The 144179-nt window shown below is 38.1% G+C and overlaps 4 protein-coding genes across 9 annotated transcripts; 2 read left to right on the plus strand and 2 right to left on the minus strand.

Moving 5' to 3' along the window:
* The first annotated feature begins 30827 nt into the window (after positions 1 to 30827).
* On the plus strand, positions 30828 to 63960 carry jag1b (jagged canonical Notch ligand 1b). Its single transcript, XM_058795042.1, has 26 exons — positions 30828 to 31152; positions 31438 to 31740; positions 39228 to 39285; positions 43158 to 43409; positions 43952 to 44012; positions 46729 to 46859; positions 46947 to 47066; positions 49665 to 49778; positions 49856 to 49969; positions 50052 to 50165; positions 50266 to 50312; positions 51299 to 51472; positions 52522 to 52672; positions 53326 to 53490; positions 53975 to 54088; positions 54182 to 54295; positions 54401 to 54514; positions 55484 to 55600; positions 56159 to 56186; positions 57262 to 57347; positions 58063 to 58176; positions 58496 to 58605; positions 58707 to 58940; positions 59668 to 59796; positions 60212 to 60359; positions 60938 to 63960. Exons 1-26 carry the CDS (start codon positions 31081 to 31083, stop codon positions 61390 to 61392), a joined length of 3639 nt encoding a protein of 1212 aa, XP_058651025.1. The 5' UTR covers positions 30828 to 31080; the 3' UTR covers positions 61393 to 63960.
* slx4ip (SLX4 interacting protein) lies at positions 47086 to 103361 on the minus strand. 4 transcript variants are annotated; one of them, XM_058795087.1, is made up of 10 exons: positions 103131 to 103361; positions 102953 to 102991; positions 94306 to 94395; positions 93853 to 93979; positions 77141 to 77218; positions 76012 to 76100; positions 67147 to 67244; positions 66957 to 67075; positions 52241 to 52273; positions 47086 to 48456 (listed from the first exon to the last, which is right to left on the minus strand). In XM_058795087.1, the coding sequence occupies exons 1-9, from the start codon at positions 103143 to 103145 to the stop codon at positions 52263 to 52265; spliced, it is 666 nt and encodes a 221-aa protein (XP_058651070.1). In that variant the 5' UTR covers positions 103146 to 103361; the 3' UTR covers positions 47086 to 48456; positions 52241 to 52262. The 4 variants fall into 4 exon arrangements, with proteins under 4 accessions (XP_058651070.1, XP_058651069.1, XP_058651067.1 ...); XM_058795086.1 differs by lacking the exon at positions 47086 to 48456 and adding an exon at positions 51329 to 51463; XM_058795084.1 differs by lacking the exons at positions 47086 to 48456; positions 52241 to 52273 and having other exon boundaries at positions 64414 to 67075; positions 103131 to 103357.
* Positions 103362 to 103594: 233 nt separating this feature from the next.
* mkks (MKKS centrosomal shuttling protein) lies at positions 103595 to 112073 on the plus strand. 3 transcript variants are annotated; one of them, XM_058795052.1, is made up of 5 exons: positions 103595 to 103732; positions 104325 to 105310; positions 107780 to 107928; positions 108569 to 108679; positions 111181 to 112073. In XM_058795052.1, exons 2-5 carry the CDS (start codon positions 104326 to 104328, stop codon positions 111577 to 111579), a joined length of 1644 nt encoding a protein of 547 aa, XP_058651035.1. In that variant the 5' UTR covers positions 103595 to 103732; position 104325; the 3' UTR covers positions 111580 to 112073. The 3 variants fall into 3 exon arrangements, with proteins under 3 accessions (XP_058651035.1, XP_058651034.1, XP_058651036.1); XM_058795051.1 differs by having other exon boundaries at positions 103597 to 103732; positions 107747 to 107928; positions 111181 to 112044; XM_058795053.1 differs by having other exon boundaries at positions 103613 to 103732; positions 104366 to 105310; positions 107747 to 107928; positions 111181 to 112046.
* A 1184-nt stretch (positions 112074 to 113257) lies between these two features.
* On the minus strand, positions 113258 to 116905 carry srd5a2b (steroid-5-alpha-reductase, alpha polypeptide 2b). Its single transcript, XM_058796331.1, has 5 exons — positions 116631 to 116905; positions 114950 to 115113; positions 113783 to 113884; positions 113496 to 113646; positions 113258 to 113324 (listed from the first exon to the last, which is right to left on the minus strand). Exons 1-5 carry the CDS (start codon positions 116903 to 116905, stop codon positions 113258 to 113260), a joined length of 759 nt encoding a protein of 252 aa, XP_058652314.1.
* Positions 116906 to 144179: the final 27274 nt, after the last annotated feature.

Here is a 144179-nt window from a genome sequence, read left to right on the forward strand (position 1 = left end):
AGTAAAAAATGCATTTTCTTTTTCCCCCAAAATATAGAGTCATTGATGGAACTGTAAGGATCCAGAATGGCTAAGAACTGAAATTGGTGGCGGTTTTATATCATACAATCATACAATTCCCAGCCCTGTGATGAAGATAACATCTCCGCATTATTGATTTATAACTATTAGGCTCAATTAAAGAAAGCTGAATCCTGATAAATTTATGATTGTGCCAATTGTGTCCAAACACATGTGATTGTGATGTTCTATTGGATACTTGCTAAAAGTCTGACCCTGCTGAGAATCTGCAAACCCCAGTGGCAGACACCACGAAATCACTGCTTCTTGAAGCCATTTGTGGCCTAAATATGCTGATATAAGCATCAATCAAATACATGTTTTGTGACCAAAATTATGTACCAGGAACACATGGGATACCCAACAGTAAATGTAGCTCTTTAACAGCAGACTTTTAACCGCTTTTGCTATCAGACTCCTTTCCTGTAAGATCTGTATTCTTGTTGCTGTTATATCATAATCGATTACTGACTGCCAAGTCATATAACCACATAAAGAGCATGCCATCCTGCCAGTGGCATGATGGGAGTTGAACGCAGTGTCCTGCAGTGGAGATACAGACCTTCCAAATGCCCTGGCTTTGTACAGAGCCATTAGCACAAGAAAAGGCGACCCGCAGAGTACAGAACGAGAGAGCATGCAGCTGTGGTCCCACCGCTTAACGGACACTACGCCTGCCACTAGTAATTTAGACCTGGGCAAAAAAAAAAAAAAAAAAAAAGAGAGAGGGGGCGAAGAATGAAAGAAAGTCTATAAACTTTGTGGGTTAATCCCCCAGAGGTGGAAGCTATTATGTGAAGCATAGATAACGTACTGGAGCATATGGAAATAATCAGTGAAAAAGTGTGTGACACTCATACAAACACACAAGCAAACAGACATGCACGCATTATCTACATGGACAACTGCATGGATAAAGAGTGTCGAGTGATTTACCAAAACTTGAACTCAACGTCAGAAAATCATATAAATGTGCATAAGCAAAGATATCTGAATGCAGACAGAAGTTTAAGCGCACTATCCAAAACATACATATTTCTCAATCTGAAACATTCAGCTAAAACCAATTTTGTGCTAATTTTGCCTTCCGCTCACAACCAGGACACACACATATATGGAACAAAAGCGTGGCTCGCTCCAGCACTGGAGCATGGCTGAGGAAAAGCTCAGTTTTCAGACTGGGATGCTTCGAGTTCCAAAGGGGCGTACATGAAAGAAAGCCTGCGCAAGGAGAGTGCCCAAGGATACACGGCAGTGCTCAATGTGAGGACAATTTAGGCCTGATGGAAAAAGTGGGATCAAAGGACCGAGCTCCATAATTGCACATTCCCCAACTAACACCGTGCCATTTGAAGAGCGAGCCAGACCTCCAGTCTCCTCAGAGAAACAACTACATTCATTCCTCTTTACCTAGCAGAGCTGCGCTCTCTGTTTCAGGGTTAGACACAAAAGAGAGGGAGGAGAAGAAAAAAAAATAAAATGGAGAGGGAGGGAGAGAGAGAAAGAGAAACTTTGCTAGGGATGGTGAACAAATAGATTTCCAAATAGGTTTCTGACTAAAGACTAAAGACATACACCCAACAACCCCATGAGTCAAATAATGAAAATAGCATACTGGTTTCTTGCTTTCAGTACAGCAATAGTTAATTCAGAGATCTAAAATCATCAATGCTTACATTAATAGTACTTGACAGTCAATAACTTTCAATAACATGTTTGGGGTTGTAAGATTTTTCTTTTTTTAATGTTTTTGATAGAAGTCTTTTATACTTACCAAGACATGAATTTATTTATCATAAATCACTAAACTTAAAGGGGCAGTTGACCTAAAATGAAAATTCTGGCATCATTCACTCACCCTCATATCATTCTAAATCTACAGTATATGCTACCATTTTTGTGAAACACAAATATCTTTATGAATCGCTTTAGGCTGATGATACATGGTGCACCTTTCTGAGCGATTTTGCTGGGCAACGTTTCTTGGGCACTTTGCCATTGAGAATGGGTTACAAATTTCTATCTGGATACTTTAGATTGGTCATGGGCCCTGTGTGTCATCTGGTTGTCTGCTCACGGCAACATTGCTAAAAAAAAGTTGCCCAGTGTATCAACAGCCTTACATTTAACATTGTAATCATGTCTGTAAAGCTCTGAAAAAAGACAGAAAAAAACTTCATAAAAGCATGATAAAATCAGTATTTATAATACTTTTGTGGTGCTTTATAGGAGTTTTTTTTTTTTTGTGCTTTTTGGCACTTAAACTTGGTCATTATCATTAGAGAAAGAGCTATGTTAGGATTAAAAAAAACTCATTTTGTGGGTGAACTGTTGCTTTAAATCCATTTGCAGCTCTGCATAATTGTATCAGAATATCACGTCATCTCAATATGGCACTATTATGGCATGCATCAGATCTATCGCATTCAGATTTATGGAGATATACATTTAGGTTGGGTGGGGGACCTCTTGGAAATGAAATTCATGTTTGGCCTCAGTGCAGAGGCAATCATGGGGAAAACGATTCTCTTCAGGAGTTCTAACCAAGCCAAGGCCCAGAGGTCATTAAAGAGTGTCGTTAGTGGATAGAAGAATGAGGAAAAGAGCAATTGGGACACTCAATTTGCCGTGCCAGCACTTTCTCTATGTGGCCATAAATAAAAAAAATAAATAAAAATGAATAGTAGTGCCTTAAAGGAGTTGTAGTAAGGAAAACGCTTCAATGGCACTCCCATTGTTTCTCTCTCTCTTGCTCTTTCAGCAGTGAACTCTTACTAGCCAATCTAGCAGACATCTCAAATGACCTGAAGCCAAGTTTGGTTTGTGTGAGGTTTTTTCTGCTGCCTTTGGTGATTAGTGGAGATGTTTTGAAAGTGCACGTCCCCTCACACTTTTCAGAGGTCGACTTTGACAGTCCACAAGTGCTTGCTATTAGGATTTGCTTGGTTTTATGTTGCGTCTAGACGTTAATAGTTGGTTTGTGTTCGCTCTCTCACCGATTCCCATCCTTCTGTGTCCAACAGATGAGCCCCTCCTCTCCTATCCAAAGCCAGACAGGGAGAGTGACGGTTTATGCTACTAATGAAATAAATACACACTAGCAAGTTCAGTCTGTTGACAGGATTCCTCTGGGTGGATGGAAACACACGAGCAAAAAGCCAAAATGTAATTTGTGAGGTTGAGGGACTTTTTCAAATCATGACAAATGTTGACTTCTACAACAAGACTCTGTTACGAGAAGATAAGATCTGTTTTTTTGGACTTTGAAATTGATCGTGTAGTGGAAAGAACAGGAAATTGTGAGAAAATGGATCAGGGAATGAAACTAGCTAGATTTGAACTTGCATTTCCCATATGAGCACCACAGCCTACACCATTACTCTATCTGATGATTTGTTTTTTTTCCCCCTTACTCTTACAAAATAGTACAATGTTTTTGGATATGTTACCATGGTAACACAAAAATTTGGAGTAATTGAGTTCAACAGTGCCTACCCAATTTTTCAGCAGCCTTGATTCCAGAAGCATTTTTCCCATTCATTTTTCCCATTTTATAAGTCATGAACCAAACCAACCAGCTACAAGGTGAAACACAACATTACAAACTTTGATTTGAAGCAAAAAAAATATGTAAAAATCACACAAAGGTAGAAGACTATGTATTTAACAGCTTAAGTTACAGAAAGATCAACAATCCCATGAAGCACTATAAATGACAATCAAATTAAAAACAATAAGTACTTTTTTGAGCTACACAGTTAAACACTGTAAAAAATCAAAAGTTGAGAAAACTTAAAAGTTTAAGGCAACAAGCTTCAGAAGATTTTCGAGTTTTCGCAACTTGTATTCAGCATATACAGTAGAACAAGAAGTTTAGAAAACTCAAAAATCTCCTGAAGCTGGTTGCCTTAAACTTTTTTTTCTCGACTTTTGATTTTTTACTGCAGGCTAATGGCTTCAACAGAAGCATATACCATCGATTAACAACCTCGTAGCTCACAGTAAGTCTGTCTTTAATGGCTTATAATTTATTGCTAAAAATCAAATTCACTATGGAGAAAATGCATTTGGATTTTACTTCCGTGACCCGACTGCTGCAAATGTCAGTCAAAGGACTTCAGAGACAGTTCGGCCAAAAATATAACTTCTGTCATCAGTTATGCCATAAGAATTTTTTTTAAGTTTGGACCCCACTGACTATCATTGCATGGATAAAGAAAAAGAGATCAAATATCTTCCTGTGTTCCACAGAAGAAAGCCATAAAGGTTAGGAATGATATTGATGTTTTGGGTGAACTATCCCTTTAAAGTTAAGACTTCTTTCACATCAACAGACATATTTCTGGCTAATATCTATAACTGAAGTCTTTGAAATAGGGTCCATTGTCATTTCGAGCAATTCCACAAAAGAAGTAGCTCCCTATTCTCCCAGGCTGTGTTGTGATGCCCAACTCTGATAAAACCCAGGCCTGGGAAAGGCGGTCGGCAGGGGGCCTGACTTTTTGACCTCTGCATGCCCCCGGAGGTTCTTACACACCTCAATGGGACAATTGTTCAGCTGCCAACATTTTCGTTACTGCGGAAGTGCGCACAAATCATTGGTTTGAGACAACTCGGATTTCTCCCCGATATTGACGTTAGAAACAATGTGTCTCATTATTACTTTGTGCTAAAGTCCATTCCACAATGGACTTAACTTGATAGCCGAAACCAGCTATTCCCTGGTAGATGGACTGGCATTTTAGGAAAAGCATGGTGGCAAAACATACCAGACGAAGCTTTATTACCCTCTCTGATCAAACTTTCAAGTACATCACATCAACAGATGAGAGGTAACTAATACTTGTCTCTTGAATCACGGCTTCTCAGGAGTCGTGAGAAGAGCGTGTAGGATCTTAGACAGGTCAAGAGGTCTAAGGTTTCCTGTTTACTGATGGAAGCCGGAGCGAACCTGAGAAGCATCTCATCTGTCACAACTGTTTGTCCGTGCTACCTGCGGATTCCCTTTTGGGACTGTTTGTAAACAGATTAGCATCACTTTCAAACAGGCCGATGGGAAATACTTACCTTGCTTATCAGAGCACCGTACCCACAAAAAGACCACGACAAACACAGTTCAGTGTGACTTAACAGGATGTTTATCAGTATTTTAGCTCCAACGGACATGGTACTGCAAGAGACCTGTGCTTCTCAAATCCGATAAGATAAAACATATTGACTAAGATAAATATCTACAAACACAAGGAAATTAAAGTTACATGTTTTACATAATGAACTGCTGCCAATAAAAAAACATTTCAGAATGGAGACGAGATACTAAGGACTTACTCACTTGTTAACAGTTAGTTAGTAGGCTTAACTGGTAGAATATAGAGTGCTAGTAAAGCTGATACAGCTAGAAACCACAAAATTATGGATTTGACTCCTAAGGAGTACACATACCAAATGTATACATTTTACAAGTGTCATTCAAATAAAAAAAAAAATAACCTATTGATCTGATAAATCCATGTTAGAGATGTAATATAACCGATATTCAGCTGATATTATATACTTCTTATTGAATCGCTTTTGGCTGATATTGGATATTTAAATATATATGCTGATTTTAATTGTTACATTCGCCATTATCTAATATTCACTGCATTTGATCTTTTTAAAAAAAATATATATATTTAATAATAGTCTTAAATTACTTGTGTGTGTATATATATATATATATATAACAATACCAGCCCAAATTTGTATACCACTGCATCCCTAACTCAAGTCGAGATCAGGAGAATTAGGAGAGTGAGATTAGGAGAATGAAAGTGAGAAAAAGGAAGATGAAACAGTCTAAAGGGCTTTGCTCTGTGATGTAGCTCATATCTAGAGAGTGCTAATGTGTAAACCTGACCCCGTGGGTCTAATTGGAGGGGTCCTGGAGGTCAAATGCCTCCCTAACTGTTATGATTTGTCACTCTTCACAGATCGAGTACCTCCGGAAACGAAAGGTCCTCTCCTGATCCACTGAGAACATACTAGAAGCCCCATTATAACACACACACACACAGAAAACATTCTCACAGTGCTCAACATCTTGCTTTCTAATTAGAGATGTACTACTGACTTAGGTATGTTTTAACCATTTTTATCATATTCCCAGTAAAATAGCTAAATGTAATTTTAAAAGTTGTTCATACAAATGCATATCAAATTATCCCCAATTCCACTTCATCTGCAGTATTGTGGGATCCTTTCAAGTTTAAGAAGACAGAGAGAGTCTTGAGGATCGGTGAGCACGTCTCAAGCATCTATAATTATTACGCAAAGTACTTTTTTTCCTCAGCTGTGCACAAAGGTGCCAAAACAGTGCTAAACGTGCATACACTTTGAAAACCTAAATTATACCAGCACTGAAGCCCACAATCCCAAAGGCAGCAAAGTAAGATGCCCCAAGGACATGTTCATAGTGTGCTCATAGTTTGCTTCTCTAAAACGTTGCTCCCCGGTTTGAAATGACTGTTAGCATCTCACCAACACAAACACACTCTCATTTTACACTTAAAGTCAGACAAATCTATAATTTCCATGGTACATATAAAACTATAAAAACATTTTTGTATTATGTATTTTGTATTATAGTTTATTCAATTTTAACAGCAATAGATATGATTCTACTGATGCATTCAGTAAGAAAACATCCATATCTTTATAGAAATCGTAAATTGGTTGAAATTAAGTTGGAAACTGAATTTTTAAAGCTTTAATGAGCGATTAATGCTAAATTTAATATAAATGTAAAAAAATATATAAAAGGTGGAAATGTGCTAACAAAATTTTAAAATCCAATACCAGCAAACACTAACATTTAAGAAAATAAGAATAAATTTTGTGCATCCTCAGTACTAAACATACTACAAGGATTAAACTATTAAGATAAATACTAAATAGTTAACATAAACGTAATCATTGGAGTAATCAATGTTGTATATTATTTTTCGGTTTGTGGAAGCAATTCCCATACGAATGAAGTGGCTGAAACCAAGTTTTTTCACATTGCATTTACAGATTCATCAGAGGAAATGACACTCCGTAGAGATTTATTGGAACTCCACCAATTACCTAAGAGCACTCAGCCTGATCCTCCTTTAAGTTCCCCATCCATTTATATTAAACTGCAGCATTATCTCCCTTTCCTCTTTAATAATGAGGTTTGTTAATGATTCTTCTCTGGGATTATTGGTTTAGCTACAATAGAGAAGAGTCATTCTGATGAAGAATGTTTGTTCGAGAGTATGGTGGTTGGTGGCCTGACATAGTTTAATTCTGTTTCTCAACTCTGGCATTTTAATGCAAACACCTTTCATAATAAAACTCTAATCAGTCATAATTCTTTCAATCATAATGCCGTTTCAAAACCACACAAGTAGCTTAAAATGTCTTGTGCATTTAAAAAAAAAAAAGGTTTTCATTGTGCAGTTTTAATGTGCTGTTTCTTATTTCCAGGGGAGTGATGTACAAGCCAGATCCCTAAATCTGTGCCAGTAAGTCTCAATGCCATTAAATTCAAAATGTCAACATTTCAGCTGTACTGCGGCTATAACGCTGAACATAGCGTCACGTTGCACAGTCCCTCTCATAATGAGCACTATAAATTAAGCGAACTCTTTGCCCTATGCTGCATACCCTCTTTCCTCTTCATCTAGATCTACAAATGGGAAAATTCCAGTTTGCGATCGAGTCCAAGAGCAAAAACTCTTTCTCAGTATGAGAGCCCAGCCCAGTCGCTGTACCAGTCGAAGTCTGTGAGGCCTGCTGCTAGCCTTTTCAACCACTCCACCTACTCCCATGATGCATTACTCAACGGGACTTCCCCTAATGATCAGAAAACGAGGAAAACGAGGAAAAAAAGCCAAAGGATGAGGCGCTGTCTGGCTGTGTGTGTCTGCAAACGGCAGAAACAAGGGAAACAGTGTTGTAGACTCTCTGCTGCAGTAAGATGCTTTTTGTGTTTGTACAGTTAACAAACAGCGTGTAAAAACATGTTAAACTTAGAGTAAAAATCTTGAAATCTACACACTAACTCTATACTAAAATCTGCAATAACTATAATATACTGATAATCACCATAATAATGCAGTTTGTAAAACACATGATGATTAAAATTCATCAAAATCTGCCTTTCCATGAAGCATGGCTAATAAACTAAAACTAAAGACAATCCAATGAACATTGACTAACCAACTTAAAATATTCAGAACAAAATTAATAAGAAACATAACTATTAAAAAATCAAATATAATGAACATATAAATATCTTGTACCTTTATATTAAAGTAAAAAACAAATGTTTTCACAATGATTAAGGTAATTCATACTTTTGCTTCAAGAAAACACAACTGTAGAGTAAAATTCAATATATTACATCACTTGCTCACCAACAGATCCTCTGCAGTGAATGGGTGCCGTCGGTATGAGAGACCAAGTAGCTGATGAAAGCATCACAATAATCCATTAGCAATCGACATGACTCCATTAATTAATGAAAAAGTGTGTGTTTGTAAGAAACAAAATACTGTACCAGTAATCAGTATTACAATATTTTTAAAAAAATCCGTAAAATTTACAGTAAAAAAACAGCAGCTGTGGTTGCCGGAATTCTACCGTAAAATATACGGTAGCAACGTTTTAGGTTTTACGGTTTTAACTTAAATTTTCAGTTAAATACCATAATTTCATTAACTGATATAATGTTAATATACCAACCTTTTGAAGTACTAAAATCTATTTTGTACCTTTGAAATACACTGATAACCACCAAATGCAGGTGGTGATGAGAAAGTCACATGATGAACCAAAGCCCATCACAAGCAGATTTTAAATAATAACATAGAAGGTGCACAGTGTCATTCACACAAACACTAAACACCATCATGGTGAGACTCATTAAACTGAAATACGTAATAAACATTAATTTAACAACATTAGATGTAACATACAACCCTAATAAACATAACTGATAAGAAAAAACTAAGAAGAAACCTAGTTATATCAAAGAAAAAACATCAAATTCAAACAAAATTTGAAATGCAACTCAGGGAATTCTTGGAAAATCAATTTGGTTTTTCCCTGTAAATTTTACATTCTTTTTCACTTCCAAAAGCAGTATTTCACCGTAAAATTGTCTGAAATGTCTATTACAGTTTTTCACTGTATATATTAGGGGAACTTACCGTTAACCATTTAACAGGTTTTTACCGTAGCTTTTTCACAGTTTTTTACTGTTAAAATCACGGCCATTTTTTACAGTGTAGATAAAACAACTTCACTATCCAAGTCTGTGTTTTCACACATGAGTACATGTTTACTGCAAGCTGGCATGTCTGAATTTCCAACATATTGGAGAAAATGTATTCCGCACTGTGAAAATTATAACCAGCAATACCCCATGGCCATGCCAGAAAAAAAAATAAAAATTACATATATATATATATATATATATATATATGTTGATTCAGCCATCACATTAAAAAAATCACACATAATCCTAGATAATAAGTAGGTGAATGGAAAATCACTGGTGCATACCGTTGTAATTGAAGCTGGAATCTGCCGTTACATATATGTCATGCTGAAAATGTGTAAAAACGGTGATCAAGAAGATAAACCCAGTAATTTTCCAACTATGCACAAAATAATCTACTACAAAGTTTCTGATTCTCAGCCATTCTAATAAAACATTGCTAATTAAATGAAAATGTTGCACTCTTCACACATCTGTAAACCAATAAAAAAACTGTTTAAAATGAGGATGCACTGGGTGAGTGATGGGACAGAATAAAAATATACTCATCTGAATTACAGGGCCGCTATGTCTCACGTACATCTGGAGGAGGTTCTTCTGTTTCTCTCTGAAAAAAAGAAGAGAAAATTAGATGTTGCTCTGTATTACAAAAGCAAATGAATAGGTGTGACAAAAGAATTTGTCAAAATTACATGCATGTTGATAACATGGCAGTAACATGACATGTGTAATCCAAACCGTCTGACAGAGCAGTCAGTGGTGCTCAAACACTCAAGGTGAATCATTTCTTTTATTTGTAAGACACATTTCTCCTCTAGATGTTGAAATATATATGTAGAATATTAATAAAATATATATGTAGAAACATTTTGCTAACTTTAGAGAATGAATGTGCATCACAGAGCAAACATGCATTTTCCCACAGCATTCGACATTCACATTCATTACTCATGGTCGTATCTCCATTTCATTTTGGAATTTTGCCCAAGATTAAATCTCTCAGCACCAAGAATAGGGGCATGTCACATAGATGTGAACTGCATGCAATGATTATGGATGTTTTTACAACTTTAATTTTTGGAAAAACATTTGGGAAATAAATAATAAAAGTGATGTCTGCATTTTTCTGTGATAAAAATACTTGCTTACATAATATGCATAGAATGTCCATGACTGAAATATACCCTTTGGAAATGATTTAATGAGAAACCTGCTTCATCACTGATATCTGTGGCTGGGCATGCACTTGCATGATTGAGACTGTACATGAATAAAAATGTTTTGGCTCAGCGCTGACATATTTCCTTCATAAAATAAATATGAACCTCAACTAAAGCACCAGGACTGTCTCTGAATAACAAACAACACCATATATTTCCCTGTTGAGCAAAAGGCATCAGCTGTGAAAACAGACGTCCACCTAAAATGACACGACAATGAGACGCTCGTCTCTAGCATTCCCGCAAACAATACAGCAGACCCCACCTCACACAGCACTTCCACTATATTGACAACATTTACTTTAAAAGACCACCATCTGATTTTTCTATTATCTCTACATACAGAGTAAAATTTGACCAAAAAAATAAATAAAAAATCCAACGTCCTTAAGAATTCAAAATGTATATATATCTTTTGCTGTAGTGTGTCAGTAGGAAATATCAGTTAACATTTCCAAACATTAATTTTGCCATTAATTGTAATAATCCAGTGAGATTTTTGTTTGCACAGGGAGTCAGTGACAACAGCCAGTGCTCCACACTGAGATCTGATCTCTTCATCATCCAGTCTGTCTGGAATGACATGAAGAAGCAGAGCAAACTGAGACAGGCTAAATCCAGAAGAACTGTGGCAACGTCTCCAAGATGCTTCAAGAAACCTACCTGCAAAGCTACAGTACTGTTAAAAGCTTTATAGGCACTTGTGCAAAATGCTGTAAAATGGATGCTGCCAAAAATAATGTCATAAATAGATTTTCTTTATCAATTAACTTATATTAACTAAATTGAATCAACATTTGGTGTGACCATCCTTTGCGTTTAAAGCAGCTTTTGCCCTCGGTGCACTTGCACATAGTTTTTCAGGTAGCTTTGCATGGTAGGTCTCTTGAAGCATCTTGATGTTGCCAGAGTTCTTCTCAATTTAATCTGTCTCAGTTTGTTCTGTTTCTTCATGAGACAAATACATTAATTTAAAATAAAAAATAAATAAAATGCAAATGCAATTTTACAAAAAAACATTACATGCTACACAACATATACATTCATTTAAAAAATGATACCATTTTTACAATTTTACTTCCAAAACAAAGAAAGAAAGAAAGACTTGAAAAGCCACTTGAAGCTCTGTCAGTGAAATTCGTGACATTTGTCTGAGTGGGCTCTTGTCTTTCTCCAGACTTTACACACTGTTGTTTCCACACAGATACCCTGCGGGGGAAGCTGGGATCAGGGGCCTCACTCGTCCTTCTCTCTCTCACTCTCTCAAACACATGTTCAGAACCTACGCCTGCCACACAGAGCCCCAGGGATCCGTGCAGTGGACTCCAGGGGGAAAGAAAGGCTGCATGTGCCCCATAAGGGGCCAAAGGTTTAGAGGCCAGACAGAGAGCTCTGGAGCCTGTCATTGTGGCCCAGACTGTGGGGGTGTGCATTCACATGCAGAGTACCGCAGAGGCCAGCTGTCAATCAGGAGATTCTGACACATCTACAGGGTCTGCATGCATCATGGTTCATAAAGGGTGTCCATTTTCAGTCAGCCTGCTCAGTGATTGATAGCACATATTAAGGAATTAAACCATGAGTATTAATTTTCTTTTAGATTTTATATTACATAAATACATTTAATTATTATTATTATTACTATTATAACAACATTTCAAAATAAATTATTAACTAAATTGTTATACATGTCATTTAAAATGTGCTAATAAACCCACTAAATTACATATATACATATAAAGAGTTCAAATGCAAAAGTGCCATTTGAAATTTTCTTCTAAAATGAGCAATTTTATCGGGCTCCTATATTTATGTTCAGTTATTTCACTGCAGTGGCAGTGAAAAGAACCTATTCATTGGCGTTAAAGTGAAATTGCTGAACCTATGTTAATATTTTACATTTTAAGAGTTTGTTAGTAACACTGTCAGAGTGTTAATAATGTTAACTCTTTCAAAACTGTTAGTTTAACACTTTACCAGTGGTACCCATATACACACTGGATAAGTGTTCATTTTAACTTTGGGGGAGTTAAATTCACAATTTGCAGTGTATATCTATATTCAAAGTTTTAGTATTTGGTAATTTGTGCGTTTTTGTCATTTTTAGTAGCTTTTTAATGTCCATACATTAATGTTTATTTTATTTCAAGCATAAATAAAAGTAAAAATGCTTCTCACAGTATGATTTTAGATTTAGTTTCAGTTTTATTTAACTAAAATAACCCTGATATATGATTTGCATGGACAAGTTTAAGCAGGATGACAACTGTCAGTCAAGTCCAAATGGAAAAAGAGTGATAACAGCAATATAGAGCTCTCTCACACACAAACCACTACCTCAGCTTTGTCAAATAAATGATACCCGTCTCATTTCAATCATCAAAGCTATAGGGTTTAGGGTCTTTCACTCTGTATGTCAATCAACGCCACTCACGGTTGCTTGGACCGCGAAACACTATCCACAGGCGCACACGCATACACAGACACACACACCTCATTGGCTCTGTTCTGCAGCTTCATTGATTTGCCCCCTATTCTTTCTGTTCACAAAAGATTCCTTCAAGTGCCACAGTGACAATGGCCTTAAGATCATCAGAGCGTAATGATTGCTGTCCAATGAGTGCCGCTTCAGGATTAATTGAGCCAGAATTAATTTGGGGAATTTCAGAGTACTCTGAAAGGAGACTGTGGTAAAGAGCGGATAGATTTCAGGTATCCGAGGGCAGAAGTCTTCAAAACACCTTCCGTTTCTAAAGAGCAGTCATGTCAAAATTTTACATTTCTAAAAATCTTTTAAATGAGACATTTACTTGAGAAGCAGAACTGCAGAAGATGTAGATTTAGTCCCATATTTAATTTCTGACAGGACTGAACACAAAGCTGTGAGGGGTAGAAATACAGTGCGTCAATGGATTGTTTAAAGGGATAGTTCACCCAAAAATTAAATTCTGTCATTAATTACTCACCCTCATGTCGTTCCAAACCCATAAGACCTTTATTCATCTTCAGAACACAAATTATTTTCAATGAAATCCGAGAGAAATCATTTTTGAGTGAACTGTCCCTTTAACAACACACCAATTGTTTAGGTTCGGTAGATAAAATTAAGCTTATCTTATTATTCATTTCTTTAATTAGTTTTTTCAAGCATAAATCTAATAAAAAAGAAAAACAGGAAAAAACAATAGCCAACAGGACCAGGAAAAAAACAGAATTGTGGATGTAAATACAGTGCTAAAAACAATTTGCATTATCTTACATAGTTTTTACTACAGTATAAATTAAGACAAAAACACCAGTTAAGAAAAAGATGTCATTAACTGTTGCAGAGTTACTCGCAAACTCTCCCAAAAAAGCATCCTAAACTCAACATTTAGCAACAATCTTCATTAGATGGGGAAGTAGTGGCCTAATAGTGGCCTACCACGACTGAGGTGCCCTTGAGCAAGGCACCGAACCCCCAACTGCTCCCCTGGTGCCAGTGGGTGGGTGTGTGTGTGTGTGTGTGTTACAATACTTGGCCACATGTCACATCACTTTCACTAGATACAACCCGAATTCCAGAAATGTTGGGATGTTTTTTTCAATTTGAATAAAATGAAAACTAAAAGACTTTAGTTCTGGGCATCGAGGTTATGAGTTTCTGGAGTTTTGGTGTTTCATTCTTGCCTGATATAGGTTTCCAGCTGCTGAGAAGTTTTTGGTCGTCTTTGACATATTTTTTCGACTGGAGGGGAGCATATGTTGCTCTAAAACCTTTATATACCTTTCAGCATTCATAGTGCCTTCCAAAACCTGCAAGCTGCCCATTCCGTATGCACTTACGCACCCCCATACCATCAGAGATGCTGGCTTTTGAACTGAACGCTGATGACACGCTGGAAGTTCTCCCTCCTCTTTACCTGGAGGATACGGACACGATATTTCCAACAAGAATGTCAAATTTGGAGTCGTGTGACCATAGAACACTTTTTCACTTTGAAACAGTCCATTTTAAATGAGCCTTGGCCCACAGGACACGACGGCGCTTCTGTACCATGTTCACATATGGCTTCCTTTTTGCATGATAGAGGTTTAGTTGGCATCTGCAGATGGCACGGCGGATTGTGTTTACCAACAGTGGTTTCTAGAAGTATTCCTGGGCCCATTTAGTAATGTCAACAACAGAATCATGCAGGTGAGTGATGCAGTGTCGTCTGAGGGCCTGAAGACCACGGGCATCCAACAAAGGTCTTCGGCCTTGTCCCTTACACAGAGATTTCTCCAGTTCTCTGAATCTTTTGATAATGTTATGCACTGTAGATGATGAGATTTGCAAAGCCTTTGCAATTTGACATTGAAGAAACGTTGTTTTTAAAGTATTTCACAATCTTTTTACGCACTCTTTCACAGATTGGATAGCCTCTGCCCATCTTTATTTCTGAGAGACTTTGCCTCTCTAAGACATCCCTTTTATGTTACAAACCTGATGTCAGTTAACTTAATTAGTTGGTAGATGTTCTCCCAGCTGAATCTTTTCAAAATGTCTTGCTTTTTCAGCCCTGTGTTGCCCCTGTGCTAACTTTTTTGAGACCTGTAGCAGGCATCAAATTTGAAATGAGCTCAATATGTGCATAAAATTAGTTTTCATTTTATTCAAATTTAAAAAAACGTCCCAACATTTCCGGAATTCGGGTTGTATTTTAACTGAAAAGTAGGACAAAAATGCTGATAAAGGAAATGTTTTTGCAGTACAGGCGGTCATTCAGAGCCAGTATGTTTGATGTTCTCTAAAAAGAATTTACCTCAGCTTTCGTGCAACCTTGTTCTCGGTGGTTTGTACACGAGGTAAATGTCACAGGCTGAAACAGGGTTTTATAGGAACGAGGAACAACTCCTGCAGACCTCTTCAGTCTTAATGGCTGTCTCACATGTCACAGTTTCCACCCAGTGTGTTATTAAAAGCAAGTGTGATTACAATGACTAATTCAGCTAATTACTTAATCTTGAATTTAATTGAAAGTAGTCTACAAATGAGGTAGTGTTCATTCGATTAAAATCTAAAGATCCCCCCTAAGCACGTTTTTGCTTAAAAGGAAAATAATTTATGCCCTGCAGTTATGTTTTATAACTCAATATGATGTCAGCCTAATTTTATGATCATAAGCAGCCACATACACACCCAGGCATGGAGCAAAAACATAAAATTTACAAACAGCCACTCAAGTTCTGATGAAATTACTATAAATAAAATTATCAAGGGATGAGGGAAAAGAAATAAAAGAGCGGACAGAATTCCCTGTGGGCAAATCCCTGTCTGGGTTCAACACAGTAAACAAAGTTTGCTCCGTCCATCATTGCATTACAGACAAACAGAGACAGTGATTCAAATTCCCTGTGACTTGCCAGCATGGCCTTTTTCTTTCAATGATTGCCAACAGAGCGACAGATAGACAGGCTCCTTCATGTCACACTTCATACCACCTGCGTGTTGACCTGCTCCAGAGGTTTTACCATGAAGAGCACGTTCTCACACCACACGTGTGCCTTCTGGCTGTCTTCTAGTAGATGGTGGCATGATAAGATTTGACTTCCAACCTAAGCATGATTGAACAAGGCGTTCTTCTGGCTACATTTTCATTCGTGTGAGTGGGTAGATCGGTGGCTCAAATTAAAAGGACAGGTTGGCAGAGAAGTGTATCTGACCTCAGTGTACCTTGTTCCTTTGCCAAAAGAATCATTTTAAAACTACAAACAGTTACACCAAAACTGCTTCACTGTCTACTTCCTATATAGACAGCTGCTTTTTATGGCAGCATCCTAACTGCAGTGGAACATCTTGAGCGATTGATTTGGAACTACTACTGACGCAGGAACTCTGTGCGTCATACAAATAGTGTTTTTAAACTGCATGTTAGCACACGGAAGACAGAATCTCTTACTTATTGTACACTATATTAAGCTACACTTTTCAGTATTGAATGAATTACAAGAATATTTAAACTTTTTTCAAATTTTACCGTCTTGAATGCATACATTTACAGAGCTCATTCAGAGACATACGGTTAGGAGGTGGACGGACCCCTTGTATAGGAATGAATGGGATAAATCAAAGCATGAAATATTACAGCAGGAAAAGGAAAGGAAAGGAAAGGAAAGGAAAGGAAAGGAAAGGAAAGGAAAGGAAAGGAAAGGAAAGGAAAGGAAAGGAAAGGAAAGGAAAGGAAAGGAAAGGAAAGGAAATTCAGATAATACCCGAATGCACATTCATTTTATGCTTGCTTTGAGCTAAAGAGCATAATTTGTAACTATTAGATTTCATTCCTGATATAAATTATTTAAGCCTGACAAACAGTTTTAGAAATTTCACTCTTTCCCATTTCAAGTAGATAAGAGCTGTCAAAAAGATTAGTAGATGACTAGGGGGCATTACAAAGATTGCCACTGAGTGAACTGACTTGGCTTAATATCTTAAAAATAAAACAAAGAAAGAAGACTGAGATTTTTCCCATGTCACTAATGTTAATTACGATCTGCCAACTTTGATGCATAATTAACAATGTTTATTGCTTTACAAAGTGTGTAGTGTTTTATGTTGAAATTAAATTATGCATGGAGAGTTCACAAAGCTTTTTTTTTTTTAACAAAGTGTATTCTAGCTTTTTATTTGTTGCTGTACAGTACAACATAATTAAGACCTCATGTCTCTTGTCATCTCATCTTTGACAAACATCGCAGAGCTATTTAAGATCTGGGCTGTTAGGAATTTTTATCTGCATGCCACGCTTTTCTACTTCAGTCTAGCACTTTACTCCTAATTAGTCTGAGAACATGCTTTTCAGATGACGTAGATCTCAAAACACATGTTTTCACATCAACATTCCAACAGCTTCATTAGCACACATTTCACCTTCTGTACTTTTCACATCATTCTGTTGTTTCTTTTTGCTCTAATCTCTCCCACTTACGCACACACAGCACTTTAATAGAGTCTACTACACGGCATCAAGTTTCAGCTGTTCTCTGACTGCAATGCTTTTGTTTTTTAACCAGCATCCCAGTTCAGCCTTGTTTTAAGACAAATCGTAGGAGGAAAATAAAATGGCCAAAATTCATCAAAAAGTTTTGATCACAATCTCAAACATCTAACACACCTTCAAAGTATATTTCACCATGTCTCTGCTTTCTCTTTGGAGCTTAAGAGGCTTTACTAATACAGTATTTGGGAAGTGTATCATTTTTTGTTAAACAAAACAGCTGAGAGTCAATTGCATAAGCCACTATGTCCCATAAAAATATAACCAAAAAAGGACAATGTATGAAGAGTATATATATATATATATTACTTGAAAAATATCATGCTATGATTTCAAAACAATATTAATATGCTGGGAGATTTGAAAACTGATACTTCTGAACATTAGCATCGCACACATCCAGAGGTACGTATTTTTATGAGACCAGGTTGGTTAAGTCAGTTAACTTTAGAAATACTTATTGCATTATGAAGCCTGTTCAAAAATGGGGGAAAGGCATTTTTCACATTTTCCCACCAAGTTTGTATCCAATATAGCCTAGGTATGGGAATCTCAATGCAGCCCCATTTGCAAATAGTTGAATTTTATTCCCTTTCAATGATTGAAAACCAAATGTGGTCACTTTGCATGCACCAAATACTTATTGTATTTAGAGAAATGTCAGAATAAATACAAGATTGCATTGCTTTTATGATACTTTTTATGATAGTTAAACATTTTAGCTTGGGAATTTTCTCAAAGGTTGATTTGACACATAATTAATTATTAACATTAATAATAGTATAAAATGCAGGAAAAAAAGCCCCCAAATGAAGATTTGAGCATTACAAGTTTTTTCACTGGACATGTGCAGTGGTGCATATCCAGTGATAGGCTCATGTAATTTACACCTAACAAAACACCTTTTTAACCATCAATCTATCATGAAGGCAGGAAGAACAGGCTCAGCGATCAGCATTAAACATTCGTTGATACACTTCATTGAAGTGTGCACTTCCTGAAACCCAGAGAGATGCCACCAAGATTCAGTAGTCATTCCCTATTGGATTCTGTTTCTCCAAACAGTTCACAGGGCATGTATATACAGTCACCTAACAGCAACTTAATAAATTGGTGTGGTTAACAATAAAAATATGAACTCTACATTCTCCATCTTTGGGGACAATAAGATAAACACCTGGCTGTAAGTTGCAAATCGTTATTATTTTAGTATTAGGCCAGGCTGCTGGATGTTTCTACAGCTGACTTTACTGGTACACTTGGTTCTCTTAAATTACAGTGGGATTTTGCCATTTGTAAAGTTAAGAAAACAGTATCAATCTGATTTTACCCTCCTCCAGTGCTTCATACATTCCACAAAATGCATGAAAAAATCAAAGGAGGAAAGAACCCCTCACACATAAAAACATACATCATCTTACAATGCTGCCTGGACCACTTGAAGTTATTGCTTTATGTGTTCATATGAGCCGTGTGGATTGAAAAGGATTTTGTTTACTTTGAAACTAAATGGAATGTCTATGTTAGATTTATTAATACTGACAAGACCATTTGGAAACAATCATCAGAAGTGTCATGGAAAAACCGCTACGTCATGAGCTGCTAGAGGCTCCTTCACTCTGCCAGCATCAATATTTTTACCCAGCTTCAACATGTCTGATACAAGCTGTAAAATAAAATAAAAATCCAAGTTGTTAGATAAACTCTATTATAATGGTTGCTTAAACTATCTAATGCAGAAGGGTTGAGATTTTCATTAGCAATTTCCAACAGAGTAAACAAGGAGAAATTCATAATTTAACCACATGTGGTGCACCTAAACCCACACAGTAAAATATTTCAGGTTGTCTCAATGCAGTATTTTAGTAACTGGGTGTTGATGTAAAGTATGACCAGATTGTGGGTTTTTCTTTTCCGTAATATTCCGCAATAAAACAAAATGTACTTTTTTGGTCACAGGCGAGAAATTCTTAAGCAGAATCCAAATTCGCCAAAAGAAGCACTAATCACCTTAACAATGACTCTGAATAAACCACAACTCTTTACAACGAAACTCTCTACAAAAAGTCAAAAGCAGTAAACACAGCTACAACATCTGTTAATTCTAAATAGCAATTATTTGCACACTCTAAAATTATTCACTCGCAAGGGCTTATGGGTATTTCCCCTACCACAAAACTCACTAGCAGATGCAGCAATATGAAGTTCATAGCACTTAAGCCTTAATAGCTTTTCAACAGCGAACTTAGAGTTTCCAGATCACAGACGTTTCCACAGAAAATAGAGACAATCCTGTGTCATTTGCAAAAATACTCAACAATTAAGGACCAAAAGTAAATGTTCATTTTCATCAATATTTTCCATATTTAATTAGAAAATCTTACTTAAAGTAGCAAACCATAATGATTTGTGATTTGAGGAGCTGGATTTTTGGACAGATGATGTTTGCTGGAAAATATAAAATAAATACATTTTTGGAGTACACTGGTGTAAAGATGACCTCAAAACTAATATTTATATTGCCTAGTGATAGTGATGGCTGGATTTTGGGGTTGGTGGTAATAAATCAATTGTTTGTGTGTGTTTATTTTATTATATAACTTTTTATATAAAATCTTAATTGTGCCCTCTTAAATCAAAGAACAGCATAAGTTGGTAACACTTTAGAATAGGGAACACTTATTAACAATTAACTACAACTTTTCCCTCAATAAATTCCTAATTTGCTGCTTATTAATAGTTAGTAAGGTAGTTGTTACGTTTAGGTATTGTGTAGGATTAGGGATGTAGAATAAGGTCGTGTAGAATAAGGCCTTAAAATGTGCTTAATTACTACTAATAAATGGCTAATATTCTATTAATATGCATGCTAATTAGAAACTAGTTAAGAGACCTTAAAATAAAGTGTTACCCATAAGTTTACTTCTGCAGCAATGATAAACATTTATCTTTTATATATTGTAACACTCTTCTGCAGTGCTGAGAATGTGTCTATAAAGAGTCCATGAAGAAGATTCTTAAACTGACATAATTTCGTAAATACATAATAACTTTGATGGCCAGATAAATGTATGATTTATAATGTGCACTTTTACTGTAGACATCTTCATAAGGATTGTTTATAATCTCAATTGGAAACAAGTATTTCAAGAGGCTCTACCTGTTTAATAATGTGCTGAAGAAGGGCTTTAGAACAAATATGACCTCTGCTTTATAAATTTAGCATGAACAAGACATTAAAGCATCTGTTTCTGCACTCTTTATCAGTTATGAGTTTACAGGCCACCAGGCTGCATTTCTTCACACTACTCAGGAGAAAGAGAAGGCAAGTTTGTTTGACAGTTCTCATGCCTCCCACCGCTAGCTGCTAAATGGGGCAGACGGCCGGGTGAGCAGCAAACTGGGTTAGTATCAACTAAGACTCTCACTACATCCTCAGAAAAATCTGTAACTTCCTCCCAGCTTTAAAGCAAAGAGCAGAGCATTCAAACAGTTACTGCTGACAGTTTAACAACATGTTTTCAAGTTAATTAGCTACACATCTCTCATAGCAAGCAGTGCCATTACTGTGTAAATATACTTGGGGGAAAGAACACAAATGCCACTGAGCCAACATTACACAGGCACAACAACCTCACAGGCCCAGTGAAAGTAAAAGGTTTTGCTTTCAGCAACCTGCACCAGCAACAAGATGTTATTCAATCCAGCTTTGATTTGTTTATGCACACAGACACAATTTTGCTGTCTGAGACAAATTTCGGAGGATGTCATAGGGAGAGTCAGCAAAACTTGGATCACTTGGATGACATGATCATAGCCTTTAAATAATTTTTTTTTTTCAATCGAATCTTAAAAAGCTATTTTAACTAACTAATCTTAAAAAGCAGAATGAAATAGTAAAAGTGTAATTATTATCTATTACAATTACAATATATTATTTTATTATATCGACTAAATAAAATATATAATTATAGGATAGCATCTTAATGGGATCAGTCACATTGTGCAATCCACCAACAAGCAACAATCAGAAAGTATACAGGAAAATAAATAAATAAACTAATAATAAATAAAAATATATAGTGTGCATTAGAACTATAAAAAAAAAAAACTAAGAAGTAAAGTACAAATATTTAAAATATTTAAAATATATTTAAAATAAAATAATTATATGTATTTAAAATTAAATAATTATAAGTACATGGTTGAACTAAAGTCAATCTGACAAGCAACAATAGTGAAGTACAGGGGAAAAATTAATAAACAACTAAATAAACAAATAAAAGCATTTTAAAAATGCATAGTGTACATTAGAAGTATAAAAAACAAAGATGTAAAGTGCAAATATTAATTAAATATTACATTTTATATTTACAATAAAATAATTTATGCATTTAAAATTAAATAATTATAATAAGTATATGGTTGCGTAACTATAAAGTCAATCTGACAAGCAGCAACAGTGAAGTACAGGGAAACAAATATTAAACGAATAAATGAATGAATGTGCATAGTGTGCACTACAACAATATTTGTGTGGTTGAGTAACCAAAGTCCATCAGACAGGCAATAAATGTTAAATTACAGGAAAATGTAAAACAATACAAAAATAAATAAATGCCATTTTTAAATGCATTCTGTGCATTAGAAAAATCTTTGTATGAACAAGTGAATGAATGAATGAATGAATGAGGCATTTATATAGCGCTTTATTGTGTATTGCAATACACCCAAAGCGCTTTACAATCATGTGGGGGGGGTCTCTCCTCAACCACCACCAGTGTGCAGCATCCACTTGGTAACCAAAGTCAGTCTCCTTTTCATTCTTGGTATACACAAACACAATATAAACTACATTACTAATAAGAACCACAGGCATTGCTAGACGCCTAAACAATGTAATCTTTATGAAATTAAAGGTGTCTTGGAAGAGGATGAAAGGATTAGGACGACCAAAAGGGAAACAGCAGCGGAAGTGCTTGATAAAGTCAATCAAAACCCCCTTTTCCTGTGGATGGGAAATGTGAATAATTAGCCTCACGAGGCCCAGAAAGTCATTTCCTGTCCAAGGAGGACACAGTTCCACCTCATTGAGAATCTGTCACATGGCACCCTGAGCTAGTGAAGTGGAACCCTCCCAAAGTCCCGCAGAATTCTGGTCTCGGGGGCCGGTGTGGGAGAGCTCATGTTGTTTCAGTGCGTGCAGAGAGATACAAGTGAGCGCTCCTCACTTCCTCCAATCCGTTCCCTCATCACATCAATCATCCCCATTCTTAACATTGCGATCACAGTGCCAGTAGTTTCACACTTGTTTTCCTTCCTCTTTCCCTCTCACTTTTTTTTCATCTGTGGATGGTCTCTCTCTCACGCTAATGTTAGCCCGGACGCTGGGCATGAGGGGTTTTAGCGGCGACATGGGTTTCCCACACAGCTGTGCTAATGCGACCCTTCACGCACGGCTCAAGCATGTACAGAGGAGGCACTTATGTGCACAAAGTGAGAGCATTCATCAGGACTTGAGATGGCCCAATTGTCGCTGAGGAAACAGTGTGTCATTTGACTTGTTCATCTCCCCCTGCCAACATCCACTAATCAGTTTAACATTTTTGTTTCTCCGTCCTCTGCTGACTAACGCTAAGAGGGGAATTTATGGTCTGTGCGGACAATCTAGCTAGATTCACACACATGCAGAATACAGTTGTCAGTCTGTTTTAAAGTGCTAAATACTGTTACGTTCACACACAATCCAGTTTAGACAACTGAAGTGACTCTGGACTAACAATCTTGAAATTTTGAAAGCGAGAACTGTTGTTATGTAATAGGAGTAACAACTGCATTCTATAACCGAAGTGACTCCAGATTAACAACCACATTTTGAGAGTGGGTTTGAATAACCTATGCTGTGTGAACAGAATTATTTTTACATTGTTCATATATTACTTAGCTATGAACGTACGTGACAACTGTATTCTATAACTGAAGTGACTCCAGATTAACAACTGAATTTTGAGAGTGAGTTTAACCTGTGCTTTGTGAACAATACTGTTGTTATGCTATGTTCATACATAATTTAGTTATGAATATAAGTGAAAACTGCATTCTTTAACCAAAGTGACTCCAGTCCAGATTAACAACAGAATTTTTGTTACAGTTGTCACTCATATTCATAACATTGTGTGTGAACATAACATAACAATGGTTCTGTTCTCACAGCCCAGGTCAACCAAACTATACTCTCAAAATTTGTTTGTTAATCTGGAACCACTTTGGTTATAAAATGCAGTTGTCACTTTTATTCATAACTAAATTATGTGTGAACACAATTTAATAATGTTTTTGTTCACAGTGCACAAGTTAACCAAACTCGCTCCCAAAATTGGTTTGTTAATCTGAAGTAACTTCAGTTATAGAACACAGTTGACACTCTTATTCATAACTAAAGTGACTCTGGATTTACAACCAAATTTTGAAAGCGTTTGGTTAATTCTTGCTGTCTAAACAAAACAACAGTTAACAAGCAGTTGTCATCATACAATGCCATTATCATTCTCTTCTGTACATGTGACCATACAATTGGATAAAAAAAAATTAAATTGCATTTTGTGCCTTTACACTGGTGACATTTCAGATGAGAGATGGAATATGCATATCTGACATTATGACTGCCATCATATGCTGCCACTGACTAAGAGGATATTAGGATAATATTTATTATAACAAACCTTTAATATTTTTATCAGCAATAACCTTTTTTTGCTCACTGCAGCTACTGTTTTCAGAAAATGTGTAACAATCACAGATTTTTTTAGGCTGCTTATAAGACAGGGCTGAAGAAGACCACCTACGGTTACAGTTACTGTCATTTGGTTATATTTCCTCTTCTTTTTTTTTCTTCTTCATCTGTATGTGACAAAGAGTTAATGTTAATCACTGAGAGGGAAAGTGACGACAGTATCTCGTATTAGCATTAGCCAGGGATGATCGGCTCAGGCTCACTGAGTGCGTAGGCAACACAAGTCATCTCTGCCCCCACATATGACCGGATCAAAACTCTGGATTAATGAGCATGTTCTCAACTGACACACAAATTAGTAAACGCCATTTTGACTGACACACACAGGCCTGCTGTCTTCATGACACACAGATCTACAAACACATTCACTCTCATCCCTAATCCACTTGGATCCCTACACGTTACAAAACTGACGTACTGTACAGCTGAGAAAGAAGGCTTTAGCAACGTCACAGTTCCTTTATGGCATCACTGGGGATGAAGTTATACACTTGTGGCAGACAAGAAGCAACAATGTAGACTCTGATATAACATAACACCTTCTAAGCAGATTTAGGCTCTATCTGCCTGTCTATCTCTTCCCTCTTGGCTGTTTCTCGGGGGATGGAGAAAGAACAAAATACAGACAACCTGATGAAAATATAAGTAATGCTTATATTATAAGTCGTGCCAGGTTTGATGTCATTAACGCAGAACGTCACTGGTTGTCATGTGTCTTTTAAGTCCGTAACTATTTTATCTTGACACCAACCCTTCTATGGGACACTTTCAGCCTCAAAATAAATTATTCAGATAGCATATTATGCCAGATTAATGCAATTGAGTTTACCCAATAAAATTAAATATATAGTCTCATTAACTGTTTATGTTTAAGTATGATTTGCATTCACAATAAACAACGTTGTATAAAATGTTAACAAAAATACACCTCCCAGACATTTCAATCTTCTTTAAATATATTAAATATATTATAAACAGCTAAGTGTCACGGTGCACACAGCAGGGAGGAACGAGGAGACGAGGATAACTCAAAATACAGTCTTTAATAAAACCAAAACAGACAGGGCAAGACAAGACAAGGCAAGGCTGGGACACACAGGAACACCGGGGACTAACGAGTAGACCAGACGAAAACTAACTGAACAGGCATGAACTAAATACACATGATAATACTGATAATAAGACAAACACAGCTGGACAAGAATTAACTGATAATCGCACTTAACAAGGACAGGAACATGACCAAATAAGGAAACAAGAGGCGGGAACACATGACACACACGACAGAGGACTGACACTAAGTATGTGCTGATAACAATAATATCAGCGTCATTCAAACAAGTTGTGAACATGTTTACTATATTTTCATTACTTACTTGTTGCTCCATCAGCCAAATACCCCAGACATGTTATCTCTGATGACAATATTTATGCAAACTCTTGACTAATTTCGAGTCGGACTTGATTAAAAAGTTAACGTCATTTCAAAACCCGTGCAAGCCAAATCGTTCAGTTCGTTTCACAAACCGATTCCAGTGATTCATTACAAATAATCACCTCAAAAGAATGATTCGTTCACACCATTATTGCTTTCTTAACTTCAAAATAACAAGGAACAGCATGGTTTTGTGAAGTATAGTGCAAGTTAATGCATTATAAGTTAGAATGAATATAAAATAATATGTTATAACAATACAAAATAAGCATTTTAAACACTAGAGTTGATTAATTCCATGTTCTTATCAGGAGTTTCCGGTTGCAACTTTCAACAGGTGTCATATTAGCACAGCAAGACCTTATTGCTTCATTTTTAATTCGCTCATATAGACAGACAGACAGACAGACAGAAAGACAGAAAGACGGACAGATAGATAGATAGATAGATAGATAGATAGATAGATAGATAGACAGATAGACAGATAGATAGATAGATAGATAGATAGATAGATAGATAGATAGATAGATAGATAGATAGATAGATAGATAGATAGATAGATAGACAGACATGAACTTTTTTGCTCACCAGCCACTGTGGCTAGTGGTTTTCCAAAATGTATAGGCCTTGGTACTCATGCATATCTGGTCAATACATTATCCATTATCAATCGCAGTTTACACCAAATGTAGCCTAACTAATAAAATCAGAATCATTCTAGCCGCTAGTGGACAGTTTCCGGTCTTGCTGATAGAATAACAGAGGTCAGATGCTTTCTGAAAATCTCACAATGAGAATGAGGCTGAGTAAAGAGTCCAATGTTTCATCATACCACTACGGTAATCCAATTATCAAAGCCGTATTTCTTTTACTGTACTGTAATCAAAGTAGAGCATTACTTGAAGCATATCATTTCAATTTACTTCAAGGTCTATGATATTGAGTCATCCAGGTAAAAGTACTTATACTTAACATGCCTAGTTCATATACTTCACCCTATGCAGTAATAAAAGCATAAAAAGATGACCTTGTCAAAGCTGAAATGCCAAACCTATAACCTAACCTAGAGCTTAATTTCTTTCCATCTGCCACCCGATGTAGTCCCCAATGAAACCTCCATTATTTATTTCACAAGGGCCGATTTAAGATAAATGTTGAAAATAACAATGGAGGTCCCACATCTCAGAGGAGAATAATATTTATATCAGGACCCACAGTTTCTGTCATCCTGGTCCTGGTAAGTAAAAGCTGGTCACGTAAACAGAAAGTGTAAATATTCTAAAAGTGTGAGTGAGAAGTTCTAAGCAGAAAGATGTTCCAAAGCACTCTCTCTCTCTCACTTCCTCAAATACCACTGCCTTTACAGTGTCATCTTTACTGTGTCATCTGGCCAGGATCAGTTCTCTCCATCCTCACAAAGTACAATCAGACTGTCAATGTCAATGAACAGCTTAAGAGGGTACATAGATGAAGGCCTACATAAACACACACGAAAGTACATATACACAAACACTGAAATGAAAATGTCCATTATTTATAAAGTTTGCTTGACTTGTAAATCAGAATATGGGTGTTCCTTCAATTAGGGCAATTCTCTGAAATCCAGAAAAAATGAAACATTTCAAACTACAGGACTGTTCAAAAGGGGTCTGTGTGATTTTTTTTTTGTTTTGTTTTGTTTTTAAAGAAATCAAAATTATTATTTAGTAAGGGTGCATTAAATTGATCTTAGGAAAAAGTAAAGACACTGAAAATTTCACTAAAGATTTCTATTAAAAATAAATGCTATTATTTAGAATTGAATTAGAATTAATCTTCTAAAACTATAAGGATCGCTCTTTAAAAGAAAAATGAAAAAGAAAAAAAAAAATCCAACACATTCTATGACCCCCATTTGCAAAAAATATCTCCTTGCACCATTATTCATTTTCTCTCTTTTTCTCTGTCCAGTCACATGTTGACAACATGTTGCACAATAGTATTATTTTTGGATTAACATTAGTGCGTCATTATTTCCGGGAGACATTTTGATTTCTGTAAAATCATCTGCCAGCGATGTTCTGTTTCCCCATTGTCCAGCTGTGCGCACTTTGAAGATTCACAGCATTGATCTTTCAGAAATCCCTAGACAGACCTCTGGTCACTCCAATACACTACAACCACCATAATATTAAACATTCTTATATTAATTATTGTTTGAAAATATATACAGATAAATATATAATATATGGCCCAATGGCAAACAGACAGAAATCTAATTCATTTAAATTAAATAGCTTTTCAAAAGTCAGAGGTTGTCAAGATCCAAGAACCTGCAGTGAAAGCACATGGGCTTTCTTATTAGGGACATAATCTGTTCCACCACATTCTTGTCAGGCTGGACTTGCATTGGTGAACTGTAATATGAGAGGTGGCAACAAGCTTAAGTAATTGGATTGGTATATAGCACTGAGTGTCAGACAATAGATAGTCATCTCTGCAACAGCCTTCTGACCCTTTGTTCCTGGTTTCAGGCGTGATTTAGAAGCCCATAACTGCCTGGTTTGATCCCAGTCAAGGATGAAAAAGGGGCGAGCAGAGCAGAGTGGGACCGGAAAAGTCTAGTTCGATCTGATGACCCGTACACATCTCGGGTCCCCAGTCGAATTTGGGCTCCCCAAAGGTTTGCGGCTTACTTGTGCGGTCATTACTCAAATCACATTAGCCCTGGGGCAGCTTTACAAACACAGATTCTGGCCTGTGGATAAGCTGACATGGCAAAAAGTAACAAAAACACACACACAAATTGGTGTACGATTTGTTGTAAAACAATGTTCACTCAGAAACTGCAAAGGAAATTTTTACAGCAAGTTAAATGTGACATTTTGAAGTAGAAAGACTAAAATAGTATTTTCTTTATTCACAACTTTGACAATCATTTTATGATGTATAGGTATATTTATACAAAACATATAACATTTAAATATAGTCACTAATATAATTATCAGCAACAATCATGACCATTTATTAAGACTGCGTTACAAAATCGTCAAATTACATTCTCAGAGTAGATTCTGAACTTCAGATCTCCAACTTCAACAACTTTTGATGTTACAATAGCATACCAAACATGATATACTCTATAATCTATGACTGATCGTACTAATAGTTGCTTTCAAACCAGCACCATCCTAAAGTGACAGGCCAGGACTCTCTAACAAAAGCAGTGGTTTAAATCCCACAAACCTGTCTGACTTTCAAAAGAAGGGCTTTGGCATCCCAGATGAAATGTGAATGCGGATATCAAAATGGGCGAAACCCTTTGAGGGGAAAGCGCTCAAGTTTTGAGGTCTAAATAGTCTAATTAACCCTTATTACACAGAGTGGCTATTTGAATGCAGTGAGTAACCTGAGACCTCTCTTGGGGGTCAGAATCTTTTAAAGGCACAGTGACGGTACAAAAGGTCCAGCGCACCTTTAATCTTGAACCTCACCGACAGGAAATATCAGCCTGGCATCTTGCCCTCAACTTGCTATGGATCTCTTTTATGTGGCCACACACATTATTGAGGGCTGTGATTCTGCTATCATTGCAATATAAATGTGAATGGTTAAACGGTTAAAAAAAATGCATGATAGATAGATAGATGTGCATGTCATTTTTTCTATGTAAATACTCTTTCTATAAAACAACTTTAAGTGAACCAAATGAAGGTAAAAAAAAAAAATTAATACTGAACTTTTAAAACAGCAATATTGGTTCAGCCAATGGTGTGAGTTTAGGGCAGGGCTATGTGTTTGACTGACCAATGGCAGAAAGTGAGTCTGTTTGCACTGTTAGTGATACTAAATTCAATACATTTCAAATTTAAGAACTCACCACTGTGATTCTAATAAAGAGTAATATACTAACATGACATAAAAATGCTTGTAATTCCTTTTATATTGTTTTCTTTCTGTGGTATCGCTTCCTCACTCAGATCCAACACAAAGATAAACAGAGACCCTCAGCTCATCATTCAACATCAAGATTAATAGACTCCCAACACTGTGACTAAAAAGCTATTTGATTGACCTGTAGAAATGCACTTTTCCTTATGGGGTTGCTTATCAGAAGATTTCATACCACAATCCAGCCTGTTTCACATACAACAGTGGTAAAATGATGTGACGAAATAACCCACTAGTTACTGATTAGCTGTGGGACTGTTTGCACTAAGGTCTGTGGTATGACCTGTAGCGTGACCTGTATGCATGACGTCAAAGAAAGAGTAAAAGATATCTGACAGGTACTCAAGTCATAATTTGCTTTACATAACCTGTCTGTGGGATTTTGTATCTTTTTGTAGCTTTTCAGATTTGCCCCATGCCCACAAGAGGGCAGCAAGAGCTATGGGGGCAATTAACTCAAGATTACTGAACGTGGATCTATGCACACAGAATGCCTCAGGGATTTTATCAAACATGGGTATCAGAATACACAGCCATTGAAAGAGTCTTTTCAAACACTAATGTTGACATCATAAAGTGAATGACCCTTTTTTGTGTCAATATTTCTACACTGATAAACTGTATGACTTTCAAGGTTTCTAAATGTGCATTCCACAATTCTAAATAACAGTGTCTGTGACCTTTCTTATCTGTCTGGCTGCAAGCCATCCTTTTTAAATGTTGATGTGTTTATTGTTATAGACAGACAGATAAAATATGTATTGCCTAGTTAAATATAAAATGTTTTCTTTTAAAAACGTGTTTCTTAATATTTTACAGTACAACTGTATTTTATTTAAAATATTTAACATACAGTTAACTAACTAATATTGTATTTGCATTCGTTTTCCTTTAAAACTATATCTATAACAATATTTTGCAGTGGAAGAACATGCGGTTAAGTCTCCCAGCTAAACCCGTCATCTTGTGGGACTGGGGGACACGGGCGGGGCTTCTCTACACGCCACACCCTAACTTTTGAATATTAAAATTATGCATGCGTTTGCCACCCCCATTAACTGAACTTGGTGTATTGAATGCGCAGTCAGTCAGTCGCGGACAAACGCTCTCATGGCTTCTGTGTAATGTATACCCGCCGCTGAGAGAGAGAAGCAAAATAAGTAAGATAAGAATTTCAGATACGCTGGGATAATAGGAGGCAGTTTCCTACACATTGGAAAATAGTCTTCTGAAAGAAATAAAGTTGTTCTCCACCCGTGCATGTTAAATCGGGGAGTACATTAGAGCCGTGAGGCGGCTAGAACTTCTGAGTCTCAAAGCAACACCAACAAGAAGGCATGATTGTGCGACGGAGTTCAGTATTTTCTGCTTTCTACCTTCATGCCTTTTTGTTATGCTTGCCGACGAAGGTGAGTCTGTTTTAAATAACTGAAATGCTTTTTTTTCTGTATTTGTGTTATTTATTGTCTAAATATACTGTAACACAAAGTTATGTAGGTTACTATAAAACAGCATTAACAAATATCGTCTGTGTGATATCAAAACAACCTTGTTTGGACCTCTCAAAAGCAGCGCGTTCTGCAGTCTGACTGACAGATTGGCAGACAAAGTTTAGCAGCCTATTCCATAAAACGAGACTAATTTGATTTTGCTGCACTTTATATACACGGATTTAAAGTTTTTCTTCTCAACAGGTGTCTGACGCATCGGGGCACTTCGAGCTGGAAATCGTATCGATGCAGAATGCGAAAGGCGAGCTGCAGAACGGCTCGTGCTGCGACGGCGAGAGGAACCCGGCGGATCGCAAATGCACGCGGGATGAATGTGATACATATTTTAAAGTTTGTCTGAAGGAATATCAATCGCGAGTTTCTGCGGCTGGGGCTTGCAGTTTCGGAACTGGATCTACGCCCGTTCTCGGTGGGAATAAATTTTCGGCCAAGGGAACGCGGAGTGAAAAGTCGAGGATTGTTTTACCCTTCAGTTTTGCGTGGCCGGTGAGTAGATGTCCCATTTCTTATTTAGAGCATAATTAATGTGGTCATAGCGGGTTATGATGACGCAACGTTGGTGATACATCGTAGCAATGTTTCGATCCACGTGTGCGGTTTGTCCTGGAGTTTATACCTGCTCGGTTTAGTTGTGTGCGCATGACACCGTAAACAAAAGCAACAACTCCGAGGTCTTCATTACACTACTCAACAATTTGTTTACTGATGAATAAAGTCGAGCTGAAAGTGATAACATTTAAATGTTAAACGGATGTAAGCAAAGATGTTTCCTTGGCAAAACATTTATGCCTTGATTATAATTTCGTGCCATGTTGTAAATTCACTCCTCATGAAGCTCCTTTCAATGTCTCCTTTTTGGCAGTCAGCTAACTATCTAAATAAATGCATCAAATAAACCTCTTAATTTGTGTCACTGCATTAGAATGCAAATAAAAGAAGATTTGTTTGGTGTGAAGCACATGAGCCGAAGCTCCACAGAAGAGATATTTACCAATGTTTGTCTTGCAGCACTAAAGAATTTACGAGTCGACTGTGATCTCTTGAAATGGTAGTCATCTCTTTAAGGGGCTTTTATAATCTGTGTTATCAAGTCAGTCTAAACTGCAGGTGATTTGCAGTAAACCTGTGTGTTATGATATGCAGCCGTGTAATAGAATCCCTACTGTAGTATGTAGTGTGATGTCTACCAACATTTAAGCTGTATTAACTAAGTAAATTGTGGGCCTGTGGACCCCTTAGGGTCCCTGAAGGTACTCCAGGGGGTCAATGAAGAATGTAAGCTAGATAAAACATACTTTTTTTAGGAGATTTCTGACTATGTTCAATGACATGTTATGTAGTGATGTTAGTTAATATTCTTAATGAAAGTGTTACTCTGAGAAAATCTAGTTTTATTTATACTCTGGGTAACAGGGTTGGCTGACAGTCTGGTTGGGGGTCGTAAACCTTGTAAACCTTGGTGTAGTGTAACCTTAAACTGGTAGCAATACCTTTGTTGGAGCTATTTTAGTGGTATTGATCTACTTGATACAGTTTTCTGGGATTCCCTATTCGGAAATAGATATTCACAGGATTCCCACAGTTCTGCAAAACATGAACATGTCAGGAAATGTGATTTTGAGGCCTGTAAAAGTTTAATCAATTAATCAAATCTTAAAAATCATGGAACAGTCGTGAAAATTCATTGGTCAGAAACTGTGTTTGTGTTAATTTCTCAGGAGCTCTTGACTGTGGGGACATTGAACTGTCCTTTCATACGTTCTGTTGGCGTGAGCGCTTGTGCACCTGCTCGCTTGATGATGTCATTGTGGATACATTCTCAGCGGGGTCAAAATGATTTTTTTTTTTAAATCAAAGGACGAACTGTCGGTCTGACAAAGAAAACGTGTCCCTGTTTGAACTGTTTGCCCCAGTGAGCTGCCCACCTGTCCAGTATGTGAACTAGATGGCCAGTGGGCATGTGTTGATCATGTAACACTTCAGCTATTTTTGTAATGTGCACTTCCAAAGCATACTGCAAATGGTTTCTTTTAATCATCAAAATTATGATAAAATCTAAAATTACGATATAGCACACTTCAGTCAGTCGCTAATTATTTTTTCGGTTGGCAGCTGGGGAGAGTTGAAGTTTAGGCTTTGTGTCAGTCACGGCTGACTGGAGACTAGGAATGGCACCTTTTAACTTTGCAACCCTCGGTAATTACTCTCAGCAAGTTCCCAGACACAACAGCCAAATCTCGTCGCCAAACTTTAAATGTTTCATTTACAGGAATACCACCCATTTATTTTGCACCTTTTACTGCATTTGATTACCCCATGCTTTTAGTTTTAGAGAGGGGTGTAGAGTGTAAAAGAGAGAGAGAAAGAGAGAGAGAGGGTTTTAGTCATAGCCCACCCAGACAGAGCCAGCTTCAGCGAACATGAAACAGGGGGTGACAATAGCCGGGCCAAACTGGCTACAGGGAGGATTACTGTGCATAATGGAGCCAGTCCAGGAATAATGCCGGCCCAGGGCAAGCAACAGGAAGCTGTGTTCGACTCAGCAGTGATGAGATCGGCTCCTAGACAAACCCGCCCCAGCCCTGACCTTACTTCTCATACTGGCCGTTTCAGCAAATTACAGCGTTGCTCTCTGGCCCTGTAGCCCTGAATGCACCTGGGGCCTGTCTGCTCAGCATGAGCCAAAAAGCTGGTTCACCAGCAAATTGGATAATTCCTTTTTTCCTGTCCCATCTTCCATTCTGTTTAATAGTCTGTGAACCCGTTCCCTTTCCTAAAACCAAAACTAGTATTTATGTGTGTATTTAATTCATGTCCCTTTCAAAGTAAACACAGAAGTAATCCAAACCATATTTTAAAGTCATTCTTTTGCTTTTCTGTGCACATTCTGTCCATTTCTCTTATGCTGTTGAGAAAGACAGCAAGCTGAGGGTTGGTCAGTGTGGGAATAAAATGCAGGTGAACCGTCCACAAGCCTGAGGGAAAGAGCTATGGGCAGCTAAGGGGATAATGACATGTTTGCTTTATACGGTCTCCTCTGATGTGGCACTTAAGTGCAAATTACTCAAGTCGTAGAACGGGGAAATGCATCGTTTGTCTTTTTTCTCACCCTTGTTAAGTTCTTGAATGAGGTATTGTTAGGCCATTGTAAAGTAGTGCAGTACTAATGTTTTGTTTAGCTAACTTTTCTTAATCACCTCACACATGACTTACTCAATTCAGATTTATGATGTTACCAGGAAACATTTTGTTGTATTGAGATGTCTAATCTTGAATACGCTCCCTTTGACTGGATACCTGACAGCTGATGTGCCGTTTGATGTGATCCGATTCTCTCCTCAGTCCCTGCCCGCGATCGCCTTCCTGAGTGACAGGAGATTAGATGGCTGCCAGTAGCGCTTGTGTGCGCACAGGTGACTGACAGACCTGTTATCAGGGAAGCCTGTCTCATTTTCCACGCCAGAGAGAGCAGTGAAAGATTGTCAGAAGCTTTCTCTGTGAGCCCCCCTTATCTGTGGCCACCACTCCTGATAGGAATCTTTCACAAAAAAAGCCTTCCTTCTGTGATTGCACCTCCTGAAAGGCAAAAAAGGGCGGTTACCTTCTTGGTCATAGTCTAGTTTTCCAAGCTGCTAATGTAAACCCTGTTGACTTTGATTGATTGGAATCTGGCGGAGTACATCTGGAGCCATTGTTGAACATTTGTCACTCTACATGTCAGCCTCTCCTTATTAGCAATCACACTTTTACCAACGGAGACATCACTTGGCAGATTCCCACAGCAAGTGAGTGTGATAAAAGCAAAAAAACGAGGAGCCTCAACCGTTTGTAGAAGCCGAATACATCCCATATCAGAGCTCAGGGGGTTTGGGAGCAAGTGTAGACCTTTATCAGATGTCTGTGAAGGCCTAGAGCGATAAGGCAAATGCAGTGTGAAGTTTTGAGAGTCTGCTGATGGGGATAGTGAGAGTTCAATGATGACACACTGAGGTCAGTGACAAGCATGGGAAAAATGAACCTGGCAGCAGCAGGCATTTAGAGCTGATAACCAGATTGTGAGTTATGGAGTGAGATCCACAGCGGCCCTTTTCTTTAAAACCTCCCCTGCTTCTCACCGAAAAACCATGATTGTTTCCCATTCATTTAGCATGTTTAAACCCTTTTAAGGCACAAAACTTTCCTGTAGCTCAAAGAGTAGAGCGTGTTGCTAGCAACACCAAGGTCATAGGATTGGTTCCCAGAGAATGCTTGAACTGATACAAAAAATATGCCTTCAATGCATTGCAAATTGCTTTGGATCAAAGCATATACCAAATGCATAAATGTAAATGTAAAACTACACAATGTCAGGTAAAATAATTGCTTAGGTTACTAAGTCCATTACCTTTAGTCACTATCCTGATCTGATGGGAGGTTGTGCTAGCTCATGTCCGGACATGTCTGTTATATACAGCAGCGGGCACTTTCAAACACTGTGTGGAAGTGCAGGGCAGCTGAAATTAATGAGCTGTGTGCTTGATATAAATAAACTGGCAAGATTTGTTAATTCAATGGGGGCTGTGAATCAACAGCATGTTTGTGTTAACAATGCGTTCAAGTGTGGACAAGGAGAGAAAGGACAAGCCGGTGTATCTCAGTGGAGGTGACACAGTTTGCATCAAATAAACTGATATTTGATAACCATAAACATGGCGACTGTGAGAGTAGCTGGTTAATGAGTTTGAGTAGTGTAATTTTTTTAAGTTATATTAATGAGCTTTTTATGCCTTTATTGGGACAGGACATTAGCATTGGGTGGAGAGAGGGGAGTGGGAGCGGATTTTAGGTATTTTAGCACCTGTGCTTTGATAAACACTGGAGTCTTTAAAACTTGTATCTTTTAATTAATGCACTTGAAGCACATGCAGATGGGCATCCTTGGCTGTTGTACTGTATCTTGGAAGTTTTTTGGGGAAATTAGTTTAAAATACTTTCAAAAATGTCTTGAATATGTCTAATCAGAAACCAAAACTTGGATATTAAAAATATAAAGTTTAGCACATCCTATTTGTGTACCTTTTAGGAATGCACAATATATCAGAACCTTAACAGGTATCTTCCAATTTATTTATTTTTTATCATTTATCCGGTTGATACTGGATATACAGTAGTCCCATCTGAAGTGGATCAAAAAAGTTAATCAAAGTTGTACTAAGACAAGAATGGTTATTGTTTTGGTTTTAGGACAACTTTGATGAAAGGTTTTGATCCACTTCAAATGTTGACTACTATGTACGTGTGTGTGTGTGTGTGTGTGTGTGTGTGTGTGTGTGTGTGTATATATATATATATATATATATATATATATTTTATACATTTTTTGCCGAAATTAGATATTCAGTTGTGCATGCTAATTTCAGACTTTTTTATTGTTTTACATTTAGATTCCTAAATTTATTTGTAGCATTTAAAATTGCTGATTTTAGCTTTTAGTGTTTAATTTTTAATTCATTTAGACAAAAAAATATACAATCTTACAAGTATGGAAAGTTGTATTGTATTGGCTAGGATCTCTGGTACCACTTGATTGACATTTTCCACTTAAGCTTATGCTTTGTTTTGGCGACCTTGTTATCTTGATGTTCTTCAGGTCATCGAGATCCGAATGACCCAGACTAATTTTAGCTCTTTGTACAGTGAGAGGTGTTGCGCATTGGTCTGTTTGAATGGTCTGGCGTAGGGGACTCAGGATCCATCGTTGCTGCAAACGGACAGTTAGAACCTTGGAGATGTTGGAAATTCCATGGTCCCTCGTCAAGAATACGAGTGTGTGAATCTGACAAGTAGGTGCCGAAAAGAGATGCTTCATTTCTGGCACAGGCACGTTCGCACGCACGCTCGTTTTCTCTCATATGCTTCTGCTTTTTTCGATCAACTTCTAACACTAAATCCTAGATATGGATGCTCATTTTATTCTCTCAGGCGGAGTAATCTCTCTCTCTCTCTCTCTCTCTCTCCATGACTCTTGTTACCTGATACCGGTGAGAGCCATGATGACCTTAAGTCAGACAAAGCGTTTCAGAAGTGCTGAAATGTAGCCAAGCCCTCCAGAGATCTCGGCCTGCATTGGAGTCATGCTAAAAGCAGCCCACCCCCCGCAACTCCCTCAGATCCTCACTCCACATTCCTCTCTGTGGGGAAAAAGAGGAACAAAACGCAGCACACAAAAGACCTGAAAGCGAGAAGTAAAAGGGGATTTTTGTGGGTTTTTCAAAGAAACAAGTTCACTTTCAACCTGCAATTTTCTTCTCCTTCTCGTAACTCTTTCTGTCATGTGAGGTAATTACGCAGAATGGACATTAGTGGAAATTTATTAGTATGTATGTACTGTAAGGCATTCTGTGGAAGAAATAACAAATATATATATATATTTTAAAGATTAACCTTGGTAGATAGTTCATATACTATCTACCAATAGTAGATAATACTTGGACAGCACTGGACTGTCAGCATTTCCATTGCTCAACTGGTACAGAAAAGTCCATAGTTTGATTTCCACCACCATTGCTTAAGAGCACTCAGATCTGCATACATTAGACAAAAATATCATTTGACTAAGCACATGATGACATCAGCCAACCAGCAACTGACATCATCAAGACATTTACAATCCCAAACTTTTCAATGGGAAAAGTTGTTTTTTTGCCCTCTAATGGTGTAGTTATGGCATCTACCAGTGTGTTTCACCCACCGGCCAAACCTGTACCTCTTGGGTCAAACTGTGGTGCTTTCTCGGAGTACCATGTAAATAAGGTGGTACATGGATATGAATCATTCAACATCATTGTATATATTAAAGAACCATGATGCTGGCATCCAATTCCATCACTATGTTTCTCAACTATTATATAGTCAAAATAGTATAGATGTTTCCTACCAATTTGTCAAACTGCAAATGAAATGGCTGCTTTGCATAATAAAGTTAGTACTAAGGACTTCTTTGAATGTACAAAATGTTGGACCTAATGTCCTTACAATGACCGCTGAACTGATGCCACATAACTGTCAGTGCGAATAACATGACCCAGTGATTCGACTCTACTAGACCCTCACACATAATAAACACACACATGTAAAAGAAGTCTGAGGTTTGTCATTTCTGGAAATTTCATTATTTTCTGGGAAAAAAATTTCAGAATGGAGAGGAACAGTCTGATGCTGCAATGCTCAAGCACAATGAAAAGCCCCAATCTGTTTAATTTGTTTTGTTTCCTTATTAGCTTACTTGGTTTGAATTTCCGTTTTATGTATGTAATAGTTTTAACTTTTATAAACTTTACAAAAGGGATTTTATCTTTAATCTCATTTTGTTTTAATTATGATTTTTTTTTTTTTTTTACTTGTTTCCATGTGAACTTTTTTATTATAAAGCACTGAGCTGCATTCCTTGTACAGTATGAAAGGTGTTATACAAATAAAGCTTATTATTACTAATATTATTACATTTCTATTCATTATTATTTAAAACTTTTGTAAAGAAACAGCTTAAATTGGACCAAATGTAATAGTTTAATTTCATGTGCACAAGCAAATAAGTTTGAATGAACAAATTTGTTGATTAAATAAGTGTCACTCAGGTGTACTGTGAAGGTTAGAGAGCTACTTGGTTCTTTCAATTGGTCTCCCACAGTTACATTACCAAAACAAGGATGCTTGTTGATCTATTCTTCCAGTCATTGTTTAAATTGTAAAGATGGTGATACTGTATCTGGCCAAAGTTTCAGGAGAGCACTACCAGATAAGGTGAAGGTTGTATTATTCTTCTGATCTTTCACGGCACATTTCTCAGCGTGTCCCCATGGTCACATTTTGTCATTGGTGTTTATTGGTTACAAGTCAAGGTCCCTGACTAAAGCTCTGTTGATGTAAAATGATCTTTGATGTTTCTTTGTTTTGGTTTCATTGCTGACTGCATGTGTGTTTTTCTCTTTCAGAGGTCCTACACGTTGATAGTGGAGGCCTTGGACTTCAATAACGAGACCGCCACCGAAAGTGAGTAGCATGATTTTTGGCTGTTTGTTTTGCTACTTTTTGTTTTTATTTGCTTTTTGGTTGATATATTTTGTGTTTTTGTTTCTCTCTTTGATGTCCTTTCTGTACTTCTTGCTTTGTTTCTGTTTTTTGTTTCATAACTTTTTTCTTTTGTTTAAACTGGAAAATGTAAGAAATTTTAGTTTGTTTTGTTTTGTTTCTTCTGCATAACTTTTTTTCTTTTGTTTAAACTGGGAAATGTAAGAAACTAAAGTTTGTTTTGTTTTGTATCTTCTTTTTTCTTTTGTTTAAACTTTGGGAAATGTAAGAAATTTAAGTTTGTTTTTGTACCATTTCCGCTCATAGCATGCTAGTCTTTAAACCAAATGTGCTGACAGGTGTGTGTGACAGGACAGGGAAGGGAAGAAGAGGAAGACTGTGTGTGTGTCTGTGAGAAACATTGTTGAGGGGGCCTCATGCTTATGAAAACGTTTCCGAATACCTGATGAATAATGGCAGGTGTTGGCAGTCAAGGTCTCATGGCCTCTCTGTCACGGTGCATAGCTCAAGCACAAGGTTATGTTTGCTATAACCTTTCTCTTCTTACACCTCAACAGGGCTTAACACTCCAGAAACAGTCCCATTTAGACATTAACTGAGTCTGATGGAGTTCATTTGAATAGCTCTTCTGGGCTGTGTTACCATTAACTGATATAGCGACTTCCAGCTATATCCAGATATTCTGAGTTCAAAGTTTTTGTTGCAGAAAAACTTATATTGCAGTTGGTCTCTTGTCTTGTACTCTACAGTATGTATCAGCTTATAGACTGCATATTCTAATGGTTTATCTGATGCTAGAACCTGTAATTTTACTCTTTGGATTGTGGTCTTTTCAAATACTTCCTAATATATGTTGTGCTACATTTTAGAGGCATTTGTTTCTATTTATTGGACTTTGAATATTCAAATGAAATATTAGAATCTGGAAATCCCCAAATCTGTAGCCAATTCAGACTTGCTTACATTTGTGACTTTGCTCCATTTTGAGATGATTTAGTAACAACTTTAGTTTTATAAATATTGTAAAATAACATTGTCCACCTAATGTAGATTTAGGCCAAATCTTTGTATTTTTTTTTTTTTAAAGCTGTACCAGCTCAAACAGTGAAACATGGTGCTTGCAACACCAAAGTCATGGATCTGATTCCAGGAAATGTAGAAACCGATAAAATGTGTACAGTACCTTAAATGCATTGCAGGTTGCTTTGGTTAAAAATGTCAAGCAAATGCATTTGACAAACACTTATCCATATACGCCACAATTCAAAAATTTGGGGTTGGCAAGATTTTGATAAATGTTTCTGAAAATGTTTTTCAAAGTCTCTTATGCTTACTTGGGCTGCATTTTTTATTTTATAAAAATACAGTAAAAACAATAATATTGTGAAATATTATTACTATTTAAAACAACTGTTTTCTCTGTTTTAATGGGGGGTTTTTTATGAATTTATTCCTGTGATGGCAAAACTGAATTTTCAGCATCATTACTCTAGTCTTCAGTGTCACATGATCCTTCAGAAATCATTCTAATATGCTGATTTTGTGCTCAAGAATCATGTTTTATTATTAATCATGTTGAAAACAGTTGTGCTGCTTAACATTTTTGTGGAAACCATGGTACATTTTTTTTTTCAGAATTCTTTGATGAAGAGGATTCATGAGATTAGTCAATAGAGTTCAAAGAACAACATGAAATAGAAATCTTTTAGCATTATAAATGTCTTTACTGTCACTTTTGGTCAACTTAATGTGTCCTTACTGAAAACAAGTTCTAATTCCTTAAAATCTTACTGACCCCAAACTTTTGAATGGTTATTTATGAAATATATATATATATATATAATTTGTAGAATTTGTTTTTCATTTTCCTTATTCCTTATCCTGAGGGTGTGGAGTTTTTTCTGTCAGTTTAATGTGACTTCCTCACCCCACAGTGAAGTGGAGCAGGCTGCAGGTAGTAAAGACGTGACACTTGGCTCTGTCCGCAGGGTTCAGGGTGCAAGTGAAATGCCACAACGACTCTCTGCATTCCAGAGTCCTATGAACTATAGGCCCACCTGGCCTCCATAATATCATCTCTTTTCACTCTTTCTACCTCCTCTAGGAATAAGTCTACCCATGTTGCATCAGAGTAATTTAAAGATTAATATTTATGTGAAAGGGAGGAATAGACATTTCACAGTCCCCTGTTCTAGGAAAATGGTGAAAGATATGAGCTGTCAGCTTACCTCATCTTCTGTGGTAGAAACAGCACAGTTAGAAATAGAGATGGAAAGTATAACCAAAGTCTTGTTAGTGTAGAAGCAATTTTACATCACTGTAACAATAAAATATATCATAATAATTTGTTTATAAACTATTATAATAAAGTTTATATAGCCTAATTAATAGGCATGTGGTAATTAATATTTTGGGATAAAACAGCGTAGAGTAAAATATTCACTGGATACATATATTGGAACTTGAACACAAACAAATAGATAATTATTCAAAAATTCAGTTAAAAATAAAGGGCTTGAAACATTGAATCTAACATTGTAATTGCTTGGCGTCTGCAAAAAGTGTATACTTTGCTTGATGTTATGCCAAACAAACACTCCAAACAAACAACAAAAGGTTTTCCACATCTTTACTTGTTTTGGACATGTTTCCTTCTGTATTTTCAGTCCTGCCTGCCGTCTGTGGTATAAACATTACCTGTACCACATTTCAACTGTCACATGTACAGAATGTGCTGTCATGATGCCCAGGACTGCATTTCAGACAGCATTGTAAACCTAAGTAAGATCATGGAGACTAATGGTGTAAACAGTGCTTTGGGAAACACAGCCCAGCCCTAGTTGGGAGTATAAGAATTTAAGGATGAAATCTGTGGGTGCGTGGGCGGGTGTTTGATTGTGGTCAGAGTGTTTGAAGGGAATACATGTCAGATTGCTTAGTTTACTAGTATTTACATGCATTTGTTTCCAGTAAGTGTCTCTCAGATTGTACATTTATCTGTTCTAATCAAGGGGTTTTCAAACTTGATGTCAAGGATGATTCCCTTCCATAAATATAAAGGCTGCTATTTATTTTAAGACTCATTTAGGGTTCTTTCACACAGAATGCGTTTTTGAATTCAACTTTTTTGCTTTTCCATTGTTTTTCTATATAAATATGCAATAGACGTGTTTGACCATTGAACTCGCGACTTGTGCAGCATCTCTAGATCTTTGTGAATGTGAATGTCCTCTTACATTGAAAAATATTATGGGTGATTTTATAAAAACAAATAAAAATTAAAAAATTAAAATTAGAATTTACTTTGTCATTTTACCAAATCCAAAATAAACAATTAAAATATTAGCTGGAAAAAAATGTAATAGAAAATAAGTTACTTAACTTATTGAAATAAGTATTAGTGCTAATTTAATACCAACTTTTTTTTTTTTTTTTTTCGCTGTAATTTTCCATGGACCCCTTGTGGTCACCTCCAGAAACTCAGTTTGAAAAACCCTGCTCTAATTCACTACTCTGCATGGGATCTGAATCTACTGGGCTGAATATGTCAGACAGAGAGACGGGGAAAGTGAGCAAGACACTGTTTATTCACTGATGTCATGAGTCCTGGCTGCTAGTAGGATTACATATTGTTTGCACAGTGTAATTAATAGTGATTGTGGCTTTTCCTTCAGCTATAAACATGAGGGGTCATTTTAGGCCAGCAATATCTTTAATCTGCAAGCAACTAGATATCGAGACATTGACGTTTCTCGGTTAACCTTTAACTCTTTGAATTGTGTGTGGTGTTATTGTGTCAAGGCCTTTCTAACTGTTACACATTGACTATGCAGGTGGAAAGCTCATCGAGAAAGCGTACCACTCTGGCATGATCAACCCAAATCGACAATGGCAGAGACTGACCCACAACGGCCCCATCGCTCAATTTGAGTACCAGATCCGGGTCACCTGCGATGAACACTACTACGGCTTTGGCTGCAACAAGTTCTGCCGGCCACGTGACGAGTTCTTTGGACATTACACCTGTGACCAGAATGGCAACAAGACCTGCCTGGAAGGATGGACGGGTCCTGACTGCAATACGGGTGAGCAAGTAGACTGTGTTTCTGTTGCTTTTTTTTTTGGCATTTATTTTATGCAAAATACAGTAAAAACAGTAAAATTGTGAAAATATTATTGCAATGTAAAATAATTGTTTTTTTTATTTTAATATAAAAATGTGATGCAAAGCTGAGTTTTCAGTAGCCATTACTCCAGTCTTCAGTGCCACATGTCACTTCAGAATACATTCTAATATACTGATTTGAAAGTGAAGTGAAATGTTTTGCAAAAAACTGTTGACTCAAATGCTTTCAAACAGTCGCCATTTTAAGAGGCTGGTGGGTGAGGGTAATAGTTTGAAATAAGCCGTGAACGGAGAGCGCAACACCCGAAGCCTGACGACAGGACTCAAATTAGAGTAGGATTCAGTTAGGCTGGTCAGGGGTTTGAAAGATTCCCGCCCCATACATTGCCAAAATGTTTTCATGGGTGAACAGGGGACATTGAGGCCCCTGGTATATCTTACAGCAAGGATGGGGAACAAACTTACTCTCATTCATCCTTTCCCACTCTTTCTGTTTTCCAGCGATCTGCAGACAAGGTTGCAGCACTGAACATGGATCTTGTAAGCAACCAGGTGGCTGCAAGTGAGTAATCTGCAATATTATTCTATATTTTGGTGGCATTTCCTGCAAAAAAGTACTTTACGCCGTCACCAGGTTTATTTTGTCCTCAACCTTGCTCTTTAACATTTTGAGCCAAACCTTGTTAAAGTGTGAAAGATGCAACAGTACAAGCTTTCACTGCAACTAGAGGGTCATGGTTAAATCTTGTTAGAATCCATGTGTCCTGCTTGACCTATCATGGTCTGATAGCTCAAGCTCTGTTTCTGGTCCACAGACAATGAAAGCACAGATTACTGACATCCACCTCCAAATATTCCAACATGGCTGACATTTAGCAGTGAAACGGTGTCAATAAGGCCATGTTGTAAAAACAACTGAAGCACAAAGCTATTTTTAGCCATTTTACTTTTGTCTGGCGAGATGTCGAAGCCTTATCTACAAACCATCATTTGCCAAGTTCAATCTTTAATTGGGTTTTAAAATGCACTGCTTGTTTTACTAATGATGTATGAATTTGGCCACAGGGGAAGAGAAAGTGATGTGTTTCTGTGTGTGTGTTCGTATACAGCTATAGCTCAGTGATTTATGAGTGCATAATAAATACTTTTCTTCTCTTTTGTAACACTGATGCACATAAAAAGAAAAGTCAATCTAACTGGCTTGTTTAATGTGTAATAAAATAACATGGTGGTTTATTCTATTGTGTTGTTTCCCTAGAGAACAGAATTTGAAGTGATTTTTTTTTTTTGTCCTTCCATAGCAGCATGTTTTCCTTGACATTTTCTTGAGTTAGGTTTTGCTTTGTAATATGTACGATTGCAGCATGCATGGAAAAAATGCATAAACAAGGCTTTCTGAAGTTATTTGCTTCGTGTAACTTATTTGTGTTGAGTAGGGCATCGAGTTAATGAAAATTGAATTTATTGCGCAACAAACTGATCTTCTTTTGGTTGGGGCAAGTCATGGCAGGTTTTGCATTGGGCTTTTTCTGTTTTTTCGTCGGTTCGTTATAGGTGTTTGCATGTTTTTTGGTCAACAGACTGACGTTGGTGATGTTTTGTTACAAAGATCGCTTTTGTTTGAGTAATTCTCATCATTGTACCATCTCTGAAAGCGTTCAGGATCAAGGCTGGAAGTCTACGGAATTCAATGTATACTAAAACCTCAGCTCTTTGTTACATTTGGCATGATTATATCCCATTACCTATTCATCTCTCACTGAAAGCTTGCCAGAACACACAACCATGCAATTGTGCAACTGTTGTAACAAGAGCTCTTACTGTGCTAAATTGGAACCGCCGAGGCCTACGGTCGAGGTGAAAATGTTACTCAGGCATGCTGCTTTAATGCCATATTCTTGCTTTAATATCATTCAAAGTCACTTCTAAGACATTGCTGATGTGAAATAGGGTTTTGTGAATGTTTCTCATAGTCGAAATCTTCTCGCACGTTTAAAAATAGTTGTCTTTAATCACAGAGAGAGGTTTCCTCAACCACCGTGTTTATTTTTACAGCTGAACTGCCGCCTCAGGCTAATTGTTTTCTTTTTTCCCCAGAGGGCAGTCTGTTTTCCTGTGGCTAAGCGCTCAAGTGACTTAGTATCTCATCTGAATCCTTCTTTAAGGAGCAGGTTATCGCTCAGGCTGTTTAATTACTGCCATCTTAAGGGGGAAGTGTAGGAGAGAGCTGTTGCTGAGCTGTTTTGGAGATGGCTTTTAATTACAGGCTTAGAGATATTCTGTGGCTGTAGATCTGACTCAGTTTTTTCGTTCCCTGGGTGGAGAAAGGCTGCATGGGAACAGGAGTGAGAATGCAAAAGAACCCGCCATAAATATATTGGCCAATGGAGCAGTTTACAAACACAATCCCCCACCCAGACGGTCCGAGCAGTTCTGGGGCCAAGCCGCTCCGCTTTTATTGAGACAGAGTGTCCTGCCACAAGCTAATGTTAGTCTCTCTAAAAGACCCAGTGGAGTTTTAAAGCTGCTGTTTGTTGTTTGCATGGCTTGGCATTAAATAATCAGACAAGAAGTTGTCGGCGGTTCCCTTTTCCCAGTGGACTGGAGCAAACTTTTAAAACAGGGTTTATGAAAGGGTAACCTTTTAGCATTGAACGCCCTGAAAAACAACACTTTTCTCAAAGTTTTGATAAGTACTTTGAGAAAATGATGGCAAATTATGCTTTAGAAAATCACTACACATTGTTTTCGTGTGGTGTTTTCGTTATAAACAGAACATATTTCTTCAGCCCTGACGCCTCTGACGAAAATGAGAGAACATTTTTTGCACTGTTAATCTCATCATGAAACTACTGACTTTGTTATTCATTCTCTAAATGATAATAAATTTTCTTCTAAAATTAGCATTTTTATCAGGCTCCTATATTTATGTTCAGTTATTTCACTTTAATTGCACATTATCTTAACTAAAATGTTATTAGTGTTAACTCAATTTGTATGCCATTTTATTCAGAAATAAAAAAATGGGTAAAATGGAAAATCAAACTACATGAACTGAACTGAAATGTAGTGGGTATTTTGGTCTCAGAGGTCAAAATCAATATGATTAAAACAAAAAACTAAAAAATTTACATTATCACTAAAAATTCCTCTGGTATATATATATATATATATATATATACATACATATACAGCCATTTAGTGACACTTGCAGTTTTTAGTGGTCATTTAATTTGCATTTGTAAAACCTTGCCTTAGTGTCTATTTGTCTTTTTCAGGTGTCTGTACGGCTGGCAGGGTCCATACTGTGATAAGTGCATCCCTCACCCGGGCTGTGTACATGGAACTTGCGTTGAACCCTGGCAGTGCCTCTGTGACACTAACTGGGGTGGACAACTCTGTGACAAAGGTAAGCACGCATCAATTTGTCTTTTATTCTGTTTTTGTTTCCTAACATTCATAATCCTAACATACTAATCCTGTTCTTAACTCTCAGATCTTAACTACTGTGGAACTCACCAGCCGTGTCTGAATGGAGGAACGTGCAGCAATACAGGACCTGACAAGTACCAGTGCTCTTGTGAAGATGGCTACTCTGGGGTCAACTGTGAAAGAGGTGAATACGTCAGGCTAGCCACACTTTCAAACATCATACTAGAGTCTGGTTCAGTTTGCAGATTGTGGCCAAAAACGTCCAATTAGTCAGGAAAGATCTGTCTGACTGACATGAAACGTGGCCAATCACACATTGTTAGGTGTTTGTTAATCTAAAATAGTGATATCACAATAATAAACCAATCAGATATGGTGATTTTTCACCATTTTGTATTCAGTATGCATCAGACCGTTTTGAGGCTGAGACTAGATGTTTTGTGTGGCAAATGTCAGTATTGTGCTTTCTCAAAGTGTTCGTTTTCCTGTTTCTTTGTTTTTATTTCAACATAGTTGATCTCTTTATTCCATTTTAAGGTTTCCTTTTTGTATTTTCCATTTAAATATGGTGTGTTTCAAGTTTGCCAAGTTTACAAGAAGTTTGATTTGAAGTTAATGTTTGTTCTGGCCATCAGATTTCAGTTCCACAGAAGGAATTTCATCAAGTGTGCACTTACTGTAGCAATGAGTGTAAAACAAAATTGTCATTCTACTGCAATGAAATATCTAAAGCATAAAACAGTGGTGTATCGGTTAATGCACATTTTGAATATAAATGAGAGTTGGACTGATGCACTGCATTATAAAGAATCTCTTGATGCACTTTCAAAAATAAATGAGAAAAAATGGTACTTTTAGGGGTTTAAAGGATTGAGTTTGTAGCTTATCTACCCTTAAAAGGTGCAAATTACTAACTTAGAGTTGTATATGTACCCTTAAGGTACTACTATGAACACTTTATGCGTAAATAAAGCAAACATTTGTACCTTAGGGACTTGTTTTTTGAGTGTGTGTTTTATTGTAGCAGTACTGCCCAAAAGTTTTATCATCTTTCCTTGTTTACGACTCTGAAACATAATGACACTGTAGCTGCTTGAAACTTGATACAAGGAGCAGTTTAGATGCAGTCGTTTGAATTTGATCGTCTTGTTTGATGAATCTTAACAGTCATTATGCGCTGCTTTCTGCGTTTCTGTTGGCACGAGTCCATTTTATACACAATGCCATTTTGTTATTGACACCAAGTCAAATTCTGCAGCAGTGTCATTGCATTCTGGTATAGCAAGATGGAAAAGGGTGTAGAGAGCCTATGGGGGATCAGATGATGTCAGACCACGGGCCTTAACTGTCTACAGTGTCAGGAAGGGCGCCCAGGTCTGCTAATCCTCTGTTATGATATGTCCTGCCAGTGAATCTCGTCTGTTTTGACAGTCAGTGGTTGGATGGGTATAGTGATGAAATCTGCCAGATGGACCGTCATGGCTTTTTTCCTCCCCATACTCCTCTCGGATTCATATGATCCAGATTCAAGCCCTCAGGGTGGTGACAACCTCCTGGGGCAGTGAAATCTTCCCCTATCCAAACCATTGGAGGGATCGTTCAGTCTTAAGCAGGAAGATAAAAGCTTAACTAACTGTTAAGTCATGTGACTATAGTGCAAAGGTTAGATCAACATACATATCAGACCTATAGTTCACCCAGAAATAAATCCCCATGTAGTTTATTTCTTCTGTTTAACTAATTTTTGTTTCAATATAATGATCATAAGGCTTTACAGAAGAATTGACCTATCGGTAAGCCCCTCCCCTCGAACGCAGACTAGCCAATGGCAGTCGAGTATCAGTTGCACGGGGAGCGGAACTCGGACATCTTTAGGTTTCAGCACCATAGAGAAACATTGGAAGATCCGAAGCTCGCATCGGTTTTATGGGGTTTATGCTTCAAAAATGGAAAAAACGATGTGCCTGGGGTACTCGTAACACTGATTCCAGGTATCCTGAGAGGATGGGCGATATAATTTAATTTATTACATTTCCTGAATCCAAACAAAACAGAGCAAAATGTCCCTATGTATTCACCCCAATACAAATGAAGACAAAAACGTTCATTTTCTGGTTGTCATACACAAGTTACCGTTTTCATCTGCTCAAGCAGAACGTTAATGTTATCTTGTGCTTTAGCAAGGTATCTCTGGCTAAAACTAGCTAACGTTAAAGTTAGTGAGTCCATGCTAATGTACAAACATAAATAGCGGACTGTTCTCGCGTCTTGTACAGTGTAGGTCAAAAACACACAAATGTAGGTCTACATTTCAGTGCCTCTCCATATTAAACTGGTTAAATGTGCATTAATTTAATCGTACCCTGCGATACATGAACAGTGTTGATCCTGCATGTTGACATCCGCGATCGTTCTGATCGACCGTAATAATCCCGCTTACATTGTGATCTGTAAACCCTCGCTTCGAGTTACCCACCGTATTTATTTTTAAATATTTTATAAATCCCTCCATGGAATATTTAATTCCCATTTGGTGGCCTTCTGTGTCCAAAATTGTGCAAAAACATCGTGGGACAAGGTTTTCACACTGTAGCTGTCACTGAAAGAAAGTAAGCAACTCAGTTTGTTTGTCCGAGGGAGCAACAGTAACTAAGGGGGGCGGGGCTTACCGATAGGTCAATTGTACGAGTTTGAAACACCATGAGGGTAAATAATGACAGATTTTCAGGTGAAAAATCAATAAAAACTGCAAGCAAGTGATACTATATGCTTGCGTTCGCAGCTGAACACGCCTGTCTGTCCAACCCTTGTGCGAATGGAGGGATGTGCAAGGAGACCAGTCAGGGTTACGAGTGTCACTGTGCAGTTGGCTGGAGCGGCCCATCATGCGAAATCAGTAAGAAGGCGCACAAACACACTCAGAAGAAAATATCCAGAAACTCTTGATTTGTCTAACCTGCTTTGATCTTATAGATGTGGATGATTGTACACCCAACCCATGCAAACATGGAGGCACCTGTCAGGATTTGGTTAATGGCTTCAAATGTACCTGCCCTCCTCACTGGACCGGCAAAATGTGTCTGATTGGTGAGAGATTAGTAAAGCAATTTGAAGCTTGACTTTCATCATACTTTTAACTAGGAGTTAATCACGAAATTTATTTTCAAAGATGCCAATGAATGTGAGGACAAGCCATGTGTGAATGCCAAGTCATGCCACAATCTGATTGGTGCATATTTCTGCGAGTGTCTTCCTGGCTGGACGGGTCAGAATTGTGATATAAGTGAGTATACCAATCTTTTTATCTCACAAGCATGCGCTTTTGTAAATTTCTATCTGCTGTTTTTGGCTTAAATATTCAGACTTATTTCTCTCAATTTCAGACATAAATGACTGTCAGGGTCAATGTCTGAATGGAGGAACTTGCAAGGTAGGAGATCTTCTGATGTTTTACTATCAGTGTACACTACTGTTTAAAAGTTTGGGGTTAGAAAGAAATTAAAACGTTTATTCAGCAAAAGTGACAGTTAACTTTTATAATGTTACAAAAAACTATTTCAAATACATACTGTTCTTTTGAACTTTCTATTCATCAAACATTTCCACAAAAATATCAACATTTATAATAATAATAATAATAATAATATGAAATAATGCACCAAATCAGCATATTAGAATGATTTCTGAAGGATCATGTGACACTGGAGTAATGCCTGAAAATTCAGCTTTGACATCACAAGAATAAAAGTACATTTTATAATACATTAATTTAGAAAACAGTTATTAGGAATAGCATTAAAATTTCACCATATTTCTGTTTTTACTGTATTTTTGAGCAAATAACTGCAACCTTTGTGAAGATAAGAGACGTCTTTTAAAAAATATCTTACTGACCCTAAACTTGTAATATTCTGTTGTTTCATTTAAGTAGGAAGGGGCTGGCATGTAAAGCGGCCAAGTACAGCTAATTATTTTGTATGTGATGTTTAGTGATGGGTTTATCTGAAATCGGATATAACTGAGAACAAAATGGAATGTACAGGTGTGCTCAAGGATATCCCTTTTAATTGCTACTGACTGCTTCAAACAAAACTCTCGAGTCATTTTCTACGGCTTAATGCCATGAACCTCTCAAACTTTGACTAGTTCATCTCCAGAAGGGCTTATTGTTGAAGACTAGAAACTGTAAACATCCAGAACAGAAACATGGGTGCCGTCTGAGGCTGATAAATTGATACCATTCATTCTCAGAAGTGCTGTACAAAAAAATGCAAGCCTTCTAAGTTGAACATTTATTTTTGGAGGTTAGTGCCAGGAAAGTATGCCCATGATTATGGCACAGAGACGATTTTACCTTGGTCATTACACTGAGTTGTAGTTGTAGCTTTTTAACATTCTAGCTCTCATCTTTGACAGGATTTGGTGAATGGTTACCGCTGTCTTTGCCCTCCTGGCTATTCGGGTGAACACTGTGACAAGGACGTGGACGAGTGTGCTAGCAGTCCCTGCCTAAATGGTGGCCAGTGTCAGGATGAAGTCAATGGATTTCAGTGTCTGTGTCCTGCCGGCTTCTCGGGTCACCTGTGTCAGGTGAGAGAAAGTCCTGTTTTCTTTCCAGACTATTGATATCTTTGTATATAAAATACTTGAATCATAGTTACTGTATATACTGTATACTTATTTTTGAACTCCCCAAAAAACAAAAATTATTTGAAATGGTTCATAACAATCTGGTATCATTACCGAGCCAACCTCAGCTAAAAATAAGACTCGAAACATACAAACCTAGAGTTAAACTGTTGCTAAACTGGACACTTAATGCACCAAAAAAATAAATAAATTGCTCCCATAAAGATGTGTTTAAACGGTATAGCAGAACTTTGACATTTCTATTAGTACACACTATTGTTCAAACATTTGGGGTTGCTAAGCTTTTTAATGTATTTGAAAGAAGTCTCTTATGCACTTGGATCAAAAATACATTAAAAACAGTAATATTGTGAAATAGTAGTTTCCTATTTTAATATATTTTAAAATATTATTTATTTCTGTAAATCTTCAGCAGCCATTACTCCAGTTTTCAGCGTCACATAATTCTTCAGAAATAATTCTAATATGTTCATTTGCTTTCAAGAAACATTTCTTCTTATTATTCATGTTAAAAACAGTTGTGTTGCTTAATATTTTTGTGGAAGCCATAACTTTTTTCAGGATTCTTTGATGAATGGAAAGTTCAAACAGCATTTATTTGAAATATAAATATTTTATAACATCATAAATGTCTTTACTGTATCAATTTAATGTATCTTAGCTGAATAAAAGTATTCATTTCTTTAAAAACGTTTAAACGGTGCATACCTTCATCCACCTTCGTACAGCTCTAGTTGTACCCTGAAGAAAGAGAGAGACAAAGAAAGACGGGCTAGGTTTGAGACAGGCAGGGTTTGGCTAGCTCTTTAAAATATTCTTCTATTTGTTTTTATTCTCCTGAGCGTTTTGGTGCACTTTTTCCTGGCAGACGCTGTGTTGAGGCTGTTAAGGGTTGCTCTGTGTTTTCTAAGAATCCAAAAATGCCTGGATATCATTTTCCCCTCATCATTGAGCTCTTTTCTCCTCTTGTAAATCTTTCTCTGGTGTAGCTGGATATCGATTACTGCCAGCCCAACCCATGTCAGAACGGCGCGCAGTGTTTCAACCTGGCCTCGGACTACTTCTGCAAATGTCCCGATGACTACGAGGGTAAAAACTGCTCTCACCTGAAGGACCATTGTCGAACCACATCATGCCAAGGTGAGAAATCTCAGTCTCTGAGACGGATCCCGTCTCGATATCTCTTTGTAAACCGCCCCTAAAACCCAGAGTAAGATGATCTGCCAGTTGCATGCCATTGTTCAGCTGCTGAGTAAAAGTAGATTACAGGCCCGTGGACTCTCCCACCACCTTCAGGGGGAAAGATGAGGAAAAAGAACTCATATTTTGTTACATGAGGCTTTTTCAGCCCATGGTGAGCTATTTGACAGTAACCTCCCTGGACACACAGCTCACATACACACAGTCTCCTAAACACTTTCTCCATTACCAAATCCTCCTGAACGTTTGCCAGTTTTTTAACAGCTCTGTGTGTGTTCTTCGTGGTAATGACTTGGTGGGATTCTCTGCCTTGGATGTTTAAAAGTGTGTGTGTGTGTGTGTGTGTGTGTGTGTGTGTGTGTGTGTTTGAGGAGGGGCAAACCCCACAGCTAGATAAGCCCATCAAGTTTCTTTCAACTTTCAGGGCTTATGTGCATTAAATGGCCTCCTCATACACATAAAAACTTCATAAATATTGAAATTAACTGGAAGAATGGGTAATGTGGGTTTAGTGTAGATTTTGTAGGTTTTATTTCACAATGAACCCAGAGTTTTAACAGCTGGGTTTTTGTCTTTCTCTGAAACTTTCACAGTGATTGACAGCTGCACTGTTGCTGTGGCATCCAACAGTACGCCGGAAGGGGTGCGATATATCTCCTCAAATGTCTGTGGTCCTCACGGACGCTGCAGGAGTCAGGCCGGAGGCCAGTTTACGTGCGAATGTCAGGAAGGATTCAGAGGCACCTACTGCCATGAGAGTAAGACTAAACATTATTATCGGATTATAGGCACGCACCGATATTTTGGTTATTTTCATTTTACGGCCCGGTTTCAAAATTCCAGACCATTTTTTTCTTAATACATTTTTATTTTTATGTTTAAAACACTAAAATCTAAAATCAGTTGTTTTAAATGCTCCGTGTGAATTTAAGCATCATAATGTTATAAGTCTGATAAATGACTTGCTAAATGTTGCATTTAACAGTGTTAAGTTATTAGTGTTTTTGAAAATTAACTTTAAGTGCGCTTTAGATGTCAGCAAAGGTAATCTCAGTGTAAAAGTACAGAAAATGAGCTTGCTCAATTAAAATTGCAATAACAACCAATCAATATCAGTATCAACCACAATGAACAAAATCATTAATATCGGCTGATAATCGATTGTGCATAATTGATATTGTGCATCCTTATAATCTATGTAGATGATCCTAAATTTTGTGGTGTCTATGGTCTTTTTTTCAGATATAAACGACTGTGAGAGTAACCCATGTCGCAATGGCGGTACTTGCATTGATAAGGTGAACGTTTATCAGTGCATTTGTGCTGACGGCTGGGAAGGAGTTCACTGCGAAATCAGTATGTTCACTTGAATAGATTTTTCTCTGCTTTTGTTAAATGTTTGTGCTTCTTTAAGCTCATTTTCTTATTCTTTTCTCCCCATTTTTTCAGACATCGATGACTGCAGCTTGAACCCCTGCCTGAACAAGGGAGCATGTCAAGACCTGGTGAACGATTTCTACTGTGAATGTAGAAATGGCTGGAAGGGAAAAACCTGCCACTCCCGTAAGAAAGACTATTTTTATGACCCACCCAGTTTGCTGAGTTTTTGTTTGTGTGTGAGCATGTAAATATGGTTATAGAATACTATTGGATCAACTGTAATTTCAGGTGATAGTCAATGTGATGAAGCCACATGCAATAATGGAGGTACATGCCATGATGAAGGGGACATCTTCAAATGCAAGTGCTCACCTGGCTGGGAAGGAGCCACATGTAACATAGGTCAGTTTGGGTGACGCCCATTCACTTTCTCTATCTTAGAATGTGAAAAATACCGTATTCCTACAAACCCCTTTAGCACACTTCTTGCTGTAAAGTCAAATGAAAACGCACTGTGCAATGTTGGAGCAAGCAGTTGCAAGCTACAACTGTGCAGCACATAATTTGGCTACAAGTATTTTTATGAGTGCTTCCAGAACCTTTTAAACTGATTCTTTCTGGAATATTATGACCACTAAATTTCTAGCTCAGGGGTTTTAAAACCTTGTAATGCCAAGGACCCCTAAATTTGATCACTTTGCAAAGTACCCCCCTTCTAAAATGTGAGGGAATTGTGTATTGCTATAGCACTGTATTTCCAACCAATTATTAAATGAAATAGTAGTAACGGTTATGTAAATTGTGAAATAATGTAAAATATAAATAATATGATATATAAATATAATATGTAATATAAATTTAATAAAATATAGTCATATACAAAAATTTTATAACGATTTATCTTTATACACTGAAATTTCCCATGGCCCTTTGGTTTGAAAACCCCTTGAATATTCAGAAACTGTTTTATGGTTTAAAATGTAAACTAAGAAGAAATTGCTCTGCAAAATAGGGGGAAAACACTGTTCGCATTCAATCATTCTAGCTCACAGACTGAAATCTCTCTCTCTTTCTGTCAATGTATTGGCTGCAATTCGCTTCAGATAGCACAATCTGTAAAATAACCCCATCAGATTTTGGGACGAGCATTTTTGCAGATTTCTTTGATGCAGAAAATATCATATCTGGCGTACAGTCGGCTCCAATTCTTTGATGGGAAATTTAGTTGGATCGAGTCTTGGGAAATGTTGTACTTGGTAATACTTCAAGATGTAGCGGGTCCAGTTTAAGTGTGGCAGTCTTGTTGTGGTTGCACCCGTGTTGATCTGTTCAGTTCAAAGCATTCTGACCTCTTTTGTGGCTCCTTTGCAGCCAAGAACAGCAGCTGTCTGCCCAACCCATGTGAGAACGGAGGCACCTGTGTGGTCAACGGCGACTCCTTCACCTGCGTCTGCAAGGAAGGCTGGGAAGGATCCACCTGCACCGAGAGTGAGTACCGCAGTCCTAACTTCCTAGGTAGATTTAGAGTGGAAGAGGGAATGGTTTCAACCCTCATTTAGTCTGAGAATAAAGCAGGGATCCATTTTCCTGGCTTTGTCTTGCTCGTTCTTTTCCATTCTTTCTCTAAACCCACCTCACCCTGGCTGGACATTGTCGGCTGCTGCCAGCTATGAAGGAAAAAATTTAAATGAGGGAAAGTGGAGACAGATGTCCCCCCCTTTCCTCAAGCCCACCGCTTCTCTTTCTTTTTTCTTTTTTTTTCCTCGATGTGCCTTTCTCATGTATTGTTGTGCACCTCTTGCTCTGTGAGAATGGAGAAACCTGGAGTCCTAAAAATGAAGAGAGAAGAAATGCTGGAGACAGCGAGTCAGTTAGTAACCGAGCAATCAGCGACTCTGCCAAACTGGACGCCCACGCGAGCACGCAGACGCTCGTGCGCTCAGACACAAGCTCTGACATGTTGGCTGTTGTGTTCGTTCTTATGTGCTCACATGGGTGTGAAGTGAATCAAACTCTCTTCTCTCTCTCTCTCTCTCTTTCTTTCAGATACCAACGACTGCAACCCACACCCATGGTAAGTCCTGGCAAAACATTTACACACACAGCCTGCCGCTGTAAACAGGCCCGTACAGCTGTGCCGCACTTTCTCACACTCTCTCACAGTGCTGGGAAACAGGCACTCCCATTGCTTCTGTCATTCCAAGGGTGCGTTAAGCTCACTGCCTATTGTGCTTTTGACATCGGGTTCATCAGCTCGAGAAGTTGTCTAAGCAAGATTCTGAGTTCACAGTAACGTATCCCAGCAAAACAGATTAGCGTGAGTTCATTTGATAAGGATTTTGTCATTTGCAATTAGGGGCCACTAACAGTGAACTGATAAAATTCACTTATAATAATTGGATTTACCCGTTTTTGCATAGTTGTAAAAGTTTTTGTGACATGCAAGCTGCAACAGGTGTTTCTTATTAGTAGACAGTTTGACTGTCTTTTGATTTTTGAATCACTTTTATCAGTGAGCGTCTCACATTACAGTTGGAGATATTTGGAATATTTTGATGTATAAAATAATTTAGTAGCAAATTTCCTTATAAAGTTACCATTCACTGGCGAGTTACTTTTTTTAACCAATTTTATTTATTTATTTTTATTTTCATTTTACTTCATATGTTTATTTCATTTAGGTTTTTTTTTCATTTACTTTTTGTAAATAAAAATTTAGCTTTTAATTTATTTTATTTTATGTAATATTGTTTATTCATGTTATTTTATTCATTTGTATTGTATTTTTTATATTACTTTCTTTTATGCTTATTGTTTATTTTCCTTTATTTTATTTTTTTGTATTCATTTTTGTTTGATTTTTTTGTTGTTGTTGTTATTTTACTCATTTTATTTAATGATATTTTAGATTATTTTATATGAAACCATTTTTTTATTTTAATATTATTTAATTATTTATTACTTTTTCCACTTTAGTTGACCAAACTCTTTCGCTCACCGTTAGCCAACAGCTCTTATACAGTATGTCAACATGCCAGTTTTGACTCTTATTTGGTGCTTGACTAATGCTGTTTTTGGACCCTGTTTGTAATGCTGCAATGATGCCTGAACCGAACTGTGTCTGACCTTCTGTCTTTCTCTCTCCATAGTTACAACAGCGGGACATGTGTGGATGGTGAAAACTGGTACCGTTGTGAGTGCGCTCCGGGTTTCGCCGGGCCAGACTGCCGCATAAGTGAGTGTTAGACGATGCCTGATCCTCTTGACTGCGAGCCCTATAAATGTGCAACACATCTCTTCAAAAACAAACAGAGCTGGAGTAAAATGCACGGTCTAGTCACCCAATTAGCCAGCCCTCTGGGCAGAATGCCAACAGCACAGCGAGCAGCGTCCTCGCATTCTGCAGCGCTGATGTTCACGGCCCCTCGGGAGAAACTGACTCGCAGTGACCGAAAGCTAATCAGCCTGGTTATCCAGCACTGATTACAGAGCTCGATTTGCTCTTTGAAAAGCTTTCATCTGGCTGCACGAGACATAACTCAGGCTTTACTGTTTGATGCATCCAAACCTGCAAATGAGCTCATGACGTGAATGTCAGCTGAGCCCAAGATGATAAGAGTCCATCAGGACAGGGTGTTCGGTCATACTCATGAACTCGCCTCAGTCAAAATGATCTCTTTGGGAATATTTACCTCAATAAGCAAGACGGCATGACAGTTTTGTCTTGTTTTGAGCAAAAAAAAAACCTTAATTCAAGATATTCTTGGGAAACAAGCTTTAAACATCTTAAGCAGTCTTGCTTATTAGGTAAATCTATTTAATTTTAAACAATATTCCAATGTTTTTACTGGGAAACAAGACCATACCTGTTGCTATTCATGCGATTGGAAAGTTTTAGGACTTTAAAAGTTCAGTGTGTGATTCCTAATAGATTCTCTTAATTCTTTCAGATATTAACGAGTGTCAGTCTTCTCCCTGCGCAATTGGCTCTACCTGTGTAGATGAAATCGATGGTTATCGCTGCCTTTGTCCGCCTGGAAGAACAGGACCAGAGTGTCAAGAAGGTAAGAGTCATACAGTATAAGCTTGTGCAAACAGGCTACACACCACTTATTTCTTATTGATAAGAACATAAAGACCTGCATTAACATCTCCCAAACCATTCCTTTCCTACAAAACAGTGACATTATGAAATTCTCCTTAGTTTGATGGTTCACATCAATTTGATGTACTTGGGCTGCAATGAATGTGACAATAGAAACAAAACAAATAAAAATATACACACTAAATGGAAATGTAATGCTTGAATTTTTACTCAAGAAGTTCACACCATACCATCTCCTTTCTTGCCATGTCTTAATCTTCTGTTGATGTCGTTCACAGTCATTGGGAGACCCTGTATTGCTAACGGACAAGTAACTGCTGATGGTGCCAAATGGGAGGATGACTGCAACATTTGCCAGTGTCAAAATGGAAAGATTCATTGCACCATGGTAACTAATCTGCCACTGCATTGTATTCTTGAGGCATTTACTAATACTTCTCTTAATTATGCAATCAAAAATGCCTATTTTTTGGCTCTTTTTTTCTTCAGATGTGGTGTGGACCAAAATCATGTCGGGCAGGAAAGGCCAGAAGTGGGTGTCCTGCAGGCCAATCCTGTGTTCCCATCAAAGAAGAGCACTGCTTTGTCAAACCCTGTCCTAGTCTCAGAGAGTGTTGGCCCCCTGCACCCCCTCCACCCTCCAAATGCCACGCCAGCTTCTCTTACCAGGACGACAGCTGTGCCAACATCACGTTCACCTTTAACAAGGAGAACATGCCTCAAGTGAGTCATACTTTCAGAGGAGAGCGATTGAATTATGAGCTTTTGAGCCGTTTTCCCCCTTCTCCAAACGTCTCCTCCACCCTTCTCTAATTCGGTGGAGAACTGAGAGCGCAGTGGGGCGTGAAAGATCAGGTTCTCTTCATCTAGGAGACAACGTTCCTCATGGGTGAAGTTTTCCATGCTGGTTGGATTCTCACAAGCTTTGTTGTCATATCCAAACACTTTTTCTTCAGATGAATAAAAGCGAAAGAAATATATTTTGTACAATAAGCTCTGGCTCAGTATCCCTTTCCGAACCAAGACATTCCTGAGCTAATATCCCGTAACGGTTTAATACTTAGGCAGTCATTGTTGAGAAACACCGCTGGCGGCTGCCCACCAGCCAGCCCAAATGGCTGAACGAGAGACAAGCGAGTGCAACAAAGGACAGTGACAAACATAAAAAACATGTGGTTCTTCTACTAATGGGCTACAGAAACTAGGGAGAAGTGTATAGGATTAATATTTGACAGGGGGAGAACCTTGCCATCTTTGTCTCATTTTTTAACTTTCTCCCAACCGACTGAATCTTTCATTTTGGACTTTTCGCCCTGCCTGCTCCGTTATTGGAGAAAAACCTAAAAACCGAGAAGAAGTTTTGAGGATTTAGATGCATATTGCACTAATTACTTAGTTGGAAAGCACTTAAATGTGAACAAACTTGTAATAGATCTTTCTGTTGCGACAGGGCTTGAGTGTGGAACATGTTTGTAATGAGCTGAGGCACTGGTACCTGCTGAAGAACCTCACGGCAGAGTATGCTGTGTCCATCAACTGTGAGCCATCTTCAGCCAGCAATGAGATTCACGTCAGCATTGTAAGTACACTTTTCAACAAGTTTAAATTGGTCTAAAATAGCATATAAAGATGTTTCTAGAGGGCCACTTTTAGCTCCAACCAGTTCCAACACAACTGACAGGAAGTTTCTAGTACTCTAGAAGATCAGCTGATTCAGGTGTTTCTAATTAAGAGAAGCTGGACACCACTTATTGTATTTAAAGAAAAAGTTTGTCATTTACTCATGCTAATGTAATTTAAAACCTGCATGACTTCCATTCTTCTGTGGAACACAAAAGATAAGAAAATTCATAGTTCATAGTTGTTTTGGACCCAAATGACTTCCATTTTATGGACAAAACCAGTTGAAACATTCTTCAAAATATCTCAAAAGAGGCAGAATTTGTAGAAAAGTACATTTTTGTGATATTTATGGGTCTACGTTTCCTGTGCAGTCCACAGAAGAGCCCAGGTCGGACAGGAATCCTATTAAAGATATTACGGGTCAGATATTTGACTTGGTGAGCAAGCACAACGGTAACAGCACCATCATCAAAGCCATCACCGGCGTACGAGTTCACCAGACACCAAGCCCCAAAACTGGTAAGCAGCTCTACATCACACCGGACATTGGGTCCATCTTTGCTGAAAAGTAGTTAAAGTATTAAGGTTTCCACAGTCTGGGCCAGTTGTGTTGAACTGTCTGTCCTTGGTCTGTCTTGCTTGAGCAATGTTTAACTGTCAAAAGAAGCTTTAAGTCATTGAAGCCATGGAATGTTACATCAGCTCTGCCAGTTGGATTGAACTTCAATTAGACATCAGGGCCCTCTTTATGCATGCTGTTCATCAAAAATGGCGTCCTATGTTTCTGCCAAGCTGCTAAGTCTCTTCCTAACTTAAGAGACCTTTAAACCGTGTGAGCCAGCCTCTGTAGATTGGGCCAGGGGACTGGGTATAAACAGTGTATGTCTTGTCCAAAATAGGAAAATGTTGCTGTTGAATTAAAGTGTGGATTATTTTTTCCTACACCACTTCTGTTTTCAAAACTTGTTTCCAAGGTTTTCCCATTTCCATTGCACAAATGTTCACCATTAAATAGTATTTGGGACAACGAGAAGACTGCAAGAGAAACTATTAAAATACAGTCTGAATAACTGTCCTTCTGGTTCTTCTTTCCCCAGACTACCTGGTTCCTCTGCTCAGCTCCATCTTCATCGTGCTCTGGATCCTTGCCCTGGCCTCGGCCTTCCTGTGGTGCATTCACCGCCGGCGGAAACAGAACACCCACAGCAACGCAACTACCTCAGCTACAGAGGACAATACCACCAATAACGTGCGTGAGCAGCTCAACCAAATCAAGAACCCCATCGAGAAACACGCGGCCCACGGTGTGGCCATAAAAGACTACGAGGGGAAGAACTCCATCATTGCCAAAATTAGGACGCATAACTCCGAGGTGGAGGAAGAGGAGATGGACAAACACCTGCAGAAAGCGCGCTTCACCAAACAGCCGGCCTACACGCTGGTGGAGCGGGAGGATCGTGCGCCCAACAAAAACCCAAACTGGACTAACAAACAGGACAACAGAGACTTGGAGACGGCACAGAGCTTAAACAGGATGGAGTATATCGTATAGCAGGCAGCTGTGTTGCCGTGCGACCGAACCCCTGTTGCACTTACCGGTCATTTGGCAGGGTCTCGGGGGGGGTTGTGCTTCTTAAAACTGTTGCGTCGTGTTCTGGACTCCAAGGCTGTTATTTGCCTAGAATTCTGTGTTAATTTAAGTTTTGACAAGCTGGCTTCACACTGGCAATTGTAATAGTTGCTGTGGACGGCTGGAAAACCCAAATGCTGCGTTTCGCATTCAGTGTTTTCCTTCGTAAAAGAAAAAAATTGTTAAAAAAGAAAAATTACACATTTCAAATGCTTATATTTTTGTGGATACGTTTGAGTATCTCAGTGAGTCTGAAAAGTTTGCATAGTGTTTGCAAATAGTTTTTAAGTGTTATTTTCGTTCATAATGACAATGCTCTCACAGCTAAAGTAGTTGTTTCTTCCTTATCCAGCGGCTGTGTAGAAACTCTCTCTAGTTGGTTTTATTTCTAGTTCTGAACTGAAAGTGCCTTCACAGCTACGCACCACAGCAATTGTCGGAAATGAGTATGAAAAATGGGGGGAAAAAAAGCAAAAAAATTATTTATTATTTTTCTTTTCTTGGGGCGGGATAGGTCGGTCAGCTTTTTGCTGCCAATATGAAGAATTGTGTCAATTTAGTGTAGATATGTATATTTTTTTTAATTAATCACTGTGTATATTTGATTTATTAACTTAATAATCAAGAGCCTTAAAATATCATTCCTTTTTATTTATATGTCCTGTCTAGTTTTGAAGGTTTTGATAGCTTTGTAAGCCTATAGCTTTGCTCGGACGACATTTGTTTGATGTTTCACATACCAAAATTTCAGAGAGAAAAAGCAGTCTTTTTTTTTTCTTTTTTTTTCGAAAAACAAGATGGGCATTTGTGTGCCTGAGTTTTTTTTTTGTTTGTTTTTTTTATACATTGTCAGATATTTCAATATTTGAAACTTCTATTGTATGTATTTTGCCAACTCTTACTTGCTCAATGCAGGTAATGTCAACATCATGACTGCTTTTTGTTTGGATACCTGGTGGCAGACACATTGCTTGCCACGGATGAAAAAGAAAAAAATAAATCATTAAAAATATCTAAAATAAAAGGGAACACGAGTCTTTTAGTTGCTTGTTGGTAAACCTGATTCACACAAATCATTTCTCTTCCGCTTCGGTTTGCAGTATGTCATAAGCTAGGCTGTGAATACTTGAACAGTAGGGGGCCAATGGAAACACTGTAGATGACTGCCTTGCTTTCAGGAGTCCATTTCTATTGCTGTGCACATGTAGTGTTCTTTTCGTTATTCTTTTATATCGAGGCTCTCTAAAACACCAAACCGACAAGCTTATCACATTTGTAAATTCTATGAGATCATGGCAATATTCAATGTTCATATTTGACCTTATTGTAAATTTGTTTTTTAGTTTGTTCCTGGCAATATTTTTTGAATGTTATATTTATTAAACATTTTGTATAAAAGGAAAATTAAATGTTTGTTTTCGATTTGTGCTGCTCTGGGAGGAGCTGAATCCTCCCTTTACAGTGACATAATGTTATGTGAGGCACAAGGTCTGTCTAAATTTCTTTTCATGGTACAGCCGTGCGGGTCTGATTGTACTCTGTACCATGTGAAGACTGACTTCCCTCCCTACATGATGAATGAGGTATTCAGTAAAATAACTGCAGGGCAAAAGGCAAAGCTTATGGTGATGAGAAGAAGAAAGGGGTTTCCCAATGTTTTCCAGTCATGTATCATGTAAATTCTATCATTTACTCACCCTCAAGGTGTTTTGTTCATATATGTCTTTCTGTCTTCTGTGGTACACAAAAAAGGCATTTCGATAAGTAAGGTAGCTGTTTTCCATGCACTTTTAATGAGGACTGGAGGTTTTGAGGTGCAAAAAGAACACAAAGACATCAAAGTGGTTAATACAACTCATGCCCTATATTCAAAGTCTTCTGAAGTCATGTGATAGCTTTGTGAGAAATTTAAGTGAACATTCACTCAAGATTTTCTTATAATTGGTGAAATAAGTCCAATTTGTGAACAAATCGTTCTTGTGAGTCACATCTTTTCAATCACTCAGTTGATCCAGTTCATAAAACCTGTCTGAATGATTTATGAATCAGACTCGAGATAAACTCGCTGACTTAATTTGGTTGCAGCAGAGGAACAGTGGTGAAAAACAACTTAAACTTCAGTCTGTTTCTCACACAAAGGCTTTTTATAACTTCAGAACACTTTGGATATAATGCACAAGTAACTTTTATGATTATTTTATTGCGCTCTGTGTCATTTCTGAAGCTTGAAAGCATCCATCTCCATTCATTGCAATTACATCAAAATGAATGCTCAGCACAGCCTCTAGAATTTACTTTTGCAGTTCCACAGAAGAAAGTTAGTTGAACGGGTTTGGAATGGGTTGATGACATTTTCTTTTATGGTTAAAATTAGGGCTGCAACAACGAATCGATTAAATCGATAAAAATCGATTACTAAAAGCGTTGGCAACGAATTTCATAATCGATTCGTTGTGTCGCGCGACGCGGAGACGTTTGATTATTAAAAAAAAAAAACTTTAGTTGAGCGCGGAGCGGAGTGAACACACTCGGTCTCTCTCGCGCACGGATGCTAGCAGAGTTTGGCGCCTCATAAATAAAAACAAAAGTAAAAAAAAAAACAAAAAAAAAAAACGAGCTGAGGTAGAGGAAAGATACATGGCGGAGGCAGAGAAATCCGTGCGACCCAAGTCATCCAAGGTGTGGGAGCAGGGGCGGCGTTTGCGTATGGCAGAGTATGGCAGTTGCCATACCCTAGCCCAGTCAGGTGCTGTGAAAAATTATCCAAACTTGAGTCGCTTATAATTCGTTTTATTATTTTAAATCAGAGAGTTTTAAAAATAGTAAACCAATGATAAGCATTAAAATAACTTGTCAGTAAAACTTCGTAACGCCATTGGATCATCGAGCTCTCAGCGAGACCTCGTAACTTCACCCGCCTCCGTTCAGATTGACGCGCGCACAGCCTGGAGAAGATGAGATCTCTGCTTTTTCGCAATGCAAGGGTGAATAAATAATTGGTGTTTGAATAGTACAGCGTTTTCTTTACTCAAACACTATGTCAGTAAAGGATAATGTTTTTGTGTGTTTGAAGAGTGGAGAAGAATTAGTTATTTGCTGTCTATATACGTTTTAAATATCCTGTGCATTATGTGCATAAGCGCTTAATTTGAGATTTTGGCCAAGTGTATTAAACAACAAGAAAAAACTAAGCGCCCATATAGCTACAATCAAAGTTATATAACCTGTAAAAGTTGATGAAAGCATAATGCACTTAATGCACTTATGCACTGCATAACAGTTACAGCCGTTCTAACGACAGACAAAACACTCCATCTCCGTCATTCTCTGGTCAAAAACATTATTAACTCCATTTGAGCTTGATTTTCATATAATGTTAAGTGCAGGTGTCTGATACAATACCAACGCTAACGACGCAGTTGTATGTAAAGCATACATGTGTATGTTTTTTGTGTTAGTCCATTTTTATTTTATTTTATTATTATTATAACAGCTCAGGGATGTTCAAGGAGCAACATGTTTGTGCACTTTCTAAAGATTTTAGTTCTGTTTTTGAATAAAGGGTTGGAAATGAATGCTTTTTTTTTTTTAAATCCGATTCATCGATTAATCGAAAAAATAATCGACAGATTAATCGATTATTAAAATAATCGTTAGTTGCAGCCCTAGTTAAAATTGTTCTTTTTAAATTGACATGAACTGAAAATTCTAATTTGTAAATGCATGTTATTATCCTGACCTTAATCAAAATGTCATAACTCAATCTTCTCCTTGTGATGTATGCTGGATTTCTCCAAGCATTTAGTCCACTTAAAACCCAACCCATCTCAAAATCTTATTAACAACCAATAAACAGACCTACATTTTTCCCAACTTACGTTAAATATTTATTTTTCAGTAATCTGTTACACTTTAATGCAAGTCACAATATGGAAAAGATCTGTTGCTACTTCAGTTATTTTAAGCTTCAATTTGCTGAAGGTTGATCTCCAACGTTAAAGTATGTCATTCCGAGCACTAGATAGATAAGTCAAGAAATCAGAATTCCTTTATTATTAATGATTAAGTAATAGTAAAACATGAGTTATATTGTAAGGCAGTACAGTAGACTGCATTCAGTTTTTAGGGTATTCCATGGACATTGTTTGATTAAGAACAAACGGTTTGCTATCTTTAACAATTAGAATTTCATGACAGCATCAGAATTTACAGAGAAATATGTTGTAACTCTAAATCAGAAGCATTCTGACTGCCACGTTATGGGATTATTACTGCACAATGTTTGTATATTCTGATAACGTTTTTATGACACATATCTATTATACTAAATACATAAACAAAAAGTGATTTGTAAGCACGGCTGGAAAATAAAGCACGTGACTCAACTAATTTATGTCCATACATATAATCATCCTGCCATCACGCACTAAATCAATGTCGACTGCACCCGTGATTAGCCAAATATCGGACTCGAGCGCCACTACAGCGTTCCATAACGTTGTCAGTCATCCCGCAGCAGACTTTTAGCTGTTACAAAAAGCAATAACACATTTACAAATAATAACCGCAGGGAGACGGCAGTCGGCTCCAACGGTGAAAACCCCTGATCGCTTAAGGAGCGCGGTGTATGTGAGAACACAGCGAAATCAATCATGTGCTCAGCTGAAGCTGGAAGAGTGGAGATTTCAGACGGATGGAGCCAGAGATTTGGGCTTGAAGCCACAGTGTGCTCAACGGCTCCCGCTAGTCTGAAATACAAATCTTACACTGAAAACGCGAACTGCATTTGTGTTTTTGTTTAGAGTAAAGTTACTGTTTGCTTGAGTTCCTTTTAAGCTGTTGCTAGTGGAGTCGATTCAAATATTTGAGAGCTTCTTGGTAATCTAATTCAAGCGTTCAAGCAGTTTTGTGTTTTTTACTTTAAAGGGAGAAGGAAAGTACTGTATGTGCAGAGACTGTGTGTGGTGAACTCTTGTGCAACCGCCGCTGACAGACAGTATTACAGTAGAAGTGTGTACTGTAACATCCATCGTGGTGGCGTCAGACATCCTCTCTCGTTCTATGCCGCTGCGCCCCTCAGGACTTCTTGAGCCGGCGCAATCGGGATGTTCTGGGCTCACCCCCCTTCCTTCCCTCTCTGGCGACAGATCTGGAACTAATGGAGGTGCCAGAGGATACGGGCTTGACGGATAGGCCTCTCAAACTTGCGGCCAGCCCGCTTTGGTTAGTCTGTGAAATCTCAGGCTGGGGACTGCAAACTGAGTCTGGAGCGGCAACGTCGGAAGAGGGGTTGTTGGAATCGCTTGACACTGCAGGCTCTCCAAGACGAGATCTTTTTGACTTTTGGTGGTCAGCGTCTTCTCTTGAGCTACTTGGGGTCCGTGGTCGTCTCTTCGGACCGGTAGCATCAAGATGTGGTTTGGTGACCTCTTTACTGTTACTTAATTTAGATGACAGCACGGCTTTCCCTTCCACCAATGACTCACCCGTGAGAAAGCTGCTAGACGATATGGTGATAGGATGACATGCTTCAGCAGACCCCTTCTCAGCTTTGTCCGCTTGATCATCTTGGCGTTGTTGGGGTTGGACTTTAGCCTGCCTGGCACTGGAGGAATGAGGAAACGTTACATGAAGATGTAGATGGATCACCGCAAGGTATATCAGAACAGTACTTACATCTTCTGAAGAATGGTTCTTTTTGTTGCTGTGGAGCTGGGTAATGGATCTATCATCTCACCAGAGCCAGAAAAATACTTTGAATGGCTTGGTTCACTCTGTTAAGACAAAAAAGACAGACAGATCCATTAAATTCAAGATGGTGGATGAAACAAAAGAAATGGAAATATAAATCAATTTATCATCCATTAGTTGTTGTCTATGTAGGTGTCTCAGAGCTACTCTCTCAACACCTGACAGAAACTATAAAGTTAATTATTTGTTTTTGTTTTTTTAAAGGACTCTAAGAGAAGTCCATTGTACTGACATGAATTAACGATATTTGGTGTAGCCATGGGAACAAATCCATGGGATGTTTTGTTTTGACGGCCATACCCAAGAGACCAAGCAAAAACACAAGCTTGTGTTGAACTGCCAGTATTCAGAGGAAGCTCTCTTTTTTCCCTTTTCTCTGTCTTGGTCATCAAATTTCTGATCATGCTTATCAAAATATAAATATTTGCTTTATTGCAGCTTTGCTTTTTTTTGCTTGTGCATATTGTATATTTTATGTGTTTGTGTGGTAATGTAAATAATGTCAAAAGTACCAATTTGGTTGAATGTGTTACATATTCATGTTTGTTGTGGTATTAAAATTGATACTAAGAATTACATAAAACATGCCTTTTAAATGCTGATGTGTGGCAGATTTGAGACTCTCTCAAGCTAAGAGATCAGTAAATACACTCACATTGAGCAAAACATATTTTTTAGTTATTTAAATATCCATTGACTGTGTGTGTATGTGTTCATTACGACCTGGCTTGACCACCTGAATAGTTTGACAAACACTTTGAAGTCCTTGTTTTAGTACTAGCCATGCTTAACTGGGCAGCTCTTAGAAGAATAAAGAGACGAAGCAGCTTATTGAATCCCACCAACATACACCTTCAACAGTCCTAATGAAGCTCTATCAACAGAACAATCCTTGACTGAGCAAGAACAGAGCAGGTGCTTGTGGCCGCCGTCTTTAGGGGCACAGGATCATTGAACTGCGATTAACCGACACAAAACAATCATTCCAGTCCAAACTGATTGGATTTCATAAAAGTGTAGGTTTACCAACTGGCCTCTTAACAGGTTCAAGATATATAGGCTATTAGTTCTATTTTAGGAGCAAGCAGCCAGATAAGCACAAGGTCCGTCAAATCATTAGAGCGAAATGAGGAAATTGCAGAGGGATGCGTTTCATATTAAGTGCACAGACGCTGGCCTGAAGAAGGGGCCTCTATATACCCATACATAATGCCTTGTTTTATAGAGAAAAGTGGTGTGGCCTAGTGGATAAATATATGGGATGGTAACCAAAAGGTTGTAAGTCTGGAACCTATAGTGCATGTGACGGTGATGTCAACAACAATACAACAAATATAAATGGAAACAAGGAAGACAGAATGACCCGCTATCCATTTTGTTCATCTTTGCACTAAGGCGTTGTGAGCAAGTCATGCTGAATGAGTTCATCAATAAGTGGATGAATCACACAAGGATGAATCGCACCTACTGCAAGCAAGTGATCCTGCAGCATGTGACTGTGGCACAGCCTGTCAGATGACTATTAACGCTATGCTCTTTTGTTTAATATTAATTGAAGACAAAAGTATTATAAAATCTCACAAGGTAAGATCTTTGTTGCAAGCCAAGTCTTTATTTAATTGTATTCCTGTAGCTCAATCAGTATAGTACGGCATTAACAATGCCAAGGTCATGGGTTCAATTCCCAGGAAATGCATGAACAGAAAAAAGTAACCTTAAACTTAAACCTTGAGAGCTGCTTTGGATAAAAGTATCTGCCAAATGCATAAATGTACCTTTATTTGCAAACAATGCAGCAGTTCCATCCCATGTCAAGACAACAAAACCATTTCTTATGGGAAAATTGGTGCTAAATAGAAATGGAAGCCACGGTGGGTCTTTCAGTAAATGCAATAAACTATTTGCGGTTTAGAGCAAAACACTCTGATGAACTTTTGCTAGCAATCAACAGCAGATGCCTTGTGTCTGGGAGTTTGTCAAACAGCTCTGGGAAGTTAACAGCATTGGACATTTCAGAATGACCAAGCAAAATTTTAGATGCTTTGTGCTAATTTTGTTCAAATCACGTAAATTTATTTGGTTCGCATGTTTTAAGCAAGTGTATGTTTTTATGTGCATTTTATGTCCAAAATTCACACTAGTTGGCAATATGGCCAAGGTCTTTCATCACAATATAAGTCTCTTTTCACAATTACATTATTTTTTCTAGAAATAAATTTACAATGCCAAAATTGCCAAAAACAATAACAATGCATGAGTATCGAATTGAATTCTTTTGCATCTCATTGCGCTTGAATGATTTAAAATCACTTGAAATATTAAACTGACAAAAACGCATGAACAGTAAACTTTTGTGATAACACAACACTATAACCTCACACGAACATAACCGCAACAGAAACAATAATAAAACATTTATACAGTTTGTGAAGTTTCTACCAGTTTATCATGTCTACCAATATATGACCCATAAGTCACAAAAAAAAAAAACATGGAAGGAAACCACAGCCACAGACAGAAAGAGCCAATTCCGTCAAAGTTATTTTCCCACAAGCTGTTTGAAAGCAGCAGGTTTAGCAGGACTACACATAAATCAGTGCTGCTTCACTCTAAATGGGCTGATCAATAGCTAGTGGGAAGGTTCACTTTAAGGTGCAGGGAAGGGTAATGCATGGGAAGATCTGAGAAAACAGAGTCTATGAGAACCCAAGAGACTCTCTGCGGTGTGTGTCCACCCACAGAGACAAGTATTCATAGGAAATCATGTTGTAACGTGGGCCGCTAATGTTTAAAAACAATCCATTTCCAAAGTTGGAGCGAACAAGCTGCTGTCTCATCCGTAGATCGTGTTCCATCCATGACCACCGTCTGTCGAACTCTCTCCTACACACACACACAAACTCCCCCCAACTTACCACGTCCCTCCGCCCACTGCAACCAAGACTGGACGGTTTTTGGGGGGATATCCAGACACACTAGTGCGCAGAAACACACCCATACTCACTAACGATAAGTCCACTGAAAATAAACACACCCAGCGAGCATGAACGGTACAGCGCACATACACATGCTCGACAAAAACATGGAGGATAGGGGAGGAAGAACATTTGAATTTCAATATCTTCATATGCATTTTACAAACCTTTGGAAAACAGATGAAAGAGACAGCAACAATGGAGCAGTGTTTCTTTCCCAGAGAAACTCTCCCAAGAAGCAATTCTCTCATGTACTTCACTGGGCTTCAAAGAAGAACAAGGGAAAGAGAAAGATGCTAAGAAAATTAATAGAGCGAAAGAAGGCACAATTCAATGTGTCTATGGGAACAGGGAATGTCTATGAAAATATAATTAAGGATGTCAATTTACATGTGAATTTAGTGAAGTTATACTACCGCTCCAAAGTTTGGTGTCATTAACACTTTTTTTTCTTTTTGAAGATATTAATACATTTATTCAACAAAGATGCATTAAACTGATCAAGGAGACAGTAAAAAGACACTGTTAAAAAATAATTCCATTTCAAATGCTGTTCTTTTAAACTTTCTATTCATCAGAGAATTCTGAAAAAATTGATTATGTATCACAGTTTCCACAAAAATATTAAGAAGTGCTTGTTTTCAATATTGATAATAACGTTTCTTGAGCACCAAATCTGCATATTAGAATGATTTTAGAATGATCATGACATTGAAGTCTGGAGTAATGGCTGATGAAAATTTTGAAAATAGCTGAATGATGAAAATAGTTCTGCCATCACTTTTTTTTTTTTTTTTTTTTTTATAAATGGAGCAATATTTCACAATATTATTGTTTTTACTGTATTTTCTGATCAAATAAATGCAGACTTGGTCAACATAAAAAGACTTTCAAATACATCTGTAAAAAATTAAATTAAATTAAATTAAATCAAATTTAAAATAAAATAAAATAAAAATTTCTGGCACAATAAAATGATCTTCATTTGGGAATTCACTTAAGAATATTGGATTACACGTGATTACTTATTCACTTGATAAATGAAGCATCATGCAATTAATCTGATCAACATCTATAATCAGTAGAGCCCTAATAATACAGACTCAACATACATTATTATCTGACACAATGTCAGAGCTGTAATGACCTCTACAGTTACAAAAGATGTGTTCATTGCATATAACCTCTAAGTTAAAAGTGAAAGAAATTCAAGCAGAATCCAGTAAGGAGTTAATGCAGGCCATATACCTTTGACATAAACACTTAAATAGCATCTATTTATGTCTTTACACTAAACGATTGTTGTAAATAAGCTAGAAAGTTACTTCTATCAACTAAAAGTCATTTATAAAAGGAAATGAGTCAGTTTTGACTCAAGATTCATTCACCCTTTACATTTCCATAAACTCAATCCAACATAATGAGCTGTAAGCGCTGGCACGCTTCGTGGACACCCTTACAACGGCTTATCTGTACTAGTAAACAAACAAATATGTAACGTTAGTCATGTGACCTGGACTCATTAGCCATTAGGCATATCACACAAGCACCTGGAGGCCCACAGTGTGGGTAGTGGAAGTGCAGTTACGGATAAGGACAAAGATCAGTCAGGGAGAGATCTGTGTATTGGAATTTGCATGTGACCATAATGCCCTTGAGCAAAAGCACTTAACTCTACTGTAGAGTTCCCTAAGAGGACTGTCCCAACAAGTGTACTCTACAGTAGTTATGATGAGTAAAGATGCAGTCACACCAGACTGTGTCTGATTCACTTCTATTCATCCTATATGAATGCAGGAGAGTGGGAATTTAAGCATGAGACACTTGGATAATATTAAAGTACATAAAAAAATACATTATATAAAACAGATCTTGGCTTCTGATTGGTCAATAACTTTACCTTGTACCTTGTTAATTCACTAGCCATGCGATCCATCTACTATGAATAACGTGCTGTGAACATTAATGCTTAGAGACGCTAAAGCATACCACAGCAGCACCCACACATTTTTTTTTACCATCATGGAAAGTCTGAATATTGACAACATTGCGTAACATTGCTGTCATCACAAAGATGATGCCTTTGGGGAGTCTTGACTGAGTCTAACATGACACAGGCTTGCTCGGGAGCTTTGTTTCAGTTGGTCATCTGAGCTAAATTTTTGTACACCACAGCAAGACCAAGGCCAACAAACAAATTAGAGAGAAACTACAGCTTGGACTCCTTACAATGCATGTCACCTATACAAAGAACACGAGGAAGAACATTTGCCTATTCTAAGAATGCCAGAAGAAACTAAAAGACATGAATGGTGTATGTCTTCTGTAAGTACCTGTCAGAAAAACGCTCCAGCCATCTAAACCAGAGCACTGACATAAAGGGTATCCATAAAACATAACCACTCTAGAAATCCACCTCTTTGTTTCTGTGGAGAAAAACCAGATTAGGTGACAATGAGTTTGTGAGGGCCAAGAAGCTCTTAAAATGACAGTGCTCTGTGGCTTGCTGTTGGAAACAGTGAGAAACTGAGATAGCAGATGAACAAAGAAAGGATAAAGTTATGTCCATAAACACTGTAGCTCTCCCCAAAGGAGAGGAGGCTGTAAAAACACATCTGCCCTGAGCTTTGATCCGCCGAGTCATTACAAGGTTGCTATCTTTCCCATTCTTCCAGCACACATCCAGAGGTACAGATGCGGCAACATCAAAATATAAAACATTCTATCTTTTGTGGATCAGAAAACAAGATTTTTTTGAAAGTCACTGGAGTTCAAACAACATTTGACACTATGGATATTATTGTACAGACACATTTTTTTAAATGTCTTCTTTTATGGTCCACAGAAACAGGTTTGGAGTGACATTAGGGTGAGTAAACAAAAGGTACTTTTTTTTATTAAAGGTTAAGAAGAATTGATCAAATCCATATGATTCCAATCCCTAATTTCGACTGTAGTGTAAATTCCAACTCAAATGTTCAAAACTCTCAAACACTAGTGTACAGTATGACGTGCGACCAAACACAGACCCAATTTACAGTAATCTGCTAGACACTTTCTCGAGGAGTTTCAGGAAGTGCATTAAAAGGAAAAGGAAGAGACGTCTGCCGTCTCAGTTGTGATGACATGATTCTGTGCTGACGGTGCACTGCACCCGCATCGCTTCTTTGCTACGCAACAGTAAAGGATCCTTCCCGTTCTACCCACTTCAGACCACACCACAGGATGTGAATCACTCAAGGAACCGTTAATCTTGTTCTGACAGGGGACACAAGTCACCTTCCAGTCCATGAAACAGCCCTTCCAGGGACTGAACTGGTGACTTTGCACATAGTACCTACCACATATCATTTTCACACGCTCTCTTGCTGCAAGAAACCACACGTTATATCAGAGTGTAACCTTGTGACCTGTGGATTGGTGTTATGGCAGCCCTGCACGGCTGATATAAACGATGTTTTGCAATCTGAGCTCTAAATCAAATGGAAGGACCACAGACAAATTCCCAAGCTGCCTCAAAACATGTGGCGTCATTCAGACTCTCACTGTCGAGCTCTGCGGTGAGAGAAACTCGCCATAAACATATGACAACACTGGAAGAACAAATTCACTGAGCCATTATCATTTTCAAATTGAAATTCTGCATCGTATGTGACTCATACAGCTGAGCCGCATTTCTTATTAAGATTCATAACTTTCCTGGCTAACTTCAAGCAAAAGAGAGAAAGAAAGAAACTGTAGGAAAAGAATCCCAGTGACAAATTAGAGCGGAGCAACTGAAATAATTGTTTTGTCATGAGAGAAACTCTAGCTCATTCTCCTGATGCACTCTCTCCTCCGATCTGCCAAATAGCGAGAGCACCACCACAAGCTCCTGCTAACCCTTCCTCGCAGCATATACAAGCACAGAGAACCACATCCTGACGAGGGGAATGCAAAAACAAGGGCCCTGCTTCCCTGAACTGGAAAAGCGGTTACACAATGTGAACTTTTCACTGTCGAACTGGATAACTTCACTCAAATTATTACAATTCTTGCTTTCATTGAAAGCCAAAGCAACGCAGGAAAAAAGGGCTCAAAGAAAAACAATGGCAAATGATTCAACTCGAAAAAGTACCGACATTAATGGCAGGACAGATGGGAGACTGTCCTTGATGTCCACCCAAGGTGGGCGGCTCTGTGCGCATTTCCCAGGATTCTATTGGAAGATAGAGTAGGATCAACCGAGAGAGACTCACAGGGAAGAAGTGGATATGAAAAGATTTGAAGAAGATCTGAGTGGGGCGGAGACACAACAGATAAGTACTCTGGACACACAGCAGGATGTCTGATCAAGGATGCTTTCACTTGGACATTCATGGCTCCAGAGATCCTACCACTGAGTATCCTGTTGAACCAAATCACGGTCTTCAGACCCACACACAACTGTTGCCATAAAAGTGGGTGAGTAAGAGGGCATGTGTGTGAGCCAAGTAAAACTGTGGTCTTGTTTCCGAAGCAAAATACATAGTGTACCAGTGATGCAACTCATGATTTCAGAATAAGTATCCTGCATTAAATTTCCTACTGTAGCATCAAGATGAATAACTCTAACAAAACTACTTTTTTCAAAATTGACTCGTCAGGGCTCTGCCTGACTGAAAGAAAGAAAGAAAGTCATATAGGTTTGGAATGACAAGTAATGAAGTAAATGAACTGAGTAAATGAAGACAGAATTTTAATTTTTGTGTGAACTCTTCATTTAAAGATAATCAGATGCATTTCATAGGGGGCACATACAAAAGACACATTCTTGATTTCAAGACTAGCTAGATGGAGAATTTAACAGAACTTAGAGGTCTTTAAACACATTGTTAAAATTGATATCTTCACTTGACAGCATTTTAAAAACATGTAAAAACACAGAAACAGAACAAGTTGCAAATCGTCCAAATGAATGTGATATTTGAAGCACTCATGCTTTAAAATTGTTAATATATTTACAGAATTTCACATCATTAGCTTTTTCTATAGATGGTTCAGAAATCGTATATTTTTTAGATAATATGCACACTCTTGGACCAGTTTCTGTACAACGTGTGTGTAGGCATATAGTAATATTATTTTAAAGAAATCGTTAATATAAATTAACTAATTTCAGTAATGTAATTCTTAAAAAAACAGTTAAAATGCTGTTCCTTTGTGCATATTATCTAAATAATGTGTATTGTAACTGCCTACAGTTTTTATCTTTACATTTTCATAAACAATGTTGAATTAATTGCTATGGTATTTAGGATCAAATCCAATCGTATGTGCGATTTATAAATAAGGCCCCAGAGCTCAACGTCTTAGGCCAAAGGCATTTAGTGGTCCACCTCAGAGAGCAGTACAGAATAAAAAGAGTCTTACCATTAAGCCCCTTCCAACTACTATTTTGCCGCCCCATAATAAGCGAGAGGGGAGAACCAAACGCATAGGAATTAACTACGTGAGTCCAGAACCCACTTCATGGTGTTCGCAGAGAATGGGTTCAAGACTGAGAAACAGAATACATAAAAGACACATGTACTTCATTTTCTTACCTTCTTTATACATTATATAAAGAGCTGGAGAATACAGACTTGTCCATAGAATAAAATCAGTTTGCCCCTTTAAAGAGCTTCTATACATATAGACACTTTTGTTGTAGCCAACTCTTTTTAAAGAGGGTCAACTGACTGTAGTTTAACTAAATCTATTTAAGTAGACTGCAGCTTGGCAAGCTAGTTTCAAAGTAAAGTAGCTTCTACAACACTGATTATAAACATTATATTATAACATAAGCAGCTCTTACCACATCCAGGTTCAGATTTCCACTGGGAAGTGCAGAATTCTCTGGATGACTGGCACACACTACAACACGCTCAGGAAACACACGCAACTCTGTGAAGGTCAAACAAAAATAAAGATGGAGTGATGTGGAAGTGATGTGGAAGTCATTTAGCACAATATTATATACAGTAAATTTTCATTTTGAAACAAAGTGAGGGGCGATGAAAATATGCATGATATTCATATAAAATTCTCAGACATCTGAAATAAAAAATGGGAGTGAAACCACTAAGACGAGAAGAGCATCAACAGCTTAAAATGACCTCAATGCCCTCTTCATGGGAAATGTTGAAAAAGCTTTGTTGTTTTTAAGAAAATGGCTAAGCTGCCATAAAGTTGAATGTAAACTTCACGTCCCCACTGCCCCTCAGTCAATAAAGTTTCAAATATGTAACTCGATACAAGTAAAACAAACCACATTGTTTGATGTATTCCGGTTTAGTTCCTTCAAACTTGGACAAATTTATCTTGAAAAATGAAGGCCAAGCAAATTGTTGGTCAGTTACTTTTTCCTTCTTTTTGTTTTTCCTTGATCACTTAAAATAATCTATACCGGACAGCCTTATTAGTCTGTATGCTTTACTTAGTTTCAATTTTTTTGAGGCACGTTAAACACAAATCATGTAGAATGATGACTGTAATTCCCTTATCTCTAAAGATACAGTAGAAGAAGCTTTAGTCTGAACTTGTTTACTATGATAAGCAAACCACATTTTCCCTGTGAGCTGCTGTCAAACCAGACTCGGGTGGACTTGGCTGTAGTCTCAAATATTTGTTGTGCATTCGTCTCTGTCTAGCCGGATATAATGGGTGGTTTCTTCTCTCTATACATTTGACTTGAAACTACAAGTTCTGAATAAAACGCATTTGGAATCATGTTCCGAGTTGCCAACTAAGTGAACATATTTCAGTCGACTTTTTCCAAAATAAAAACGATGCAGACAGTGACCTCCGACTGAGCCTGACAGCTGTACGAACTAATAACAACACAGGTGCTTCTGATACAATCATCTGTTTCATGCGTCAAGTTAATGTGGAAAGAAATACTCAAACCAATCTTCTTTAGTCAATGAGAAGAGGAAATAAACTACCTCTGTAGTGCTGCCTGATAATGCATCTCAGGTTGACGTGTCGTTTCATGAAGTGCACCGCCAGGCGAACATTCCCACCTGTAAAATAAAACACATTTTATGGAGCAAATCCACTAACACTCAGAAAACCTTCACTGGTGATATTCAAACAGTGAAGGCTTGTCACGGACTGCCTGTTTGTTTAAACAAATCCTCATTTATGCATGAGGAAACACTTTTCTCCGGAAAATCATTTTAATGCAAATCAGCACTGTATTAAATGATAGTCTGTGACACATCTCCTAAACATGGACGTTATCAATTATACATGGCCATGCAAAAGGCCAGAACAAAGGCTGTTAATGTTTGCCAAATATGACACCGCACAAAGGCGGTTTAGTGTCTGAAAAAATACCAAAGTGTTTAAGCAAATGAGAAAGAAGCCTCATAGTTCAGGCATGAACGTAAGCAGTGCCAGGGGCTTCTTGGCCTTTGAAGTCCACTGTAACAAGACTGACTGAACACTGAAACTATTTACAGCCTCTAATGGTGAGAAGGTTTTATGAATTCATGCTCCACTCCTTTGAGAAAAAACATGTAATGTGCCACTTTACCTGCATAACCTGTGTTTTAGACTGCAAAAATCTCATCTAAATACTGGATGAGTGGCTGAAAATTTGCACCGAAGACTGTTATTTATTATTCCTACATGGCTCTCTGAAATACTCAAATATTTTTGTGTGCAACTGCTAGACTGTGTAGTGGATCACGCTGTGTCTAGTTTGTGCCTCTTGTGCATTCTACAATCTCGTTTTTTTTTTTTTCAAAATAAAATAATTTGTCAACATTTATTATGTGGGATAATGTACAGTCAGCAGGTAATTATCAAAAAATAAACCCCTTCAATGTGACATAAGACCTGATCATTCTGTTAGCGTTTATTTTGCAACGATAAGATGACAGGAGAATAAATTAAGATTTATTGTAAAATTTTCTGTTTGCACAATTATGTTTACATAATGGAAGAAGTGAATAAATAGGGTGTTATACAAAGGCCAATCAAACTGCTGAAATGCATAAACCAAGATTAGTTTGTGACTCATTCAGAAATGACATCCTTCAACAAGAAGAATCAGAACTGAAAAAAGCATACTGGATATTACCAATATTCAAGTTAAAGGGACAGTTCACCCAAAAATGAAAAATGTGTCATCATTTACTCACCCTCATGTCGTTCCAAACCATTGTGAGTTTTTTGACTTATGCTGAACATAAAAGAAGATATTTTGAAGAATGCTGATAATCAAACAGTTGATGGTCCCCGTTAACTTCCATAGTATTTATGTTCCTACTATGGAAGTCAATGGGGACCAACAACTGTTTGGTTCTTCAAAATATCTTCGGTTACACTTTACTTCGGTGTGCATAAGACTGACATGACACCTTCATAATCATGACATGACATGTCATGAATATGAAGGTTTTTTATGCATGTTTATGACAACTGTCATTAAGTGTCATTCGCTCAGTTAATGCAAAGATGACATTGTTTGAGATGTCTTTGTTATGGGCCGGGGTTAGGGGCAAGGGTAGGGGTAGGGTTAAGTTAGGGTTAGGTCAAATAATGTCACCTTTGCATAAAAAATGACATAACTGAATGACACTTAATGACAGTTGTCATAAACATGTCATGAATAAGAAGGAGGTTTTATGCATGTCATGATTATGAAGGTTTCATGTCAGTCTTATGCACACCCCTTCAAGTAAAGTGTTAGCACATCTCATTTTTGGAACTTCAAACAAACTTCTTTTAAAAATGAAAAGATCTTTTTAAAAAATATATTTTCACACTAGAGCTTCTGTTGTGGACTCAAGTCAGTTTGACATTAGTCTGAAATCAGTTTTCTGATCTGAAATTATTAAACACTATATTAGGCAATTTACAGTGCATGTAGTATAATGACCATAATAAAAATATAATAAATTAAAAATTAATCCATTTATTTTATTTAAAAAAAATCAGAGCCATAGGTAATGAAAAAGATGAGACTTAAATTATATATGTAATAATTGTTTCATTTACATTTTTTTTTTTTTTTTTAATGTTAATTATATTGTACACAGCACTTTTTTCATTGACTATGGTTCGGATCAAGCAAATCAAAATAAAATCAAGTGTGACAACAGCCCAAGACACTGAAATCTCTTCTAATGTGTCATTATATGAAGCATTCAGTGATGTCAACATTATGTGTTCATTCACTTTTGCAGTTGCCAAAGCAACCATACCAATTCGCTGTTAACATGCCAAGAAAACAAGCTCATTCAACCCTCCTAGTGTTGGAGCAGCGACACAACCATTCTGTTTTAATTTAAGAGACAGCGGGCAAAGGAAGAATCCAGCCTAGATCTGTTTGTCATTGTCCAAGGAATGCAAGATCCACTAGATGCGAAGGCAGAGCACTGTTGCTTAATCTGGGAGGAATTTGTCGGCAAGAGAGGGGGCCTGGTGAACACGCTAGATATCTGCTGGTGCAGCTGTAAACAAGAAAACAGGCATGGGAATCCATCAGCACTCACTCTGTGCCCTGAATAGACCCCTCAACCTCTCTGACTGCATGTGAGAGACTGCCCTAGGCCGCCACAGGACCGTAAAATACAAACGAAATGAATCGGACTACTATCTAATGACCCCAAGTGCTTGAGCATATCGGTTCAGAGAGAAAAACAAACTCAGTTTGGGCACTCTAAAATAGCCGCACCCTCACATCCAAAACGTTTGTCTGCCTTCAGAGTGTGTGTTGTTAGATGTGTCAAATGAGCAGAAATGCATTAGAGAAGACAGGTTTACCAGCTGATGTCATAGCAGGCTCTGCTAACAGGTCTGCTAGGTCCTCAAACTGGAGCTTCTGTAGGTAATGATATGCAATTACAGTGTCTGCCGGCCACAAAACTGTCATCAACACCCCCTGTACGTGATTGATGGATCTACCTCCTACTTTCTACTACTTCACAGGTAGTGCTTAACAGCAGCTCCACTTTAGTCGTTTTATTTTCAATACCTTTTTCCTCAGCCATCGGCCATCAAAACTAACTGTGCTCTAGAAACAATGGTACAATCAGTCAGATTAGGACAGCTTTAAACTTCCTGCACACACTTGCTTTGATACATTTTAGGCTCAAACGTTGATAGAAACAACAAACAGAGCATTTAAATCCTAATAAACCCTAAACTCAAGTCACTGTATCCAAGATACAAAATAATTATCATAAATGTTATTTTATCCCACCTACGAGAATAATAGGCTATGGTAGACATCTTGTGTGAAACCCCGGTGAGCCTGCCAAACAGGCTCCTAATGTTGATATTCATGTCAAGGTTCCAGGCGACTAGTGCTCGTTTTTGCTCAAGGGAAGTGATACAAGACTAGTGGGAACAGCAACACCTAGCTTCACAGAACTGCTCATCTAAGAAATGCAGGTTAATATGAATCAGATGCTCCCTCAGGTGTTCCTCCCCATCACAAAGAATCAACCGAGGAGAATTTCGATATCAGATTTATATGCTTTTGAGATGGCTTGGACCTTAAAGCGCTCAAAGGAGAAAGGCAACACCGGCAGATGGCACATGGAACCCTACCAACTTCAATGAGAAGGGGAAATAAAGCGTGCGTGGACAGTATCAGCGTCTTATCTTTCCTGCTCCTAATCATTTGAGTATGCAATCAGCCGCCCCAAAAGCTTGGGAGAGTTATGGGAAAATGAAATTCAGTCATAACATGAGTCCCTCTGCTCAGCATCAAGAGCCTAGGGCATGTTCTTTCCCTTTCTAACTATAGTGTGGATGGATTGAACAAACAACAAACCGATAATCTGCATATTTCAGGAGATAAAGAAATGGGCATCTTTTCTGTGTGCTTCAAAACCTTCAGTCGAGTCCGTTTCATTCTCAATTTGGATTGACCCGTCCTCCCAAGTCCTTACTGAGAGAAAAAAAAAAAGTTTAATTGCATTTGTGTTTCCTCTTTTCCTTCACTTCAAAGAGGCAATTCCCAAGACAAGGCCAACCGAGGAGTCTGGCTCTAGAGTAGAACCACAGAAAGGCTTGTTTTGAGAAATCAGCTGTTGGTTGAAAACCAAAAAAAATAAGCATAATTCTTCTGGCCCAGGCCAGCAAGCTAAATGTAAATCTTAGTGTCTTTTAGCAATTTAAGCACATCTAAAACTTAAGAGAAAGAAAATACTGGAGTTATCTAGATAAAGGCTGATGTTTACAAAAGTGCTTCTCAACTGTTTTTGATTCAAGACCCAGATTTTATAAGTGGCAAATCAACACTGTATCAGAATTGCTTATCATTTAAAAGTAAACAAATGTGCCCATAAAATTAAACCCTAAAATTTGTCATTTCAGCGTGAAAGAGTTTTAGGCTAGTAGACAGAACTGTACTGTACAGGACTATTTTCATGCCTTGCAAACTCAAAATATTTGGATTTCTGGTGTATTCTACATTGTTGCTGCAAATTCTGCTGATTTGTCACCAAGATAATCTTAACTAGCTAACTGACATTAGAGTGTTTTTGTTGTTTTTTGTTTGCAAAAAAAACTTGACAGTTTTGGATGCATCAGTAAGACTGTTGAAAATGACAAACCAATTGATAATGTTTTGCATTATTTTCCGGCCAAATCGGCTTATAGAGTTGCATTGCTTGAAAGAAAGAAGGAAGAAAACATTTATTTTGTAAAGAAAATAATAGTTTTGTGAAGAAAAAAATAAAGAAAACTTTTAAAAAATGTAATGAAAAACAGAAATATTATTCTACCAGATCTGTATCACTAACAAAATCAGAACATGGCCACCAGACCCACCAGATGTTGCAAGTGGCATGTGATGTTCCAGAGAAGACGATTGAGATGCCCTCTGAGAAAAAGCATTCCAATACTCAATCCACATGGCAACACAACATCACAACACACGTCTTTCCACAGGTTTCGCTGACACTAAGCCAAGGCAGAAATATATACAGTACATCAGTACACACACATGCAAGGGCCCCCTGGAGCTTTTACCACTTCCTGGGAAAACAATAGAGAGAACGAAAAGTCAACAAACCAGAAGAATGTAAAGAGGAATGTGAAATAAAATGGAAGAGCGGGGTGAGTGATCCCTTGTCTCCAACTAGAGGCATTCTTTCCACTGATTCAGAGTTCAAAGAAGAACACGAGCTATAAAAACCTCATCAGCTCTAAACAAATGGAGAGCACAGACAGCTCAACATGCGAAAGAATAATAATCATCTCTCAGCACCACAGTCTAGATCTCGACAAGCCAAAGAGGTTGTACAATCTAAACACGCCGAGCTCTAAAAACAGACAACATCAGATACGATTTCTGGTGGTAAAACTGGGTACGATCCGTGATATCTGAGCATATAGCTACTGTGAGCAATGGGCAATCCTGAAGTGATCTCACAGACGTGAAAACCGGGGACAGCGGGTGGAGAGCGGGTGTCTAGGTGACCGAGTTGGAATTTGTAGAAATATTTTCTCTCGGCCCTCACTTTGATGTGAATGATCACCCTCTAAGATCTTGTCCTCCGCTCTTACTGGGTCAGGGTGGGGCTCCCGGGCGATTGTGTGTATGTGTGTGAGCGTTTCACGGGGGTCGCCACATGGAAGGGCCGAGCGGGGTTTTCCTGGAAGCACATCACACCCGTCTGCGTAACTGTAGCCTGGGCCGAGCGGGCGGTGTGTCTTATCACTCTGTTCAACGTCCACCTGAAACAATATTTGCACATGAGTGTTCAATTTAACATTTGGGTGACCCCTTCAGCATGGTTATGAAATGCTGCAATGTGGCCCAACAGGAGGATGCAACACATGATCAAAAGGAGAAATGTAAAGATAAGTAAATGGACTAAAGTGCCTTCAGAAACCTTCTTTTATAGTCTTACTAAACACAAAAAGATCAAAACCTAGACCAAACTCTTAAACGGTGACATTTATCGACTGAAATCCCATGACACAGCAAAAAGATCAAGACTGTGATCAGTCGCACTGAAATTGAAGATCCCACCTCTTTTCCTCACAGATGTCTCCTTTAATTAGAGCTCCTAATGCAACACTTAGCTAATTGGCTACACCTGCACTATAAACGTATATGACATCAGCACAGCTATGAAAACGGGTGAGTGAGAACATCTAATGAATTAATAACACCCAACACAGAATTCTTGAATGAAACTTTACAATGGCTGCATCTGAAATCACATACTTCTATACTATATAGAAAAACAGTACACGAACAGAGTAGTATGTCTGAATTCACAGTATTCATAAAACAGTAGTCAAAAAGTCCCCAGATGACCTACTATTTCTGGCGTGATTCTGAAGGATGCATTCAGTGGATACTTTACTATCCCATGAGGCCACGGGAGAGGAATGTGAATTGTGAATGGTAGTGAAGTGATGCAGCTGACACTAGTAGGTCACATGACAATGATAACATGATGAATGTAGTATGGATTACACTCACACTACACACATAATAATGCATCTTTCCTAAATAAAATAATATAAATATATATATATATACATTTTACTGACCCAAAACATTTGGACAGTAGTGTATATGAAGCATTGTGTGTGTAACTAAATGAAAAAGGTAAGGAAAAATTTAAGATTCAAAAGTTGCAACTGCCATGGCTGTTATGAGCAATCAGATGCCAGTAGTACTAGAAGCACCAACTATTATGTTACCCATAAAAGTCAGCAAAAAGTCTAAATCAATAACGAAGGTACACCAGGCACTGCATCAGGAAATTTAGCTTTTGTAACTGAATTTGACAAAAGGTCAAAATAAATGAGAAGCATTGTGAAAAAATAATGTACGACAATTACAGACATTCCCATCCGGACGAGATTAGACTTCTCAGAGGACCACTGATTGTGTCAGGGAAGAAAAAACATGTTCGTTTAAAATCATATTGCAAGTCTGTGAAAGACAAAATTCCCTGGCCTTCTTAGGGAAAAGTAGTCCTGTCCGAATTAGAAGAACAGCAATTAGACTGTTTGATGACATTCACAGTATATACAGAGTTTCGGTACAAAACGATCCATAAATGATATACAGGAACGGTACAGTAAATATAGTAATCGGGAGGCTTAAGGATGCCCCGGGAGCAAACAGGGAAGTGTGGTGTGAATGAGGACAAGGAAACACATTCCTCCTGTTTAGTTCCAGCAGATTAACGATGTGGGGAAGGCTTCTGAAAACCTGACTTATGTGCTGTTCTGCAGTTCTGAAGGTTTTGAACCAGAGCTAGGCCTGTCATTGAATCCAGACCTCCTCATCTCTCTCTCCCAATAAATCCATCCAGCTTGTGTGATTATGAATTTGTGTGCATTAAAACTGACTCACCTGCACAGCACACTGGTGCCTGCAAGGCCTTAATGACGAAATATAAAATGCCATTTACAGTGGAAGAACAATCAAACTTCCTCTTCCAGGCAAATATGCATTTAATTATAATATAATAGCAGCCAAAAAAATAATGATGATTCAATGGAGAAAAGCACCATTAACCCTGAGCACATGTCCTGCCATTTGATCTGCTCTTGGGCCTTGAAATGAAAACGTTAAGAGGAAAAGGCAGGGTGATCCTCTAAAACGATTTAGTAATTCCTGAAGTGAAGTTTGGTCAGGCGGCATGTATAGCCTGGGTTCACAGAGGCTGTGTCTGTATGTGTGTGTGAGTCTGCCTGACCAGATTGCGGTTGAGAAACAGTCCCATGAATCCCAAACTGATCAAACTCTCCTTCCCCAATCCCTAATTACATACAGAGCCCTGTGGTGGGACAGCAGCAGAGGAACACCGCTGACCCCGGACGAAAGACAGGGGTGTGTGTGGTGAGATCGAGTCATACTGAATGTATAAACATCCGATTCGGGCCAAAGACGGGTGTGTTAAAGCTGTGTAGATTTGTGTACTCGAGAGTTTGAGTGTGAAAGTGCGGGAGAAAGGTCTGCGGAAAGAGTCCGGCTGTCCAGGGGCTTTTCTGTACAGCGAGACGCGGGCTTAGGAGGTGGATTTGCACAGCAACTGCAACATGACAAAGCATCAAGGGCTAATTCTAGAACAAGGAGACAGACAGACTGACAGACAGACAGGCAGTCAAAAGAGCCCAAGGAATTCAACAGCTCCTGCTCCCAGGTCTCCATTTCCCATGCTGGTAATCCTGCCTAGTCCCTCTCACATGTTGCAGGGCAGGTAACTGCTGCTAATGCCGCCACATGCTTTATATTTAAAGGCTACGGGGCATGAGGGGCAGAAACAGAACATTCCTATTGCAAAGTGTTGGAGAGGGGGCACAGACAACACTATAAAAAAATAAATAAAAAAGTAAAAAAACTAATAAAAACACTAGAACCAAAATGATCAGTTTTAAATGCTACAAGTGAATTTAGGCCTCACAATATCATAATATATAGTATGAACAATGGATATTAATTTTGAGATTTGCTAAAGATTACAATTAACAGTGTTATATTTTTTAACTAGAAAATCTACATTTAACTTCATTTATGCTTACCAAAGGCTGCATTATTTCATCAACAAATGCATTAAAACAGTAATATTGTTAATAAATTATATCAGCGATTAAAATAAGTTTCTTCTATTTTAATATATTTTAAAAAGTAATTTATTCCTGTGATGGCAAAGCTGAATTTTCAGCATCATTAGTCCAGTCTGCAATTTCACACAATGCTTCAGAAATCATTCTAATATACTGATTTGGTGCTCAAGAAACATTTCTTGTTAGTATCAATACTGAAAACAGTTGTGCTGATTGTTTTTTTCCAGGATTCTTTGATAAATATAAAGCTCAAAATAATACAATTTATTTGAAACAGATTTTTTGTAAATATGTAAAAGTCTTTACTGTCACATTTGATCAATTCAATGCATCCTTGTTTAATAAAATAATTATTTTCATTCAGAAATTAAGAAATGACCCCAAACATTTGAACAGTTGTGTATATTCAATATCTACTGATTTAGATTAATTTAAAAATCTTTAACATTGGCTGATAACAATATGCTATGAATCATTAGATATTATTTAACAAAAAAGTCAAATCAAAACGCAGGTCAATTTGTCAAACCTTAAATTAGTTGACAGCACCATCAAATTCATTTGAAAGGTGCATATGAACGTAACTGTATTTATCACTCTATAACAGCAGCTCATTCTGCTGCTGTGTGAACACAGAAGTGGATGGAGTGCCGCAGCCAGTCCCACATCCCTCCACTCACTGAGTGAGATCTCACTCCCACTGTGCCCTTGTAAACACATTCTCCAGCGGTAAGGCTATCTGCTGCAGTGCACTTGTGCTGGCTTTGGGGCTGGGTCACAGGCAGACAGCACTGCTTTAAGCCCTCCTCACAGGGCCTGCCAAGAGGAGTCAGCCTGGTACACTGTGCAGCGTTCGCAAAGCCCTCTCCCACGGCTATTAGTGACCATTCATCTGGGGAGCCTGGGAAAATGCCTCTGAACCCGGCAGACCATCAGGGAGAACAGCCTGCCAGGTGTTCCCTCCCCCTCTGCCACACCAGCACTGTAAGCCCTGGCACCTGTGGGAAAGAGGAAGGGCCTCGGCAAGGAGGAGGGGTATGAAGAAACTGCCCACCTCATTTCTCCTCCCACTTATTCATTAAGACTCATCAGATCAAACACACGTGATGTGGGGAAACGTGCATATAGGTAGTAAATCTCTTGAGTTACCTAAAAACGGGTAAAAGCACAAACAGCTGTTCGTGGTGCACTATAATTGTAATTGCCTCAGTTTGGCTGTTGAAGGAGGGCTTCTTGGTTTACAGTGCAGGATTTAGTATGTGTGACACAACAGTAAAAGAACATTAGGTTACTACAATATTACAACCCTGTAAAACAAATCACCTGTATAAAACTAAGAACTAATGAGAAACGACCTTCACCCTCACTAGTTACCGTAGTTTCATTTCCACTACAATATAACTGAATTAATTACAATGCATTTTTAATACGAATACAATATATATACAATATCTGTATTTCTTCTTATTGGATATCTCCAAAGCTGCATTTATTTGATCAAAAATATAGTAAAACTTTTTTGTAAAATATTATTACAATTCAAAATAACTATTTTGTACTTTAATATTAAAAATGTAATGCATTGTATAGATTTCATGATCAAACATTTCTTATTATTATCAGTGTTGAAAATTAGTTCTAGGTTTACTTACTGAAAATGACGTCATGTTTTCGCCAGTGTCTCTAGCTGATATAAAAAGAGGAAGAGTGCATATTGCATGATTACAGTAGTTTTAACAGTTATTGAAGATGTACTGTAAACAAAACAAACAATAGTACCAGGATTTGTACAAGGGTCCTGGCATGCTACATTGCAATGTTGTTGATAAATGCCAGTGAGGCTTTAATGCGTAACCACGGAGTCGTATTGCAAATGATAATTGAGTCCTCAGTGTCTCAATGTTTAGACTATCAAAATCATTGCTAGTGCCCAAATTCGATACACCGATTCACGCACAATCGATTTCACACAAATTACTTGCATTCCAAACTGAAAGAATGCAAAGTGAGTCATTCATTAAGTTCTCAAAATGTGTGTACGTTCACTTGAAACTGGGTCACTTTCATGAACTCTATTGCCAGATTGATCTTTTAATTCATGGGTTTTCTCAGTAAAAGTACTCCTGGAAATATTAGGTGAGAGTATCTTATCATGCCGTAAATCTTGCAATGAAAGACACAGAGTTGATTTAGTTTCATATTAAAAAATATATATATATTTGGCAGAAACTTTGAGCTACAATTTAATTAGCTCATGTTCTCCGTTTAAACCTAATAACTCTATTTTGAAATTGCAGCATCAGAGATAGGTTAAAGTACTTGTAACATAGAAACAAACAGACTCTTTGGGTGTCAGACAGGGCTGCAGGGAATTCTTCCTTTAAAAAAAGGGAGTAATCAGGAAGGAGTGCTAACAGTATACGTCCATCTCACTCCAAATATCATTATTTCTTAAAAAGGAGGAAAAGTCAGTGAGAAACCTTATTTTTGCCCTTTTCAGGGCAGATATGCTTCTACACATGACTACATGAAACAACGCAATTCGCTGTCTTCCAGCAGAAAACATTTCCTTGGTTAGTGTGCCAAGAGTCCGGCTCGTGCTTGCACCAAGCCAAGACATTTGGTGGGAAAAGTTCCCCCTTTCCCGCCCTCTCTAAAGCATAAATAAATCAACTCACTATGAGCTAATGGGGAAGCATGAGGTAGCCAGTCAGGGAGAAGCTACAAGGGCTGACATTTGGAAAATGGCCTTTGCAGCTGAGAGCAGAGCAGACTGCTCAGGAAATGTGTCGGCATGTGACACGCTCGCTGGATGTGATAAATGTGACATACACGCATAAACCGCCACACACAGGTTGACAATAGACACATCTATGCTGGGAATTAACACAAAACACCATGCTTGATACATGCATGACGAAACCATGTAGATTTAAGTAGGCCGACACATACAAGAGAGGGAAAAAAAGTCTCTGGTGTATGAGTGAGTTCACACAAAAGGATCTGGGGAGAGTTAATAGCTGTTGATAGCCGACAGCTGGAGTGGTCACATGTTCTGTGACTGGGAAATCGCAGAACTCTTTGGTTACGTTCCAATCGGCTGAAAGTGTGCTGCAAAGTGGACTATACAAGGTATTCAGTCAATTTAATTGGAATTACAAATCGCATGGAGCATATATGCTAAGTCTGACTGAGAAAATTAACCAAATCATATGTACTATTATATAAAATGTCACATAAATATTTTCATTAAAGTCATGGGTTGATTATGACAAAGTATATATATATATATATATATATATATATATATCCAAGATGCTTCAAGAGGCCTACCTGCAAAGCTACCTGAAAACTATGCACAAGTGCACCTAGGGCAACAGCTACTTTAAATGCAAAGGTTACACCAAATGTTGATTTAATTTAAATAATAGAAGTTAATTGACAAAGAAAATCTATTTATGACATTATTTTTGACAGTATCCTTATTTTACAGCATTTTTCCACAAGTGCCTAAAAGTTTTAACAGTACTGTAGCTTTGCAGGTAGGTTTCTTGAAGCATCTTGGAGACGTTGCCACAGTTCTTCTGGATTTAGCCTGTCTGTTTGTTCTGTTTCTTCATGTTATTCCAGACAGACTGGATGATGAGGAGATCAGATCTCTGTGTGGAGCACTGGCTGTTGTCAGACTCCCTGTGCAAACAAAAATCTCACTGGATTATTACAATTAATGGGAAAATGAATGATTGGAAATATTAACTGATATTTCCTACTGACACACTACAGCAAAAGATAGAAAACTGAATTAAAACCAATTATACACATTTATAATACATAATTATATACATTTATACACATACTTACACAGATACATACATACAGAGAGTACACATGCATATAAATAAAATACATACATAAAATATACTTTTTTATTAATAAAGATTGTTTTTCTTAATAAAATTTTTATAGTATGTATATTTTAGTTATATACTCTACCAGTCAAAAGTTTAAAAAGTTGTTTATGTTTTTATTATTGCAATTTAAAAACTATTTTTATATATTTTAAAGTGTAATTTATTCTTGTGATGGCAAAGCTGAATTTTCCTCAGCCATTACTCCAGTCTTTAATGTCATATATAGACAAAAATGGGAGATACTGCATATCTGCTGGGTGATCACTCTTACATGTGTATATCAGCCGGTTAGTGTTTGACCTCTGCACTGAGCATGTGACCCTTGCATGTATTACCCAGTCACAGTCCAGCTCCATTTCCTGCCGGAGGCCTAAAAATACTTTAAACTTCTATGTTTATGGACACAAGTGAAGGAGACAGACTGTCCATGCACACACCCTGTGAGTGTGTTTCATCATTTGTTATGCTTATCTGTCAGAGATAATGAGTCAGTCTTTCTGATATATTAGACAATAACCCTGTTCTCACCTGGCCCAAGGGCGAGACATCGCATTTCTCACAGCCACTATATACACAGTGAGAAGTGATTCATGATGTGCTCGTCAGATTAACTAATGACATATCTGAAATCGATCTCCAATGAGAGGTGCTGGACACATACACCGTATCATAGGTGAAAGTTGAGCTAAGTCAATCTTTATCTGGGAAACCAGCTACTGACAGATCCTAAAAGCCCCAATATCCAGTGCCAGAATATAAACAATCCACCTCATTGCTTTTTTTATCTTGTTTTTGACTTTTATCCCAGCAGCGAAAGGATAGGAGAAAACAATCAAAACTGCATGTAATATTACCATTGAGAGAGAGATGAGCACCTCTGCAGCGCTGCAGCCGTGCCTTGACGTGCCGTGAGAGGGGCAGCAACATCTAAAGAGGAGAAATTTCTTTTTATGAGCTTAACTGCCCTGTAATCTACCTCTCTCAGCAGGACCTAGCTCATGCAGTGAGTCAGCCTTTTACAGGCTTTAAGTGCTACCTGTGCAAAAAGAACCACCTCTTTTAAGGCCCCAGTACATTTTGAGCGAAATCGAAATATGACGGGTGTGATTTCAAACTAAATCTGGCCAGTTCATAAGAATTATTTGCTTTAGGAATCAGGTTACACTGGTCGTGCTGTTTTTTTTTTTGTGCTGTAACATTAACACCACAGGATGCGAGCACTACGATGCGAATAAAGACAATAACACAGTCTACACTGGATGCTTTGTGACAATAACACATTTTAATCAGAGATCCAGTCTACACTGGATGCTTTGTGACAATAACACATTTTAATCAGAGATCCAGTCTACACTGGATGCTTTGTGGCATGACACGATGGGACACAACAAATCCCCAACAGCAAACCAATGAAGGACAAATGGATTTGCAACGTGGTTTGTACCGCATCTGGTGTGCACGGTGTAAAAAGAACTAAAAACTACATCAAATCCATATCAGAATCACATTGAATCAAGAGCTTGTGAAACAAAATCTAATTAATTTGTAAAATCTGTGTCAATACCCTGCTATGAACTATCTTTTCTTTTAAAGGGGTGGTTGATTGCAATTTCACTTTTTTAACGTTAGTTAGTGTGTAATGTTGCTGTTTGAGCATAAACAATATCTGCAAAGTTGCAGCGCTGAAAGTTCAATGCAAACAGAGATATCGTCTTTTAAAATTCTGGAAGTTTAATGCCTACAAAAACGGCTGGTAAGGGACTACAACGAACTACTTACGTCACGGACCCAGATAAACCCCGCCCTCGGGAACATGTAAGGAAGGGGGCGAGGCCATGCTGTGCTGCTTTAGAGAAGAGGAAGAGAAAACTAGGGGTGCACGTAAAAATCTATTCATAAATGAATCGCAATTCTGTCTTCTAACGATTCTAATGGATTCACAAGTTTCAAAATTAATGTTCTAAAACAGCCGCTCTTAATACTGTTCCTCGCGTCGCCCTGCTCTGCATCTCTCTCTCTCTCTCTCATTCAGATAATCAGATCAGCTCCAACAAACTGTTCCAATTATACATTTTCACATAGCAATGAGAAGCGTTATACATGGACGCGTGTGCGGTTGCCGTTCTGTATTAAAGCTTTAATCAGAATAAAACCGTATATTAAAAGCTAACATAAGCAGTAGCATAATAACAGCGTATCTAAAAGTATGAGACAACAAACAAACAAACATACATACCATTAAGAGCCGTGCTTGCACATGTTCTGTGCGATCCTCTTCACTAATATCCTCTGCGTCGCAATCGGGCTCAAATTGATAAGAAATATAGACGACGACATTGTTTACAATACAACCGGAGCACATGCCGCTGAGCTGAGGGGCGGGACATTTAGACACACGCTCTGCGGTTTAGCGAATCACAACACACTGAGCCAGCTAACCAATCAGAGCCCATCACGTATTTCTGAGGGAGGGGCTTCATAAAAACAGGAAATAATCGAGGCGTTTGTCAAAGAAAGGACAGAGCGGTGTAGAATAAAGGTAAATTATATGAAAAATAATGCATTTAAAAAAAAAACGAAGCATGAACACGTTAGACTGCACCCCATAAACACAATCAAGCCTAGAAAAAAAAACAGTAAACCACCCCTTTAATAATTGGGCTGGGTAGCAGATTTTGATTTGATTCAGAATTACACATGACAAAATCTAATCGAGTTGATCAGATTTCAATTCAACTTGATTCTGAAGAGTTTATTTCATTTATAATGTTCATTCTCTCTTTGCCAATGCTGTAGATTATACAGGACAATGTTTCAGATTGATTCAAACTGATAATTAAATTGAATTAAATATCTTCATTAAACAACCTACACTGGTCACTTTGTATGTTTAATTCAGTAACAAGGTATTCAGTTCACAAAACAGTAAGAATTGTTCATTTTAGGAATCAGGTTACACCGGTCACGATGTAGTGTTTTTTTGTTTTTTGTTGGATTCACTAGAAAGAACTGGTTCATAACAGTTATTTGTCCATGAATATAAAAATATCGTAGGAAATATTAATACGGGAAATTCTAATTACGAAAATATCAAGAAAATTGAGTTCACAAAAAACAAAACAAAAATGTTCTCATGGCATCTGAAAGATGGGGATTGCTGCACAAATACTTTTTTGAAAACACAATAAGAGAATATGAAGCGGAAAAAACAGAGGTGGCTTGCATACATGCTGAAGAAAAGCCAAGTCAAACACATTCACAACATCTCTGTGGGGGCGGTGGAGACACTCCTGGGGAGTGCTACCTAGTCTCAACTAGTTTTTATTCTTGCTGGAATGCAGGTATAGCCTCAATTTCTCCACTTTGTTTTGAAATCTTTCCCTTCCTGCTGTGGGACAAACATGTACAGAGTGCTCGAGCTGTGAAGCAGTGTGACATGTCTCGTGTTTATGAAGGAGAGATCGTTTCTAAAGTAGGTGTGAGGGAAAGACACAGGTCTTCACTTGCAGTTTGATCATGGATAATTGTATATTTCAATAGCCTATAGCAAATTGTCAAATATGCAAGGTGTAACAGCTATTTCCATCTTGACACATACATTCGGTATTGTATTGAGTACAGTGGTATTTGTGGTTCAAATGGGTACAACATAAATCAGTATAGTTAAACATTAGTAGACATTAATGAACCTAAGGGATGGGCATGTACGTCATCATCTTCTGAACACATCTCAATGGCATAAACAAAATGATGCAGTTAGATATCTAACATTGGCAAATACACAGCAACAACTCTAGAAAAGAAATGTTATGAAATGCTGCCTATGTATGAGGTTACTAACCCTACAGTAGGCGATAAATAGTATGTGAGAAGAGTAGTATTGTCCGAATTCATAGCATTCATAAAACAGTAGGTGAAGAGTACCCTGATGACCTATTACTTCTGGCTAGATTCTAAAGTGTGCATCTGATTAGCACTCTAAAATTCCCCATGATGAGGCTTTGGGAGAGAAGTTGTCAATGAAGTGACACGGTCACTTCCACCACTGGTATTGGTAGGTCATGTAACAGTGAATTTCATTCATAGTACCCATATTCATACTATACAGAACACGCTGTTTTTAACAGTCTCAAAGTAAGTTTCAAACCCATGTTCGTACTACTATGCAGAGCCCATGTATGCTATACCTTCAAGACAGAGTGGGGCGGTCAGGGTGAGATCCTTCCTCGGTTTGGGCTGGATCTTCTGGTATCTGGCCTCTTGAAACTGCCTCACCCTCAGCTCCAATGCATCTCTAATCAGAGAGCCGACTTCCTGTGCATACAAACACACAAGAGTTTGCACACGTATTTGCAATCTTGAAAGCAAAGACAAACCTCCCAAGGTGACATTAGTCCTAAACTTTTTATACGGAGCTCAAATTTAACTAGACGTTCTGCATGTAGAGTTAAACCTGGGAGGGAAAATCATTCAAAGCCTTTCGGCTGCGTGGGCCAATGAAAACATATATCTTATAAAAGCAGAAGGAGGATGGGGGGATCCCCAAGAGTAGATCCAAATTCCAGATTCCTGCAGTATCAGTCTATTGAAGCATAAGAGGACATATACAAATAAACAGAAACACACCCTCATTCCCATACCTTCCTGTGCTCTGGAGAGAACCAGCTGGCATTGTCTTGGCTGCCTAAGGGCAGTATGTGAAGATCCACCAGCACGGCGAAATTCCCACACTTTGAGAGAGAAAGAAAGAGAGATGGGGGGCTTAAACACAACAAAAAGAAGTCATCACTGAGCTGATTGAATGACACCTTCAAATCCATAGCTGAAGGCAAGTCACTCCATCCCCTTCCTCTTGTCTTTGTGCATCTGCTTCCCCCCTCTCTGCACACCAGTTTTACAAGCTTTGTAAACGCACCTCATTAGCATTATGTCAGTAACCAGATACACTTGATCTCAAAGACGGTGGTGTTAAAACCAAAGCCGTGCAGAGGACTGACACAGCAAAGGATTTGCAGCTTGAGGAAATGCCTTACTAAAGGATGCCCTCGCTAACCTGTTAGTTTATGGAAATGTGACGAGAAGAGGGCCAGATTCGGGGAGGCTGCAGAACTTCATGTGAAGAGTGGAATTCTTGGAGCGCTGCGTCAGCACGTCAAGGACAATAAGTCACAGCGGAGTAGGAGAGCCAGAGCCGTCGCGGCCATTTAGGCAATCGTTACATCTCTGCTCCACACCGGCCTGATTATGTTTTACACATGAGCGCAAGACCAAGCCTGTCACTGTGCTTCGGTCCACTCACACAGGCCTTTTCAGGACCACCCACAAGAGGCCAGAGAGGAGCTGGCGCTGAAGCGTGTCAACACCTGAGCTCAAAGCAAATGTGGATGCAAAGTTGATTGACGCTAGGGGGAACGAGCTGATGATGTCAGAGGGGAGCAGACCAGAAGAAATTCCCCTTTTCAAGACACAGTCCAGAACACATTCTAGAGCACTTCCAGAGTGCCTGATAAAACCCTGATAGAACACAAGTGAATGAGTCTGTGTTTTAGTGGGCCCTGGAGAAGTCCTAAAGTGGCCCGGGCCAGGCAGTAATGTTCTTGGTTCTCTGAGGCCAGCTGGGAAGGGATGATGTGAGAGTGAATTAGAAGGGTGTGTTGGGTAAAGCCCATTGTTCAGCACCACACTCTGGCTACACTCATTTTCTGTCTCTTTACATCTCCTCTGTCTCTTTCTCGCTGGTCCCATAAGCAATGATTTATGCCTCCCCATACCAGAGGAATCTACAGCGACTGAGTAAATAAAACGTCTCCAGCATTCTCGTTTGGCTTCTAACCTCTGAATTCATCTCCAGTCAAGCAGGATTACGGCACATTATTAGCACACAGACAGGCCAAATTGTGCTGCCAAATAGCTTTGTTTTTGACATGAAAGCATATTTTCCTCTAATTGCTGCTTTGTGTACATGAGGGTTAGCTTGGTGGCAGCCCTGCTAAATTTGAGGGACAGGCTGCCCCCTTGTGTTAGACTATGGAAGTCTTTTTTTTTAAAGGATAAGTGGCTATATATAGGTGGTGACACATGAGGCAGCTCTGTTTGGATCTGTGTCAAGGTCGTTTTTATTTCATTGAGATCATTACAGATACATTCATTCCATCATCTATGATAAATCTCATCCGATGAGGCCTTTGAAGCCAAGAAAGAGTTAATCCTTTGCGGGCAAGCGGAGACAAGAGCTAAAAGAAGAAACAGAGGCATCCTTATGTATGTGTGTATGTGGAGGACAGCTGATCCTTTAGAAAACACTGGGCGGCTTTCTCTACACGTCTTTGTGCTGTGGCCATTCTGCGACTGACCAGTGGTTTCGGCTGACTGCCTTCCACAATTACCGTGGCGTGGGAAAGCATTGGAGGGGATGGACGGGAACTGTCAATCAGGCGGTAAAAAGGAGCTCAGCTTCGATGATCCCATGATGTGTCTTTGTATGCTGCCTCTGGAACCACCACGTTATCGCATGCTGTTCTGTTTTCTCCAGTTTCTTTTTTCAAAATCTGAAATATGCCATTACAGAAGACTGTAGGAATGTTCCCAGTGTTAGAGAGGCATGTTCGCTTGGCTTTTCCAGGCCCTGTGTGACTATGGTACAGGGAGAAGCAGTAAACTGGATTTGCCTAATATGGTGTCTGTCTTTAAATGTGGAGTTAACATGAGTTAATTCAGCTGACGAGGGCTGGTTCATGAAAGATTAGTGCAATTAGTGTTAAAATTGTGTTATTTTGTTGTGCCAACTTGTATGTATTTCTTCTTTCTACAAAGTACAAAATGTATTTATTGTCCATATACAGTAAATATCTGGGGACTGATGTTGCTTTGGACCTCCTGACTTTTGTTGCATGAGCAATGAAATACAGTTAAAACAAGTAAGTTTTAACAATCCCTTTAAAAAAGGAAATTGAAAGCTGCCTGTTTGATTGGATGGAAGAGTCGGGCCTAAGCCACTCTAAGCTTTTGTACATTTAACAACCACTCTGTTAGCAAGTTAAATAATGTTGCATTACCAAGCTGCAATAAAAAAAGATCTACAGATTTGGATTCATATTTGTTGAGTCTCAAAATAGTTTAATTGCAAAACTTCAAACAACAAATACTATAGCCATCCAAAGTCTATTATTGTGCCAGTAAACAAGAAAATCCTTGGCTGTATTTGCAGAGATCGGTATTAAAAGATAAGTTTTGCAACGGTCACTTTTGCAATGGTTTTTGTTGAATGTCTAACAGAAATTCCTTTTAGAAAAAAAAAAAAACTGTCAGAAAACAGCTGAACCAAAAGGTGATCTCTGACCTTAGCCGCTACACAACCTCTGTTAAGCAGTTCCTCGGTGGATTCATGAAATTTCTCAGAAATGTAATCTAGGTCTGTTTGCTGAGTTTCTTTTGTTTGCAGAGTTACTTTTTCATGCACTGGTTTATTTTTCATCCATGTGTGATTTATTAGTCTGCTTATGTTAAACACCTGCAATGGTTTTAACAAATCCTTCACCGCTGTGCAATGAAAGTCTTGACAACTCTTTGTCAAATTCTAGAGGAAAATACTGTCTTCAGGAAACCCTTTGCAGATAGGATCATACAAGGTTTTCTTAGTCTTCAGCATTTAAATCATTGTCTATAGGGCTTGAGGCAAAGAACTGCTGCTTTCTTTTTCTATATCCTTTTGTTTGTTGATCCTCGTTGAATACACCTGAGGTTTCCTGTGGGTCAATAACCTCCTGATTAAGCTTGTTCTTACCTTCCACTCTTTATCAGATCAGCACGTCCTGCCAAAAACACACAACAAAGGCCCTGAAACCAAACAAACAATAAAACAGAACTGTACCAAATCAGTCCCCGCCGCTCTGACCGAAGTCCACGGCTAAGCCGTGCTATTTTCTACCCCCAATCGCTGAGAAAACACATGAGGCAAACCGGGTCGCTTTCGGCTTTTTGGATTCCTGGCTCTGCTCTAAATCACTTGCAGTTCCCAAGATGCTTCCCTGTTACCTTCTCTTATCAGTTTCACCCTCCCTAACTGAGCTTTCTCCTGCCCTCACTCTCTGATTAGTGTCGGGCAGTCGGCCCAGGAGCGTTTGTGCAGCAGTTGCCTGTTCGCCGCCACACCTCCCTGCCCTTTTACCACTGCTATCGCTGCTGTGAGAACCAGACCCCCTTTCTCTGCACTTAGCTCCGGGGCTAACATTAACCAGCCACAGATGTTTATGCGGGGAGAGAGAGAGAGAGAGAATGAGAGACAGAGGGCAGCAGAAGCAGTCTCACTCAATAAAACTCCCCCCTTCGTCTAGCTCCGTCTTTGTCTTTGTAAGAGCGTCGCAGGTCGACGAACAGTCTCCGGAGCCTGAGGGAATTCTTTAGATCTATGGGTGTTGCCAGTTAAAAGTTTAAATCTTTGGTCTTGACTTGCTGATTTTGTATGGAGTGAGTCACTTGGCGTTCCCTCAAGAGGGTCAACATTAGCGCTGTCGATCTTAAACAGCAAGAGAGCTATAACTTATAATAAGACACAAACAAGTTTAACTAGATTTTTATATGCAAAACTCAGCGCTATGATACTAGTGTGATTTGGGTGGTTGCCAGGATGTTGCTATGGGGTTGCTAAGGTGTTCTGCGATGGTTTCTTTAGATATGACTCAAGTCCCTCCTTCAATAAAGGTCTATGGCATTTGTCTTAGAAAACAGTACACCTCACTTCAACATGCCAAATGAGACTTACATCCATGTAAGACAAACTTAGCAACTTAACTGAAATACTAAAAATGTCACCGAAAACATAAGATTTGCAACAATAAATTAAAAATTACACTGCCAAAAATATTCAGTTAAAATTTACAGGAAAAAATAGTAATAAGAAGAAATAAAATTATTTCTATAAATCATAGTCACATGTAATGTGTCACGCAAGGACTTCTTTCACACAGGGAATGTCCTTTTACTGTTTTTCACTTTTTACTCATGAAATCCATACATTTGACAGTATTTTTGGGTAACACTTTACAATAAGGTTCATTAGTTAACAACATTAGTAAACATGAACTAAGAATGAACAATACTTCTACAGCATTTATTAATCTTAGTTAATGTTAATTTCAACATTTACTAATCCATTATTAAAATCATAAGTTCTGTTTATTAACATTAGTTAATGCAGTGTGAACTAACATGAATAAACAATGAACAACTGTATTTTCATTAACTAACATTAACAAAGATTAATAAATAGTGTAATAAATGCATTGTTCATTGCTTGTTCATGTTAGTTAATACATTAACTAATGTTAACAAATGACACACTGTAAAGGGTTACCTATTTTTGTACAGTGATATAGAAAAATATTATATAAAGTTTGTTTTGTTTGATATCATCCCATAAGGTGGTGGTCTTTAATTACATATTTAGTGTGTGTGTTTGCTGCATGCAACAATGAACACAACACAGAGTTGAACACAGAGTTGTGATGTCTGGATTGTAGATTATCTTTTTAATTAATTGTTTAAACAGATCCCCAAAATATTCAGACTTTATTAATCAGTTTGAATCAAACTCACTCAGCCTTAAATCAATCAGAGGCATTACTCGAAATGGACTCCCTCCCGCACTGAACCAGAAGTCATTTGTCGACTATGTGATTTTAAACAAACCATTACAGAGCTTTTTGGGGTTTTTTGTTTGTTTGTTTTTTGGAATAAATCATATTGTACAAAAAAAGTACAATTATTTGTCAATTCTGTATTCTTTAACCAGAGAAGCCATTTGATAAATTAAAGCAATTTGTTTAAAAGCCAATGTTTATTATAGGAGCCAATCAATCCCTAATCATTTTCAGTCTGGAGCCACTGCTAAGGGTCAGGGGTTTTGAAAACCTTAACACAAACCACTAATAAATCAGTGTGATTATGACTAAGCTGGCCTTTATTTCTAGGAACGCTGAAGTGCTCTCTAAGTTAATCTCTGGATGTTAGCACACCTGAATGGAGTTGTGTTTTTTTTTCCATACGCGAGGACACAACCCAGAAGCAAAATTCCAACAGCAAGAACAGGCATGAATATCACCTGGTAAAGCTCTACAAACAATTGAACAATATCAAAAAGATCCCAAGAATTCTAGTAAAAAGGAAGTATCGGGAGACAGGAAAAACCAAACAACCATCCCTCCACTTCCTTGCAATGTAATTTAACTGTAGTTTACAGAACTACAGCTAAACTACCTTGTAAACCTAAACATCTGCATTAATCAATGAACTGAAAAATATATCTTGGACATTATCTAAAAAGACAATACATAAGAATTCTACAACATCCTCCCATGTCTGTTAAGCTGCATCCATCTCAGTTTTTCCTCTGTGTTTCAGAAATGACAACATATTTCCTTGATTCGATGACAGTAACAGGATGCTCGGAGGTCCAAGTGTGTGGTCCGTATCTACCAGGGAAGTCAACCTAGCACATAAACCAGAGCCAAGACATCTGTCATACTACCCAGCACTTAACATTCATACTCAAAAACAAGAATCGCGCTCTCCCACCATCTCCTACACTAGATGGGTATAACAGCAGAGTGGCGTGCCAGGTCTTATGTAAATATTCAGTGTCTTCTGAGGCATTAAGAAAGTCAGGGCCTCGACTTGTAGCATGAGTCAACTTACATGGGAGTATCTCATCGCCTACAAAAACTGCACAGCACAATGGAAACATGACATCCAGCTAAATATTGCTGTGTCAGGCTGGAAAGGATCTTCAAACAATGACTCTACAAATCACTTACACAGGTGTTTTACCTGTATTTTGTATTAGGGTTAAAGGAAATGTCAGTAAACGTAACTGATAATGTCCTGGCAGAAATTTATCAGTAATTTTTCCAATTTTCTATGTATTTTCTCTTACAGTGTACTTGTAGTTGTCCTAAAGGAATAGTTTACCCCAAAATGAAAGTATGCTGAAAATGTACTCACCATCAGGTGAAGTGAAAAAGTGAAAAGTTCACACGGTTTAAAAAAGTGAAACATTATTAGTTTCTTTTATTATTATCTTCTGGACACTTATGTCCAAAATACCAATCAATAATTCATTAAAATGCTTTCTCCAGTGAAAAGGTCTATCCTCTGTTGTCCACTCGCATCAAAATCCACCGACTTATTTGTTTAAAATTGTTTGGACTGTTTTTGCTTGTAAACGATGCTTGATACGCACTGACTGTATATTTCTCTCCTGATTCAGACAAGACAACATTTTCTTTGCAATATTATAGATAGAGGTTTGAAGTTAAAAATGTCTTTGAATTTATTACCAAGATGCAGCTTTTCACTTCACAAGATGTTAATTGATGGACTGGATTCGTGTTGATTACTTGTGGGTTATTGTGATGTTTTTATGAACTGTTTGGGCTCTCATTCTGACGGCACCCATTCACTGCAGAGGATCCACTGGTGAGCAAGTGAGGTATTGCAAAATTTCTCCAAATCTATTCCGATGAACAAACAAACCCATCTACATAGTGAATGGCCTGAGAGAGTATATTTTCATTTTTGGGCGTGTTCATCCTCATGTTGTTCCAAACCTGTATGGCATTTTATGCAATATAACAACTTTCATTGTGTGGACAAAAAGTTGAAACATTCTTCAAAACTTCTTTTGTGTTCCACTGAAAAATTAAAGTCATACAGCTTTGGAATGACACAAGGGTCAAAAACCACAGAATTTTCCTTTTTTTTATTTTTTTTACCTTTTTGGAATCCCTTTCAGCTGAGATAGAATAAAATAATTTAATATTTAAAAAATGACACGGGTCTTCTGTGCCGCTAGATCAGTTTGTTTAGCACCGAAGCAAAGCTGAGAACTGGGCCAGCTGATGGTATTGTTTGCTTCCCCATTTTTAAATGTTTCCCTGTGGTCACAGTGTTGGGCATGACAGTTCCTTTCACAGGGAGAGCAACATATATAACAGTATCATTATGTGCAGACTGGGAGGGTGAAGTTGGTGAGTGGCGCTCTCCCACAATGAAAAACAGAAAGACGGGAGAGATGATGAGTGAGAAAGACAGAAAGAGAGAAATATGCAGCCAAAGTCTGGCACTAAATGCGGATGTGTGTGATCCACAGCAGCGTCCAGGAACTAGAGTTAAAGCCTTCACTATATGAAACATCAACAAAGAAAGAAACCCGGGGCTTTTTAGCGCTTAATAGAAACATCTGACATGCATTAGCACTGACATTCATTCATCTGGCCTGTGGATGAATAGAGAGGGCCGGTCCAGCATCTGTGCTGCCGAGAAACACGGAGGAGACATTCAGCTGGATAGATACATGCATGATTATAAAAACATCCAAAAAGGATGCAATGTAAAAGAAGGAGACTGAGGTATGGAAAATATAGCGCAACCCTATTCTGATGAAATCTGAAAGGGGTTTTTTGCATGGATTGTAACAAAACGCAGGCTGAACAAGTAATGAGCACAAACAGACAACATGGAAAAAGTTGGAGCTACAGTATGCTCTGTAAGCTACATATTGAATACATTCAGACAGCTCAATGCTGCTGTACTACCTGAGGCAACTCATTGCTGAAGCGACCACCCCCTCTAGCGTTAGGAAAGTAAAGTACAGAGTAGATTTTTTTCAACTGCACGAAATGGTCCTCACTGCAAGATCCAGGGGGTAAGATTGAGTTCCAAATCCAACTCCTCCCACTTCACATATCCTTAAACTAGTCTCCACCCCCGGATGTGGATGTAACCTCGCCCCCTGGATCTTGTGTACTGTAGTGAGGAGCTACTGAACTGCTCTGAGCATCACTTTAAGCCTTTATCTTAAGTCTCCATGCATTTTGTTAAGATTCCTTATGAATACAAAGAGATACGCTACAATAATAGAAGCCCATTTCTGCCACACAAGAAAAAAATCATGCTTTGGGCAATCATAACTATCGCATAGCATGTCATGATTTCAAGTCACAATAATGACATAAAAGAAATGAAATTAGGATAAAGTCATAAATATGACAGAAATCATAATTACAACACAAATTATGAGACAACAATTATTGGATTAAAGTCATAATTAATGACATAAAAGTCAATGTCATCCTAATTATGACTTTTTATGTCATAATTATGATTTACCAAAGTGGAAATGGCCTTGCATATTTCATTTATTCACAATGAAAAACAATAATGTCAACACAAAACACTACAGCAATGGCCAAATTTCTACAATCAACAGATAAAATAAATATGTTCACATACCTTGACTACAAATTTAGAAGACTGCATTCTGATAAGGCACTGCAAAAATTCAAAGAAAATACTCTGAACATTCATAAACAAAAATGGCCACAATCTCATAAATTTAGAGAAACCCAAAAATATTTGTTATTGCTGAAAACATGAACCGAAACCCAAATCCCTAGCGTGACATACTCACGTGTTTGTGACACATGCAGTTGGACTGAAGTTGTAGAAAATAAAAATAAAAACAAAAAACAGGAGGGGGCGGTAAAATAACGCTCACAAACTTTTCTTATAACATTCCTGGGCTGTGTAAATATAATTGAAAATATACAATCTATATCTTTAATTAAAACGATTCGAGGATAACAATAAAATAGCAATTATGAAAGACGCTTTAATCGTTTTCTCCCGCCGATGGTTTGAAACTTGCCCTGTCACGTTAGGACCCCGGCGCGTGCAGTTGTCACGGAGACGCAGTCGGATGTAGGAGGCTGCATACTTTGCCAGACAGCCGCGTTCGTTATTCCAAGTAAATTGCGAAACAGCCATAACAATTTATAGCTAAACAAGATTATAGTCACGCATTCAATGTATAATCTTAGCGATTTAAAATCCAATTAGTGTTTTATAGGTTTCTGTTGTTAAATATTTTATAACTGGCATGTTTTGGTCACCATATGAGAGCATGTGTAAGACGTAAACACAGTCTGTTTTGGTTTTACCGTTAGGTTTTAAGTTCCTTGTGTTTTTCTTTCTTATATGTTTAGTTACTTTAACAATAAGCTGAACTTTGGGGTATGTACGAGACTCATATGCTACCTTTTACACGTCTCTTCGCGTTTTATAGGATATTGCGTTTGTTTTGAATAGATATCAGCATCAATGTTTCATATGATTGCAGTAATGCTAACAAGTCATTTTAATGGGTAGTTGACCTAAAGTATTTGCGAAGTGACATGCTAAACTTCAAAACAACGTTTTACTAATTGTTTTACAATTATTATGCATGCCGTTTTCATGACCTTGACTACATAGAATAGTTACACTTTTAAAATTGTAACGTTATTTGTCACACCACGGGGTCATTGAAAATGAACTAGTGAAGGCCAAAAAAAAAAAACTTGAAAAACTTAAGAAAAGTGCAAGGTGCCTATGATATAGTTTTTCCTTTATGCATTTCTATAAATTTTACCTTAAAATCTTGATGTTGATTTTTGTTTAAAACATGGGCTATGTTGTTACGCTTCCCTAATATTAAGCAATCAATTCATAATTGTATAATATTGTACTATTGTACTATTAAACATGATCTATTCATTTCTGGTTATTGAAAAGTGACTGACCTATACCGTTAACCGTCAGTAAATTTCTCTGAATGAAACCACAGTATGGCTCGCATTTGTAAGAAGAAACCCGCTGTGTGCACAGATGAACCACTTTCCAACAGCAACGTCTGCCAAAAGATGGCTCTGTTGAGAAGTATACTCAGTACTGCCTACGGACCAACTGGCAGACTGAAACAAATACACAACAATGTTGGAGGCCACGTCTTGACAACTTCAACTTCTACAGCCCTGCTCAAACAAGTGGATATGTCTGAGCCACTTCTCAAAATGATCTCAACTGCTGTTCAACATCACACTGCACGGTACAGTGACTCTGGGCTCTTTATGGGGATTTTCATGCTCAGACTTATTGAAAATGCTCAAAAATACAACCTCAGGACAGTTGCAGCAGCCAAGGTATACAAACACTTTGTGGAAGAATGCAATACATATCTTAAAGGAGACTCTTGTGGTTGTAAGGTGCCAGTAGACTTCACCAGCTGTGATTCACTAATTGCACTGGCCTGCAGCATGATCACCAGCAAACCAGCCTGTATGTTGAATAGCAAGGAAACGCAGCATATCAGTTCACTAATCGCACAGGCCTTCTTGTATTCCATCCCTTGCAACTCTTCTGGTGTGACCTGCTTTGGAAAGACAGTCACCATCGGCATTGAGGGCCAATCTGTGAGCGATTCTTCTGTTTTCCCAGGACTGCTGGTGGATGTCCCTGAGATGCTTCAGATTGTGGATCTTAAGAGACTGGGATCTGGTCCATATAAGGTGGTGGTTTTCAACGTATCACTGTCAGGTGATATTTCTGAGATTGGAGATGTAGCTTTGGAAATCCATAGGGGAGTGGACCCGGAGCATGATCTCCTTCAGCAGCTCCTGAAGCTTGGGGAACAAGTTGTTAAGGACAAAGTGAGATTATTTGCATGCCAAAAAGTAGTACATCCTATTCTGCAGCACTACTTGAGGAAACATGAAGTGGTCGTGATAGAGAGGCTTGGACTTGCTCTGATGGAACCATTTGTCCAGATATCAGGTAAATGTTTAACAACAGTAAGAAATATTTATAGAATTGAACATGAATTTATAGCCATTATGGAGTTTAACGTAGGTTTAACAGCTGCAAATGAAAAACTTTTGTAAATAAAAATATTTAATTAAATTTTTAAAGTGGTGGTTGATTGCGTTGACAGAAGCTCCACAGTGCAACAGAATGACAGCGACAGGACAGGACACAGATAATAAAAAGAATAATATACAAAATAGACAATGTACAAAATAGCAAAAACACAATATATAATATAGACAATTATGTATGTACAGGTATGATATGTGCAAATTTGAAATGTAAATAAGCATGTGTGTTAAGTAAATAATGTATAATAGTGTTGTGTGTTCCACGTTTATTGCCATGAGATGGATTGCCTGAGGGAAGAAACTGTTCCTGTGCCTGGCTGTTCTGGTGCTCAGAGCTCTGTAGCGTCGACCAGACGGCAGCAGTTCAAAGAGGGAGTGTGCTGGATGTGAGGGTCCAGAGTGATTTTGCCAGCTCTTTTGCTCACTCTGGATGAGTACAGTTCTTGGAGAGTGGAGAGGGTTGTACCAATGATTCGCTCAACAGTCCGGACTATCCTCTGTAGTCTTCTGAGGTCAGATTTGGTAGCTGAGCTGAACCAGACAGTTAATGAAGTGCAGAGGACAGATTCAGTGATGGCGTAGTAGAACTGTTTCAGCAGCTCCTGTGGCAGGTTGAACTTCCTCAGCTGCCGAAGGAAGTACAACCTCTGCTGGGCCTTTTTCACAATGGACTCAATGTGATTGTCCCACTTCAGGTCCTGAGAAATTGTGGTGCCCAGGAATCTGAATGACTCCCCTGCAGTCACAGTGCTGTTCATGATGGTGAGTGGGGGGAGTGCAGGGGGGTTTCTCCTGAAGTCCACGATTATCTCCACTGTTTTGAGCGTGTTGAGCTTCAGGTTGTTAAGACTGCACCAGACAGCCAGCTCCTTAACCTCCTGTCTGTAAGCAGACTCATCACCGATCCTGAATGAGGCCGATAAGTGTGGTGTCATCTGCAAAGTTCAGGAGCTTGACAGAGGGGTCTTTAAATGTGCAGTCATTGGTGTACAGGGAGAATAGCAGTAGGGAGAGAACGCAGCCCTGAGAAGCTCCAGTGCTAATCGTACAGGTGTTGGATGAGTATTTTCCCAGCCTCACTAGCTGCTCCCTGTCTGTCAGGAAGCTATTGATCCACTGACAGACGGAGGTGGGCCCGGAGAGCTGAGTTAGTTTGGGAAGGAGGAGGTTTGGAATGATAGTGTTAAAGGCCGAGCTGAAGTGCACAAACAGTATCCTCACATAAATCCCTGGTCTGTCTAGATGTTGTAGAACATAATGCAGTCCCATGTTGACTGCATTGTCCACAGACCTGTTTGCTCTTCATAAAATACGTAAAACACATTTTAAATAGAGGCGGTTTAGCCAATCACAACACACTGGATCAGCTAACCAATCTGAGCCCATCGCGTATTTCTGAGGGAGGGGCTTCATAAAACCAGGAAATAATCAGGCCGTTTATCAGAGAAGGGACAGAGTGGTGTAGAATAAAGGTAAATTATGTGAAAAATAATGCGTTTTTAAAAAAAAAACGAAGCATTAACACATGTTTGGCTGCACCCCATAAACACAATCAAGCCTAGAAAAAAAAGTCAACCACCCCTTTAAGAAAATACGAAATACACATTTTAAATAAATAAATTTTATGTTTTTAACAATTATATAATAACAATAATTACTGTAAAATTTCAACATTTTATACATAAAATACAACTATTGGCAGTGCAAGGAAAAATCTAAACTACAAAAATAGCTTTTTTTAAATAGCTTTTTTTTTTTTAAACAAACTTCTATTCAGTAAGGACTCATTAATTTGTCAAAACAAAAGTGATAGTAAGAACCTAAAAATATTTATAGTGTTCCAAAAGATTCTTATTTCAAATAAATGCTTTTTTAATGCTTTTTTTTGTGTGTTCTACGATTTTCACAGAAAATATTAAGCAGCACAACTGTTTCGACATTGATAATAAAAAAAATGTTGAAATTGAAAAAAGCAGCATATTAGAATGAGTTCTGAAGGATGATGTGACACTGAAGACTGGAGTAATGATCCTGAAAAGCTTTGTGATCCAAGGAATAAATTACATTTGAAAATATTTTTAAATTGTAATGCTATTTAACAATATTACTGTTTTTACTGTGTTTTTGTTTTGACCCCAATTATTTGAACGGTATGTATGTATAATGTCTGTATGCATGTACTCATGATTGTTATTATTTTAAAACCATGTCTTTTTTGATTAATATACTGTATAACATCATAATAATATATAACACCATGGATACAGTAGTATTGAAAAGATATGGCAGACTGCATTCATATTCATTCATTTTGCCTCTGTGTTTAATATTTCAGGTGCTCAGCCTGTTGCTTCTCTTTACTCTTCAGTTCCGGCAGAAGCTTACGGGATTGTTAAAGGATTCTGTTTCCAGTCATGTGGGTCCAGAGAGCTGCTCCAGCTCCTTCCTTCTAAAGATGCTGCTGTTAGCACCATGGTTCTCTGCCACAGAAATGAAACTATGCTGGAAGAACTGAAGGTTTGTTAATGTTAAATTAGAGATCTTCATGTCTTCATTTACTCATTTTACTCATTTTCATTTAAATGCTCCAATTTTTATATACTTAAGTTTATATACTTCAAACACACAATTTGAAATAATTCACCAAAATGAAGCTTACCAACTCTAATTACATTTTGCTGCTAAAGTTTAAAATATCTGTCTTACATATGTTTAAAAAAAAAAACATATGTTTTAATGCTTTTATACTCTTGAGTCATGAGACAAGGAAGAATCTAGACTAATGATACAGTCTTTAGGAAACTTAATGGCCAAATAAAAGCTGCATTAAAATCATCGGAATTTTCTCAATACTTACTTTATATCATCAGTAAAATCAGCACAGATAACTCATGAATGTGCAATGTATTGCCCCGCTCTGTTAATAATTTATGTTTGTGCTGTCTTCACACTCATTCTGTTGAGTTTATTTTGGGTGCATTCTTCCTTCTCTGTTATTCTCCAAGCTATTTATTTAGTTTCTTGTGTTTTTAAGTTCCAATTTTCTGAATTATTTTTTCCAGATTTACTGGATTTGGTTTCTTTGTTCAAATTTATTGCATTAATTCCCTCTTTCACTTCTCTCATATGATAAACATTTGTTCCATTTGTTGGACAGTTGACATGCCAAAGAGCAGAACATGTGTTGCGACTGACTCTGAGGGAGCCCTACGCCCTGCTTGGAGGAGGCTGCACAGAGACAATTCTGGCCACCCACATCAAACACATGGTATTCTATTCCATTCCAGTAACACCATCACATTCAATTGCATTTCTACAGTATTGATTATAAAGTTCCACTTGTCAGAATTTTCTGAAAAGATTTTTCAGAGGGATTAACTGTGAAATTTATTTTCAAGTGCCACATTTCTACCTGACTAGATTTTTAAACCTTTCCAGTTTGATTTTTTTGTTTTGTTTTGTTTTTTGTTTTTTTTGTTTTTTTTTTATACCTTACAGCTTTTGTTGGATCATCCCCAATTGTGGGATAAATCATTTTGAGCAAAAAAGGTATGCACATCCTAAATCCAAAAACAACAATACACAACAGATGTCCGCACACTGAAATTAAAGCTCTAGAAATCTTTATCACAACCAAGCGTGAACATTTTATCCAGTTAGGCCTTGGTTAGGCTTTGGTCAAAACGTTGCTGTTGGCCGGTATAACATTTTTTGTGTGCGTGTGCTAGGGTTGCAAAATTCCGGGAATTTTCAAGACTGGAAACTTTCCATGGGAATTAACGGGAATATATGGGAATTAACGGGAATTAATGGGAATAAACTGGAAATTTGCAAAATTGTAGGAACTGGGAACTTAAATGTAGTTGAGAACAAAAACTTGCAGCATAATCTTGGTTAAAACAACCAGATTTAATGCAATTTCAGTTTAATTTCTACTCTACACATTGCTCAATCGCACACAGCACACTGCTTAATGCAGGGCTATCGAGACCACGCCCCCTACATGCACTGTGCTTATCTACCATTACATGCACACATCATTTCATAAATCCTGCACACAAAATATCGAAATGTCCATCTTGGTAAGTATTTATATAAATTACATGAATATTACAAAAAATGTTTAAAACTTCCTTGTGCTGTGTGTAATATACTGTGCAACTAAATTAGGCTATACCATAGTAAAAACAAATACACTGACTGAACAAACATTTAGGTGAGATAATAATAAAACAAAAGTCTAAAAATGACCCTCCCCCCACACACAATCCTCTCTAGTCACCTAAGAGAGGGATTCCCCTCCATTTTCTCTGAAGCCGCACTTTCTGCATTTGAGCCCAAAGACTACATCTAAGTTTTGATATTCTAATATATTTGATCTATGGGATTCACGTTTAACTAGTAAATACCAAAAAGTGTTTATACAGTAGCTAGACAGTTTATGAGGTAGGCTATGTGCTATATAGCTCAAGCTGTGATGCTTCTTCTGCTAGCAAGTTTTCTGTTATCATACAGAAGTGCAGTACTGGTCAAAAGTTTGGACACATTACTATTTTTAATGTTTTTAAACATTGCATATCTTTTGCTCATCAAGCCTTCATTTATTTGATAAAAAATACAGGGAAAAAACAAAGCAGGGATATTGTGCAGTATTGCCGGTATTACAATTTAAAATAATGGTTTTCTGTTGTAATATACTTTAAAATATAATGTATTTCTGTGATCAAAGCTACAGTCTTCAGTGTCACATGATTCTTCAGACATCATTCTAATATGCTTATTTATTATCAATTTTGGAAACAGTTGTGCTGCTTAAAATATATATATATATATATTATTATTATTTTTTTTTTTTATTATTATTATTACCTGTGATTCTTTTTTCAGGATTCTTTGATGAATAAAGAGTTAAAAAAAAACAAAAAAAAAAACATTTATTTAAAATAGAAATCCTTTTTTAACAATACAGTACCATTCATAAGTTTGGGGTCAGTATCTTTTCTCTTTTTTTGAAATAAATTAATACTTTTATACAACAAGGATGTGTTAAATTAATTTTTAAAAAGTAGTAGCAAAGACTTATATTGTTAGAAAATATTTCTATTTTGAATAAACTGTTCATAAGTTTTTATTCATCAATAAATCCTGAAAAAAGCACCACGGATTCACCCCCAAAAATGTCACTTTTAAAATTTGTATTAGTTTGCATGCAAGTGAGCCTATGATCAAAAAATATATATATTTATGTTTGTATATGATACAGTTTTATAAATTTCCAATTAATTCCCATAAATTCCCAAAAATTCCCATAAATTCCTGGTAAGTTTCAAATTTGGAATATTTCCAAAGTTCCCCAGACGAAGTTCCCATGGAAAATTTCCGGAAAACTTCCGGAAATTTTCCGCCCCTTTGCAACCCTAGTGTGTGCAGACATTTACTGTTTATTTTTTATAATTATTCATTTTAAATCATTTTGAGGCCATACTAGTCAAAGGTTTTTAAAAATCTTGACATGGTTCGATGAATTTTCACAATAATTGGCTCAGATCATATTCAGACCAGTCCTCACAAAATTTAACTTAATTCAAAGAAGGTTGTGTAACATTTATTAATTAGTGGCAAATCTGCTGATACCTATTTAAAATGGCCACAAGGGGCGCTGTGACCAAACAAATCTTCTCAACATTAAAATGCACATGCCATTGGTGTACCCTATAATTTCTGCTAAATTTCTTTTTTTCTTTTTCTTTTTTGTCACGTACTTCACAGAATCAGTCCAAAGGCGCAACAACATCTGCAGCTCTGTGCGTCTCTCAATCTGAGTTCCTCATGGCAGCTGAGGCATTCTGCAACTCTCTGCAATCTGTGGCTCTTTCCTTAGAGCATGATGGACAGGTCTGTCTCATTGACCTGACATATGGTCATCGCTGGGTCCAAGATATATTCTTCAAAACCTGTGGCTGTGGCCTGGTGGAGGACAGATCCAACCTGGAGAAGACCCCTCTAAATACAGCTTACCACACTTTCTCTCCTGTTTCCCTGGAAAACACTGACAGTCACCCCAGAATATTAGATTCATTTTCTGCTAAGCTCAATGCTTTGAATGTGGCAGTCGAGATGGCTAATTTTGTTCTTGATTTAAAATATGTAATTAAGGATATCAATTGAATTTTGATGAATGAAGAGCTGTGCTTTGAATAAAGGCTGTAGGTTTGATACATTTTATAATTGAATGTTGTTTCAAAAAAAGAAGACTTTTTCTTCAACAGAAATCAATGTAGCAACATACTTATTAAATATTCCTTATAAACTGCCAAAACCAAAATATGAGGAACACAGAGAGTTGAAGACTGTCTTTTTTCTTATATGATGATGCAAGAGTCACAGTTAACTGCACTTTTTGCAAATATGCAAGCAGAAAAATCTGTCGTCATAAGGACAGGTTTTAAATTAAGCAAGATAAAGTTTAAAGGCTAGTAAAAAGGTTTTATGGCAGGTACATTTTCTCAGTTCACCTGTATTTGACAAGTATGACAAAAGGTTAATTTTGGACCCTGTCTGAGTCATCTTCATTGTGCCATGTGCCTTTGAGAAAGGCACTTACTGATCTCCAGGTAGCTCAGAGGCTAATGTTCCTGTAATTAGTGCACCTTAAGGATAAAAACATCTCCTAAATTACCACATAGAAGCATCTACTCTGAAGGAAATTATATATTGTAAGAAAGAACAACGGGTGTGTGTATTTTGTAGATAGAGTTCTCCACACTAGGTGTAGTCCTTAGTCCTTCCAGCATGTTAACATTCTGCTGTTAATTTGGCTATTGAAATATATTTTCACTCCATCAGTCAAATGTTCGGTTTACTTCAAATGCACTTGCTATCAGTTCACTCAGTACTTTTATGTTCATTACAAATCAAACGTGTCTCGGGCTTGCTTACCTCTTCTGACGGATTCAGTTTCGTGAGTGAATCACTCAGACAGGTTTTTATGAACCTGTTCCACTGATTCAAATCAAAAAACGATCCGTTCACAAATCGGAAATCAGCGGTTTTTATCATAAGAGTATCATTTAGGAATTTTTCCATAATGGAGGCCTAAGGAGTGAGGTAAATGTCTTTGCACGCTGTATGAATTCCTCCAAATGTTTTTGTCTTTTATGATGCCTTTTACGGCAATAATTAAGCTCTTTCTGTTTTTTTACAGCTTTAGTGCACTTTCTGATGGCACCGGCTTTGTTTTATATACCTTATGAAACAAAATTGGTAATTGCTATTCTTCTTTCCTTGATGAAAAAGATTATCTTAAACCCGATTTCTTAAATCATTTATTTTCCTTTTTTTTCCCCTTTAAATATGAAGCATTGTTAGCATCACCACAATTTAATAGCAAATTTCTGATTAAGCAGACAGATAATCCCAATCCCACCATGTTGTGACAAACTAAGATGCTCCACAGTCACACAATGTTTACACCTTTTGGACAAATCGGCCTATTTACAGCTTTGTCTGCATATTAAGCTGCAATACTAGAAAGTGTTTAAAAAAACTACACACAGTTACACACAAATACACTAAGAACTGCAATAACATATTGTACAAATGATAAAAAGACTAAGCTGTATTAAAGTGTTCTGTTGTGATTAATCCATTTTCGTACAGGATGTCAAAACCATTACAAATAATTTGGTAACATGTTCAAGACATAAATTGTAGAATCTTTCCTACATACGGCATGCTAAATCAGGTAATGAAAACAACCCAAAAGTACAGGTGTACATCGTAGCAATTGAGAAGATGAATTCTTTCCTTCTGTCAGAACAAAACTCCATTTATCTGTCATGGCTCTTTAGAAGATGAAGGGTATGAGAGATCTTCTTGATCTGGGGAAATCTTTAAACTTCTCATTATAGAACCTGGAACACATTAGAGAAACCACATGTATTTTTCTAACACTTTTCAGTGCATCATTGCATTGTAATCTCACAACCCAGTTTACTGAATTAATGATATACCAGATGCAAAAATTCTGTAAGTAATTTTGTTACATTTATAAGTATTAAATTTACATGGTGGTTTTAGTTTACCTGTGATGGTGATAGGCTCTCGGGCCTATGAAGCAAATTGTGAAAAAAGCAAAGGCAAATGTGGGCAAAGACCAGGTAGCAACAGCGTAGCCCAGCCACTCTACAATCTCCCCGAAGAAATTTGCTCCAGACACATACTCAAACAAACCGCCTGCAGTTAAAATAAACACACAAATCAGCTTAGCATTTATTCAGTGCAGCTAATTGCAGTTTGCTTACAGAGACTGAGATAAAGACAATAAATGATGAGTGCTGCTAACATTAAAAAGACTCTGAAATATCTCTACCTCTTGGGATTTTATAGGAAATTTCTCCAGGTTTTCTCAGGCTGCGAAGAATGTGGTCACTGTGAATATTGATTCCCATTCCTATGAAAAATATTATCAGACCTAGAAAAATATAGATACATATTTTAAAAAATCACTATAAAAACACGTACAACTTTATATTAATCAATTCCTCTAAAGAAATTTGCTCCAAACGATAAGCTCCAATACTCTACACTTTTAAAAATAAAGATTTATTTTTAAGAACTGTTCACTGTAAGGTCCTTAAGGTTCCAACGGTTAAAGTTCCAAAAATGATTATTCTATGAAGTTGCTGTAAAAACCTACTTTTGGAACCTTTATATCCACCTTTTTCTTGACGTAAAATAAATTTTATGGGTCTAGCTTCCGGTCTCATCCGCGTCCAGCTATTTTTAGTTGTACAAAACAGTTCGTTTTGCTGCTTTATATTGAAAATTAGTGTGTCTTATCATATTATTTTAATGTATTATCTTAATTATGAACACACTGGTTTGTAGTGCAAACAGTTTTACCGTTTACTGTACGTTGTTATTCTTCTCGTTATTTACCTATAGCGGCTAATGAACCGGAAGTCTCACCCATAGGCTTACTTCCGCGTTGAAGAAAAAGGTGGATAAGTCCAGTTATTCAGCATTAACATGATCATTTTTTTAATTGAATAAATTCTAAAATATATAAGAAAGGTTGAGCAAAATTCTGAATTTAAGAATGATCTCCTTTTCAATTCACAAGTTGGAATTTTTTTAAATGAACTGGTCAACAAATTTAATGAATTTCATTAGTCCAACAAAAGATTTGTATTAATAATGACATTACTTTTCAGTATTTATGCATATTTATTCCCTATGTAGAATGCATTCTAACTCAGTTTGATTCAATATATTTCTCATTGATGGTAGTAAAAAGGTCAGTACTGGTAGAACAATTAACATAGCCATACTAACAGATTTTATCAAACAAACAGTAGTAGTTCATACTAAAAGTATGAATATATTTGTTCATATCCTATATGAATTTCTTTGACTCTACCTTCCATATATTTCTACTTAAATACAAATTCAACTGACGCAATTAAATACCTCAATTCAAATTTTGAAAGGCACACAACCCTGAATTATACCAGTTCTGTCAGTAAACCAGTTTTACCGGCTAGTAAACAGGCCTCAGAAAACCATGTATTGTGATACGTTGCACAGTGCAGCAGATAGTGTGCCTGCAGGAAGCCATTAATAGAGCAAAACACCATCCCAAACAGCATGATGTCAAACGGATACGGCCGCCCTTTGGTCAGCAGGGAGTAGATGCAGCTCCTGGAAACCAGAATGTTGATACATATCAAATACCATCTCTTGGTCATCTGCCCACAGTATATTACACTTCCACTGTTTTTAGGCCTATGTGTCTTTGTAATTCAACACCTGTTCCCAAACCTGCTGTGTTTTGTCCAGATCATGCTTCTGTTGAATTATTCAAGCATTTCTCACTTTATTCACCTGCTTCTGGCCCGGTTAAGTGTAATTACTCAGGAATAAAATTCTGCTGTTACATTTCTGCAATCTTGATTAATTGTCAGCACAGCAGGATTGTCTAAAGAAACAGGAATCTAGAACATTCCACCCAGTGCGTTCCCTTTTGTCTTCGGATTAAGGGTATTTTTTTTCCTCACTTGTTCTGGGTGAGCTACACTGATAAAAATGATTTTTTGGTGAAGTAAACACTACATAAAAACAAATGTAATTTTACATTAAATAATTTAGTTCAGGCAATAATTAAAATTTAAAAATTAAAAATTTAAGTAAATTCTATATTAGTACTCAATTTAAACTTGTAGAAATTAAAGTTTGAACTTATAAGTATATTTTACTTGGAATTGTTTGTTATGTTTACAAGGATTCTTTAAGTAAATATCAAAGTTATGATCCCGTTTTTCCCATCATGCACTGGGGCATGAATAATTAAAAAGGTTAAATTTGTCACTGTTTTTTAGTTTTATTTACACTGTTTTATGGTTGCTTTTGTTGTTAGGTTTAGTAACTTACTGTTTTGTGACATCTGGAGTTGATTTTCTAGTCAAAATGACCCATTCTTACTCAAACACTATCCACTGATTGTCACCGTCATTGTGTATGGTGTACCAAGTATTGAGGTCTCTGTGTCCATTTGGGTAACAATTCTTTTGAGTGGACATATTATCTTAAAAGGATAACAAGCTGTCTACTTGCTTGCTTACATGTTTGTAAGTGAATCACATGCTTTAATAGCATGGTTGTTTCCCAGTGTTACATCGTTTGAGTAAATCTTAGAAGCCATGACTGAGTGAAAAATACTTAAGTATTGCAGATTTAACTTAAAATAATCAAGTAAAAATTACTCATCAAACTCTAACTGGCCATGTTAAATTTACTTATTTCCTTTGCTAATTTTACCTAACTTAGCCAAGTAGATTTTACTTAATTCAGTACTTACATTTTACTTAAAATTTATATGTGCAAAAACTTGCCAAATAAAAATTAAGTAAATTTACTTATTGTTTTTTTCAGTGTAGATAACACATCCAGGTTTGAGAAATGGCGTAGCTGAACTTGGGTTTACAGCATACTAAACAAACAAGTACAGTAAATGGTAACAAAGACGCTGTGATATCATGCCAATGTCATTATAAAGTGGCTATGATCCATTTTTTTCTGGCCTATCTGCATTTTATACTAGCGATCTTTCATTTGACGTTAAATTAAATTGTTAATTTACCACATTATTAAGTGTTTAGTAACAATTTGAATTTTTCTTCAGCCCCACCAACAATCTTCCCATCTTTCACACGACTTACCTCTGGAAGTAGTGCAGGCAGAAGGTCCAGAGCATCAGGTGTCTCCCAGTGCCATTGTTTCCATCGGTGGTCAGCATCAAAATCAGGGGCACCAGCAGAGCGGGAAGCTCCTGGAGGAACCAGGCGAGCCTTGCGGGCACCATCATGGAGCTGCCCGATGTGTCCACGTAGCGACCATAGGCAGCGTGAGACTTCATGAGACATATAAAGTGCATTATCCCACCCAAGATCATCACCAAGCTCAAGCCCCGCACGAGGAGCTCCTGGCACTGCATGAAGGTCGACGTTCTGTCCGGTTCCAGACCAGGTTTGAGTTTAATGCTGTATGTCCCCACTTAACCCCTCACCAGAGTTCTGCAAACACAGTGCCTCAGAGCAGCTCCTCCCCAAAAGCAGAGGGAGAGCCGAATCCTGACCATGCTACAGCTTGCACCCTGCTGAAATGTGAGAATGCCTTTTTCAAAGAGATTTCCCTTTTTGACATATTGAGAGATTTTTTTTCACTAATGCACTGGTGGAGAGCATCAGCTTTCATTTGACAAATTGGTCTAAAAACACAAGCATGTCTGTTTTTTGTGCATCTCGGCGAGCCTTGGCTGTTTTTGCCACCTAAGGAGCGTGCTGATTTATGTTTATGTTTGGAAAGGTGAACAGAGAAATTAGTTTCTCAGTATTTTACAAGAGCAGTAATCCATGCTGCATGCCAAACTATAGGAGAAAGGGCTAATTCTTTTGAGTATCAACATATTTCCGGAAGGCAAATGGGTGTTTTTTTCCTTTATGCTTGTTTTTGGCACAAATATTAATACTTTTCAAAAGGAAATCCCATCTCAGACTGTAAAAATAAATGATATTTCAGGCACCATTTGGGTTTCCTTACGTTTCCACACTGGCAGAACCATTTGGGGAAACTTAAGGCACCATTTGAAGGTTCCTCAAATATGCACTAAAGGAAACTCACAGTTAAATATGTTTCATTATTATATTAATTAATATTGAGATAACAGTACTTAAATATTCTTAAGATTATTTAATACTTAAATATACATTTTATGTGTAGCCTACTTATATGTTCCATCTTGTGAGTTTCTCAGAGAAAGACCTTTTTTAAAAAAGGTTCACCAGGAGGTTTCTTCAGATTTATTTCCCCAAACACTTTGGCATGATCATTAGACAACAAGTTCAGACAATTTACAAATTGTGGAAAAAGTATTTCCAAATCATACATCCCTGAGGTTATTATTGTATGATGAATTCAGTTGATTTTCAGAAAAGCACGTGTCGATGTAACAGGGTTAAAAAGAACATTTAATTTAAAGAGTAAAGATGTGTGGATTTCATAAAATAAGGGATTTTTTTGTATTTGTTGGTGTTCGAAGGCTCCCTTCCTGTGGCTGTTAGGCTAATGGTATTGCAGATGTAATATTTTGTCCCTCTTCTCTTTCCGTACCGCAGCAGATTTGAGTGTTGCTGCTGTGGGTATGTACGATTTTTCACGCTCTAGCTCATTAACGTATTAATTGTGGAAATAATATGTTAATATTATGTTAATATTTTCTACGCAATTGATTGAATTGACGTATTTGAACATATAGTATATAATGTATTTAACATGGTTGTTGAAGTCATTTTAAATGTATTGACGCGCATTCACGAGCCGGAAGGAGTGCATTTCATGTGGTTATTGTGTCTGTTTTAAAATTTCTGATAATTGTAATATGAGTCGAGTGAAAGTGTCATTTCTATTTTTCTAGTCATATGTATATCTGCAGTATATTGTCTCCTTCAGCCAACCTGATTTGTACCCATTTTTCTATCAAAAAGGTATGTTGCTTTCATGTTTATGACATTATAAATGTTAACAAATGCTGTTTAGAAATTAGGTTTTCTAGATATCATCTACAGTTTATTGGCCAGTATTACTATTTACAGGTGTGCTGTTACAATTTTCACGTTGTATCTAATTGTTATGTGTTTTACAGCTGCTGTGGTCATATGTATATCTGCAGTATATTGTCTCCTTCAGCCAACCTGATTTGTACCCGTTTTTCTATCAAAAAGATAAATCAAAGCTGAATAAATCCCATGTGTGAGTGTGTCCTTTCACATCCGTTACATCTACCGCTATAGCTCACAAACAGGTTGTTTTTTTCCTGTAATTAAGGGAGCACCCGCTGAGAATGCTGATGAATGCATTAATGCTGTGTATGTAGAGAACTTCATCAAACAGCAGGAAGTATTTCCCCCTGCACCATTTATCCATATTATCAATAACCTTTCTGTGTTTATGTCCCTGGTAAAAAGCAGTCACTCAATAAAAGTCACTTAAAACAACAGGGTGCTCAAAAAATCCCAGTCTTCCAAGTAAGTTTCCAAGGAAACGCTTAAAAGAATACAATTTTACAGGCTGACTACTGATAAACCGATGTATAAAAATAACCCTCTAGCATTATTTCAATTTAAAAAATCAGCAAAGAACATTAAGCTACTTAATTTTGATTGACGTTGATTTCTAAAAGCATATTTACCTGCTTTGCAAAAATTAAAACAATTAACATTTAGACCAGTATTTGAATTACAAAACAGATTAACCGGTCAAAAATGACTGGACTCCAAACAATTGCTTATAAATCTCTCATTATGCTATATTATCACCAAATATTGGATTCAATCTTTTTGTCAACTTGTTTTCTTTCATTTAGGACTGGTTTTGTGTTTCTATTTGCATCTGATTATTCATAGGCCTCATTTATCTGAGAGTAGGTACCTTGTTTTTGGAGTGAAAAAAAATTTTTTTAATGAATATTTTTCACAATATTAAACAAAACATTATTTTAAAAAAATTGCTCTGTTTATCACACTGGTGTGCTTTAATGTTTAATCAGGAAGTTTGCTTTTAAATGCTTTTATTTTGTACAAAATTGCAAAAAGTCACACTTGTGCAGGGTTCCCGCGGGTCCTTAAACAGTCTTAAATTTAAGGTCATAAAAAGTCTTAAATTGTACAAGAAAGTCTTAATTATGATTTCAAGAGGTATTAAATTTGGGTACTGACCAGAATCGCGATACAGCTTAATGTGTGACGATTAAACTTCAAAGGGCTATAAATAAATATGAGCGCTGCACGTTTCAAAGTGCAGTGCTGCACTGCTTTGTGTTCTGCTGTTACCGGGGAAACAGCTCCGAAAGCGCCTCCTGCTGGCAGAGAATGAATGTGCATGTTCAATAGGGCTGTTGCTGTGAGTAGGGTATTCATGCAATACCAGAGGCTGTAGTTTCAGAACCGGATTTCTAGGACCCTATAGTTAGGGCCCGAGCACCGAGGTGCGAGGACCCTCTTGGAATTGCTCACGTTTATTATTAGGGCCCGAGCACCGAGGTGCGAGGACCCTCTTGGAATTGCTCACGTTTCTTCTTCTTTTTCTTCTTCTTCTTCTTCTTCTCCATAGTGAATCGCATTTTTGAGGGCCTAATCATGCTCCAAAACTCATGAAACTTTGCACACGGGTCAGAACTGGCGAAAATTTACATCTGATATGGGTTTCAGAAGTGGGTGTGGCAAAATGGCTCGATAGCGCCACCTATAGAATTTCAAAAGAGTGCGCCTCGAGCTATGTTTTATGTACATGCACGAAAATCGGTACACACGTGTAACACACCATTACCTACAAAAAAGTATCTTGGTACAAAATCCAAAACCCAACAGGAAGTACGTTATTTCGAATTTCCTGTTCAATTTTTGTGCAGTTTTTGCAATTTTCAGGCTTCGTACTTTGACGAACTCCTCCTACAGTTTTAATCTGATCGTCTTCAAATTTGCTGAGTGTAATCATAAGGCCTTTGCGATGTTAAATTTCTAGAAGATCCACCTGCTGGCAACAGGAAGTGACATGTTTAACACTGTAATGTACTCCTAGGTGCATATTAAAAAGTGTCAACAAGTGATAAATAGGCTAGCAGCATGCTACAAGCATACTAAAACATGCTAGCAACACTTAGCTAAGTGCTAAAGCATGCTAGTAATGCAGTGAAATGGGAAGTTGCTGTAACTCAGGCAAGCAGTGTCCAATCTGCCCCAAATTTTACAAGTTTGATAAGAGGCCTGTTCTGAACATATATACATTCCCGTATTTGGTTATAGTCATAGCGCCACCTGCTGGCAACAGGAAGTGACATGTTTTAGACTGTGATGCACTATTAGCAACACAGTAAAATATGCCATTGTGTGCTAAACATGTTAGCAACACGCTCAAACATGTTAGCAACACTTAGCTAAGTGCTAAAGTATGCTACTAACTCCATCAAACAGGAAGTTGTTGTAACTCAGGCATACGATGTCCAATCTGCCTCCAACTTCACATGTTTGATTACAGTCCTGGCCTGAAGACATCTACATGCTCACATTCGGTTATAGTGATAGTGCCACCTACTGACAACAGGAAGTGACATGTTTTACACAGTGATGCACTTTTAGCAACACTGTAAATTATGCCATTGTGTGCTAAACATGCTAGAATAATGGTCAAACATGATAGCAACGCTTACTAAGTACTAAAGCATGTTATTAATACCATGACACAGGAAGTTGTTGTAACTCATGCATACAATGTCTTATCTGCCCCAAACTTCACACCTTTTATAATAGTCCTGGCCTAAACACATCAAAAGGCCAATATTCAGTTAAAATTATAACGCCACCTGCTGGTGACAGGAAATGACTTGTTTCACACTAACTTAAACACGCAATGTCTGATTTGCCCCAAACTTGACATATTTGATAAGAGTCCTGGCCTTAACACATCTGAAGGCCAATATTCAGTTATAATCATACTGCCACCTTCTGGCAACAGTAAATTACTTGTTTTACACTAACTTAAACATGCAATGTCCGGTCTGCCCCAAACTTCACATGTTTGGTAAGAGTCCTGGCCTGAACACATCTTAAGGCCAATATTAATTTATAGTGATAGTGCCACCTGTTGGCAACAGGAAATTACTTGTTTTACACTAACTTAAACATGCAATGTTCAATCTGCACCAAACTTCATATGTTTGATAAATGTGCTGGCCTGAAGATATCTACATGCCAATTTCCAGTTATAGACATAGCGCCACCAGCTGGCAGCATGAATCTACTTATTTCACACTAACTTAATCATGCAATGTCCGATCTGTCCCAAACTTCACACGTTTTATAAGAGTCCTGGTCTTAATACATCTTAAGGCCAATATTCAGTTATAAACATACCGCCACCTGCTGGCAATAGGAAATGACTTGTTTTACACTAACTTAAACATGCAATGTCCAATCTGCACAAAACTTCATATGTTTGGTAAGAGCCCTGGTCTGAAGCATCAAAAGGCCAATATTCAGTTATAATTATAGTGCCACCTGTTGGCAACAGGATACGTCATGCTTTGCACTAACTCAAACATACCATGTTCAATCTGCACCAAACTTCATATATTCGATAAAAGTACTGGTCTGAAGACATCTACAGGCCAATGTTAAGTTATAGACATAGCGCCACCAGCAGGTTTGGCACATATAAATGACTTTAACATTTTCCTCTATATTTGGCTTTTTAAATGCATATTGCTCACCGTTCCCTGTCTTTCTGAAGCAGCCGTTGGCGGTGAGCCCGGGTGCGAGGGCCCGTTTATCGCAGCTTGCAGCTTTAATTATTATTAGGGCCCGAGCACCGAGGTGCGAGGACCCTCTTGGAATTGCTCCGTTTCTTCTTCTTCTTCTTCGTCTTCTTCTTCTTCTTCTTCTTCTTCTTCTTCTTCTTCTTCTTCTTCTTCTTCTTCTCCAAAGTGAATCGCATTTTTGAGGGACTAAACATGCTCCAAAACTCATGAAACTTTGCACACGGGTCAAAACTGGCGAAAATTTACATCTGATATGGGTTTCAGAAGTGGGTGTGGCAAAATGGCTCGATAGCGCCACCTATAAAATTTCAAAAGAGTGCGCCTCTAGCTACGTTTTATGTACATGCACGAAAATCGGTACACACATGTAACTCACCATTACCTACAAAAAAGTCTCATGGTACAAAATCCAAAACCCAACAGGAAGTACGTTATTTTGAATTTCCTGTACAATTTTTGTGCAGTTTTTGCAATTTCCAGGCATCGTACTTTGACGAACACCTCCTACAGTTTTAATCAGATCGTCTTCAAATTTGCTGAGTATAATCATAAGGCCTTTGCGATGTTAAATTGCGAAGATCTAGAGTTTTTGTCAAGGGGCGTGTCCCTGGCGGCCTGACAAAGTTTGATGTTTCGCCATGAAACAGGAAGTTGCTGTAACTCAGGCAAGCAATGTCCGATCTGCCCCAAACTTCACACGTTTCATAGGAGTTCAGTCCTGAACACATCTACATGCTCATATTCAGATATAGTCATAGCGCCACCTGCTGGCAACAGGAAGTGACATGTTTAACACTGTAATGGACTCCTAGGTGCATATTAAAAAGTGTCAACAAGTGATAAATAGGCTGGCAGCATGCTACAAGCATACTAAAACATGCTAGCAACACTTAGCTAAGTGCTAAAGCATGCTAGTAATGCGGTGAAACGGGAAGTTGCTGTAACTCAGACATGCAGTGTCCAATCTGCTCCAAATTTTACAAGTTTGATAAGAGGCCTGTCCTGAACACATATACATTCCCGTATTTGGTTATAGTCATAGCGCCACCTGCTGGCAACAGGAAGTGACATGTTTAACACTGTAATGGACACCTAGGTGCATATTAAAAAGTGTCAACAAGTAATAAATAGGCTAGCAGCATGCTACAAGCATACTAAAACATGCTAGGAACACTTAGCTAAGTGCTAAAGCATGCTAGTAATGCAGTGAAACAGGAAGTTGCTGTAACTCAGGCATGCTGTGTTCAATCTGCCCCAAATTTAACAAGTTTGATAAGAGGCCTGTCCTGAACACATCTACATTCCCGTATTCGGGTATAGTCATAGCGCCACCTGCTGGCAACAGGAAGAGACATGTTTAACACTGTAATGGACTCCTAGGTGCATATTAAAAAGTGTCAACAAGTGATAAATAGGCTGGCAGCATGCTACAAGCATACTAAAACTTGCTAGCAACACTTAGCTAAGTGCTAAAGCATGCTAGTAATGCAGTGAAACGGGACGTTGCTGTAACTCAGGCATGCTGTGTTCAATCTGCCCCAAATTTTACAAGTTTGATAAGAGGCCTGTCCTGAACACACATACATTCCCGTATTTGGTTATAGTCATAGCGCCACCTGCTGGCAACAGGAAGTGACATGTTTTAGACTGTGATGCACTATTAGCAACACAGTAAAATATGCCATTGTGTGCTAAACATGTTATCAACATGCTCAAACATGTTAGCAACACTTAGCTAAGTGCTAAAGTATACTACAAACTCCATCAAACAGGAAGTTGTTGTAACTCAGGCATACAATGTCCAATCTGCCTTCAACTTCACATGTTTGATTACAGTCCTGTCCTGAAAACATCTACATGCTCACATTCGTTTATAGTGATAGTGCCACCTACTGACAACAGGAAGTGACATGTTTTACACAGTGATACACTTTTAGCAACACTGTAAATTATGCCATTGTGTGCTAAACATGCTAGAATAATGGTCAAACATGATAGCAACGCTTATTAAGTACTAAAGCATGTTATTAATACCATGACACAGGAAGTTGTTGTAACTCATGCATACAATGTCTTATCTGCCCCAAACTTCACACCTTTTATAATAGTCCTGGCCTAAACACATCAAAAGGCCAATATTCAGTTAAAATTATAGCGCCACCTGCTGGTGACAGGAAATGACTTGTTTCACACTAACTTAAACACACAATGTCTGATCTGCCCCAAACTTGACATATTTGATAAGAGTCCTGGCCTTAACACATCTGAAGGCAAATATTCAGTTATAATCATACTGCCACCTTCTGGCAACAGTAAATTACTTGTTTTACACTAACTTAAACATGCAATGTCCGGTCTGCCCCAAACTTCACATGTTTGGTAAGAGTCCTGGCCTGAACACATCTTAAGGCCAATATTCATTTATAGTGATAGTGCCACCTGTTGGCAACAGGAAATGACTTGTTTTAAACTAACTTAAACATGCAATGTTCAATCTGCACCAAACTTCATATGTTTGATAAATGTGCTGGCCTGAAGACATCTACATGCCAATTTCCAGTTATATACATAGCGCCACCAGCTGACGGCATGAAATTACTTGTTTCACACTAACTTAAATATGCAATGTCCGATCTGACCCAAACTTCACACGTTTTATAAGAGTAATGGTCTTAACACATCTTAAGGCCAATATTCAGTTATAAACATACCGCCACCTGTTGGCAATAGGAAATGTCATGCTTTATAGTAACTCAAACATACTACTTTCAATCTGCAGCAAACTTCATATGTTTGATAAAAGTGCTGCCCTGAAGACATCTACATGCCAATATTCAGTTATAGACATAGTGCCACCAGCTGGCAGCAGGTTTAGCACATATAAATAACTTTGACATATTCCTCTATGTTTGCCTTTTTAAATGCATATTGCTCACCATTCCCTCTCTCCCTGAAGCAACCGGTCGGCGGTGAGCCCGGGTGCGAGGGCCCATTCATCGCTGCTTGCAGCTTTAATTTTTCTTCTTCTTCTTCTTCTTCTTCTTCTTCTTCTTCTTCTTCTTCTTCTTCTTCTTCTTCTTCAAAGTGAATCGCATTTTTGAGGGCCTAAACATTCTCCAAAACTCATGAAACTTTGCACACGGGTCAAAACTGGCGAAAATTTACATCTGATATGGGTTTCAAAAGTGGGTGTGGCAAAATGGCTCGATAGCGCCACCTATAAAATTTCAAAAGAGTGCGCCTCTAGCTACGTTTTATGTACATGCACGAAAATCGGTACACACATGTAACTCACCATTACCTACAAAAAAGTCTCATGGTACAAAATCCAAAACCCAACAGGAAGTACGTTATTTTGAATTTCCTGTACAATTTTTGTGCAGTTTTTGCAATTTCCAGGCATCGTACTTTGACGAACACCTCCTACAGTTTTAATCAGATCGTCTTCAAATTTGCTGAGTGTAATCATAAGGCCTTTGCGATGTTAAATTGCGAAGATCTAGAGTTTTTGTCAAGGGGCGTGTCCCTGGCGGCCTGACAAATTTTGATGTTTCGCCATGAAACAGGAAGTTGCTGTAACTCAGGCAAGCAATGTCCGATCTGCCCCAAACTTCACACGTTTCATAGGAGTTCAGTCCTGAACACATCTGCATGCTCATATTCAGAAATAGTCATAGCGCCACCTGCTGGCAACAGGAAGTGACATGTTTAACACTGTAATGGACTCCTAGGTGCATATTAAAAAGTGTCAACAAGTGATAAATAGGCTAGCAGCATGCTACAAGCATACTAAAACATGCTAGCAACACTTAGCTAAGTGCTAAAGCATGCTAGTAATGCAGTGAAACAGGAAGTTGCTGTAACTCAGGCATGCTGTGTTCAATCTGCCCCAAATTTAACAAGTTTGATAAGAGGCCTGTCCTGAACACATCTACATTCCCGTATTCGGGTATAGTCATAGCGCCACCTGCTGGCAACAGGAAGAGACATGTTTAACACTGTAATGGACTCCTAGGTGCATATTAAAAAGTGTCAACAAGTGATAAATAGGCTGGCAGCATGCTACAAGCATACTAAAACATGCTAGCAACACTTAGCTAAAGCATGCTAGTAATGCAGTGAAACGGGACATTGCTGTAACTCAGGCATGCAGTGTCCAATCTGCCCCAAATTTTACAAGTTTGATAAGAGGCCTGTCCTGAACACACATACATTCCCGTATTTGGTTATAGTCATAGCGCCACCTGCTGGTAACAGGAAGTGGCATGTTTTAGACTGTGATGCACTATTAGCAACACAGTAAAATATGCCATTGTGTGCTAAACATGTTATCAACATGCTCAAACATGTTAGCAACACTTAGCTAAGTGCTAAAGTATGCTACTAACTCCATCAAACAGGAAGTTGTTGTAACTCAGGCATACAATGTCCAATCTGCCTTCAACTTCACATGTTTGATTACAGTCCTGTCCTGAAAACATCTACCTGCTCACATTCGGTTATAGTGATAGTGCCACCTACTGACAACAGGAAGTGACATGTTTTACACAGTGATGCACTTTTAGCAACACTGTAAATTATGCCATTGTGTGCTAAACATGCTAGAATAATGGTCAAACATGATAGCAACGCTTACTAAGTACTAAAGCATGTTATTAATACCATGACACAGGAAGTTCTTGTAACTCATGCATACAATGTCTTATCTGCCCCAAACTTCACACCTTTTATAATAGTCCTGGCCTAAACACATCAAAAGGCCAATATTCAGTTAAAATTATAGCGCCATCTGCTGGTGACAGGAAATGACTTGTTTCACACTAACTTAAACACACTATGGGTGTTTCTCAAACGGAAGGCTGGATCCTACCGAGGCTGCGTCCTTCTTAGTTCAGTCCTTCAGAGTCTTGTAGGCTAGACTCCTCATCGGCATATAAAGGCTAGAATGAGACGCTCTAGTAAGTGCGCGTGGCTACATCACATATGTTCCCGCCCTTACCGTCACGGCACAAAAACACTAATAAAACTTAGTTTTGGAAAAAAACCTTTGTATTACAAATCTTTATATTATTTGGCTTTCTATTAATGCAATACAATGAAAAACCGGCATCTATGATCTCACTGTGGCATAAATTATTGGCAGTTTAGCGTTTAGTAAGTAATTTACACCAAAACAAAAGATAACATCTATCCTTTCATGTCCGAAAACATTACTTTTGTCTTAGATTTCATAATAAATTCAGACAAGCTCAGTACTGACTCGTTTTTCGTCAGTTTATTTTCACGAAATGGAATGGGTACAAAGGATTGTGGGTGATTGAAGGTCGCGGAGGATACATCCCATGCATCCTTCAAATTCAGCTGAAAGAAGGACGTGAAACGAAGGCTGTCTTCCAAGGATCCTTCCGATTGAGATGGCCTTCAGCGACGTTTGATGACGTGGCAGCCTAGATATGCAACCTTTGTAGGATCCAGCCTTCCGTTTGAGAAATGGCCAATGTCTGATCTGCCCCAAACTTGACATATTTGATAAGAGTCCTGGCCTTAACACATCTGAAGGCCAATATTCAGTTATAATCATACTGCCACCTTCTGGCAACAGTAAATTACTTGTTTTACACTAACTTAAACATGCAATGTCCGGTCTGCCCCAAACTTCACATGTTTGGTAAGAGTCCTGGCCTGAACACATCTTAAGGCCAATATTCATTTATAGTGATAGTGCCACCTGTTGGCAACAGGAAATGACTTGTTTTACACTAACTTAAACATGCAATGTTCAATCTGCACCAAACTTCATATGTTTGATAAATGTGCTTGCCTGAAGACATCTACATGCCAATTTCCAGTTATATACATAGCGCCACCAGCTGGCAGCATGAAATTACTTGTTTCACACTAACTTAAACATGCAATGTCCGATCTGTCCCAAACTTCACACGTTTTATAAGAGTCATGGTCTTAACACATCTTAAGGCCAATATTCAGTTATAAACATACCGCCACCTGCTGGCAATAGGAAATTACTTGTTTTACACTAACTTAAACATGCAATGTCCGATCTGTCCCAAACTTCACACGTTTTATAAGAGTCATGGTCTTAACACATCTTAAGGCCAATATTCAGTTATAAACATACCGCCACCTGCTGGCAATAGGAAATTACTTGTTTTACACTAACTTAAACATGCAATGTCCAATCTGCACAAAACCTGGCAGCAGGTTTGACACATATAAATGACTTTAACATTTTCCTCTATATTTGGCTTTTTAAATGCATATTGCTCACCGTTCCCTGTCTTTCTGAAGCCACCGTTGGTGGTGAGCCCGGGTGCGAGGGCCCAATCATCGCTGCTTGCAGCTTTAATCTTCTTCTTCTTCTTCTTCTCCAAAGTGAATCGCATTTTTGAGGGCCTAAACATGCTCCAAAACTCATGAAACTTTGCACACGTGTCAGAACTGGCGAAAATTTACATCTGATATGGGTTTCAGAAGTGGGTGTGGCAAAATGGCTCGATAGCGCCACCTATAAAATTTCAAAAGAGTGCGCCTCGAGCTACGTTTTATGTACATGCACCATGAAACGCCATGAAACAGGAAGTTGCTGTAACTCAGGCAAGCAATGTCCGATCTGCCCCAAACTTCACACGTTTCATAGGAGTTCAGTCCTGAACACATCTGCATGATCATATTCAGATATAGTAATAGTGCCACCTGCTGGAAACAGGAAGTGACATGTTTAACACTGTTATGGACTCCTAGGAGCATATTAAAAAGTGTCAGCAAGTGTTAAATAGGCTGGTAACATGCTAGGAACATACTAAAACATGCTAGCAACACTTAAGTTGTGTCCGAAACCGCTCCCTATCCACTATATAGTGCACTATATCGGGTGTCAGCCATTTTGTAGTGCTGTCCGAATTCTGAGTGAACGACTTCATTCCCTACATTCGTTCACTACTTTTTACCCACAATGCATTCTGATTTCGAGTGTACAACCGTTGTACACTCGCTGAAGCACTATTTCCCACAATCCAATGCGGAGAACCGACGAAATGTTAGAGAGAGCGGGAGCGAGCGAGTTTGAACGAAAGATGCCGTTTAATTTACAAAAATTATGAATTTGGTGGATTTTTAAAAATGTTCGTTGGTAGTGTATTCATTCTGATGTCAAATTAACGGTCGCCTGAGGGTGCTCTACGGTCATCTTATTTGAGTGCAAAAACGCTGCTCGGGAGAGTTTCAAGATATTACAAACAATAAAAACATACAATTATTAATATGTGCTAATGTGAGTTTATTTTTGTTGACAATATTTTAATAGTATTTAATGATTATGACCATATTACAGAACAAATGAATAATATACCGTCAATGAAATCACAAAGCTGATTACAATAGTAATTTTAAGTGTTATTGCTATTAATATTATTTTCTAAAATGAGGTACATGAAATATAAAAGTAGATGTTTTTGCAACAGCCAAGTCTCACGCGCAGTGCACGTCACCGTCCGAATCCGTTCACTTCATTTCGTTCACTCCTTTCTAATATAGTCCACTCAACTGCTTTACACTATATAGGGATTAGTATGAGTGAACGAGTGAGCGATTTCGGACACAGCTTTAGCTAATTGTTAAAGCATGCTATTAATGCAGTGAAACAGGAAGTTGCTGTAACTCAGGCATGCAGTGTCCAATCTGCCCCAAATTTAACAAGTTTGATAAGAGGCCTGTCCTGAACACATCTACATTCCCGTATTCGGGTATAGTCATAGCGCCACCTGCTGACAACAGGAAGTGACATGTTTTAGACTGTGATGCACTATTAGCAACACAGTAAAATATGCCATTGTGTGCTAAACATGTTAGCAACATGCTCAAACATGTTAGCAACACTTAGCTAAGTGCTAAAGTATGCTACTAACTCCATCAAACAGGAAGTTGTTGTAACTCAGGCATACAATGTCCAATCTGCCTCCAACTTCACATGTTTGATTACAGTCCTGGCCTGAAGACATCTACATGCTCACATTCGGTTATAGTGATAGTGCCACCTACTGACAACAGGAAGTGACATGTTTTACACAGTGATGCACTTTTAGCAACACTGTAAATTATGCCATTGTGTGCTAAACATGCTAGAATAATGGTCAAACATGCTAGCAACACTTACTAAGTACTAAAGCATGTTATTAATACCATGACACAGGAAGTTGTTGTAACTCATGCATACAATGTCTTATCTGCCCCAAACTTCACACCTTTTATAATAGTCCTGGCCTAAACACATCAAAAGGCCAATATTCAGTTAAAATTATAGCGCCACCTGCTGGTGACAGGAAATGACTTGTTTCACACTAACTTAAACACGCAATGTCTGATTTGCCCCAAACTTGACATATTTGATAAGAGTCCTGGCCTTAACACATCTGAAGGCCAATATTCAGTTATAATCATACTGCCACCTTCTGGCAACAGTAAATTACTTGTTTTACACTAACTTAAACATGCAATGTCCGGTCTGCCCCAAACTTCACATGTTTGGTAAGAGTCCTGGCCTGAACACATCTTAAGGCCAATATTCATTTATAGTGATAGTGCCACCTGTTGGCAACAGGAAATGACTTGTTTTACACTGACTTAAACATGCAATGTTCAATCTGCACCAAACTTCATATGTTTGATAAATGTGCTGGCCTGAAGACATCTACATGGCAATTTCCAGTTATATACATAGCACCACCAGCTGGCAACAGGATACGTCATGCTTTGCACTAACTCAAACATACCATGTTCAATCTGCACCAAACTTCATATGTTTGATAAAAGTACTGGTCTGAAGACATCTTCAGGCCAATGTTAAGTTATAGACATAGTGCCACCAGCTGGCAGCAGGTTTGGCACATATAAATGACTTTAACATTTTCCTCTATATTTGGCTTTTTAAATGCATATTGCTCACCGTTCCCTGTCTTTCTGAAGCCACCGTTGGCGATGAGCCCGGGTGCGAGGTCCCAATCATCGCTGCTTGCAGCTTTAATCTTCTTCTTCTTCTCCAAAGTGAATCGCATTTTTGAGGGCCTAAACATGCTCCAAAACTCATGAAACTTTGCACACGGGTCAGAACTGGCGAAAATTTACATCTGATATGGGTTTCAGAAGTGGGTGTGGCAAAATGGCTCGATAGCGCCACCTATAAAATTTTAAAAGAGTGCGCCTCGAGCTACGTTTTATGTACATGCACGAAAATCGGTACACACGTGTAACGCACCATTACCTACAAAAAAGTCTCTTGATACAAAATCCAAAACCCAACAGGAAGTACGTTATTTCGAATTTCCTGTTCAATTTTTGTGCAGTTTTTGCAATTTCCAGGCTTCATACTTTGACGAACTCCTCCTACAGTTTTAATCGGATCGTCTTCAAATTTGCTGAGTGTAATCATAAGGCCTTTGCGATGTTAAATTGCGAAGATCTACAGTTTTCGTCAAGGGGCGTGTCCCTGGGGGCCTGACAAAGTTTGATGTTTCGCCATGAAACAGGGAGTTGCTGTAACTCAGGCAAGCAATGTCCGATCTGCCCCAAACTTCACACGTTTCATAGGACTTCAGTCCTGAACACATCTGCATGCTCATATTCAGATATAGTCGTAGCGCCACCTGCTGGCAACAGGAAGTGTTTAACACTGTAATGGACTCCTAGGTGCATATTAAAAAGTGTCAACAAGTGATAAATAGGCTAGCAGCATGCTACAAGCATACTAAAACATGCTAGCAACACTTAGCTAAGTGCTAAAGCATGCTAGTAATGCAGTGAAACAGGAAGTTGCTGTAACTCAGGCATGCTGTGTTCAATCTGCCCCAAATTTAACAAGTTTGATAAGAGGCCTGTCCTGAACACATCTACATTCCCGTATTTGGGTACAGTCATAGCGCCACCTGCTGGCAACAGGAAGAGACATGTTTAACACTGTAATGGACTCCTATAGGTGCATATTAAAAAGTGTCAACAAGTGATAAATAGGCTGGCAGCATGCTACAAGCATACTAAAACATGCTAGCAACACTTAGCTAAGTGCTAAAGCATGCTAGTAATGCAGTGAAATGGGAAGTTGCTGTAACTCAGGCAAGCAGTGTCCAATCTGCCCCAAATTTAACAAGTTTGATAAGAGGCCTGTCCTGAACACATCTGCATGCTCATATTCAGATATAGTCATAGCGCCACCTACTGACAACAGGAAGTGACATGTTTTACACAGTGATGCACTTTTAGCAACACTGTAAATTATGCCATTGTGTGCTAAACATGCTAGAATAATGGTCAAACATGCTAGCAACACTTACTAAGTACTAAAGCATGTTATTAATACCATGACACAGGAAGTTGTTGTAACTCATGCATACAATGTCTTATCTGCCCCAAACTTCACACCTTTCATAATATTCCTGGCCTTAACACATCTGAAGGCCAATATTCAGTTATAATCATACTGCCACCTTCTGGCAACAGTAAATTACTTGTTTTACACTAACTTAAACATGCAATGTCCGGTCTGCCCCAAACTTCACATGTTTGGTAAGAGTCCTGGCCTGAACACATCTTAAGGCCAATATTAATTTATAGTGATAGTGCCACCTGTTGGCAACAGGAAATGACTTGTTTTACACTAACGTAAACATGCAATTTTCAATCTGCACCAAACTTCATATGTTTGATAAATGTGCTGGCCTGAACACATCTTAAGGCCAATATTCATTTATAGTGATAGTGCCACCTGTTGGCAACAGGAAATTACTTGTTTTACACTAACTCAAACATACCATGTTCAATCGGCACCAAACTTCATATGTTTGATAAAAGTACTGGTCTGAAGACATCTACAGGCCAATGTTAAGTTATAGACATAGCGCCACCAGCTGGCAGCAGGTTTGGCACATATAAATAATTTTGACATATTCCTCTATATTTGCCTTTTTAAATGCATATTGCTCACCGTTCCCTGTCTCCCTGAAGCCACCGGTCGGCGGTGAGCCCGGGTGCGAGGGCCCGTTCATCGCTGCTTGCAGCTTTAATTTTTTTTTGTTTTGTTTGTTTTTTAATGTATATATTATGTCAGGTCTTACAGCCAGTTCTATCAAACATTTACAATTAATCCAGAACTTGGCAGCAATATTCATTTTTAATGAGCCTAAGAGAATGACGAACGTCACACCTCTGTTTATCAATTTGCACTACCAATAGCTGCTTGCATAAAATTCAAGGCATTAATGTTTGCCTACAAAACCACCACTGGCGCACCCCTTTACCTAAATTCATTACTTCAGACTTATGTGCCCTCTAGAAGCTTGCGTTCTGCAAGTGAACGTCGCTTTATTGTGCCATCCCAAAGAGGCACAAAATTACTTTCACAGACTTTTTCATTAACTGTTCCCTCCTGGTGGAATGACCTACCCAACTCAATCACAGCAGCTGAGTCCTTAGCCTTAGCCACGAATCCGGTCTGTGGCCTTCCGCCCGATAGCCACCAGAGGTCGCCCTTCTATCGAATTGACTCTTGCACTACACTACTGTTGCACGTCACCCACGGACTACAATACCCATCATCCATTGTACTGACTACACACACACACACAGCTGATTGCACTGATCACACAGCTTACATAAACCATGGACTTCCTTGCACAGATCGCCGAGTATTGTCTAGCGTTTAGCACTCTCCTAGTGTTAGCTACTTACCAAGCCTTTCCGTGTTTGTTTTGTGTTTAGTCTCCTGTATGGTTCTGCGTTTATCACTCACCTAGTGATAGCTGCCTTATGGAGCCTAGTTTTCTATCTTAGTTCCAGTTCCAGTCTAGTTTTTACGTATTGCCTTGTTGTCTGTCTCTTGATCTTCTGCCTTAGTATCTTGGATTAACCCTTTGCCTGCTGTTTCAGACTCTGTTTGTACCTCGCCTGGATTATTGCTCACGTTATCGGATTACCCCTCTTGTCAAGCCCTCTGGATATTGTTCGCCGATCGTCAACCCACGCATGTCCTAGGATTACTCTGTGTCTTGCCCATGCCATACCTGTTTGCCGTTGTTCGACCCTGCCTGTGTTTATGACCACGTCTCTATCTAAATAAAGCTTTGCACATGGATCCGCACATCTTACGTCTCGTTTGCCCTGTTACAGAATACTCGGCCGCACAAGGATCCAGCAGCTTTTCTGATGAACATTGGCCAGGTATGAACACTGCAAGACTGTTATTAGCCCTCAAGCAGGATACGCGATCGCACAAGGACTATATTCAAGAGTATTTGTCCATTGCCAATTACTCTGATTTACCGGACTGTTTACTGATAGAGTTTTTTTGCGAAGGCATTAATCAACCGCTGATGTCTAAGCTTAGACACGAGGGTCCGCGTTCATCACTCTGTCAGTTTATGGACTGTGCTTTGTTGTGTGTTGGCTCTCCATTCACTGTGGGGGTCACAGATGAGGAATGCGACACCGCATCTATGACTGAAATGGTGGCTGCACCAGAGCACACAAACAAAATGGTGGCAGGAATTGAAGGTGGGGATTGTGAATGAACAGCACTCTCTCCACCTTCGATACCATGACTAAGGTGCCCTTGAGCAAGGCACCAAACTCCTAATTGCTCCCCCGGCAGTGTGTGTTCACTGTGTGTGTGTGCACATTTGTTCACTACTCACTGCTGTGTGTGTGCACTTGGATGGGTTAAATGCAGAGCACTAATTTCGAGTATGGGTCACCATACTTGACAATACGTCACTAACAACACCCCGTCATGTCATTGCTGCCATTCATGAATCAGGCCAAGTCACAGTTGATCTTCATGAGTCAAGTCACGTCACAGTTGATCTTCGTAAGTCAAGCCAATACATCGCTGATCATCATGAATCAAGTCAAGTCACTGTTGATCTTCCTGAATCAGGCTAAGTCACAGTGGATCTTCATGAATCAAGTCAAGTTACAATTGATCATCATGAGTCAAGTCACAGTGGATCCTCATGAATCAAGTCAAGTCACAGTTGATCGTCATGAGTCTTGTCACGTCTCAGCTGATCTGCCAGAGTCTCGTCACGTCTCAGCTGATCTGCCAGAGTCTCGTCACGTCTCCGCTGAGCTTCCAGAGTCTCGTCACGTCACCGCTGACCATCCAGAGTCTCATCACGTCTCAGTGGATATTCCAGAGTCTCGTCACGTCACCGCTGACCATCAAGAGTCTAATCACGTCTCAGTGGATATTCCAGAGTCTCGTCACATCACCGCTGACCATCCAGAACCACGTCACGTTACAGCTGATCAGCCAGAGTCTTGTCACGTCCTGTCTGCCACACCCGGATATTCAAGATCAGTCCTTCAGTATCCTAGTCTGGTATCCAGTGTGAGGGATGCACCACTGGTGTCTGCACGTGCAGCTGGTATCCCCAAACCACCTCACTCTAACCCTCCTGTTCCTGCTATTATTCCCCTGTCCAAAGCGCTTCCCCTGATGGGGATTGCTTTATGTTGCGTTCGGGCAGCGTACACCACCTCAGAACTGCCCCAGGCGATGGCACCCGCTGCAGCTTCTCCAGAGGTGGCGGCACATGCTGCAGAACCTCCCGAAGCAGCGGTGCTCGCTTCAGCTCCTTTTATGGTGGTGGCACCCAGCAATGTACTCTCAGCCTGTCGTGTTGCGGTCAAAGAGACCGTTACTGAACTCTCCCTGTGTCCTGAGTTTACCACTGTAGAACTTCCAGAGGTGGCGGCAACTGCTGCAGAACCTCCAGAGGTGTCAGTGGAATCCACTTATGAACCCTCGTCCTGTCCTGTCACGGCTATGGAGGCCGTCTATGAACCCTCGTCCTGTCCTGTCACGGCCATTGAGGCCGTCTGTGAATCCTCGTTCTGCCATTTCACGGCTATGGAGGCCGTCTGTGAATTGCCACCTTGTTCTGAACCGGCCAGGGAGGCCAGTTATGAATCTTTGTCATGTCCTGACCAGCCACGGGGGCTGGTTATGAACTCTCGTCCTGTTCTGAGCTGGCCATGGAGGCCAATTATGAACTTTTGTTTTGTTCCGAACCAGCTGAAGAAGCTGCCTTTAGACTCTCAGCTTTATCTGTCACAACCGAGGAGGCTGTCAATGAACACTTTTTTGCCAGTTCCTGTCAGTGAGTCAAATGATAAGCTGTGATCTTGCTCAGTCCCTCCGAGTGTGTCAACTGTTGAACTGTTGGTTTCTTCAGTTTCTATCAAGAAGTCAAGTCGTGTCGTTTGTATGTGTGTCTGATGTTGAACCACCTGTCTGTCCAGTTTCAGTCAATGAATCTGTCTTTGAATTATCCGTCAGTCCTATTTCCCTCAAAGAATTTCATGTTGAGCCATCTGTCTGTCCCATTTCAAGTAATATGTTTAATGAACTTTTGGTCACTACTGTCCTAAACAATGTGTCTGATGTTGAACCACCCGTCTGTCCAGTTTCTGTCACTGAAATGTCTACCTGTCCATTTCCAGTCAATGAGTTTCATTTTGAATTGTCTGTCTGTCCTGTTTTGTTCAGGGAGTTTGCTTATGGACTGTCTGCCCTCTCAGTTGCCACCAGAGAATATATTGAATATATTGGAATATACAGGTGCTGGTCATATAATTAGAATATCATCAAAAAGTTGATTTATTTCACTAATTCCATTCAAAAAGTGAAACTTGTATATTATATTCATTCATTACACACAGACTGATATATTTCAAATGTTTATTTCTTTTAATTTTGATGATTAGAGCTTACAGCTCATGAAAGTCAAAAATCTCAAAATATTAGAATATTTACATTTGAGTTTGAATAAATGACCATCCCTACAGTATAAATTGTGGGTATCTCTTGTTCTTTGAAACCACAATAATGGCACTAATGGCAATAATGATTGACACCCTCCACAAAGAGGGTAAGTCACAGAAGGTCATTACTGAAAGGTGTGGCTGTTTACAGAGTGCTGTATCAAAGCATATTAAATGCAAAGTTAACTGGAAGGAAGAATTTGGGTAGGAAAAGGTGCACAAGCAACAGGGATGACCGCAAGCTTGAGAATACAGTCAAGCAAAGCCGATTCAAACACTTGTGAGAGCTTCACAATGAGAGAACTGAAGCTGGAGTCAGTGCATCAAGAGTTGCCACGCTCAGACGTCTTCAGGAAAAGGGCTACCAAGCCACTTCTGAACCAGAGACAACGTCAGAAGAATCTTACCTGGGCTGTGGAGAAAAAGAACTGGACTGTTGCTCAGTGGTCCAAAGTCCTCTTTTCAGATGAAAGTAAATTTTGCATTTCATTTGGAAATCAAGGTCCCAGAGTCTGGAGGAAGAGTGGAGAGGCACAGAATCCATGTTGCTTTAAGTCCAGTGTGAAGTTTCCACAGTCTGTGATGATTTGGGCTGCCATGTCATCTGCTGGTGTTGGTCCACTGTGTTTTCTGATGTCCACAGTCAACGCAGCCATCTACCAGGAAATTTTAGAGCACTTCATGCTTCCTTCTGTTGACAAGCTTTATGGAGATGTTGATTTCATTTTCCAGCAGGACTTGGCACCTGCCCACACTGCCAAAGGTACCAAAAGCTGGTTCAATGACCATAGTGTTACTGTGCTTGATTGGCCAGCAAACTCGCCTGACCTGAACCCCATAGAGAATCGATGGGGTATTGTCAAGAGGAAGATGACAGACACCAGACCCAACAATGCAGATGAGCTGAAGGCCACTATCAGAGCAACCTGGGCTCTCATAATACCTGAGCAGTGCCACAGACTGATCGACTCCATGCCACGCCGAATTGCTGCAGTAATTCAGGCAAAAGGAGCCCAAACTAAGTATTGAGTGCTGTACATGCTCATACTTTTCATGTTCATACTTTTCAGTTGGCCAAGATTTCTAAAAATCCTTTCTTTGTATTGGTCTTAAGTAATATTCTAATTTTCTGAGATACTGAATTTGGGATTTTTCTTAGTTGTCAGTTATAATCATCAAAATTAAAAGAAATAAACATTTGAAATATATCAGTCTGTGTGTAATGAATGAGTATAATATACAAGTTTCACTTTTTGAATGGAATTAGTGAAATAAATCAACTTTTTGATGATATTCTAATTATATGACCAGCACCTGTATATTCTGTCACGAATCCGGTCTGTGGCCTTCCACCAAATAGCCACTAGAGGTTGCCCTTCCATCGAATTGACTCTTGCACTACCCTACTGTTGCACGTCATCTTAGTTCCAGTCTTAGTCTTAGTCTATTTTTTTCATATTGCCTTGTTGTCTGTCTCTTGATCTTCTGCCGTAGTATCTTGGATTAACCCTTTGCCTGCTGTTTTGGACTCTGTTCGCACTTTGCCTGGATTATTGCTCACGTTATTGGATTACCCCTCTTGTCAAGCCCTCTGGATATTGTTTGCCGATCGTCGACCCACGCTTGTCCTAGGATTACTCTGTGTCTTGCCCATGCCATACCTGTTTGCCGTTGTTCGACCCTGCCTGTGTTTATGACCACGTCTCTGTCTAAATAAAGCTTTGCACATGGATCCGCACGTCTTGCCCCGTTACAGCCATCTTCATGAATTGGCTAAAAACACATTTCTTACATCCTTATTTGACCCTCTAACTCTAGCACTCTCTATTCTAATTCTATTCTTAATTAAAAAAAACTTGTCCCGTTTAGACTTGCACTCTATTAATTTACTACTTGTTTTCTTTAAAAAAAAATAATAATAAATAAAAACTAACACTAGCTTTTCTAATCTTTTTGTTTTCTATCTGTTTTCTTTTTATTTATTATACAATTACCAAAGCAAAAAAGGTCTCTAACACTAGCTTGCTCTATTCTGTTTTCTTTTTATTTATTATATAATAAATTTTTTTTAAACTTGCTACGTGTACTGTGTTAAGCTAACCGAGACTTGTTATAGCGCTTGCATATCATTGCTCTTTTGTTGATTTTGATTGCTTCCATTGTCCTCATTTGTAAGTTGCTTTGGAGAAAATTGTTTAGCTAAATGACTAAATATTAGCGGCTCATGCTATTTTATAGCACTTGCTATTCAATTCTGTATATTATTATTTTTAAGGAATTATGTAGTTGTTAAATTGTATACACTTAATTATTGTCCTAATCAACTCCTATCCCTAAACATACCTGTTGGTAACCCTCTTGAAATATTTAACCTAATTTATTTCAACATATTCTGTACATTCTGGTTTTAAATTCAGTTTTCTTGGAAAGGAAGACGTGTCTGTGCGAGACTTCAGTTCATTAGCCGCAGCGCTTCATGTCTGATGTGTGGCCCACTTAAAAGTGCAGTAAACAGTAAAACAATTGTGGGACAAATTAGTGTGATTATTAGTATTTTAATAAATGTAAAATAATTTGAATACAAATACTAATTTACAGCATCCAGCAGCACAATGAACTGTTTTGCACAGCTAAATAGGTTAAATGGAGATTGCTGACACCCCCTCAAACACTCAAGTTCACGCTAGCTCTTACATTAAAAATAAGATGGAAAGATAAAAAATGAATAGTTTCCATGGATCTTGTAACGAAGCCGATGAGACGAGAGGCGAGCGGATCCAAATGCAAGCTTTTATTGATAAGAGACGTGGTCTTAACAGGCAGGGTCGAACAATTGAAGACAGGTATATCATAGGCAATGCAAAGAGTCATCTAAAACGGGCGTGGGTCAGACGACAGCGAACAGTATCCAAAGGGGCTTGACAAGAGAGGTAATCCAAAACGTAAGCAATAGTCCAGGCAGGGGAAAACACAACCCGAAACAGTCAAGGCAAGGCAAGACTAGGAAAACTAACAGGGCTCTGTAGAGTAGCTAAAACTAGAACAGTGATAAATGCATACAATTCTCAACGATGACAGAGAGGAAGTCCAAGGCTTATGCTGCGTTCAAGCCATATCGTAATTACCGTAATTCCGAGATGATAACACGTGACGTTCAACTCGGGGCTGTTCACGTCCTCCAACTGGGGATTATCTGTTTCTATCCACCTTTTTCTTGACGTAAAAATGGGCGCGGCCATTTGTAAATTTTATGGGTCTAGCTTCCGGTCTCATCCGCGTCCAGCTATTTTTAGTTGTACAAAACGTTTTGCTGCTTTATATTGAAAATTAGTGTGTCTTATCATATTATTTTAATGTATTATCTTAATTATGAACACACTGGTTTGTAGTGCAAACAGTTTTACCGTTTACTGTACGTTGTTATTCTTCTCGTTATTTACCTATAGTGGCTAATGAACCGGAAGTCTCACCCATAGGCTTACTTCCGCGTTGAAGAAAAAGGTGGATAGCGACAGTCAACAAAATGAGCCCGCGAAAGACTGTTGAGAACAACAACAAAATAACAGTACGAACACGGTGTTTTTTATAGTACATTATAGTATCTATATACATGCATCTATTTTCCTCTTTTTTTAGAGCAGTAATAGCTTTCTTTGAAAGCGCCGGCATTTTTCTCTGGTTCCGCGTTAGGTGTAGCGGTCACGTGGTACAAGCCGTAGCTTTCAGAAAGCTCCCAGTTCACAAGTTGTAATTACGAGTTCTGCGAGGACATGAACGCTTTTTACAAGTTGGTATCTCGTAATTACGGTTATTACGATATGGCGTGAACGCACCTTTATACAGCGTGTCTGATGGGATCAGCTGTGTAATCAGTGCAATGAATGATTGGTGACAGCTGTGATCAGTACAATGGATGATGGGAATTGTAGTCTGGTGAAATGCAACAGTAGTGTAGTGCAAGAGTCCATGTGATGAGCGGGTGACCTCTGGTGGTGAGTGAACGGAAGTGCACGGACAGGATTCGTGACAGATCTAGTCTTTGCATCTGTTTGTTTGATGTTTGAATCAGGGCCCATATTCATGAAAAATCTTAGCACTAAGAAATTCTAAGAAAGTTCTTAGAAATGTGGGTGTTTCCCTTTAAAAATTAAAGAAAAGATCCTAGTAAAGAAAAAAGTAATTCAGAAAGCATCTTAACCCTTAAAAGATGTCTTAAGGTCCAAAATTGTTAGGAGTACAGACGAGGACTTTTAAGAGGCTTAAGAGTTTCTTTAGCAGTGGAGAAAATGGACGAAACATGAAGAGGGAGAAGAAATGTGTTGCACACAATGCATGACAGTGAGTTAATAAGACGCTACACATTAGATTGTGCAGGGATCATGTTTGTGACTGATTTTATTAGAGACACGCTAACATCTCAGACACCGCGCAGAAATGCCATAGCGCCAGAAATGGAAGTAATCACTACACTGACATATTTAGCAACTGGAAAAATGGAACTATGCAACTATCTGGGTCTGTCACAACCTTCTATAAGCAAAGTGATCACACAAACAATTACAGCACTTTCAGAACTTTATTGTGTCTCTGTTCATTTCCTATAAAATATGTCAGCATGGTGAATAAAAAATAAGAATATATATATATATACATATATTATGTGTGTGTGTGTGGGTGAGAGAGAGAGTGCAGTAAAACAGGAAAAAATACACCTGTTATTTCAAAGTGAAGGCTTTTAGTAGACCCTACTCTTAAAAGCGCTCTTTTATTTCCTTCTTGGACAACCAACCAATCACAGTCTTCAAAAGACTGTGTCATAGTTAGCAACGGGGTCAGCCCCGCCTCCTCAAAGAGATAAAAGCTTTTGTCTTTTCCTCACTCAGAGTTGCTCTCAGATCGATCCTGAATCACTTTTAAGCTAAGACTCCTAGTTTGAAATTTTTAAGCTAAATTAGGAGCTCTCTGAGAGGATTCTCAGAATCTTTAAGAATACGGGCCCAGGTCTCCTCTGTTGGAATAGATGGCACTGTCCCAAAAAATAGGGTCCTATGCAGTCCTAGAACAGCAGCCTCCGGTATTGCAGGAACATTGGGCTGTTTTTGTTCAGACCAATGCGAAAATCGACCCACGTTTTTACCCTGCAAACATGCAGAGCTGTAAATGTGAACTGGTGGATCGATAAGAAGATAATTCATTATAAAAATCTAAACAGTAAAATGTGTTTGTATGCTATTTAAAGCTGCAGTCCGTAAGTTTTGCCTCTTTGTCGCCATTAATGTTTGAAAACCTGGAATTGCAGTTACTTGCGGAATTATCTTGCTTGCATGGGGTTGTACTCTGGCACAGCTCCAGCACGGATGAATCTAATGTTTTGAGGAGTATCTGTCAGTCACCACGCCAGTGTGGATATTTACTGTTCTTCCCAATCACAGATTAGTCTACATCTTGGAATATATGACCCAAATAAGAATTTTCACTGGATATTGTCATCTGAACAAGTCACATTTCTTCTGACCAACTGAGGAAAAAAGCATTACAATAAATGGCGCTTCCAATGGTGATTTAATCTAACGATCAATTAGCTGATGACATGGATTAGATGTCACATCAAACCGTGCAAATTATTATTATTGTTATACTTTATTCTCAAATGAACAACATCAGCATTGCGTCACTATGAGTATAGTGAGTATAGCATGTAGATTTAAATTTCTGTACAGTTTAATCTAATTGTCATGCCATTCGAATTTCATATTAAGAAATTATTTTAACCCAAAAAGCAAACTATGCTCACTTCGAACTGGTTTTCTTTAAAATACAAATCTTGTGTAAACTCAGGCTATCTGTAATCAGAAACACATTTAAAACTGGAATATAATTTAATTTCATTCACATGTGTTTCATAAACACAGTCCTTTCTGGATTACAATCCGCCATCAAAATGAAACATTTAATAATTCCAGATGCTGTGAGAAAAGGCTATAAACGATGCGCCACACATGCTATAGCCTACTAGCCGGGACAACTTCTTTATGTTTACAGACGTGACGTAATGACACAGTGCCATGCTCGAATTTCCCGCAGGAACCTACCCGTACCACTCAAATTAGAAAACAGTATTATAAGCTAACCGTTGTGAATCGCCTTAAGTAAGGCGATAGTTCTGAACACTGTCTGGTTATCTGGTTATACTAAAAAAGGATCATTTTTAACCAAAAAAAGTTACGGACTGCAGCTTTAATTAATATAATAATTTATTGATGATAATTGTTTAAATTAATATAATAATTAATACTTTTAACTCATCCATTTTCTTAAAAAATGGTTTAAAGGCTGAAATGTGAAGTGTATCATTTTATAATTTTAGAAATTATGCTTTTTACAGTCATTTTACAGTTTAATAGTTTACCATAGACATTGCCCTACCCCGCTCATATGGTATTAATTTTATTTGTGCAGGTCTTAAGTCTTAAATTTGAGTTTAAAAATCCTGCGGCAACCCTGTTGTGGTGTTCCTGGTCAAAAATGACTGGACTCCAAACAACACCAAATATGCTACACCAAATATTGGATTCATTATTTTTGTCAACTTGTTTTCTTTCATTTAGGGCTGGTTTTGTGTTTCTATTTGCATCTGATTAATCGTAAGCCTCATTTATCTGAAAGTAGGCACCTCATTTTTTGAGTGAAAAAAGCATTTTTTATGAATAATTTTCACAATATGAAATAAAAAAATTATAAAACTTTGCACTGTTTATCATACTAGTGTGCTTTAATGTTTAATCAGGAAGTTTGCTTTTTTTTTTTTTGTACAAAATTGCAAAAAGTCACAATTGTGGTGTTCCCGGTCAATCTCTCATTATGCTATATTATCACCAAATCTTGGATTCAGTCTTTTTGTCAACTTGTTTTCTTTCATTTAGGACTGGGTTTGTGTTTCTATTTGCAGTGGATTAATCGTAAGCCTCATTTATCTGAAAGCAGGCACCTACATTTTTTGGGTGAAAAAAGCATTTTTTATGAATAATTTTCACAATATGAGTTAAAAAATTATGAAAATTTGCATTGT

Source organism: Onychostoma macrolepis, chromosome 13 (genome assembly GCF_012432095.1).
Source record: "Onychostoma macrolepis isolate SWU-2019 chromosome 13, ASM1243209v1, whole genome shotgun sequence".
Lineage (NCBI taxonomy): Eukaryota > Metazoa > Chordata > Actinopteri > Cypriniformes > Cyprinidae > Onychostoma > Onychostoma macrolepis.

Excerpts from the sequence above, each read along its gene's own strand:
- srd5a2b (XM_058796331.1), bottom strand. The coding sequence starts at position 116,905 with ATGCAGTGCCAGGAGCTCCTCGTGCGGGGCTTGAGCTTGGTGATGATC. Across the intron at positions 113,885-114,949 it reads TGAGGCCTGTTTACTAGCCG|GTCTGATAATATTTTTCATA; the intron begins GTAAAACTGGTT and ends ATATTTTTCTAG. Across the intron at positions 113,325-113,495 it reads AGAGCCTATCACCATCACAG|GTTCTATAATGAGAAGTTTA; the intron begins GTAAACTAAAAC and ends AATGTGTTCCAG.
- jag1b (XM_058795042.1), top strand. The coding sequence starts at position 31,081 with ATGATTGTGCGACGGAGTTCAGTATTTTCTGCTTTCTACCTTCATGCC. Across the intron at positions 49,779-49,855 it reads CGGCCCATCATGCGAAATCA|ATGTGGATGATTGTACACCC; the intron begins GTAAGAAGGCGC and ends TTGATCTTATAG. Across the intron at positions 55,601-56,158 it reads AGGATCCACCTGCACCGAGA|ATACCAACGACTGCAACCCA; the intron begins GTGAGTACCGCA and ends TCTTTCTTTCAG.
- slx4ip (XM_058795084.1), bottom strand. Across the intron at positions 76,101-77,140 it reads TATCAGGCAGCACTACAGAG|AGTTGCGTGTGTTTCCTGAG; the intron begins GTAGTTTATTTC and ends TGACCTTCACAG. Across the intron at positions 67,245-76,011 it reads GAAATCTGAACCTGGATGTG|AGTGAACCAAGCCATTCAAA; the intron begins GTAAGAGCTGCT and ends TTGTCTTAACAG.
- mkks (XM_058795051.1), top strand. The coding sequence starts at position 104,326 with ATGGCTCGCATTTGTAAGAAGAAACCCGCTGTGTGCACAGATGAACCA. Across the intron at positions 105,311-107,746 it reads ACCATTTGTCCAGATATCAG|GTGCTCAGCCTGTTGCTTCT; the intron begins GTAAATGTTTAA and ends TTAATATTTCAG. Across the intron at positions 108,680-111,180 it reads CCACCCACATCAAACACATG|AATCAGTCCAAAGGCGCAAC; the intron begins GTATTCTATTCC and ends CGTACTTCACAG.